Genomic DNA, 138708 nt, shown 5'->3' with positions numbered 1-138708 from the left:
CTATTGTGCTATTTCTATTCCTAAATCTTGCATTACATCGAAAGTCTTTTAAATCGTCTGCACAAGAGGACTCTATGCGGTTTCTAGGGCATTTTCTGTTTAACTTGCATTAAAGTGTACCAAAGAGTTACAAGTGCATTAGCGGTCCTGCTCCCAAATTGCTGTTATAACCTTTGCCCCCGACCAATCAATCTTGCTGACACCCATTAAAATGAGCTCATGGTGCCGTTTTTATGGCCGGATTAAGTGGTATATCTGTAGCTCAGGCGGTTCGGTAAGGGCGTCACACTGCTAATGATTTCTTTATTGATCTTTAATGATTTCCTACATTAGTACAAGCAACATTAGCCTCAACAACATGCTCCGGGACAGATTGACTAAATAATTCACTGCAGCAAACTGTGATCACATAACTGCACATTCCTCCTTTGTGTTAAGAAACAGGGGTGGAAAATGCATAATTATATTCTCCGATATAAGACAGAAAGCCATGGCCTCCCCCCAGATTTCTCACGGCCGTCCCCCCCAGCGCCGACCCACCGTGAGAAGAAAGTTTCCCAGCAGGGGCTGACGATCTGCCCCAAATAACTCACCGGGATAAGAAATGCATCAGCGTGGTCGAGGCTTTGCTCTGCTTCTGCCCGAGGAAAGGCAGCACTTGGGGGGCTGAGGGGGTCAGGAGGAGTCGGGCTCTGTCCGGTCTCGGCATCAGGGCGCTGCCCGGGGAGTGTTGGCTCAGGGAACGTCACTCCTGAAGGACGTAAGGAGCTGCCACCTCCCCAGCCATACCCCTCCCCACACACCTCCCCACAGGACACCCCACGGCTGGTGTTTAATGTGCGATGGGCGTTTAATCTCAAATATTGACATCCTGAACCCCAGGGCTTGGATTGCATCCCACACGGGTAGCCGGCGGCTTGGGGGATCGTCACGCCACAGCTGCCTGCGAGGGCAGGACCTGCCGGACCCCACGCAGGGAGACCTGTCCCACCTCGCTCCACCTCCAAGCATGCCCAGAACAGCAAACGAGATGAGAGGCTCAGAGGTCCTCAGCACACTGAAATGGAGTTTAAAATCTCTGGCACGAGACTGACATCCATTGCTACCCGGAGGATGGATGGATGGATGGATGGATGGATGGATGGAGGTCTCCTCATGCCACCGGCGCACACAGGGTGGATGGGATGGGTTAAAGGAAACCTCTCGTCGAGCCCAGCTGTAGAGGAATGCCCAGGGCCATGGCCAGCACGGGCGTCCCTGCAGGCAGAGCACTCTGCCACACAGGTGGTAGCACCAGCAGTGCCAGGGCTGCGGCAGAGCCCAGCACTGGGGAATGAGTGGAGCTGCCACGGGGCCGGGAGCTGCGCAGCACCAGCCACGCTCCTCTCCATCCACCTCCCAGTCACCAAACCCCGGGGAAGCCCTTCGAAAGCTGATTTTGCAGCATCACTTCACCATTTCCTTGGTTCACCCTACCCGGGAGCTCCTTCCTTTGACGGCACAACAAGGACCGAGGCCAGGATGGGAACGGCTGCTCCCTGCCAGCCACCGGCCACGAAACCATCCCACCTGGCCACACGGCTCGGGATGCATCAGGGGTCTTGGGCACCACAAGAAACCCGGCTGCGACCTACAGCCTTCCTGCAGGGAGGTAACAGGGAAGCGCCAGTCCCGCCGCCGCGCCGTTTAGTTGGGGAAAGCACTCAGTGGTGTGGGTCAAATTCTCCACAGGTGCTGGCGCGGAGCCAGATGAGGCTGGGCATGCCACAGTCTTCATTAGCGTAACTGGTTGCAAACCACAGCTCTTGACCTGCAAATAGAAATGATTTCTTCATTAATGGAGATGTCAACAGTGGGGAACCTGTGGTTTCTAATGACACAGCCATTTTCATCAAGTGTACAAACAAACAAGAAAACAGAAAACCGGAGTCTTCTCCCCTCTCCCCTGACTCAATGTGGGGATTTTTTTCCTTGAAATGCAGTGATGTTTCCGAGGTCCTGCAGCAAAGGAGCTCTCTCCTACAGAGACAATGAGTTGAGCATCACCATGACTTACTCAAGCTGGCTAGAAAACCCCTCCCTGATGTTACCACCAGGACGTCAGCGACAAGAAAGGCTTCAGGGAGGCACCTGCGGATGTCACGGCTTGGCAGTCCCATAGGACAAGGCCAGAAGGACAGAAGGACACGGGGTGGTGGATAGGGGCTGCTCTGGGGACCTTGGCTGTGGCTAACGAGGTGTCTTAATGATGCTCCTACCCCCACTGCCCCAGATCGGTGCCAGGGGGAACCACCTGTGTGTGCCGCAGAGACCCTGGGCTTTCACGTGGCTTTTCTAAGTGTCCCGAGCACTCAGAGCTGACACCAGGTCCTGGGGTACCGGTGCTGGAGGGGCCACCACAGCCGGTGCCCTCCCCGGCCAGCACTTGCCCAGCACCGAGCCCGCAGGAGCTGCTGGCTTCACTGGGTGATCTCCGTGCCTAGGAAAAATGTCCCAGAAAAAGGGTGTTTTCAAGCCCTGGTACAGATGGGCCATCTAAACAAATGAGGCTGCTCAGATGAGTCCAAATTAGAAGCCAAAAAAAGACAGACCGTGGCTCTAAACAAATAAACAAACTAAAGCAAGAGCTCGTTTGCATCCCTCAGCCCTCAAACAAACCACAGAGGATATTCTCGGCTGAAACGCAGCGACAGCGTCTAACACCTGGACCAAACCCTGCTGTCAGCCGCCCCTTCAAAACCCTCCCGAAAAACTTGCCGAGGGCCTTTTCCACCTCTCCCACCTGGATGCCGCGGCACAGAGGACGCGCTCGTCGCTCTAATTATTATTTGCAGGAGCGAAGCCCCACCAGCAGTGTTCGGTTTGCACGGTGCCAAGCAGAGCTGCTGCAACCCGGTGCTGCAGTCGGTAGAGTGGGATTTTGCCGTGGCCCCGTAGCAGAGCAGCACCTGAGCATCTTAACAGCGGTTCAGAAATGAGAGCCAGTTTCTAGCCTTGTGGTTGTGGGCAAAGAGTGGAAAAAGGAAGGGAAAAGCCTCAGCCGTGCTAAGGAGAACAGCCTCTGCTTATTTATTTTATTTTATTTTTCTGGGCGATTTTTTTTTTCTTTAAGGCCACCCTGGGTGGCTGAGCACACAGGGTGGCAACGCTGCGGCCTCAGGAAGAGAAAGTGGGTTTTCTACGGAGCAGAAATAGAGCAAAAGGCGAGAAAACAAACAAACAAACCCCACTGAAACAGAGTACTCAGGATGGGACAGGCTCAGACCAAATCTGGCAGTGCCAGCAGGAACACAGCCCTCCACTCCAAGGAGATTCCCATGGAGAGCTTGGAGCAGAGACGTGGGGCATAGAAATGGGGTGCAGCTCCAGCCCTCCCTCCGCAGACATCCCTTGTCCCTCCAGAAGCCTTTTCCCCGATGGTGAAAACCCTCCGGGGAGCCGGCTCTGCTCCTTCACAGCCCCAACACGTGCACAGCCGAGCCCCTGCCCCTGGTTTCTCACAGCGGACGTCCCCGCAGACACGACTCACACCTCGGAGATGCTGTAAAACGGGCTGCAGCCAAACACCGCCCCGGTGAACTCATCAGCAGAAAGATGTAAAGGATCTCATTAAAGGATCCAGCCATCAGCATCGGCATCGCCCCCCTTGAAATCAAAGAAAATCCAGTGTTACTCGCTGAAGCTCTGAATTTACACTTGTGTCTGGGGGGGGCAGGAGCGCTGCAGTGGGAAACACCACCTCCTCGAGTAACTCCTAGATGAGGGTTTGGGGTTTTTTTGGGGGGAAGCATAAAAAAAAATAATAATTGCATTTAATCACACAATCTACACGCAAGGAAACCAAGTGTCGGGTAGGTGGGCAGCCGTGCTGCGCCAGAGTGAGTTGTTGGGTGGAGATGGGTTACAGTGAAAAATCACATATTTTTGTTCTCACCCGCGCCTATTATATTTATTTGGAATAAAACATGCTCCGGAAAAAGAGCATCTCCTTGGCAGAGCAGTCATAAACCATCCCTCGGGGATAACTTTCTGCCAAGGGACTGCCTCGCTCGCGGGCTGAGCACAAACCCCATGCCATGGGTTTTCAGCCATTTAGACCCCAGGAAAACCTCGTTGGTGTGCGGGCAGGACAGGCAGGACAGGCAGGCAGGGATCCATGCCCTGGGCGGGGGGTAGAGGATGGTGCTGGCGGCTGCGGGAGCCCCGACCGCGCTTCCCATGTGGCTTCAGAGCCTCGAGCTGCTGCCGGCCGTGGCCAGCGGCTCCGACAGCGAAGCCACAAACAGCCCCGTCTCCCGGCCCCTAATGCCTATCGACCGGGGGCCCCGCGGGGTGCTGTCGCGGTTGGGGACATCGATCGCCGTTGCAGCGGAGCAGCAGCCAAGGCCACGCGGGGCGGCACGGGGAGCACAGCCCGGGCACCAGCACCACAGCCCGGGCACCAGCACCGCACGGGAAAGCCACGCGCCATCGCACGTCCTGCCAAGGACCGCGGCGGTGGGTGCCACACCACCCGCCGTCCCTGAGGTGTGAAGGGCCGGGCTCAGCTCACCCACGAATCCAGACTTGAGCCCTTGAGGAGCTCCCAGCCCCACGCAGGAGCATCCTCCTTGCATCTGGCCGGACCCTGCGCTGGGAAAAGCCTCAGCAGCACTCGCCAGGCATCCGAGACAGCAAGACTGGGGTCCCCATCCCACGGGGCACCCAGTCCCACCGTGCACCCAGGTCCCACCAGCAGAGCGTGGGGCTTTGTCTCCCTCTAGTGCACATCGCTCCAGAGCAGCTCGGAGATGGGATGCGCTGGCCAGGGCACCCCTGGACACGGCCGGAGCCCCAAGGCCGGGGGCTTGCCCGCCGGCTGACCACCGCACCCACGCTGCCTGCACCCCACGGCACCAGCCAGCAGCGCCACTTCCCCGGAGCAAAGCTTGCAGCATTGTAACGGCAGCACCCACGGCATGTCCGGCTGGTCCTGATGCAGGGGAACGTGTCTGAACGGAGGCTGCCATCCTCCTAGGACACAGTTTGGACATGGGACCCCAAGAAACTGCCCGCCTGAAGCAGCACCCGGAGTTTGTGTCCTACGGTGACGCGACTGGGAGAGTTTTATCATGTCCCCACACACCTTCTGTATTGACTTTCTCAGTTTGTCCTGTTAAACAAATATTCTGGCAAGGGTACAGGATGACTTATTATCCTTGCATTGCAATATCTAATCCACTGATATATCTATTATTCATTTATTTTTCTATTATTCATTTATTCACTGGGAATTTAGAGGCAATCAAAAAGGCACTCTTGGTCATTTTGCTATAAAAGCATTTTTGATCCTGCTCTCTGCCAACGCGAACTTGTCTCTCTCACTTAAAATACATTAATGACCCATTACAGGGATGGGATCTGATGCCCTGCTTGTATATAGGAGCGTCTTCGGAGATTTTGAAATTGATATAAACAATCAGGGGCTTGTTGTTAATGCGCTCATTAAGCAAGCGGTGGGTTGGGATGAGGAACACAATATTTTCCACTCCGAACTCCCCAAGGGCTTTGCCATTGTAGATGTTAATGCCTAAAAACAAGCGACAAGCCGGGCTCTCCTGCCCTGCTCCAGCAGCCAGGAGGACCCAAACGGCACCAGGGAGCACCACGATCCCTTCAGCCAGCCCAAATCACCAGGAATCGCTCACGAGGTGGTGGGGGCCGTATCCAGCGTGTTTGGAGGATGAGGTGATCGCCCTCGGGAGTAGGAAAGGTCCAGTCCTGCCTCTGCTGTCCTGTCCATCCACCCAGCTCCGCTTTCAGGTGCACAACTGCAATTTTAACACAGGCACACAGATAACCTTGCAAGAGATCCTGACCAGAGAGGTAAAACTTTACTTACCAAAAAAAGTCAAAATTCACAAGGTAAAACTAACAACCACTGATGATTTAGCCAGCGCGGCTCCGCATCACAGCGCCGAGCGACGCGTCATGCTGGAACCCTCCCTGGTTTTACAGGGGCCAGCACCTGACGCAGGGATCTCTGACGGGACAGACGTTACGGCTTCGCTGGGCGCAGACCGGCACCGGCTCCTCTGTCCTGCAGCCTCAAAGTGTTAGTGAGTGAGGTCAAAGTCCCACTCGCAACGGGGGAACCTGCCTTTGGCACCCGGGGAAGCAGGCTGCAGCCACGTGGGAAGGTAGAGGAGCAGCTAATGAAGTACCAGCTGTGACATTATTCTAGTAACAGGGTGATATCGTATAAAACATGATGGGGTATTTATGTCTATGTATATTATGGCTGGGAATTGCCTTTATTCACCAGCAAGGAGAGCTGGCAGAGCCCGTCCTGGTCTGCAAGGTGCGTGCAGCCTGGGCCACCACTTTCTTCCTCACCTTCAAAGCCCACGCGTCCCCCCAGGGTCCACATTGTACCCTTTTCCCGGGAGCCAGAGACCCTTTCTGTCAATCAGGGGTTGGATGCGAAGCGGCACCGCCTGCCACCGCGCCGATGCCCGTCTGCGGAGAGTGTGCATCGTCACCCCCGCTTGGCACCGGGTTTGGAGTTGCAGGGATTTGCAGGGGAAATGTCACCCAAGAAAAGACAGTGGCAATGGCAGACCAAAGAAAAGAATTAGACAAGAGCTATTTCTGCCTCTGTGCCACCTCTCCCGTGGCCTGTCCCCAACGGACAGGAACTTCCCTTCCCCAGGGCCAGGAGAACTCACCGGGATCATTGAGCCGGGCCAACGGCTGCCCTCAGCCCCGGCAAAGTCAGCGCCCACTCGGCACCAGCCCAGCCCCCCCCACCACACCGCTCCCGGGCCGGGCCGGCCGCAGCCGCAGCCACCGGGCTGTCCCCAACCCCTGCCCTGTTTGCCAGAGCGGGGAAAGCACCGGCACAGCGACTGGGCCTCGACCGCTCTCGCAGCTGTGTGACGGCCCTTTGCTTCTGTTTCCCTGTTCCCAGCAGCGCTCACCCCGTGGGGTGGCCTTTCCCCACTTCTCCCTTTGCTCCTGGCCCGAGATGATGCTGGTCCCCGGCCCCGCAGGTGCCACAACCCAACGGCTTCACCGCTGCCAGCAGCCCCCTTTGCACGGGGGGAAGGCTGCTGGCAGGGCACCCTCTGCGAAGGGCTTCGCTCTCCCTTGCCCGGGAGAACTGGCCTCAAGCATCACCCAAGGCTGCTCAGCAGGGCGAGGGCATAACGGGGCCACTGTGAACCCAAAACCCACCCTTGACCACCAACGCGACTTCCCTCGGCTCCGCCAGCCGAGCACACAGCATACAGGGACGCCGTTGCCCACCGCACAGCCGCCTCTCAGGGTTGTGCTTTGAGACAAAGCCAGACGAGGTGGTTTGCCGACATCCTACTTCTTCTTTAGCGTCTCGGCTCTTCTCCCACTTCCACAAGCAGCATCCTCTCTGCTGGTGGGGGGAACGGGCTCAGCAAGCACCTCAACCCACCGTCTGGTCCATCTTCCAGGAGAGCAGATCACCTCTGAGCATCCCTGGGGTCAGGGAGAAGCCCCCCACCCAGGAGGAAAAATGAAAGCAGGGAACAGGCTGGAAACGAGGGCTTGACCCAAGCCCTGACGTCAGCTGGAGATTTTCCATCTCTTCCAAAGGTCACCGGATCAGGTGTCCCCACGCGATTGCCATCGCCTGGTCACAAGGTTTGGTGGTACAGTGCCAGCGGCAGAGCTGAGAGCGGCTGAGAGCACCGTGCCGGCGGGTGGACCAGGTTGCACGCCTTCCTCCGGGCCCGCGGGTTTTTGAGATGGAAAGAAGCAATAAAATCCCAACGAGAGAAACAGCGGCCGGGTGAAAGCCAGGAAGCGAGCAGCTCCCTCTCATCGCAGCCGTTAAACAGTTGTGGAGCCCCTGCAAAGGGCAAGTCCTTCACGGCACAAAGGGCCCGATATGGATCGGGGACGAGTCTCAGGGCCGGTGAGACTCAACACCCAACGTCTTTTCTTCACTCTATCTTCCAAATACCCATTTATCATCCAAGGAGGAGGAGGGCACAAAGGCTACCACAGTGAACGGTGGGCACAAAGCCTCCAGGCCACAGTCAAGGCCAGGCAGATGTTAATTATTACATTAGTGAAGCACACTTAAAACAAAACCAATGAAAAAAAAACCCAAAAAAACTCAACCAAAAATGAAAACAACCCCAAACCCCCACCAAACGGCACCAGCATTATGGAAAAAATAAAGTTATTACTGGCTGCAAACATTCAGGCTCCTGAGGAAGGTCTTTCATAGGTAATTTCTGTTGTAATTAACATCTCTGGGGTTAATGGATCCGAGTTTCAGGGGATAAAGAGACGCATTGTTAACAGCCCGCGCTCCTGGCTGCGGCCATCCAGGCTGGGGCTGGACCGGCCGAGAAATCTCCGCTTTCATCTGCCATTAGCGTCAACCCAGCTGTTATACCCAGGAAATTAAAACTATTCACCACAGTAAAGTTTTAACGTCCGCGGTTTTATTTGACGTCCCGTGACTTATGGGCTGGACTGGATCCCCCTGCTCTGATCTCTTGGATTTATGAGTTTGAAAAAGGCACCAAGCGACAGCCCCCGGCACCCAGCCACCGGGCAGGGAGCGACGCACGGCCCCGAGGTGCCCGTTTCCCTCCGCTGGCTCCTGGCTCGACAAACATGGGGCTGGAGGCAGCTCGGTTTGCAGCTCAGCACCTCCGTGCTGCCTCTGTCCCCAGGAAACCTCCCCACTGCCAGCTGCGTGCTGGCCCGAGCGATGCTCAGGCTGGGATCATTTTTTACATCCATCAGCGCTGCCGCACAGGGTGGCCTGCGCAGAGCAGAGCGTCGCGGGGACACCCGGGAGAAGGGGTGGGGATGTCCAGGGAGAAGGGATGGGTCCTCCAGCTCCAGCCAGCACTGGAGGTGGGGACAGCATGCTGCAGGAGAGAGGAAAACCCCTTGTGTCGTTCATCCCCGTCTCAAACAGTCCCATGTGTTTTACAGCCTCTGGTACCTCCCAACCATGGGTACCTCCCTGCAAATTTTCGTGCTGGTGCGTCCATCAGCAATTGGTACGTTTGGGAATAGAGAGAGGAGACAGGACCCTGCACCGGCTGCCACCAACCTGAGTTTTCACTGCAGGCAAAGCCAGCAAATCGATACTGCATCCAAAACCTTAGGGAGAATTACGCTCCATACCCAACCTCCGCCCCCAGGGACACGTTGCTCCGAGCTCTCAGAGGGGAACGCACAGTTCGGGAGATACGAAGCGGCTGCTCAGTGTCCCCGGCCGTGCTGGGAGAGCGGCTGCAGTGGGAGGCTCTCACTGGAGCTACTGCAGTAGCATCCTGGATTTCAGCAAGCAAAGAAACGCTTAACGGATGGATTTTGCATCCATCCTTGTGGCTCCTAGAATATCTTCATAAGCCACAATGTGCCCTTAATCCCACAACAAAATCAAGTCAAAGAGCAATTAATATTCTGATACCTGTGGCTAGCTGAAGTGATATAGAGCTGAAGATTTCTTTTTCCATTTCACTCCAACTGTGGTTTTGTTTTTTTCCAGCCATTCTCTGGTCAGTGGTTTTAGGGGCACCAAGGTTCACTTTTGTGGGTAACCTCCACTGTTAGCTGTTGATTTAATTAACTCAGGCTCCTCTGCCTTCTTGACCATACCAACCCCAGCAGGGCTGGATTTCAAACACAAGCCCTGAGTATTTCTCAGGGTTTAAAAAAAAAACAAAACAAACCCCGAGAAATTAAACCCCCCCCCGACTCTGAACAACTGGGCTCTGTAATTCCAGGGTAGCAATATTGGTTGCTTAGTCCTAAGCCCAATTAGCAACAAGCGCTTGTGTCTTGTTTAGCCTAAACTTGAACTGGGTGTTAATGAATGTGTTCAATGGCTAGAAGTCACGGCATGACCACAGGGATGCTCGCGGCATCTCCCAGAGGTAGCACTGAACGGCAGCTCCTGCTGCTCTGCAGACACCTCCGATTGCACCCCCAAAAAAAAGGGGAGATAAGAGTTTCTGGGCAGGTCAGGCAGGGAGACAACCCCGGAGCGCAGGGAAGGGACCCGTATTGCCCCCGCACAGCCCCACAACTGCTGTCCCCGTGGGCAGCATCTGCAGGTCCAAGTCCAGGTGGGGTTTGGAGGAGCAGAAGCCTCTGAATCCTCTGGATTAGGAGCAATGGGAAACCAACTGTTACCTACAACAGCATTTAACAAAGTCACCGATCTGGACCCCACTGAGAAACACGGTCCTCCAAGAAACCCCCAGCAAGACCCGGGAACATCCTCCATCCCCTGCTGAACCTCCCTGACCTTCGCCGGCAGCCAAAGCCCCAGCCGAGCGATCAGCCTGGGCAGGTGCTGCCTTGTTTTTAGCAACCTCATTGAAATTTAAATTGATTTGTTATTTATCCAACTGACAACAAAGAGAGAAAAAAAAGTCCTAACTCTGTGCGCTGGGGAGATTGGATTCCTGTATCACTGTCAGCTGCATTAACTTACTTCCTGGACCTAAATTCAATTAGGGCAGCATTCCCTAGCATTAATAAATCAATACCAATGCCATTTTGATATATTTTGAATGTCTTTCATTATATATTTCAGGGCAGGGATTAGTGCTGAATTCGAAGTTAATGGGACGTGACAAGGCAAATCAGGTTGGGGAGGTAAAGCCTTCGAGCCGTTAGCTGTAATTGCTTTCTGTTGCAAAAGATTGCAGCGGCGAAACAAAGAGCTGCTGAACTTTTCTTGTCGGGGAGTAATCCCAGCCAGGGACTGTCTGTCTTTGCAAGGGGGAAGAAGAGTTAAACACCAGCAGAAAGTCTCCAGCATGGTTTGTGCCCGTATTGCGATAGGGGTATGGCATGGTGTCCCTCCTGCAGCAGCTTTTGGGATGGATTTGCACCTCGTGTCTCTCCCCGGGGCTGCCAAGAACTCCGGCTACGCCAGCTGCGGCATCCCCAGCTACTTGCACCCTCCGCTGGGTTTTAAATTAAAGGGTTGTGGGCAAATTGAATTGGTTTTGAGGTTCAGTTACAAAGGGCGAGACATCGGTGCTCTGCTAGGGAATTTGTCCCCCAGCCCTTCTGGAGCGTCCTTTGAAAAATCAACGTGAGAATCCAGCAGCCTGGGCACAAGCCCAAGCACCGGGTCTGTACGTGCAGCCCGGGCCGCTCGTCTCAGCCTGGGCATTTTTCACAGTAACAGGGCGGTCAAAATGCAAATAATTTCTACTGCAAAGACTCATTGCAAAGCAAAAGGGAGTTTGCAGAGGCGATGGAAAAGCCTTTACCCAGGGCAAGGAGAGGTTATGGGCATCAGGAAGAGCACGAGCAACAGGTAAGCAGAGTGGTGCTGCTGTAGACACAGTAGAGCATCCTTAAGGCTAGATATAGAAGGCAAACATCCAGATCCTGAGCTGGGATCAACCTCACCGACTCCCACAGACAACCCAGCCCTGGTTTTGGCCGCTCTGGGCAGTAATCCCTCGATAGATGCTGCAGCAAAGGTAAATCTCCGCATCTCCTGCTCGCTGCCTCTCAAATTGATTAGGACAGTCCTGATTGCAGATTAAGTGACCGGCTATCAGTGACTTGAATCCTGTCCATCAATCACTCAGTTTGGTCCCTTGCAAAACATTAGTGAAGTAATTTCTCAGAGCGACTCTTTCAGACAATAAACCAGGCACCTTGCGAAACGGACTGTGCGACTGTTAAAGGTCTTAAAAGCATTTGCCAATTATGAATGGCCTGAAGGGAGCCATTCTTGCTGCATCTGGGGATGAATAAAGATGGAAAATAATAGTATATCAATGGTATTGCAACTTTGCCGTATTAATCTTTTAAGAATTAAAGTTGCTCGGCCCTTCAAAACGGGAATGGTACAAGATACCTCCGGATTTTGGTGCATTAAAAGTGGGGAAAATGTACAGTCTGAGACTTGTTCTGACCCATCCCCACTGAGTTTGTTGTGGTTGTGTCCCTGAAAAGCTGATGTAGCCTGTACAGGGACAGAGGCACATGGGGAAGGCCCCTGACTCCTCCACCAAAAACCTTCCCCCTCCACCAAAAACCTTCCTCCTCCACCAAAAACCTTCCTAAACTCAAACTTCAAAGCCTCAGAAAAGCCCAGTGTTTCCTTTGCCAAGCAAGCAAGCCCCCAAGTCGCGTTATCCTGTCCATAAAATCAAAATATGCTATTAAGAGCAATTAAGAGTCAGGATTGCCCTTTGAAACCAGGTGTTTTCACTTTCAGGGGCACCAGAAGCTGCAAGAATAGGAGATTTATATAGATTTTCCATAGCTGACTTGGAAAAAATAAATAAATGGAAGGAGCCCACTAAAGCGTAGCCCCGAGAAGGCAGGTACAAGTCGCATCCTTTTGCAATTCATTAGATCCTTCCTCCTCCGGAGGCAGGTGCTGATCTCAGCCGCAGGTCGGGCAAGGGAAGGAGGTATAAAAAAAAAAAAAAATGCCGCATTGTTGATTAAAACCATTTAGCCCCGACAAAAATCAAGTAGCTCTTTTTCCAAACGGACTCCAAAGCCTCATAAAAAGGCACCAAAAGTGGAACGACCTTATAAACCTCATCCCCAAGCGCCTTTGGGGGCAGCTCAGCTTGGACCGCAGCATCCAACGAGGTACCCAAAACGGCTTTACCCCCAAAAGACAACGACTGCTGCCCTCCAGACGATGCAAAAAGCCAAATCGGACTTAATCCCAGCAGGGGATCCAGGTCCGGAGGCAGGATCCGGCCCTCCCAGCCACCACGGTTTCCCAAATGCCTCTGTCGGGGCCGGACTCCCCCAAGGTTCTTTCGGCCGGTGGGGGTCTGGCTCAGTGAAAAGCCGAACAGAGACGCTTTGGCCACATCCGCGGCATGCCGAATTAAACAGGGCAGCTTCTGCCCACTTCTGAGTGACTATAACATGGGTTTATAACTCCTGGAGGGTGTGGAAAGTCGGCTATCACCAGCTTTTATTTAACTGAAAAAAACAAAATAGATGTTCAATTAACACAAGCATCAGTGAGGATTTTTCCACCTCAGTCACAGGCAGCACGCCCTCCCGGACAGGCTCCTCTCATCGATTTGATGGTAGTAGCTAAATCTGGACAAAATATACCCAAAATAAGAGCCAGGCATTTCTTGCATTACATTCCGGGCTTCCCAGAAGGGAAAACAAGCAGGTGGGTGACGTGCCAGCCTCGGCCACCCCTGCCTGTCCTGCGAGGGCCACCTGACGGTGCCCGCGTGTCGATGGGTTTTCCTCGCCTGTCCGCCGTCTCCCTAAAGCACTTCCCTCGAAGTGCAGCCACTCACACATTTTTGGCCGTGCCCTCCTTGTGATGGGCAGCTGAACCCCGTCCTGCACGAGGCGACAGCCAAATCCCAGCCAGCAGCTCCGGGCAGTCACCCTTCAACGCACAAAAGGGATTTCATTTCCCCTCAGCCTTCAACTTTTATTTTTCAGGCTCGAAACCTTTCACATCCACAAAACGAGCAGCCCCCCATCGCTCGGCAGCCCGGCGCTGCCTCTCGCCGTGCAGCCCCGTCCCGGGGCTACCTGCCTCCCCCACGTTCGTGCCAGGTGAGACACCGAAAGCAACCACCATCTGGGCTGGTTTCCCCTGACTTCCTCGTCTCACCCGAGCGCTTAACCCACTCCAGGAAGAAGAAGAAGAAGAATCAAGAATGGCTTTGCCCAGATGCATTGCACAACCTTTAAAAAAGCAGAAGCCTTACTTGCGAAGAAACCTGCTTCGGGCAGCCCAGACGAGCCCCAAACCTCTCTGCCCACAATCTTGAGCAATAATTTATCCCAGCCATGATGGGGGATCTTCCCTCCCCACACTGCAGAGAGCCGAGCGCTGCCCAGCCCCCGGGAAGGCTCGAGGTTTGCTTGTGCATCCAGCTGCTCTGGTCTTCATCCTGCAAACAGGGCACGATGCTGCTGGCTCTCTCCTAACCCAGGGGGATGAAGGAGGAGATGCTGAATGGGGGTTGGAAAGCTGGAAGACCCCACATCTGCCTAAGGGATGTTTGATTTTTTTCCTATTTTTAATTAATTACAGATGTAAAGCAAACTGCAAAGAGAGCCAGCGGTTGCGGAGACCCAGAGCCGGTACAAATCCCACATACAAATGTGAAAATTAGACAAGGTGTTCGATGACCCAAGGGGGGAGGGAATTAAAAAAAAAAAAAAAAGAAAATATTTCAAACATTCCAGAAATAACACAGGCAGTTCCTGAATTACCACTGCGTTAATGGAGACTGCTCCGCTGGCAAGCCACCGAAATCTGCCGTAATCCCACAAAAATCAATGCAGCGATAGCGCTGCCAGCCTGCCATAACGTCGGCATCTTCTCGGACTCCTGAGCAGCATTCCTTCACGGATGCTCAGATACAGCAGCGACAGGGGCCACATTACAAGCTCACGCTCGCCTCGCAGCCCAGCCCTATCCATCACCCCCCGGATGATGCTCAAAATCAAGATAAGAGCCTTACTGCATCAAGAACCATCCAATCCAGGACGGAACACAGCAGGAAAAATCATACAACCTGCAATCCGACCACTAACTCTCCTTTTCTACCCCAAACAAAGCTCTTATTTCCCTCCCTGGAGAAATTTTTGAGCCTCCCTTTCAGCAGGGTTAGAGCCCGTCAGAACGACGGCAGGACTCATTTCACAGACAAGCCCATCTCCCCCTACTTCTTGCCTTTACTTCAGACGTGACCTTTTGATTTCTCGGGTAGAGTGTAAATTACATGTCGCCAGCATAAAATATTAAATCCAATTTATATTTAATTATTGATGTTATTATGTATTCCATAGTAATGGCAGAAGGAAAAAAAAATAATCCACCCCACCATTAAAGAGCTCGGTTGCATTAGCAGCTTCTTGAGGTTAGATATCTTCCTCCGTTCCTTCTTAACGGTAAGATTGATGGGTATGGGGAAGTTTGTAAATAGTCTTCCAGAAATATTTTATCTGATTATTGTACCTATAAAAGGGAGCGGGGAGGGGGGAGAAAGGGCCTTTTTAAACCGCTACTAATTATTTGTTCAGCTAAAGGGCAAACAGCTCGGTGAGCTGCGTGCGTCTGGTGCTCTCCAGCAACCCCACTGGAGGTCGGCAGCTCCAACAGCCCCCGTAGGCAGAGACGGGGCCGTGGAAACCAGCCTGGGTTTAAGAAAAAAAAAGACGGTGGAGAACCACAGTGGTTTTTTTCCAGCTGAGATTTAACCAGTATGTTAAACTTCAGTTTGACATTTTTACTAAAATATTAATCAATTCTATTTCGACTTGATTAAGCTAATTTTTCTCCCCATATATATTTAATGCCAAAGCCACCCAAGGTGTGCAGGGCTTCGTTGCATTCATTTTGCTCCTGTGGTCCTTACGTGGGATGAAAGGGACTTACGGACATCCAGCACGGACCAGGCTGCTACTGGGGAAAAGCTCATCCCACCACCCAAAAATGCTGCAAGGCTGAACCACCCAAACCATCTTCAGCCCTCGCCACGGCAGCTTCACATTCACCATAACGCAACAATAATTCAATTTATTTCTGGAGCACCCACGCCCCCCACCAGCATCCTCAGCTCCCCGCTCAGCACAATAAAAACAACATTATCCCCCTCACTTAAAATTCAAATCAATAGACCAAATGGAGAGAATCCAACTAAGAAAAGTAAAGAGCAATAATTCATCTGGGGGCTGACAGCAGGCCACTAAGTACTCGAGTGTCACGGCACTGGGTGACAACCTTTGGGACCGGCCAAGCTTCGGAAGCGAGGGGCAAAGTTTCTCCAGCCCAAGTACATCACAGAGCCGCTCCCGTAGAAGAGCCTTGTTCAAACAAATAGGCGGGTTCCTCGATATCCCCCCCATCTCCTTGCCCGGAGGTTTCATAGAATCATAGGAACATAGGATATCCTGAGTTGGAAGGGACCCATGAGGATCATGAGTCCAACTCCTGGCTCCACACAGGACCGGCCGAATCAGAGCATATGACTGAGAGCGTTGTCCAGACACTTCCTGAACTCAGTCAAGCTCGGTGCTGTGACCACTTCCCCGGGGAGCCTGTTCCAGTGCCCAACCACCCTCTCGGTGAAGAACCTTTTCCTGATATCCAACCTAAACCTCCCCCATCGCAGCTTCATGCCGTTCCCTCGGGTTCTGTCACTGGTCAGCAGAGGGAGGAGATCAGCGCCTGCCCCTTCGCCCCCCCTCGTGAGGGAGCTGTAGGCCGCGATGAGGCCTCCCCTCAGTCTCCTCTTCTCCAGTCTGAACAAACCAAGGGACTTCAGCCTCTCCTCATACGTCTTCCCCTCTAGACCCTTCCCCATCTTTGTTGCCTGCCTTTGGACACTCTCCAATAGTTTTATGTCCTTTTTGTACTGTGGCGCCCAAACCTGCACGCAGCACTCGAGGTGAGGCCGCACCAGCGCAGAGTGGGACAATCCCTTCCCCAGGCCGGCTGGCAATGCCGTGTTGATGCGCCCCAGGGTACGGTTGGCCTTCCTGGCAGCCTGGGCACGCTGCTGCCTCCTGTTCAACTCGCTGTCGACCAAGACCCCCAGGTCCCTTTCAGCATGGCTGGTCTCCAGCGTCTCATCGCCCAGTCTGTGTGTACAGCCAGGGTTCCCCTTCCCAGGTGCAGAATCCAGCGCTTGCCCTTGTTAAACCTCACGCTGTTGGTGACTGCCCAGTTCTCCAATCTGTCCAGATCTCTCTGCAAGGCCTCCCCAACCTCGACGGAGTGGAGCTCGGCAAAGCCCGGGGAGCAGCTCGGCGTAGCCCCACACGCCGGCTGCAGGTGGTGCTCCAGCGGGAGCTGCTGGGCCAAACCTGCACGTTTAGTGACATCCAAATGCTCTGCAAGTTTCCTGAGCTATCGTCTTAAAAGTCAAAACCATCGAGTGTGTTATGTCAGCGTTTCAAAACAAAGCGCTCCCACTTCTTGATGGGAAAGGCTCTTTTTTTTTTTTTTTTCTATTTTTGGGGGGTAGAAATGCTCCTTAGCACCCTGTAAAGCACTTCAGAAGCCTTTTCCAGCCAGTTCAAAAGAAAACACTGTGAATTTTTTTTTCTTTCGGTTCACTGAAAAGCTTTGCCAGTATTTCCAGGGAGCCAAGTACCCAGTCAGCTGCTGACCACCCCATCCCAGCACTGTGCAGAGACCCCCTAAAGCTGCTGGGCCAGAGACCACAGGGGACAACCCTGTTCCTCCTCTGGTCCCCAGCACCAGCCCCGGGCTGCCCAAATTTTACCCTTTAGCTGCCTGCCAGCCCTTGCTTTTCCCAGGACCCCAACACACAGGGCCCTTGAGCATATCGTGAGATATTTCAGCATCATGACAGCTCCGAGGAGCAGCAGCAGCTTTTCAAGACTCACGTTTGCCGAAGCAGCCCCCGGAGTTTGCAGCACGGGAGCAGCTGAAAGCCCCTCCGCCGGCTCTCCGGGGAGATGCTGGCATGCAGCACAGCCACGATCCCCAGCAGCCATCGCATCACCTCCCCTCCCTCCCACCGACTGTGGCTGATTAATCCCTAATTGCCTCCAGCCCTTCCCGCTGGAGCTGCCTTGCGGGGCAGCTCAAGTGCCAGGCGTTTGACCCTGCCTCTTGTCACCCCCCAAATTGTGCCAGCTCCAAACTGCGGGTCTGGGCTTCATTTCTGAATCCACTGGACCCCAAAGGGGTTTAACCAGGGGCCAGACTGCAGCACGGCACTGACTCTGCACCCTTCCTACCTTGCCATGATGTGTGAGAAAGGAAAATTTGTCCCAAAGGGACCAAGGGGCTGAAGCTGCCTTGTGCAAGCCCAGGGGATGTGCTGGCTCCCGGAGCGCAGGAGCATCCACCTGTGCCGGGCAGCTCCCCAAGGGCTGCAGGGTCCCAGCACCATGGTGGGGCTGGAACTGAGGGAGAAAACAAGAATATTGCATCTTTTCATTTATTTAAATGCTCAGGTCTCAGCTTTTCCCAGGTTTTCATCAGGACAGAGCAGCTGGGAATTTCAATGCCGCAGGATGCCTGTGTGTCGAAGCACCCAGATGCTCCTGGGGACAGCCCCTTCCCTTTCAGCAGCTCCTCGTTTCAAATATAAATTATCCTCCTCTCCCGGGGAGCTCGGCAAAGCTGCCCGTCTGGGGATGCAGCTCCGCCTGCCCCGGGCTGCGCTGCCAGCGCTGGCGATCGATAAACGCGTCCGGCCGTGGGAAGGCGAGTGATGGAGCGTCCTCCTCCCACCCCGCGCCGTCGGCAGGCTCTGCCCAGCTGCTTGCACAGCGCAGCCTGGATCCAACCCCTCTGCACTTCTCAAGTGTCCACCCATAGCTCTTTGATATTTTCTTTTTTTCCTTTTTCTCTTTTTTTTTTACCTATTTTTCCCCCTTGGGGCCCAGCACCAGGACAGGTGAACCCTCCGCTACCCCATCACCCAGCCCTGCTTTGGCACCTCCATGGCCGAAACCCTCCCGTCCCGCTCAGCCAAGCGGTTAGTTACGTTATTAATTAAAGCAAGCTGTCATGCCCAAGAGATTTATTTTCTTTGCCGTATCTTGAGCAGTAAACGCCACTCAGAGAGCTCAGAAGACCATGTCAGATCCAATCAGCTTCTGAACAGGCTTTTTTTGTTCCTTGTCCCCCTTGATTTTGTCCGATCGCTCTTTGCCATCCCCAGGAAGGAAGCAAGTGTTGTGCTACACCCGCACCGCTCCCACCGCCACCTCTGCACCCTCAGCACCGCGGTGCCACCCCTGCACTGGCCCGGGCCCCCATCTGTCTTAATTACCACCCCCCTGCTAACAAGCACGGGCTTTTTATCCCACTCAGTTACCCCCTGTGATGCCTAAATCAGCTCCAGTCGCATCCTCTGCCCGGACCTCCGATGAGGCAGCATCGATTCCCTAATCATGTTTGTCCACGTCCTAATCTCTACATTTACTTTAATGGACATTTATATATATGAATTATAGCCCAGGCCACGATGTTTTGCAGAAATACTCAGAGAGCGCCCAGCAAACGCCACACACGGGTGTCAGGGATCGGCACAACCCCACGTCGGGGACCCGGAGGGATTTCTACACCTAAAAATATACAGCCTGGATTAGCTTGTAATTTCTTTTTTTTTTTCTGAAGACCCAAATCCAAGCTGCAACGGTACATTTTACAGGCACGCGCAGACAAATCCCTGCTCGCCTGTTGTCCTGGGTCAGCGAGCCACCTGTGGGGATGCGCAGGGACCCCCACCGCCGACGGCACCGCGGAGCAGCGGGCACGGTGACAAGCGACGGCAGAGCCACCACGCCAAGCCGATACCTCCTGCCAAGGCGCTGCTTGTAAACAAGTGAAATAACTGCCCCGGGCGGATGGCGGGGGGCTCAGCGGCCCTTGTCCCCCTGGCACGGTCTCCCCTCAGCCCTGGGCAGACGGGGGTCCAGGAGAGGCGGCCGTGGGTGCACGGATCCTGCCGGGAGCTCCGCTTTGTGCCACTGTCAAGGAAGGGATCGAGCCGCCCAGTCTGGGGGAGCAGCCAGGGAAACGCCGCAGCTCAGAGGGAAGGAAAAAGCAAAAGACAAACCGGCCCGGGCTCGGGTTTTGGGGGGAGGAGGGCTGGCAAAGGGAGATGGATGGGGAGGCTCTAACGAGCAGAGCTAAATGCTCAGAGGGGACTCGTAGATCACGCTCGGGCTCGACTCAGCCCCGCTGCAAGGGGTGAGCGCAGTCCGCATCCCGCTCGCTCCGTACAAACCCATCTGGGCTCCGGAGGCTTCCCGGGATGAAGATGTTTCCCCCTCTCCCGCCTCCTCGGCTAATTTTACTCCGTCTGGCCGGAGCTCGCAGCCCCTGGTTCTCGTTACGCCCCCCGCCGCGCACCAGCGCAGGCACGCAGCATTTTTGTAAAGTTACAGGGTAGCAGAAATATCCTTGTTTTGTTTTTCCTTTGGCCACTCTGTCGTGCTTCCAAAGTTGGGAAAAAATTACGATGTAGCAAGAGGGGAGGGGGGGAAGAAAAAAAAAAAAAACCCAACCGGGCAAACCTAACCAACACAGATTAGGCAAATGCATAAATAACCTCTGTTCTTTGGGGGTTGATTGTGCTCCAGAGCGGAAGAAGGGGGAGGACAGAAGGAGGGAAGAAATTCAAAGTCTAAAAAATTGGAGTTTGTTTATTAGAAAAAAAAAAACCCAACCAAAAATCCGTACACGCGGTGACGCCAGCCCCAGCCAGCCCATCGTGCTCCATCCCCGCGGAGACGACCCGTTGGCTGCGGCTCCCCATCACCAGCCCCAGCCCGGGGTCCCTGCCCCACAGCGGTGACCTGCTTGGGGGACAAAATAATCCCCATTTCCTTCTCCTTGCCGTTCCTGGCAGATCCGCCCTGGCACCCGCTTGGACGGGGCACGAGAGCACGTCCCCACCTCGTGCCACCACGCTGAGCCCTGGACAGGGCAACGCGAGGGAGGGAGACGGGGACGAGCTGCGGGTGATTAAGGGAGAGATGTAAAACCTCAGCGAGAGGGAAAGCAGTGAGGTCAAAGAAAAGGGAAGGCACTGGCAGGGGAAGGAGAGGCTCTGGCCCCAAAAAGAGGGCAAATAGCACTGGCCAGAATGGCTAAATGCGTGCTTGGAGCTGTACGCGGTGCAGGGGGTGAGCTGGCGGCGGCAGTGAGCAGGACCAGGAGCTGTTACCGGCCCCCAGTAAGAGGGGGGGCTCTGGGAGCCACTGCGGCCCCGGCAGCCCAAATCTCTGCGCGTAGCACGTCCGAAAGCCACGGCCCCAAGGGCCAAGCGGGAACCTGCAACTGGGCTGGAGCCGAGGGAACCGCAGGCAGCGCTGGGGCCCTCGAGGATTTCATCACAGCCCTTCCCCAGAGGGAAAACCACAAGGAACAGAGGGTATAAAGCACAAAACACCGTGTTTTCCCCCAAAATGCAAGAGTTGAAGCCATCACGCCCCTGGCCGCTGAGTGGACGGGTGCAAGGTGGGCGCCGGGAGGAAATCGTCCCAGCGGCGGGTGAGGAAGCTGCGGGGCTGGGTCTGGATCCGGCACACAGTCCTGGTTAACACATGTCGCAAAACTGAAAGCCAAATGGAGAAGGAAACAGAAGGTGACAGTAGAGATACCGTGACTAAAGGGATCTTCCAGGGCCAGTTAGAGGAACTGGCTTTGCCTTGAGGTGGTCGGGGATGTGCTCGAGAGCGACGCACGGCCCCGCAGATACCATCGAAATGCCACCCAGGTGGTTACAAGAATGACAGATAAAGGCGGCCGAGCAGGAACAGATTTGCAGAAGTGACACCCTCCGGGGCTCAGCACCAGTTTTGGCCAGGCCCGGTGGTTTCTCTGTTTATTCTCCCAGTGAACAGCTACCCCCCAGCTCCCGTGCAGCCAGAGCAGCCTTCCCAAATCCAGCCCTGGACCAGCACCCTCTGAGGGTTTCCTAACCCCAGCCAAGGTTTCGGGGCCGGCAGAGCATTGGTGCAGGGGTGCATGGCATCAGCATGCCTCTAAGGTCTCCCATTGCCAAAAAAAAAAAAAAAAAAAAAAAGAAAGAAAATCACCTTTTGGTGTTGCAGTCAAATGCCTTTTTACTACACTTGAATGCCCAAATATTTTTGCATCAGTGCATTTTTTGCTTTGGTGCATTTATCACCTCACACAAAGGAGGAGACAACCACTCAGGCAGTTCCCAAAACAGGGAAAGCGTTTGCACCCCCCAGCAAAGACGAGCATCATGGAGCCCTCCCAGCACCCATGGGTGTCCCCAGGAGAAGGATGCTCTGGGTAGCTCTCACAGGAGCATCTCCCATGGGATGACCACAGAGGATTGAGACAGACCGTGGCTCGGGGGGGGGACTTACAGCACCGGAGGGGTGCAGACCTGAGCTTGCACTTCCCCACGGACCAAACAGCCCCGCACACAAACATCAGCTCCCGGGTTTGATCCTCCACGAGAGCCAAGCAAACTCAGCTTGCTCACAGGCCCTCTCTGCTCCTTTCACCAAAGTTTCACCATATTAAGCAGCTGAACTGCATCATCCAAGGAGTGTCAAATTGGTTTTAAATGGTTCTAATTATAACCAGGAAGTTTTAAAGTGTGTGGGTGGAAAGGAATGCAGCAGATTAATTTAACAGCAGTTACCACGGCACAATAGTCCTTCAATTAAGAGTTCTTTCTGGCTGGGTGTTGGGGTTTTTTTTTTTTTTCTTCTTTTCCCTGTTAATAATAAATGTCACAAATGAGAATAGACATATTACTTCATCAGATGCCTTGGCATATCTTGTCGCCGAAAGCCTTTTGTGCAGAAATAGTAGCTGAAAGGGTAATTTTATAGGGCTTAGCACTCACTTAACACTTTCGGGGCCAAAATCAGGCCTCAGAAGGAACCCAATAAGCTGCACCTGTTTACATCCCAGCAGAATCCAGCTCCACAACCACAAAAAAAAAAAAAATCCTTGTGTAGTAGCAGGGCTTTGCTCTGGTGTGTCAGACACGAGCCTGGCTGGGGAGCATCCTGCCGCCAGCGGCTGGAGAGAGCCCAGGGTGCAGCACGGGGAGCTCAGCTTTGCACTCCCAAAATGTTCCCACTCGGCTACTTCTGGTTTTCCAGCCCTGTGAACCCGAGTACCGCACTTTCCGTGGGGTGACTTTGTGGTGCATGGGATGGAGCAGGACCCTGCTCCAGCTCCCCATGGCCGGGGAAGGGGCCAGCTTCCTCCCCTCTCCGGCTTTGAACAGTGTGGGAGTTCCCAAAATCCAGGTGTCCAGATGGGAAACGACACATTTCCCAGCGCTGCTCTGCAAGGAGAGAGGCTGCGTGTGGGGCTCGGGGTGTCCCACGGGGAGCAGCCTGCACCCCAACTCCTTCCCGCTGCTCGCTACCAGCCACGACGTGCAGCGACGCCCGCGCAGCGACGTGCCCCAGCGCACCACGTCACCCTGCTCCGCGGCGAGCAACGAAATGCATCTCACATCTCCCTGGAAAAGAGACGCCGTGGCCCCATCTCTCTTCTTTGAACTCCTCTCATTAAAGCCATCAAACCCCAACTCTAATTGCTTTCACACCTGAAACGCCGGCTGGGTTTCCAGCATCCCTCTCCGGAGTCGCACAGCATGCCGGGATGAGCTCCCACATCCCTGGCCATCCTCCCCTGCCTTTGCAATCTGCTTCTTCCTCCCAGGTCTCCGCTGCGGCCAGGCAGGTTTCTCTTTGCAGCTGGAAGTTTTCCCCGGATCTGGCTCCAAGCGCTGCAGAGGGGAACCCGCCGGCCCTGGCCTTGCCTGAAATAGCCTTTACCGGTCTTTTTTTCTTCCTTGAAAGGTTTATTCTGGTGGGTAACGATGGGGGGAGACCGCTGGGATAGGGGAAAACCACGGAGCAACCCAACCCAGGCAGTTAATGATGAGGGAGGATGCAGCGGCCACGGTCAGGAGACAAAAATACTGGGAACAGCGACCAGAAGCATCTTTAAAAAGAAAAGCTGTGGCTGGTGGGAGGCACAGGGAGGCTGGGGGGGGGTGGGTCAGGAGACACCCCAATGCTTCCAGGCTCCCCAGAGCGCTGGGCAGAGGATGGTGAGGGGGGGCACAGCCCCTCCGCTAGTTTGGGTGCCCCATGGACCCCCAGCACCTCTGGGTTTGCACCCAGGAGTGGTGTGCTGGGAGCGCCGGGAGCCCTGGGGGGAGCTGGCCCCTGTCCCCCCACCCCGGCACTGCCAATGAACCGCAGCTTGGGGGTGAGGTGCCCGCTGCTTACCAGCACTGGCTGTCCGTTAATATTTAATGATGGCTAAAGCGTGCTTCCCACGCAGGGGGGCTCGCCGCGGCGTTACCAGAAAGCAATGATCGGACTGGGAGAGCTCGATCTCTGCAGTGGCAAAACTGCACAGGCAGGGGGGTGGCAGCAGGGACAAGAGGCGTCCAAAATGTTCGATGGGGCCCACGCGGGACAGGGACACGTCCCCCGGAGCTGCAGCAGCATCGCCCTCACCCAGCGCTTCCCCGGCCATCCTGCATTCGCCAGGAGGTCGGCGCTTGCTCACAATGCCCGGAGAGCTTCCCTGCACACCACCAAGTACTGGAAAACAGCAAAGACTGACTAATATTCCCCAAAATCCGGCTTCATTTTTGTGATTTGTGTTCACATTTGGCCAATGCAATATTGAACAGATGCCTGGAGGGACTTTGGTACTTAAAAACAATGCACAGGAGGTAAACAGGGAGATTTATTATTTTACTTTTGTGGTTTTGAGATAGTTTATGACACCAGGCTAATAACTCACAAACCAAAATCTTCATTGATCAGGGGAAACGTTACGTTATCCTCCCTCCGCACCCGGAGAGGCTGCTCCCCGGCAGCCACCCTCTGCCCCGCTGCGTGCTGGGGACAGGTCTGTCCTGGCACATCGCTGGGGTGCACCCGGCAGGACGGCCACGTCCCGAGCCCCGTGTCACGCAGCAGGGAGGGAAGCAAATCCCCAGTGTCCGGGACAGCCCCTCGGGACCCTCGCGGTGCCATGGACTCAGTATTACTCGTGCTGGGACCAACAGCAGGAGCGTCCCTGCCCCACGCTGCCCAGCTCGCAGCATCCCCCTCCGGTCTCCTTCTCCCTCCTAATTGCAACAGTGGGACCACAGGTCCCATCCTTCCCCGTTATTGACAGTTAATTAATTGCCACTTGTCACATTCCCCCTGGGGAAGCGTCTGCCCCCAGCGATTGATCCCTGCTGCTGCTGGGTTTTGGGAGCCTCGAAAGCATCCCCATCCCGCAGGGGCCGGTCAAGAACCAGCCAGGCACCTCCCGAAACGGCCGTGCACAGAGTGCGGCCCTGTGCCACGGTGGCCATGCCGGCGGGTGATGCTCGAGGGTGGCACATTGGCCGAGCTGTTTCCTGGCCAGAGCCCGGCAAGGGGAGAAACACAGAGGCGAGTACCCCGGGCCACTCTCCCGCTGTCTCGCACCAGCATATTTCTGTGATATATACTGTAAATCTGCTTCATTTGAAATTCACGGTTAATGACTGAGGTGCTCTCATCCAGGAAACTCCGCGAGGTTCCGGCTTTTAAGGGAAAAGATGTAACCGGGCAGGCGTTGACAAGCGCTGCGGAGAGCTGCCCCACTCTCCAGGCACTTAAGAAGTCTCCAAAAGAAACATCAACCCCCCCGGGAAGGCTGTGATTTATCCGTCCTTAGGGCTGCGAATCCCAAACCATCCCACCCCACTTCCCCCAGCCCATCGTCCCAATTCAAGCTACGATCCCGGACCGACGGGCTGTAATGTGGACGGGGAAGGCTTGGCCAAAGCTTGCCCGCAGCCCCTTGTTTGGCCGGCACCGGGGGCACCCGGCGGGACCCTCCATGCAGTCCTGGGGGAAAGAAAACGGGGTGGATTTTCCATTTTGCCCGCCCGCTGGCTGCTAGCATTAAAGGCAAACCGTTGCCATCATTTGAACTATATGATCAGGAGCCTAATTCAATACAATCAGGCTCATTGTTTGAGGGTTGAGCATTTAGCTGAAACCCTAAGCCAGCCCTGCAGTAATTTGGCTGGGGAGGAATTGATTTTGACCATCAGCACTTTCTCATTTTCAATAGAGTACGAACGTAACCAGGTTAATTTCTGTTAAGCACATTACCCAGGTACTTTTTGCTCTCCAGCCCAATGATTATGTGTCTGATCTGAAAGATTATAATTGCAACCCAACAGGACACAAACAGTAGCCTGTGATTGAAAGGAACCGGACTGAAAGAAAACCAGCTTCTAAAACCCAAACAATCTTCACGTTTCCCCTCTCTCCAAATTTCTTCATGGTTAATGACTACATGCAATAAAGCAGCATATGAGATCTGTTCCAATAAGTAAATACGTTCTTATTATTCTTAGCTTCCAATATACTAGTATGTCACCCATCTCGCCGGATTAACGCGTTTAATGAAAGTTTGATTTGGTCCTATTCAAGTTTTAGGGCTGGTTTTCCTCTTCTTCACCCAAACCAGCGCTTCTGCTTGCAAAGGGTTTCCCAGTGTGGTCGCTCCCAGCCCCCTCGTGGGTCCCAGCCCTGGGGGCTCCCCGCCACGTGGGCATCCCGGGTGCTGCCTCTTTTCCCGACCCCAATTTTCATTGACAAAAAGGATTTCGCCGCAGGTCTGAGGTTCCCAGATGTCGGCACACTGCCGGGATGGCACTGCCGCGAGCCGGCCCAGCGGGAGCACGGCGAGCCGACCCTGTATGTGCCACCCATGCTCACCCCTGTAGCTTTCCCCAAAATCAGAGGTGGGGAAGGGTCCTCGCGCCGCTGCCCGGTTGAGGACGTTCATCCAAGGGCTGGGACCGGGATGAGCGCTGGTTTGCCTTGTCTGCAGCCCTGCCTGTACATTATTTCTCCTGATCATCATAACATTCTTCCGCTTCTAAAGCACCTTTCATCACGAAACAGGATGGAGCGCAGCAGCTGTTGAACAGCATGGAGCTGCGCTGCACAGGCAGGGACGGGCAGGAAGTGGAAGCGGCTCCTGCAGCTGCTGGGACCGCGCAGGAGAGCTGTACTCACGCCACCGCATGCCGGGGCCTTATCACATCCCCCAGCACGCTCACGGCTCCCTTCTGACACGCAAGAACCCCATGTGGCAGGTTGCACGTGACGGCACCGATGTGACACGGGACGGGTGGGCAGGGTCAAGCTCCCCTGTGGGACCAGGGGGAGAAGAGCTGTCCTCAGCCGCAGCAGAGCATCACGCCTGCCTGGCCTCTCCAGCAGCTCCTACACCCAACACAAGGACCCACGGTGCTGCGGGTCTGACTTGCGGCAGTGCGGGTCCAAGTTATGGCATTGCACACCCAAGCCACAGCATTGCACATCCAGACCACGGTACTGCACATCCAAACCACAGCATTGCATGTGCAAGCCATGGCACTGCACACCCAAACCACAGCATTGCACGTCCAAACCACGGCATTACACGTCCAAGGCACGGCATCGCACACCCAAGGCACAGCGTTGCACACCCATGCTTTGGTATCGCAGGTCTGGCCACGGCACCACACGCCCAGCTCAAGCCGCTGCTGCGGCAGATCAGCTCCGGCGGGCGGGAGATGGAGGCTGCGCCATGGGGCAGAGGCAGCGAGGACGGACGTTGAGGGAAGAGACGCTGATGGATGCCCTGGCTCAGGGCGAGGGACCGGCCGTCCCAGCGCTGCTGTGTTTAAGTGCCACCCGGGCAGAGCAAGCCAGGCACACTGCAGCACCTCGCTTCAGCTCCAGCTCGGGGCTGTCCTCCCTATCCACCCTCTTTCATGGGTGGGGAATGTCCCCAGGGCTGGGGGTCGCTACCTGCAGGGGTTTGGCTCACGTCCTGGGGAGCGCTGTGGCCTCTGTCCTGCTGGAACCACAAGTATTTTTCTGAGAAATGACACAAAGCCCTCCCTTCCCCCTGCCCTGACTGTCTGAGCAGCCCAAGAAGCTTCACACCACGAAGACGCTCGGTGCCTTCACAGGGACGCTCAGCCATGCACCCTGCAGACCCCTGATAAAAGCATCATGTTTGCTGTGGTGGACGGGAGATAACCGATGCTGTTCCCCCACTACCCCTCGACCAGGATCTTCCCCTTTGAAAAGGACAAATATAACCAAGATGAGTCAGTTCCTCCGAGCTCCCATCCCCTGTACAATATGTAACTGGAATTTTTCATTTCGGCACTGCAGGGGAGGCATAACTGGAGAAGACAATGGAGTCAGCTACGACCCAAAAAAGCAGTGCCAATTCTGTGTGCATGAGAAATAAAAACATTTTTTAATCTAAAAATAAATTAACTGTAAGTGACAGCAAGAGCAGATCTGCATGTACTCACTGTCAGCCTGCGCGGGACCGGTCCCTGCTCCTTGGCACAAGGCAGGTTTGGGCGAATTCCCTGCTCTTTCAGGCCCGGTTGGGATTTGCAGCAGTTCCAGTGAGCCGGGGAGGCACTCAGCACCTGCACCAGAAACTGGGCTCCCTGAGTTGGCATCGGACCCCAAAGCAAGTCCACAGAAGCCAGGGAAACCTCTTGGGCTTATTTTCTTGCTGCATTACGGCAGTGAGAAGGGAAAAGAGGCTCCACCGCGCTCAGGGCTTGGCTGGGCCAAGGCACTGCACAAACCCATCAACCCCCCCAGTTTGCCGTGATTAAATAACGGGGTAGCGAGTATGCAAGCGGCTGATGGCCCCGCTCTGCAGCTGAGCTGCGGCCACCCCCACGCCACAGAGCAGAGCAGATATCTGGGGCAGCCTCTGGCCAGAGCCCACCCTCTTCCCCCGCCGCTCGCCCCTCTGCTCGCTCCTAACTTGTGTTTGGAGGAGACACGGAGTGACCGAGCGCTCAGGTGCCACAAGGGACTGCTTGGATGCTCCAGGAAATAAAAGGCCAGGTCAGGGACCACAGGCGGGAGCTGCAGGGGGGTGCAGCTGATGCCGTGTTTCATCTGTTCGAGAGCCAGACCAGCATCTCGCCCTGCTCCCAAAAGTTCTCTGACCCCAAGTGTGGCGACCAGTTCCCACACATGAAGACATGGAGACAGACCCCGAAGCACAGCACCATCTTCGGGCACGTGAGCAGAGCCAGATCCTGCTACTCTTCTTTACAAGCACCAAGACTTGCCAGGACAAGGCTGAGGTTGCTGCTGCAGCGGCAGCAAGGTGTTTCTCAGCTTTCCTTTGCTCCCGTCATGCACTGATCGCCTTCACTAAAAACCATTTCCATGGGGTCACCTAGACAGCTGGTGGGACACCCCTCGCTGCAAAGGGCTCGGAGCTGGCGAGGACAGGACCTAAGGGACACCCTCATGGCAGAGAGGACAGAGGTCCAGATGGAGCAGAGAGGTATTGGTAAAGCCATGCCCAAGAATTTTGACAGTGCACTGCCCAATTTACTGTGCAATGACATCAAGCACTTCGCTGGCTGCTTCTTTCAGAAATCTCCCCTCTTCCAGCACTGCTGGTCCCTGTCCCCAGTGTGCACGGAAATCTGACAACTCCCAGCCAAGCTGCAAGGACGTGGAGAAGGCAGGGGAGGGGGGATACCAAAAACCAAACCATGTTGGGACAATCCTCTCATTTTTCTTAAGATATTGTCAACAGGGCTATATAAAAGCCCTCTGCCTCCCATTCTTTGCCCCAGTCTGCTCTGTTTTATGGCACTGGCTTCGCTAGGTTGGGTTTCTTTTTTTTCCTCTGACTTGACTCCTTGCTGGGTAACACTGTATTTGATATTTTTAATCACTCAGCATGCATCAGAGTTTGGCAGCGGAAGAAAGTGAAGTTAAAAGAGAACAGAGATAGTTCGCGTTTGCCAGGGCTGCCTGCCATTGCCACAACCCTTCATCGCTTGTGCTGCGTTTCCCTCTGCTGGAAAGTCACAAGTTGAAGCTGACAAGGTCAATTTAAAAAACAATTTGTTGGCCAGCAGTTATTAACCTTACAGGGTTTGGATCACTTCTTGAAAGAAAAACAAAAGTCCTGAACCCTTCCACCTTTACTGTATAAAGACATTACACATGCATACACACAGATGCGCTTGTATGTGCATATCAATATTACTGATAAACCCTTATAATAAATCTACGTTTGGCTTTGTAAGGCTGGAAGAACCTGGCCACTGCAGCAATATTACAAAAATTTGGACTTTCTTTGCTCAGAAGTTGTGGCAAAACTTTTTGTTTTCTGTGAGAGCTCCACCTTTCTTCCTGAGCAAACCTGTTGTGGGTAACCTGAGCGATTCCCAGAGGGACCGAGCGGACGGACGGCACGGACACAGGGACGCTGTTCCCTGGTTTCTCATCCCACGCCAGGCCCTACCCTGGACCTCGCCGGTGCTTCCAGGTGAGCTGAGGCACAGCAGAGTTCATCTGGTTCCCGTGCTCCTTCCTTACTTCGACTATAAACTTTGCATCACCCCATTGATTCCTTAGAAGGAGGGGAAAAAAAGGTTGATTAACAGTGTTTACAAAACCCTGGAGTCACTTCAAGCCCGCAGTGGGTTGCCTGCCCGGACGTTAGTGTCTGGAATACGGGGTAATTTAAAGATTGCTTTCCAGACGGCTCCGAGATGCAGCGACAAAGCTTTAAATCTGCCTCCAGAGATAAAAAAGGAGAGTCGCTGCTTTCCATCGGCTTTTCCTCAGCACACAGAAGATCAGTCCCAGCAGCCCCGTCCCCCCGGGGTCGCGTTGAACCGGGCAGCGGAACGGGGAGGCGACCGGAGGCCGTGGCAGCAAACCCAGCTACCGGATGCTGGTGGGGAGCAGAGCTTGAACCTTCTCCAGCTCTAGGGGAGGGGGAAAAAGCCCCGCAGGTGCCGAGGCGAGGAGCACCGAGGGTTTAACGGCGGGAGGGCAGGCCCCGGCCCCGGCTGTGAGGAGACACCGGGCCCCGCTCCGGCCGCCTCACGAAGTGGGGGGAAGGCAGCGCCTCCCGCCCGCTGGGGGGCGCCCGAGCGCCGCGGCAGCTCTCCGACAGGAAGTGCGCAAAGCCGGAAGCGGAAGCGTTTACGGTGCGCGATGGCAGCGGCGGTGTCGGCGCTCGGCGGTTTGGGGGTTCCCGATCCCGATGGCGGGGTGAGGCGGCGGCGAGGGGGAAGAAGGGACGGGGGTGGGGGTGGGTGTGGGTGTGTGGTTCCCGTCTCCTCCCCAGTGCCGGTGGCTGAGTGTGGGTTGTTTCAGGGCTCCTCGGGCTCGGAGGACGAGGCGAGGCCTGGCACGGCGGCGGCGGCGGCAGCGCAGAAGCGGGAGGAGCGGCTGCGCAAGTTCCGCGAGCTCCACATGAAGCGGGTACGCGGCGGCGGCCGGAGCGGGGCCGGGGCCGGTTCCTGCCAGCGGGGCCGCTGAGATGCGGGGGAGCAAAGCAGAAGGGGCGGCGGGGGTTGCCCGGCCCAGCTCGGGCGCAGACCGGCCGCGCCCCGGTGGTCCCGGGGAGGTTGTGCCGCCGGTTCGCTGCTCCCACCGCATCAGCGATTCCCCGTCCTGTCTGACCCCGATCCGGCACATACAGGAGATGGTTTCTTTAGCCCTTCACTAAATGCAGCGGTTTATGTGGCAGGATCGGGAACCAGTGGCCCCAGCCCCCTCCCGGGACCGTCACCCATGGTTTGGGGGTTTGTTTTTCTTGTGTTACCACGTGTAACGATCTGTTGTGCTCCTAGAATGAGGCTCGCAAGCTGAATCACCAAGAAGTGGTGGAAGAAGATAAAAGACTTAAATTGCCACCAAACTGGGAAGCCAAAAAAGCTCGGCTGGAATGGGAGCTGAGAGTGGAGGAAAAGAAGAAGGTAAACGCACAATTACAGCTGCAGTGAGGCCGAGCCCCCTTTGTGGCAGCTAAACAGCTTTGGGAGCTTATATAGACATTGCCCCCAAAAAATCCATCTCCTAATTAGATTCCTGATTAGATGATTCAGATGATCATCCTGCACTAGAGGCCGAGTGGACTGATCTAGGTAGTTATAACCAGGATTGATGCTTGGGCACTATCTTATTGTTGAAACTGAAGTGTTCTTTGTGCTGTGTTAGGAATGTGCGGCGAGAGGAGAAGACTACGAGCGAGTCAAACTGCTGGAGATCAGTGCTGAGGATGCTGAGAGATGGGAAAGGAAAAAGAAGAGGAAGAATCCAGATCTGGGATTTTCAGGTAACGGCAGTACTATGTAGTTGTCTGTGTTGGTTATGAACACCTTTGTTAGTATTTCAGCTGCAAACTAAACTGTGAAATGAAACCCTTCACCTCAACACAGATTCATTTTCTCCCAGATTACGCAGCTGCTCAGCTGCGGCAGTACCAGCGGTTAACGCGGCAGATCAAACCTGACCTGGAGCAGTACGAGAAGCTGAAAGAGCAGTAGTAAGTTTGGTTTCAGTCGTCTCACACCCTCTGTGGTATTTCCACTTTATTAGCAAACACTGAAGACTTGAACTAATCCTTTCAGCCCCATGTTCTCATACACACTGCAATATTAACATGTCTTCTAACAAGATCTTAATTCTGCAATTGCTGCCTCAGTAGGGGCAGTGGTGTCATTGATGTTTGATTCTTCAAACTTGGCATTATAGAGTTTGAAGAAGTATTCGGTCAAGTAAATTTTATTTAAATGCAGGAGTAATCACTTGTTTCTCAGAGTAGGTTTTGGGTTTTTTTAAGCAGCCTGGTGTGGTTTAAGAACAGACCAACAGATGAGAACTTGCCCAGTTTACATTCAGATTTAGTTTCAGTGCTGGGCTCCTGTATCTTTTGTAGGCACATGCCTCTCAAAATAATTAAGAGCGCTTGGTTTTAGCATCAGCATGTTCTCACCTTGGACTCCCACAATTCAATGTGAGTTAAGTGCCTTGAAGTGCTAAACTAAGAATCAAACTGAAGCAATGAAGCCTCAAAGCAATCAATACAGCTGTGTGAACTGCTGCCTGTGTTACTCTTGTCTAGTGGTGAAGCGCTTTATCCCACATCTGACAGTCTCCTCCATGGAACACACGTGCCATCTAAGGAAGGGGTTGATAGAATGGTTGCAGATCTTGAAAAACAGTGAGTAAATACCAAAATAAAACCAAGAAGTGTGTGACACAGAGCAGCTTTGTGTCATTGGGTCTTTAAATGCTGCTGCTTGTCTTACAGGATTGAAAAGCGTGACAAATACAGCCGACGACGTCCTTACAACGATGATGCAGACATCGACTACATCAACGAGAGAAATGCCAAGTTCAACAAGAAGGCCGAGAGGTTCTATGGGAAGTACACAGCCGAGATTAAACAGAACCTGGAGAGAGGAACAGCTGTCTGAACCCTCAGCTCCAGCAGAGCACCTACAACAGCCCTACTGTCTGTTAGAATTTGGTACAGAGATTTTGCAGGCAATTTTAAGAAAAATGCTTTGTAGGCCTCAATATGTAATCTCAACAGTATATTTAATGTAATAGAAATAATTTGCCTCAGTTTCAGCTGTATATAGCTTTTACTTGCAGAAGTAACCAGCTTGTGCAATTTCACATTCTAAATAAACACAAACTCTTAGCACTCAGTTTAGGATAAAGCTGGTTTCATTCTACTAAGTCCCTGAAAAAGCACTTGTTGAGCAAGAAGGTACAAGAACAGGCAGCACCTGCACAGCACAGCTGCCCCCCCCCAAGCAGGTGATCAGATCACGTCCAGCACCAAGTTGCCACAAAATACATAATCATGAGCATGTTTGCGAGCCTGGTCTCAATTTTAGTAAAGTTTCTTAAAAAAAGCTTCCAGACTGCAGGAGTCAAATTCAGTTTATTTTACTAGCAGTTTATTTTTACAAAAAGAGGAGTTGAACTGATGGCTCTAATCCACACAGCAGCCTGTTGACTTGCTTGTAATACCCCTCTACTCAATGAAGAAAAATATCTGGGTAAGTTACTCCAGAGGCCCTGAACTAACCACAGCCTGGGCAGGGACCATTCCAGTGCAGAGTTCCACCTTCAGAACAATGCAGAAATTATCACCAAGTGCAACAGAAGGTAACAGCAGGGTAAGAGAAAGCTAAACCTGGAGATAACCACTTACAGGACACGTCAACTTACTACTCAACACATTGAGAGGCAGTGCAAAACTCAACTTTATTGAAATAAACAGTTACACAATGTAAATCAACTGTTTAAAGTAACAGCTACTGAACTATCATTTAGAAAAAGTTACCCACCTGTAAGTTCTAGTCCATTAAAGCAATACAAAATATTTACAAATATACACAAGATTCCCATCTGCGGCTTCTGGATCACTGTGCTCTACATCTGAAAGAGAAACCTAAGATTCCAAAATTAAGATCTCAGAATAAATACTCAGTATTAACAAGTCTTCAACCTCATCAGAAAGTTTCAGATCTCGCTACTGAAGTAAGCGTAATGCTGCAGTCAGAGATAGCAAGAAAAATATGCTAGCGTGCCCGGAACAGTACGCTTTTAGGTGAGAAGTTTAAAAATGTATTCTTCTCCTTCTTGACAGGAACCCATTGCCCGTACGGACTTCCCTTTCTGTCGTCTTCTCGTCCCAGAGAAATTACCGGTTCCTTAACAACATGGCTTGCTGGCTTCTGTAGTACTGGTTTTGCCATTGTATTCTGCAAAAATAAAATTTTCTTTAAAAATGCTAGAACAAGAAGGAATGTACTAAGACCTGCCAACTTCAGGGCTTTGTAAGATAAAACAAATGGTTTCTTTCCAGCTCACAAGAGACCTGATGCCTACTGAGCAGCAGTGCATATACTTAATTGACACAGGATTCAGGGAAGTTGCTTTTTCCTTAGTTCTGCATTATTAAAATATAACCAAACGTGCAACTTCAAATAAGTTCTGGTGTAAACCAGTTCTGTACTACAGACTCCAAAGTGTATGCCAGATGTTCAACATTATTAGGTGCTGAAAGGTAAACATCCATTTTGAACACACTGCTGTAGTGTTTACAGTGCTCTACTGCTGAAGTACTGATCTAACCCCTCCAGGAAAGTCACTACCAAACCATTAATTACCATGAGGATCTTTAATTTGGCAACCAGCACTGGGAATAACCTAATGCAGGGGGTGATTAATTACTGGAATTCCCCCTTGGGAAATGACACTTACATTAGGACTGAAAGAAATGCTTCTCTGTAGGGTCACTCGCTCCAGTCCACTCTTGGTTATGTCTTCTGCTGTTCTGCTGGGTTGCTAGAGAAGAGCACACACAGCTTTAGCAGGAGGATGCATTACTCCATGCTAGTTAACACAGTTACTACAATGTATGAACTTTCTGGTAGAGTTGTTTCAGATATTTACATCAAAAGTAGCTGTAAGCTACTAAATATGCAAACAGATCAATGCTGAGCTCAATTTGAAAAGCATTCAGTTTTTTTTACCAATGTCATTGGGCCAATTCACACGTGACCTGATGTCCATGCCCCGGTTACAGCTTTAAAGGATTCAAAGCACGGACTGTGATACAATGAGGTGTAGTGGTAGAACAAGTTGCTTTAAGTTCTGCATGTCCATCCTGCAGAGCTTTGGATAATGACAATAAACTTATCTGCAAGTGATGCAGGCCTCTTCTTCTGTACTCTCTCAACATCTGGAATATATTGCATATATTATGAAAGGGATGCCTGTACCATTTCTCTAATACCCTTAGTAAATTTACTTCCATTTGAAATCGCAGCATCTGATTGATCTAACAGTTATCGCAGTTTTGTATTTACAATGAATCAGGTTACACAGCATAACAGAGCCAAACTAAAATTCAAATTCAGTTTAAGCGGCTCAAGTTTCTCCCTCCCTTAAATGCACAGCAGCTATAGCCCACAAGTCCCTTAATTACCAACAGATTTTCTTCATCATGTCTGGAACCATAGTCATGATTTCTATAAGACAGAAATAAAGTATGTAAAATGCATTGTGTGCTTGGGTATGTAATTTCTGGGAAACAGTTTGTTGCACATGAAAAGCTTTTTAACAGTTAAAAAGGGTAGAAAGATTTAACCTTAAAAACCCCACACTATTCACTAGCTTTGGTAAGGAAACTCCTTGTTTTAGGTCAGAAACACATAAACTAGTCTAAGTAATGGGCAAAAACAACAATTCAAAAGAACAAACTCCATTCATCTCTCCTTCCCAACCTATCACGACTGGAAAGCCTGCACATACTCAGTGGATCCAACACCTCTTAAGAGTCTGTAGTACTTTCAGCTTAACACAAAGTCTACAGTGGTTTCTAGAGTAGTTTTTAGCCTTCTGGTAAATTTGAAGTTTTTGTTCAAGGGTTTGAACTCATAATCACAAAGTCCACAGTTGAAAACTGTAACGCATCCATGCAGACAACAAGTTTTAACAAGTGTTTACCTTTTCATTGAGAATACTCCAGTTCATACTTACCTCAGCTGACTCTCCAGCATCTTCATGCTCTTGTTTTTCCTTTTTAATCTCTTTGGAAGGAGTAACAATCTTCAAGCTTGCTGGCAAGACTATGTTATCTGTTCCCAGAGCTTTTGCAGCATTAGCTTTTGCAATTTCCAGGAGTTCCCTCTTGTCTACAAGAGGAAGAAAAAAAGTCATTCTTTTATGTTTAAATCAACATTACCTACTCATCCAAGCCTAAAAACTGCAGGCTTACTATCCCTCCACCTACATAAGCATCAACTGTGATGACTTTTTAACAGAAGAGACAGTTTTATCAGTTGAGAAATTTAGCTTCAGTTGAAGTGCAAAGAACATGCTCTGAACTACTTTCTTTTAATACATTTTTCATAACCACACAGAGTTTTTCCTCCACATTGCTATTATCAGTTATGCTCTATAAAGCAATTGAACAGATGAGAATTTGACTGGTTAAAATAAATACAAATTGTATGCTTTGAGGTTCTCACACAATGGAAGTCTCAAAAAAAGTACCTTTTTCACTCAAATGGAGAGGTGACCTACTCCGAGATCTTGTTCGTGACCTGCTTCTCCAGCTCCTGTAAGCCTCAGGATATACTGTTCGCCCAAATCCATAATATCTTCGGCCTCTTGAACGCGATCTGCTTCTCGAATAGGACCTTCTGTAGTATGATCTTCCACGAGACCATGACCTACTGCGTGACCTATACCTTGGAGGAAAGCGGTGGTACCTCCTGTAGTGGTATCTTCCCCGGTACCTCGTGTACCCACGTGATCTGGACCGGCTTCTGGAATATGAGCGAGAGTACCTTCTGTACCTTCGGGAACCATTTCTTCTAGCCCATGACCTTGACCTGGATCGGCTCCAACTCCTGCAGGAAGCTGAAGAGGAACTATTTGAACTGGACCGTGAACTGCAAGAGGATCTGCTAGATGACCTTGTTGACGACCTATCACAACTCCTCTTGGATCTCAAAGACAACTCTCTTTTCTTTGGTGAGCTGAGGGTTAAGTCATCCATGAAGTCTGTCATATCCTCGGTTTTCCTAACCACCATTTTCTCCATGCAGGTACTGTCAGAAGCTGGTTCTGTTCTTATTGTCGTTCTGTAATACCCAGTCTCTGTTCCTGTTATGGGTGGGGAGGGGGAAAGCTAGTCATTTACACACCACAAGTCATTTATACAGCAACAACAAACATTATGACACACAGGCAAAAAGTTCCAAGAATAATTAAACACACCAACAATTCTCATCCAGTTTATCAGCATGTTTTGCACATGACAATTTAAAGTTTCATCATTTCCTCTCCTGTAGTCAGTCTTCTATATGAAATAAAAAAAACCCTTCATTTTCAACCACAAGTAGTTCTGGGTAAAATTTTGAAGAGAGGTTTATTTGTGTGGGTTTTAAGCTTAATATCTTTTGTTTGGTGGGTAAGCAGACACCTTTTGTGAAAAGGATACAAGTTAATACCTCCTCCCAACAGAATTTTCAAGGCATTTTCTCTTCAATCTCTTCTAAAGGCAACCTATTGCATCTACAATGCAAAATAACTATTTACCTTCCAGATCAGTACAAATTCAATACTTCTGTACTTCTATGGAGGTTGTTTTCCTCCAACAGGGGAAGAAAAACATAACTTCAAGGCACAAAGCAGCCACTTCAAGATCTCCACCATATCACATTACAAAACTATCTGCACAAAGCTCCACACATCCCAGCAGCGTATGTAGCAAGCTGCTATTAAAAACATTCTACATAACTAGCGAAAGATACAGCTAATGAGTCACTGGGTATGACTTGTAAAGGCTGTAACATTTGTTAAGGTGATATATTAATAATTAAAACGACCATCCCGTTTTAGTGGCAGCTGTTTTATACCTACAAAAGTTACTGTATTCTAGGGTGTAACTATCACCGGTTCTTAAACCCTGAGTTATGTCACCACTTCACAGTTTAAGGAAGCTTGCTTTAAAATAAAACTTCTACTCAGTGCTCATCGCAAACCGAGGTTACCCAGTCTATCTTAAACCTTACTGAAATCGATCAAGGGCTTTACACAAGTTTGTAAACATTTCCCTTGCTACTACAAAGCTGAAGTTTCTGAACTTCAGCTCCAAACACGAGCCAAGGCCAGCAGTGCTGCACAGGGCACGGCTGAAGCGACGCAAGGGATTAATTCTGATCTCGAACACCGCCCCGCCTCCCATCATAAGCCACCTCCGGATCACCGCACGTACCGAGCACACCCGCCGTCCTCCCACACAACCCGCCTTCACCGGAGAGCCGCGCACGGGCCCCGACCGCACCCACACGGACGGGATTTCGCCTCAGAAGCCGTTCACGGGCACTTACCGCTGGGAGCCGCCGGACACCCCCGGTGCTGGTTCCCGTGAGACACCAGAGCGCTTCTGTAACGAAGAAAAACGTGAATAGCGTGTGTCCCCCCACCCCGCAACGGCGACCCCCCAGCACGTCCAACGGAAAACGAGCAACATCCCCTCAGTGCCCCCAAGAGCCTCCCTGCCCTCCCCGCCTCCGCAGAGCTGCCACCGCGGTGCCCCGCCAACTCACCGGCTCCACGCAGCCGGGCTTCCCCCGCACGGATCCTGCTCCAGTGGCGACGCCTGAGGAGACAGCCCCGCTTCATGAGTCACTCCCATAGCGACCGGCCCAGCTCCCTCCAGCCAGGAAACAAGCGGCGATCAGCCCCGGGAGGACACAGCCCTCACAGCAGCCACCGCCCGCTCCCGCCGCCCAGCAGCGACTGAGGGCGGCCGAGAACCTTCCAGAACTGCCCCTGCCCTTACGTAACGGGGAGCCAATGCGCATGCGCGGAGGGCGAGGCATAGCCAACCCGACCCCCACGCGTGCGCACTGACCACCATCGCCTCCCCGCTCCTAGTGCTACGGCCCATGCGCAGAAGGGTCTGTTTGCGCCCCTCTCCGCCTGCACCCAGTGCGCCTGCGCGCGGCCGCGCTGTCTCATGATTCTGCTGGAGCGCATCAGCTGAGCCCCGCGCATGCGCAGTGCGCGCGGCTCGGCGGCTGGCTGGTGGCGTTTGGGGCTGTTTGCGGCCAACGGTCGTTCCCCGCCCTCAGGTAAACGGAGTCGCGGCGTGAGGCGCCGCTTCGGGGCGGGAGCGCTCCCCAGGCAGGGCGGGACGGTGCCTTGTTTCCCTCCCGGATGTCCCCGGCCTCAGGCGCGGGAGGGCGGCGGGGCCCCCTCCGAGGGCTGGGTGCGCTGCCCGGCAGTGTGTTCGCCTCAGCTCTGAGGCCGGCGCCGCTCCAGCGGTGTCCCGGGTGGGTGTCGGTGGCCAGATTCTGTCCGCTGCTCTGCTCGCTCGTCCTTCGGGAAGAGGCCGTGGCTGTGGGATTTTCAGGTAGCATGTAGCAGTTTTAACCTCCCTCCCACCATGCGCATTGCTGCATGCCAGCCCTTGATGTGCGACGGCTCTCCTGTTTGATAGAAAACGTCCCTTTTTCTTGTCTAGTTCTTCACAGTGCTGAAAAATGTCAGGTTTTCTTGAGAGCTTGAGGTGCTCGGAGTGTGTGGACTGGGGAGAGAAACGAAACACGATCGCTTCTGTTGCTGCGGGAGTGCTGGTACGTTCAGCTTCTCTTACGCTGCTTTCGGGCTTTTTGGATATAGTCAGCTGTTGATGGGCTAAAAATTATTAGGTGTTTGGAAGTAAAAGGAAGAACAGGGAGGGATACGTTGTCCTTGTGTGTAGCCGCAGAGTTAAGGACAAAATCTGCTCTGGGTGCTACTATGTGTTACTTAAATTTCACAGTTTCTACCTATGTAATACCTATTGGGAGTAGCCAAATCTCTGGCTTTGCATTTAACCTTGTTCCTAAGTTGACAGCAAAACTAGTTATGCTATTAGTTGACTCCAGGTTGGAGACTGTAAAAATGATTTTATACATTAACGTTATTTTTTCTAGAGCAATCTTACATACGGTTAAAAGGCTTGTGTATGTATTTTAAGCTATTGAGCTCTTTCTTCTTTCTTTTTAATAGTTTTTTACAGGTTGGTGGATAATCATAGATGCAGCTGTAAAATACCCTAAAGTGGAAGACTTCAACCATTCATACCATGCTTGTGGGGTTATAGCCACAATTGCATTCCTAATGTAAGTGTAATTTCAGATCAGAGCTACGGACTCCTAGAACTTACTTATGCAATTCATAAAAGAACACATAGTTTTTAAATAGAGTGGTAACTAAGAATAACAGATCAAGTTTCCGAGTATCTCTAATATCTTTCTTATATTTGTTGATATTTACAGTAAGGAACCATTTTTTAAAAAAATGTGTTATACAGATCTAAGTCTTATTAGTCTCTGGAAAAATGCTTTTTTAAGTTTTATTCTTGTCCTCCTTTAAAAAAATACCAAAAAATGCAAGAAAGACATCATCCTTTTCATATAGATTTCTGAGAAGTTTCTCTGTTGCTTTGTAAACACTTCTTGCTTTACCTTTGCTTACCCAGTTTGGTCCTGTTTTGCTTGTACAGGATCAACGCGGTGTCTAATGGACAAGTGCGGGGTGACAGTTACAGTGAAGGCTGTCTAGGACAAACAGGTACGGTGGCATTGGAAGAGTCATGAGGACTGTACCGGTGTGCACGTTGTGTATCTGTGCATAGCCCTGTGTGTCACAGAAGGTGAAACAAATGCGGGCACAGGCGCAAAACATCCCTACGTCTTTTTCAAGGTGCTCGGATCTGGCTGTTCATCGGTTTTATGATGGCTTTTGGATCTCTGATTGCTTCCATGTGGATCCTTTTTGGAGGCTACGTTGTTAAAGGTAAGCTACAGCATGGAATGTGACCTGATCCGTTTTCGAAAGTTTAAAGTATTTTAAATACTGAATTTTAGAACTTAGTTTCTAGGCAGGCCCAGTTCCCTACCCCATTCCATACTATCTATTATTATTGGGATGGATTTTATCTATGTCTCGGTCACAAACTTCCAACTAGCCTCATTAGAAACACAGGTCGTGGTCAACTGGGAACTGTACTGATATAATTAAACTGCTGCAGTTATATGGGAATAATTCCCTGGGTGAACACTTATTCCCAGAATAAAAATTACTAATTTTGTGCAAATTGCTTCTAAAGCTTATATACTAAATTAGCAAAGGGAAAGAAAAAATTCACATTGCCTATTTAAATTCACACCTTAACATGTACCACGGTAACTTTTTGTGAAGACAAGTCTTGAGAGCCATGAAAACTGCGGTGTGTTGTTTTTCAAATGGAAGTAAGGTCACTTAAGTACCTGTAAAGACACTACTGCTTGTACCTGGAGCTGAAGCGAATTTCAGGTCAGGGCACGTTGGTGGGTTTGTTTAATTTACATTCCCGTCAGCTTTGGCCTTACTCAAGTCCCAGGGGATTTTCAGGGAAACTGAGGCGCATTAGTTGCTACTAATGTCTGCTCCCGTTTTGTATATTGTTGTTATATATAGGTTTATATACTTACACATGTATACATTCCAAACAGCGTGTGCAATCCCATGCGATAATTACAGCATTTGAGATGCACATTTTGGGTTAGAGAACAGGAGAGGCTTCTTTTATTTGGAAAGCTAAATGATTTGGAGGGGCACAAAAAACATTGAATTAACTTTCCAGTGAGGTGAGGCTTTTGCTTGTCTTGTGTGTCACGCAACTGAGCAGCAGAGATTGCTTCGCAGTGCACGGACTCCACGTGTTCGTATTTAAATGAAACTGTTTATCTTTGCTATCGTAGCGCAACTTAGTGTTTCTGAAATGTCAGAGGTGGGATATTCTTGAAAATGACTTCCAAAAAATTTATGGAGATTTTTTTCTTTTGTTAGAAAAACCAGTAGTATACCCAGGAATAGCTGTGTTTTTCCAGAATGCGTTCATCTTTTTTGGGTAAGACTATTTTCCTTTGTTAATTTCTTATTTAATTTGTTTATAATGATTAAAACTGAAACATGCTGTCATCTGTTTTTTCTTAAGCCCTGTCTTGTAACAAGACATGGGTGAATAAACTGCTGGGGAGGGCAGGAGATGTCTGGGATCTGTCTGCATAGGTTTCAATTTTGTAAATTGAATTTACAAATAACACAGCTTGCTCCCTGAAATCATGTAGTTAAAATACTAGGTATTTGATTTGCTCCATTATGTACTCATGTCCCTTTATTCTGTTTTAAACAGAGGACTGGTCTTCAAATTTGGTCGCACGGAAGATTTGTGGCAATGAACATGCCTGTGGAAGTGCATCGGCCAGGCTGGTTTTTTAACTGCACGCTCCCTGGATTTTGTAAAACCATTTTGTAAACGGTGATCTTCAATAGTGTCTAACGATAAAACAAGGAAAACTTAAATCATAGCACTAAAACTTCTGGTTCTATTCTGTTTAATTTTTTTACTCTTGTTATGTTGATTTAAATGTTGTCATGTTTTTGACAAATGTAAAATGGCTACAAGTAACAATGGAAGTGACTTTTATGATACAGTGTTTCGCTGTAAGTAAACAGTATAGTGGAAAATGGGTATATTTAACCAGCTGTTTCTATGATGTTATTTACAATCCAAGACTTACTAAAAATGCTTTAAAGCAACTTTTTAACATATATTTATTAAATATTTCCTATATCTGGACAATATAGCCATTTCTTCAATTTCAAAACTTACTGGTGTGTGGCTTTTCTTGCGCAATATAGAACTGTGCTGCTTTGGGACTTTTTTTCCCCCCTCCCTATTTATTTTATCTTATGGCGATAATAAGTAACAACTTACTGTTGCTGTGGATGACACTGTAGAGGCACAAGTACAAATTGCGCTTGCGCAATATAGAACTGTGCTGCTTTGGGACTTTTTTTCCCCCCTCCCTATTTATTTTATCTTATGGCGATAATAAGTAACAACTTACTGTTGCTGTGGATGACACTGTAGAGGCACAAGTACAAATTGCGTAGTGGCTCTAGATGGAAGTAGCTCATCCCCAAAGCTTGCTGTCAACTATTTTCTAACCACTGTAAAACAAAGGAAGGGTACTATTCTTCAGAGCAGAGTTCTCTGGCAAAGAGTTCTCCTCACAGCAGGGACAGTCACTACCAGGGAGAATTTTGATCCAGTGGCACGCTCACTTGAGGTGAGAGAGCTCTTCCTGTACCTGCCCCTTCCTATATGTTCACCCAGGAGCAAGAAATCAACAATAAAAGACACGTAGGGAAAAGGGAGCGAATAAAATACTATTCCTTAAAAGCACATCTGCTAGAAAACAGCAGAAGCCATTTGTGTTGCAGCAGTTATGTTTGGTTGGTTGCTGGAAAGTTAAACAACTGAAGTGCACAAGTTGAGCCGGGATTACACTACTACACAGGTAAGTAGTGTGTAAACTGTGAGACAGTGCGACTCTGTAAGCGTGCATCCAGGCTGAGTGTCACCATCAGCTGGCAGGAGCTGTGGGCAGCCGAAATGCTCAGCAGATCACTGGCTATTTTGTGACAAAATAAGAAAAACTGGCCCTTCCTCCGCAAGTAACTTTTCATTACTGGAAACCTGTCTGGCACTTCTGTAACTGTCGTGATCTACTTTGGTTAATGCCTAACGAATGAATCGAGGTCAGCAGGCATTACTGCAGCCAGCATCAAAGAACTCCTGCTTTGTCTTCAATGTTACACTTTCCTCATTATTTAATTTTTAAGCACATGCGCTGAACAAATAAAAAACAATCACGCTTTGATTTTTTTATTATGTAAGCATTTTTGAAAGAGTTTTTCTATGTCAACTAGTTTGAAACAAAGAAGAAACACTGAGGATTGCAATCCATTTAAAAACAGAGGTTTGTTGGCACAGAATCCTCTGCCTCATCAGGCCCTAGCTCCCATGCCAGCTTGTCTCCGAGCAAAGACACTCCAGAAATGCGGTACCAAGGACTGTTCCCTCGGCCTCTCCAGTCGTCTGCACCCTGACCCCGCAGTGGTGCGGGCTGTCCCTGCCCAGACAGGCTGTTCTGAGGTTTGCTGCCGAGTCTTAAATACCAGTAATATGATTGATGTCAGGGGCAGCGTCCACAAGCAGAACAATTTAACTTCTTGCCATTTGAACTTCCAAAGAGGTAGCCCGAGCCAAGGAATTACAGATTTTTCTTTAAGCAGTCAGATAACTCGGAGTTCAGTCTGGCAAGATGCAGAGTTCTGGCCCTGATCCAGCTCACTCATCAAGTCCTTGCTTAACAAGGCTTTCAACAGAATTAATTTAGCTTAAAAACAAGTACTTTAACACTTCACTAGATAAGAATGAGTACGTACTCCTTGAAAAATTATACTTTAAAATACATATTTTGGCTTTTAAACTTGGGAGCTTAATGTTTCCAAGCCTTTTGATTGATAAGCCATTATAGTAATGAATACAGCCAAGGTTTTTGTACATATCCTACAATAAAATACTTAAGGTAAGACTCACAAAGCGGAAAAGCAAAATACACTGTAAGATTGCATCTGTAAATTTACACCCTGTACCTTTCAAGAATAACTAGAACAGTTTATTACTAATTTTTGTGTGTGTCCATTGGGATGGCTTTTCGGAGCCTGAGAATTGATACCGAAGTGCTCTTTCAGCCCAGCATAGCTATTATTTGTTTTCTCTGGGGACAAATAAGAAAAGCTTATCTTGGTCAAATCTGTCATCTGGGTTCCTCCATTCAAAATCCAACAGCCAAATGGGGAAACTGTGAAGACAAACATTTTTGTATCAGAACATTTCATGCAGCAAATCATCATGTGAAAAAGGCAATGGAAAAACCTTACTAGAAGCTTATTCTCATCCATTTCTTCTTTCTGTAATTCAGATAGAGGATCACATTCAGCACCTAATGGTGCTTACCTCATGGCAGCAAAGCTCAGAACGCAATGAGTTCACCCATTTCAAACAGGGCATCCAAAACCTACTGTGAAAGGGAATTATCTCCCCCCCCTTTTTTTTTTAATTCAAATACCTGAAGTTCTTCATTAAGGTCAACAAGGTGCTATACATACTCCCACACAGGTAATTTTACATTGAAACTTACCTCCCAATAAAACTGGTCTTCGAAGTACTTTGATACGGGGATGGTCTTAAACAGTTTGAGGTTTAAGATTAAACCTGTTTGTAAAAACACATATATCCAATATAAATACATAGATCAGGGAAAGCGGAGGATTGTGTGTAACTGGAGGTTTCAGTAACACACATCCAAATGTAACACAGATCAAAACAACAAACTCAGAACTAAATGTTTCAGCAGAGTCCCTTGACTCAAGCTGACCTTAAATACAAAGAAAGAAGCTTGCCAGGATCAAGGCTTGTGTCATTAAAAATTAATTACTCTAGGTAAAACCCCGTTAAACAGCCTGCCAGATTCTAAAAATACATCAAAAATCACTAACTTCTTGCATGAAAAAGGCCTGTGGATTTAAAGCAATTGGGCTTATCAGCACTGTTGCTTGGGATTTCAGATGGAAACATCTAGATTTTTAAATAATCGGTTAAACACTGATTATTTTAGCTGAATATTTTTTGAAAAATCTGCTTGATTACCTCAACTTCTTAATTAAACTTAGGGTAATGCAAAGATTTTGGATCAGTTAAAAGCACCAAATAAAATAATTTTAGAGTATATTTCACAGTAATTTTCATCTGCCAGATGAAAGACAGAATTAACAGCTACAGAAAAAGAGCAGCTGCCATAAACCAGAATGTCACATGGGAAACACATGAGCCCTGATGATCCCAAACCACTGGTGATCAAAGGCCTAGTGCTCGGCTGATGCAACTGAGCTACTGACGTTAGCGAAACTTTGCAGATTTATACCGACTGGCCCAAAAAGTGACAAGCTTTAGATAGCATTTTTCTGTCACTAAGACAATACCCAAATGTAAAAATATTTTCACCGTCACACATCTCCCGTCTGAAATCTGAAGGCAGCTGTTAAGCATCTGTTAAAATCAACTTCATCAATGAAAGAATGGTGCTACTAAGTTATTTATGTTGAATGTATCTCTTCAAAAGACTGGCTTTGAAGAGTCCCTGGCATTATGTTTCCCATAGCTTCTTCTACAAATAATTTACCCACAGAAACACACTTTAGAGCCCCAGTTAAACTGGCCTCTTTCTGGAAAGGGTTGCACTGACATGATAGCAGGTGCAATAAGATGATGTACCCCTTGCCGCAAGGAAATGAGCAAGATATCACTGAAACGTGTTTTTCAATACTGACCTGTAATAAAACCTGCTACCAGGGCAACACTGATGGTCAGGCAGAAGGCACCAATACGAATCATGACCAAATAACCCAGTCTGAAAAGAAAAACAGGCATTTCACATTAAGATTGTGAATGAATTTGTATCTACACAGCATTGTACATAAAAACCTCTCACAGAAATTCTGTTATTCTCGAATCTCTCTGCAGCTGCAGATAGATGTTTTAGGGGATGCTATCAGAAGCCTAATACAGACTTTAGAGGATATATTTTGCCCTTAGAAACGATCATTGTGGTACTAAAACTTCCTTAAATTTATTTGTTTCAATAAGAATATGATGAGAAGTGTAAGGTCCTTACACTGCACTGTGATTCACCCCTGCGTAAACTAAGAAAAATCAAAGAACTTCTCGTATGACACATCAGCAGCTTGATTTTCAAAAATAAGATGCCAGTGCCAGACCAAAACAACCTATGGAGAATATCCTTAACTGAGCCCTTCAGCTTTTGCAGGGTGTCTCCCTGAGTATATTTTCCAGTTCAGAGTCCAAACTGGCTTGAGTCCAAACTAGCATTCTTGCCCCCGACTCAAAGCATCATTTGAAGAGAAATTATGATTTTTGCCCCCCCATATTAGCGTACAAAGCTCCCCAAAACACATATCAAAAGCCAAAATGAGTCTTGGAAGGATGCACACCCCCAGCCTTCATCTCCTATGGCTGCTGTATTTAATATCATAATAAAATGGGAGACAGAAAAAAGGACCAAAAGTTTTAATATTAAAGTTTTGATCCAAAGTCTGCTCAATTCTGAAAGTCTTTTTTATTGACTTTTTTGGACTTTAGAGATTATCTTAGGTTATCTGGTATAAAATGATTTATCTGTGATGACGTTCAGACTGTCTGTATGCATGAGAATTCTTCTCAGGGCACACTACAATAATGATTAGCTAAGCTTATTACATAATAGCAAGAATTTATGTACCTTGGTGAATTAGTCCAGTCTCTTATTACTAAGAGAACAACGTGGGCAAGGGCTCCAAGCACAGCAGGCAAGCCAAAAGTGAAATGAACTCCAGAGGTATCATGAATCTTGAGAGCAGGAGTCAAGCATCTCTGGGAAGAAGAAAAGGTTTAATTGATACACAGAAACACAAGTTGATAATAGGATATTGTCTATTGCAGACCTAGAAAATGAGCTTTGGTCTTGCAAGTCGCAATCCTGCACTCCACTCAAAGGACTTCAGGTTTCCTAGCTTTAATCTCTTTGAAAGAGAGGTTTCCCTTGAAGTATACTACATTTGAAAAGAAGTTTATACAGCTTATACAAAAACAATTTCAGGTTTTGAGTATTACCTCTAAACAGTAAGATCCTAATACGGCTATCACACTGGAGAGCAGACCCAAAATCATTGCAATCCAAGGATACTCGATACTGTGTGCTGTATAAGTAACAGTGATCCCACCAGCTAGCACTGCACTGTGGATATGAGTCTGTAAAATAAAACAACAAAAACACAGAGTGAGAATTCAGTCATCACTTAGACCACCCCGATATCATAGATGGCTATTCTCATGCAAGTGCAATCTCTGTAGGGCAAATTTGGGCCTCTGTATCCTCTGAATTACAATCTGAGAACATAATTTCTAAGTTAGAGCTTCAATGTTCTGCTTGGGAGTCTAAGAATGGCTGACAGGCTGAAAAACTGGACTTGTTTTTACTTAATAGCTATTATACTTTCAGTGGATTACTGAAAGTAACAGAAAAATATCTTCTCCACGCAGTGATTTTCTTTGATGTCTTACCATTCTGAATTTTCCGTCCTTTGTGGTCAGAACAGACAACATGAAGGCAGTTACAGCACTCACTGCAAGGGCGAAGTAGGTGTTGCAGATTGCTTTCGTCTTGTTGTCCACAACTAGTACAGAATTGAAGCTTGGCCAGAACACCCAGAGAAAGAGAGTGCCTTGGAGACAAAGACAAGCAGCTATCACTACCTGCTCCATAACACAGCGAATCCACCACAGGCTGTCTCTGGAGGGCTCTGGCCCACATTTTGCATTCTCTATAATTCCCATACTGTAAACAAAGGACAACACTTCACAATGCAGACAGCCCTGAGAGTTCCCTGCTATACCAACACCTTCCTAGAAACAACCACTGTAATGTCAGAAATACAGGCTGAGGCACAGGTCTACCAGGTCTTCACAAAGTTGAAGGTAGGATCAGCTTTGTCCTATCTATCGTCCCCTTAAACACAGGTTCAGATACAAGTGGGAACAATTCCACTGTTGATTTCCAATCAATCAGCATCCTGCCTGTTCTGTACAGGCACCAGGGGCTTGTTGCTTGGCCGAAATTTCTACTCCTTTTCATGGAACTGTGGAATAACTGTTCAAAACCAGCTGCAAGAGAGAATGAAAACAAGCCCAGGAGGAAGAGAAAACAGCTCATGTGCTACAAATCACTATAAAGAAACCCAAGGTGCACTTTGGAATGTCTTTTACCTTGGTTGCCAGTACGACTGGTACTGGTTGTCTTGCCTCCTGGCAGGGTTTGAAGAGAAAAAGCAGATGAGCTGAATCATAAGAACAGAATCCTCTCTACCTCTACTGGGATTACTCCAGAGGAGGGCTAACGACCAATAACATGAGCTGAGGTGACCATGCTTCACCAACTCAGCTATACACAGCTTAACTTTCTTGTTATTTGTGAAAGAGTTATCTACCAAATAGTTATTCCCTAGTAGGTCCAAAAGAACAATTCACTTTCCTCCTGCAAGATCACTGCAGCGTCACACTTTCATGACCACATAGGCTTCGCTAACAATAGGTACGAAAACAGGTTCTCCTGCTTCTATGACCTGGGCCCTAATTGTCAGCATTTAGGAATCTCAGCCCCTAAAAACAAGTTCACTGCTTGGCAGGATACATCTTTTCATAGGTGCGCATGGATACAGACGCATAGATCAAATTCCAACCAGCAGAGGGAAGTAGGTGGCCTCACACCAAGTCAACGTGACACATTGCTCTGAGTGCAGAGATGACAACGCAAACAAGCGACAGTTTATTTTGCCTCATCCAGTCATTATATTTTGCTGTCCAGTCAACTTCCATAGCTAATGTTCTGTTCTTCATGCTACAGAGGTACCAGAGCCTTGTGCAATTCACCTCACAGTAAAATTTTAAGTGTTCTTTTTCAAGTCAGTGAAGAAGTGACACAGGCATTGTCACTATAAAGCACAATGGTTAAATCCAGCTTCTAGCAACCCTGGCAGCTACTGCTTTTGTACAAGTTTATCTTGGCTCCTTGAAAATTGCTAATTTTCACCCATTCAGTGCACCAAGGCAGTGACGAGGCTTTGGGCAACGTGGTTTAGTGGAGGGTGTCCCTGCCCACAGCAGGGGGGTTGGAACTAGATGATCTTTAAGGTCCCTTCCAACCCAAACCATTCTACGATTCTATGATAACCATGCCTCTCAGACAGAAGAGGCAATTCAAAACCTATGGTAGCAGTGAGGTCTAGTGGAATGATCCGCACTATGACAATCTTATTCCCATTGACTAGGTAGTTAGTCAGTCATTTAAAAAAAAAAAAAGGTAAAAAAATCTACTAATGACATTGAAGCATTCTTATGAGTATCTGCTCATCTATGGAAATAAGTGTCTCAATATGAGTCCAAAGATGGGTGAAGACCTCAGCACCCTTCACACAGCCCTCAGAAGCAGGATGCAAAAAGGAGCTATGAGGAATTTGCCTGCCTTTCTACCCAGGTTACCTCAGGAATTTTTCAAGATATGGCAATATAATTACTCGAAATAGCAAGCACATGGTTGTAGCAAGCTGCACTAAAATTATAATGAAGGCTTAACAGTATCTTGATGAGTTAGATTAAAATCCTGATCTCCTCAAATTCTCCAGCAAACCAAGAACTCCAGGGACTCAAAAGAGCAGCATTTAAATTTCTCTTTCCCTAAACTGGGCGAAGACTGACCAAAAATTAGACTCTGTGGGCCTTTGCAGAAAGATCTTAGTTCAGCTGGTGGCAGTTACATAACAGAAGCCATAATAATAAAGAAACCAAATTGCTTTTTTAAGAAAAAGAATGGAACTCCTATAGATTCACTTTATCATCACTCCGATCCTTTCTCATGTGCCTGTATCATATTCCCCACCCTTCATCAGGCTTTTATCTTCTCATTTACATTAGTAGGCAGGGACTGCCTTTTTATATCTCTGTACAGCACCTTGCAAAACAAAACTGAACTTTGGCCCCAGCTGGGAACTGAAAGCACTACTGAAATACAAGTAATGAGCTCAACTTTGGCGCATAGGTCCCTTACCAATCTGCCTATGCAAGCCCAAAGGGGACAACTTAGCTGGGAGAGGGAACAGTTAACCTGGCAGAACCTTTATGCTGAGACTGACAAGAGCAAACTAAGCCACAGCCGTTGCAGGAGTGGCTTATGTGCCTGGCAGGAAACACACCGAGACTTCACCAACTCACTGTCAGAAACAACGACCACAGCAGCAGCACTTTTCGATGGTTCGCTGCATTCAGACCTGCACTTTGGATGCAAAAGCTTCAGTGTGCTGTGGTCAGGCCTCAAAAACCTTCCTTATGTTCTCACTGCAATCTCTTCTTCCAAATGAGATGTTAAAGCAAACGCCTTACCCAACATTGAGAATAAATCTGACTTTGAGGTACTCGCATTCTTCTTAGAGCTTGGTGATGGCTCAGAGAAGCGTGAGGAGACTGCCAGACTGAAGTAGGCTCCAAACAGGTGAACATGCATCAAGCTGATATTGTCTGGAACCTGTATCAATAGAATAATCAAATCTGTGGTTTATTTCATCCCACAGGAAGCCTTCGGTGCAGTTCCAGATGTATTTGCTCATGTAACCTTCCTATAAGCAATTTATTTTCACAGTCCCTCAGTTTATGCATGAGTTAGTTATGCAAGATTAAGTTATCTGAATTCAATGCAGCTCATAAACACACAATTCATATACTGAGAGTTTGGAGTTTTTACATTGTACATTAAACGCAGGTCTGACATTGCTGTCCATGCTGGGCTGGAATACCATTCACACTGGAAATCACATCGGAAAAAAACCAATTAGTGCCTTAGCATAGGTCAAGGCTTTCATTCGTGTGTTGGGGATGGTCAGGGCACGGGCAAGGCCAAATGCACTACATCCCAATCCATCAGATCAGCTTCCCCTTTAAGGCCAAGAATATAAGGCCAAGATATAGCCAATTATATAGATATAGAGTATGCAGGGTTTGGAGATCGATGTCCTTAAGTATATTCCCAAAGTCAGACTTCATCTCTTAATGAAAACATAGCCACAATCTAATTGAGATGAGATAAAAGACACTGCTGTTCCTGTCAGCAGAGCACTGACAAACCACCTAAAGGCAACATTCCGAAGCCCCAGTGAAATTTACCCCCATGTGCCCGGAAATCATACTACTGTACCTGCAGGAACATGTTGTTGATCCATCTGCTCATACGGAAAAACATTATCTCCACAACTGTCATCAGAATTAACTGCATAGGATTAGTCTTCCCAAGAACAGCTCCAGTGGAGATGGCCACAGCTGTCATACTCACAGTAGCCTTTGTTATTCTGCAATAAAAGAAAGGAAAGAAGAAAATAATTCTGTAACGGGACACCACCAGGGCCAATGAAGAAAGAATTAAGTAAAATGTACTTAAAAACCCAAAGCCTTCTAAAACGTCCGCAAATATCACTGCGCTAATTCACAAATAGGTCCATATAACAAGGCATTATCCTCCACAAAGAGCAATCAGAAGTTCTAGATTATTCCAATTCTAACATGAACTAATTACCTTTTCAGACCATCTTCGTTTTCGCTTTGAAGAAGGAAAGCTAATAAACCTTCTATCAGCACGGAGCATTGGACACCAAGTACAATGATGAGAAGGTTGAATCCAGTGCTGCTAAATCCGTATCTTTTCAGAAATGTCAGGAAAAAGCCAAATCCAAAAATCACCATGTGGTTGACATCTTGAAAAACTGCATGACAGAAAAGACCAAGACAGCAATGAAGTTATTCATGCAGACTGGATTTCTGGTTTAAATAAATAAATAAATAAATCACAATTAACTAAGAAGCCTTTAGATAAAAATTCAGGTGCCATTATTAGTACTTGTACACATTTAGTACTTGTAAAGATTTCCAATCTATAAGTAATCAGAAAAACAATACCCTTGACCCTGAATTTATTTTTACAAAAAGTGATCAGAATGGGTGCCATAGGATGGGGGTTGAGGGGGTCAAAAAGCATGACAGAAATGAAGTACGTTTAGCAATGAAATTTGGACATTCATTTTTCCTGAGGTGAACTGAAAGAACTTAACTTGGACTTTTCAGGTAGAGTTGCTGTGAATTTGTGCTGATTCATTCCTTGAGGGCATTAGGGAAGAAATGAGTTACAAAGAGAAACCTGTATGATGTCCTCTTCTGGGTAGAAGGAAAAGGAGTAGAAATAGCAGTAGAAGGATTTAATATGGAAACCAGCACCACTGCATAAAAGGAAGAGGCTGTCCAAGACATAAGCACTTGGATCTGTAGGTCTGGAAGCGTCCCTCGGGACATGCTAACCGTCATATTCTCGCATGGTTGTGTCGCCCTGTACCTACAGCAAAATATCAAACTGCTGGTAAGTAGATCTCATTTTTCAAGCTCTAAAACAGGGAGGGTAGCACAAGGATGTCATGAAGATTGATCAGCTCATATTTGCACAACACTGTAAATACGTTACACATTATGGCCATAGCATAATCTGCTAATACGTTCCTTTCATCAGTGCACAAAACACAACTCCAGAATATATTTAAACCCTTAATTCCACTGTATTTACTTCATTTATTTACATCAAGCATTCAAATGGAAAATACTGTCATCCTGAATTCCTACTCTGTAGCACGACAATGCCTTCGCATGCCAAGACCTCACAGCATTAGGCACTCAACCCAGAGCAGTGCCTGCCTGCAGAAGTTTGTTACGTTCATAGGAGTCCAGATTACCACCGAAAACAGACCAGCAATGCAATTTAGTATCACTTATGTCTTAGTTCACTGTCTTTACCTTGATCTAAATAAATACACCCCATATATGGCAAGGCAGGGTACTCAGAGGGCAGTAAAAACATTCTACTTCTCACTAACAAATACACAGACCTGCTGAATCCCATCTCTGTCGCACTGCAAAATAGAAGCAGGCATTAACCCTTCCTTTCACAGTAAGGGTGCCAGTCTTACCTGGGTAGGAGATGCTTGATGAGGATGCATCACCAGTTGAGAAGAAAAAGAGGACAATGAAAACAGCTTCCAGAAAAAGGATTAGCCACGGCACATTATTTCGGAAGTTGCGGTATTTAGAAGGCATTGTGAACTACGCACAAACACATTAGTATTTTTTTCTATAAAACTGTTCCAGTAACCTCAAACGAATAGAAAAGGAGGTGTGGGGGGGCAGGAATAAAAACTCAGAGAGATAAAAAGCCCAAGAGACGTCAGCAAGGAACAGTTCCTTATCTGTGGCATGTCAGGAGCCCAAACTTACCACAACTGACATGGACTGAACTCAAAAAGTACTCATGAACGCAAACATACCAAGCTGTCAATACTGTAATGCTCAAGGATACCTCCCAAACAGTACGTCGGCTGCTGTTGAGCTGTACCTGTCACCTAAATGGCAAGTAAAGAACACAGACTCATATAAGAGCAGGATGTTGAAGTTTATGCAAAACCATTATTTATTTACATCGCTCCTATCCATCCTAGACCCGAGCCCCTTCATGTAAAGGTTGGGGCAGGTCCTGTTGAGATTCTCAATGTTTCTCAGGTTGGTTAGGATGCAGCTCTACACCCATGTCCCATGACAAAGCTCCTCATATGTGAATCCAACCCAACACCAGAGAATCAAGAATCTCTGGACACGTAAAGGAGATGTAGCATTTCCTACGCTACTTGTGAGATCAGCCTATTGTTGATCGTATGGCTATGGAAACAGCTCCAGTGGACACTCTGGAAGACCCTGGTAATCCCCAGGCCAGGAAGCCATAGGCAGACAGCACCGTTCAGAGTGCCACAGGCTTGTAAGTGAGAACCAAACCACAGACCTACATCCTCCTGATTCTTTAATTCAGCCCTAGCCCTCATCCAGAAGCGTATCAACATCTATTACCACGTTGAAGCTACAAGCTACCTGTTGCCTTAGAGCTTCTGAGCCTTTTGGTAGGACACAGGACTTTGTTGTTGGTTTTTTGGTTTGGTTTTTTTAATCAGGAGCCATTAAAATGAGCATTTTGGGCACACGAGCAGGGCTATACGGTGGAAGCTAACTATGTTCAGTACATCCCTAAGCACAGACATTGTAATTTGTTAGGTAAGATTATCTGGCTGTTCAGGACAATTTATGAATCCATACTATGAACATTACTATCTTCTCAGTACTCATCGTGCTTTTGGTAGACTGAACCCTTCTTTGTTCAGGTAGTCCAGGAGATTAAAGTACTGTAATTATGCCTCAGACTTTCTACTTTGAGGCCATTTCAAACCGAGTGCTGCGCTTTCGTGCTGGTGTTTGAGATAGTAACAAGGCATACGAATGGGTAGAAAGCCACCTACTGGTGACAGAAATATGTACCAGACAAAAACAGATGCAGAAAAATTCCAGTTCACTTGTATTTTAGGACATTCCTCCTGCAAACCCAGGCTGTATGGGACAATAGTAGGTTTGCATTTGTGGTGATAACTTGCACCTTCCTCACATGCAATACCGAATTGCTTTATCAGCTTTTACTTAGGCGTAATAAAACCATAATTTAAGTATCCTTACCCCAATTTCACAAACTCCTAAACAGCATTCAAAGGACTTTCCTAGACATGCAGAGCACTGCCCTGACTTTAGAAAAATCAACATGCAGCTCCTTTTATGGGAATTCTGTGATCACATGGGCAATTCAGACAGAACCAGAACATCTGGTGAACTTTCTCTAGACAAGATTAAGAGCTGAAACAGCAATTTAGAAATTGGTTTAGCTAACTAGTGCATTGTCTTTGTATGGTTTATAAATTTAATGTATCTAATTAGCTTTCACCTGTTTCCTGCAAGACAAACCCTTAGGACTCATACCCTGGATGAGAATGACCCAGAACTCCTTCCACCATTTTGCCCCGGTCAAATGAACAGAGTCAGCTCTTTTGCCACTTGTTCCCAAATCCCCTGTCAGCATTAACACTCAAGGAAAATACACCAAAGGCTAGGAACAGACCCACGTTTTTCCCTCAGGATGACATGCCGCACTGTAAATGCTGCTGCTCGGATTTCCAGCTTAAACTCCCTCCCAAACACAAAGACCTATCCTCGGTGATCTCAGACAGGGTTAAGTACAAAATAGCTTTCAAACCAGAGCTCCGCTACCAGCAAAACATCCCCACCGACTCGGCCAAGGGGACCAGCAGCCTCACACGCATTCCTCTGGGCCAGTTTTAACGCCCTATTGGGACCCACCCTGCTCAGACTCAGCCCAGCATCACGTAACCCTTGCTCAGGGAGGCCCGTTATCCCCTTGGGAGGCCTGGCAGGCCCAGGGCACCCAGCCCAACTGCGGGCAAGGACGGAGAAGAAGAGGCAGCAAGGAGAGACGCGTTGTGTCCCAGTCAGCCGAAGGGCGGACCGGGGGCCGGGGCGGGCCAGGCCGTACTGGCGGCCTCCCTCAGGCTCGGGGGCCTCCACTGATTCCCTCACGGTTTCCACCGTCCAAATGGGGGGTTTAGGCCTTGGGACGGGACTCTGCCGAGCGGCCCCCGGGTGAGGAGGCTCAAAGGCCGGGCACCGGGCCCTCAGCTGGCGGCGCAGGGAGGAGAGGGGGCGGCGCCCGGCCGTGACTAGGCAGCCCCGGGCGGTGGCGGTAGGACCGCCCCTCGCCTCCCATTGGCTGATCACTCGCCCCTCCCAACAGGCCTCCCTTAGGGACTAGCCTTCCATTGGCTGAAGACTGACTTCCCTCCTGACCTCTGATTGGCTCATCTCCAGCCACCGTCCGTCTTTGGGCCGATCGGGAAAAGAGAGGCCAAGTCGCCCCGCCCTCCTCGCTTCCTGCCCCGCGATTGGGCACATCGCTTGTCACTTTGTTTTAAGCGTCCTTTATTGGCCAGAGGAGTCCGTCAGTCACGTCGAGGGTTTTTTTTTTTTTTAAATCTTCTGGTGAGCTGTCAGCACAGGGCGCGACTAGCTGCCTCCGCTTACCTTTGCACCTGAGACTTTGCTTTTCCTTTCATAACACTCTATTTGTCAGCCAGGTTGTCAATCAAGTGTGACGGGCTGTACTTCAGTGCGACGGTGACAGAGGAAATTGAGCCCTCCTTTTTCCGTTTCCGAATGGATAGCTGAGCTGTCCTTTTATTTTTATTTTCCTGTTCCATTGGGCGGTCTTGCTGTCGATCACAAAACGGGGCGGGAAGCAGCCCAGAAGGACAGTAGGCGGGAGGAGAACAAAACCTACTCAGGGATTGGCCCACAAGCCATCAATTCACAAATCCTTCTTCTTGACGGGCTCTCGTGGCCGTCAATCAAGGTTGTGGGCGGGCCACTCGAGAGAGCGTGGGGTGGGACCAACTTTCTGATGTCGCGATAGGCCTTCTTGGCCGTCCGTCTACCTTTCTCCGTTGCCGATTGGTCGAACACGCCGTCATTCCGGCGGGGTCAACCGCTTGATTGGGCAGCGCCGGGGAGGTGGGGCGCTGCGCCGCGGCTGCGCGGGGGGACGCGGCGGGGAGGGACGGACCAGGAATTATTTTTATTTCTTTGTTTCCCGGGGAAAAAAAAATAAAATAAAAAAAAGCCCCTCGCGAGGGAACCCCCCGCGGGGGCGGATGGTGCTGCCGTGACCGGGCCGGGCCAGGGCAGCGCGGGGCCGGGGCGCACGGCGGGGCCGGGCCGGGCTGGGCCGGGCCGGAGGCGGCCGGGAGGATGAAGCGGCGGAGCGCGGACTGCAGCAAGCTGCGGCGGCCGCTCAAGCGGAACCGCATCACCGAGGGCATCTACGGCAGGTACCGAACGGCAGCCGGGGTGGTGGGGAGAGGGAGGGGGGACTACGCACCCCCGTCCCGGTCCCTGCGCACCCCCGTCCCCTCAGCGGCTCCCCGCTGCCCCGCCCCCCCCCCCCGCCCCTGTCAGCGGGGGGCCGCGCGCGACATGGCGCCCCGTGCCCCCTCAGGCGCTGCCCCGCCCCGCGGCCTGGTCGTGCCGCCGCTAGGCCGCACCGGCCCCTCCGTCACCCCCTCGCTCGCTCCCGGCTGCGGCCAGACGTCGGGGCCGGGGGAGAGCGCGGGGTGTGGGGGGAGCTGCTGGCCAAGGTCCTGTCGGCGCTGCCTGGAGGAAGAAGCGAGGAGCCGGTGGGAGCTTCCCCCCGGGCTCCGCACCGTGCGGTGGGGCCCTTCGCCGCCCTGTCTCCCGGGAGAGGTTTCCTGACCGGGTTCTCGTGGCTGGGCTTTTCCCCAGAGGTGTTAAACCTGGGAACCGCATGCTGCGGCACTTTGACAACGGCAGCGCGGTAGAGCAGGCTAGCATCTGGGCCGCTGGCTGTCGGCAGCCTCTCGCGTAAGGCTAACAAACTTGGTTTTCACGTGGTGGCAAAGGTACCTGTGCTGTGGCCTCTGCGGTGGAAGCACGTGAGAGCGATAGGTGTAGCAGCGAGGGATGCGAGCGAGAGCTTGTGTGGGTGATGCCTGGAGCAGGGATGGATGGCTTTGTGGTGAAAACACGGTGGGTATCCGACTCACCTCTGACCTATGAAATGAGAAAGGAAGCTGTAGTGAAATGAGATTCACGCTCTTAGGCATGGGATGTACCTCATCAGGGCCTTGGAATAAGGGTGTGCTTTCCAGGCGTTTACATGCAGAATGCACCAAAACACAGATTCCTTAGCATCTGCTCGTTGTGCATGTATTTTAATGACTACTTTAGAGCTGTGCCCTCCTAAGTATCTCTATACCAAATTTTATATAAAATACAATAATTATGTGTTTCTGAATAAAGAGGAGTTTGTTTTAGTAGAGGCTGGAAAGTTAGCTTTTGAAAGTTACAGTAAGCATAATCTCCCATTCCTCTTTCTAGTTCAGTTGAGGTTTATATATGCAGTGGCTGGAAACTTGAGCAAACTCATACAATGCAGATTTTAGCTTTGCATAAGGAAAACAGTTGATAGTGAGCTCTGACTGTAATAAATTTGTCTCAATATACTGCTTATCTCAGTTGTAGTGAATCTCTACGTGACACTAGATAGCAGCTTGTTGCTTTGACTCCCAGCTTTTGAGAAAACGCTGCTTGGAATGTTAAAGAAAACACATCTATTGCTTAGAAGTTAATATTTAAGATGAGTAGTCTTAGGAAAATAATTCAAATGTAAGCCATTCCTTATATCATTACTTAGTTTTCAAAAGTAATTCAAAATCACATACTCTCCATTACCTTTGGGGTGACTGGCTGGAAAGAAGGGGTGAGAGAAGGAGGGAAAACCAGAAAAAGATGAGAAGAACACCAGCTGATAAGTTTGTTCAGCATTTAGAGCTGTTAAAGTTGCATGAACAGCTAAAAGAGACATCTGGCTGCTTCTACTAACTTCTCCTGGAATGCTTTAGTTCAGAAATAGGATTTTTAGCCTTTGTTTCACGTGGCATTTTGATAAACAGAAGAAGTCAGTGACTTCACAGTATTGTCCCACAGAAAGAAAAGAGAAACTAGTGTGAAGGCTTGCCTCTTTGGAAATCTAACCAGAGAGAGGTACTTTTACATGGATTGTGGCTCTTTCTCTTGTTTCTTTTGCTCTCCTTTCTTCTCCTTTCTTTTTTTCTCTCTTTCTTTCCCCCCATAATTCAGAGAGATTACATACAGGTAGCTTCTCATATAACTATAGATTTCTAAATTCTTGTAATTACTAGAGTTATTTACTCAACTTACCTTAATTGTCACTGTCAGCTTACACAAACCCAGTAAATACTGTTATCAGTAGGTAGCATCACAGCGTTGTAAGCAAAGCAGCTAGGCTGAACAAACAGCATGATGGAGATACTTAACTCTTGTAGGATTTTTGTTTGCTTTTTAAATTAAGACCAATCTTCCCACCCTTATTCCCTCTCCAATCTTTCAGTGCAGAGCTAGGCACAGCTCTCGGTGATAGACCCATGTAGGTGTAGTTGAGAGCTGCAAAGGTAGAGTTTTGGAGCAGGTGAAGCAGTGAAAGAATTGTCCTGCAGTAAAACTCTGGTGGCAGGGCTCACTACATGTGTAAATCTGAAGCAGATTGTAAGAAGTGATAGGAAAATAACTTCTAGTCACAGAACAGAGTTGGAAATGTAAAATCCTGGGTTGCATTGGAAAATGTGAATATCCTGTCTCCCTGAATGTTAATTTTTTTGGCCAACTTCTGCAGTATCCTTTTTAACAAGTTTATCTAAAAGTTCATGACACTTCTTATTTGAAAATTTACAGCTGTAGCTCTTTAAAGTACTTTCCCCAACATTCACTACCTAAATTAAATGGACTGTTTGGCCTCAGCCCTTTATAAACACTTCCAAAGCTATTCTTGACCAATCTTCCCCACTGCCCCTTCCCCACCAAATTTTCAACAGCCACCCTCCCTATTCTTTAGACTACTTTTTCCTTTCTGCTGTTTTTCATTCCTTCTGCTTTCTGCCTTTTTTACCCCTTTTTTTTCCCTTTCAGTTTAGTTTTACTCCCCATTTACACTCTAAGGTACTCGAGGCTGCATCCACCAAGTGCTGTGTAACATGGCATGCCAGCACTGCCATTAGCAGCTTTGCTTTGTGTGCTGCAACTGAAGCCTTGGATGCCAGTGGTGCAGTGTCACAGCTTCAAGGGAATATTGCTACCCGTACTCTGAAAAACCTGATGAATCCCGATCTAATATTATGTGCAAGCACGATAAAGACTTGTGATATCTAGAAGTATTGAAAGAACACTATTATAATTAAAACATAACTCTGCTTTCAATAGTTCTCCAACAAACTAATGGTAGAAATCGTGAGAGCTCTTGTTATTGTGTATGTTCAAAACTTTGCCTTTTCACTTTTTAACCTATCCGTTGCCATTGTTTTACTATGTGTGAGTGATTAACATCTTATACCTTTGACACTGTGCATGCATTGAAACCTTAATTGTTAATTAAAGTATTCATTGTAGCTTGTCATCAGTTAAGCAATTAAAGTTTACTTGTTACTGCTTGTTTCTAAGTCTTCCCAGTCCTCATCCTCGATCTATTTAAAATCCTTCAGCTTTATTGCTGATACTGCTTGTTTTGGCTCTACTGAGTCATATTGGCACTTGCTACCAATTTTGTAGCCGGTTAAGTTTTGAGATGAATTCCACATGTTATTGGCTTAACCTCCACATCAGCTGTCTTATGCTAAGTATCATGGCTTTTCTGACAATAGTCCTTAAACACTGCACGTTCCTTTAGTATTAGGATTTTTTTTTTAGCCCTATATATATATTGCCCTTTATCACAGGCGGTACCTGGGCTGGCAGCCAAGTGAATGCCTGGGAGGATGTGGATGTGTCTGTAATCGCCAAGTGGTTACGGAGATGCCTGCTGATGGCATACAGGCAGTCTGTGCCCCGGGCATCGTACTGGGCAGCGTTTCTTGATATCATGATCCCTTTGCTGAGATACTCCTGTGGTTCTGTATGCTGCCTAACTTCTGTTATGTCTTATTTCCAGGGACTTGATTTTTGTCTCTGCTGACAGCCAAATAAACTGTTCATTACTAACTCCAGGAATATGGCCCTTTTTTAGGCTTTTTCTTTTCTTTTTTTTTTTTTTTTTTTACTTTCTTCAAGATCCATAATGATTCTTCCTACTGATTTATTCTGGCACTTTTTTTATAAGCTTCCTATACAGAGGAAAACATTTTTTTCTCAACCTGCCCTGGAGGTCTGTAACAAACCAGCAGTGCTACCTTTTATGACTTAAATTCAGGTCTCAAATCTAATTTAGCTTACATTTAAATGTGTTCTACTGTGTCAACCCCAATGCTACAAGTAATATTGCTTCCCTCTGCCAGTGACTTTCATTCCCTGCACACTGCAGTTCCTCTAGCTTTATTTTATGTGTTCTGTACTGGGCTGTTTTCAGCAGAGTTAGCACAGTGGTCTAACAGTTTCTCTTGTTTTGGTACTACAAAACTGATTGCTGATTATAGATTGCTGAACCACAAGCATAGTACACTTGCTTCCAGAATTACTGTAAGAATTTTTCTATTTTGTCTTCCTTTACTTGCATTTCCATAGTTCAGTGACTGATATATTCTATGCCGTATCAAGACACCGAAGAGTAGTCAGGGAGGTTTCCTGGCATTCTTTGTTTCTTTTCCTTTTCAAAAATTTAGTTGGCAAGTATTTCACATAACAGTTTCCAATGTGCATACCACATCCCAGTGGTCATGTTTTCTGTCTTGCATACTTGCTGTGCTTGTTCTGTACTACTTTTTTTGCCCACTAGTGATACTCTTACATATATGTGTATTTTCTGTGTGTGTTTACATATATGAAGTTTTTAATTTTAAAATCACTGGTGATATTCAGTCAGCATCCCCAATGTTCTGTCTGGCATTGGATGGGTAACCTTGAGGTGGTGGTTGTTGACTCTTTGGTAATTTCACATGCATGCTAAACTTCACCTTTCTAAAGCCTTCCTCTGCATTTAGTGCCCTGCCAGCCTCAGGATGTGTTCCACTCCATTGTCTTGTGTGAGTCAGGCTGCAGAATGAAACATGCCATCAATTCTGCTAAGACTCACTTTCCAGCCTTTGGAACTTGCTGATAGTAGTGGAACAGAATAGAGGCTTAATTTGCTACCGGGTTGGATTTGGGGTGTGTAATTGGTTTTGGTTTTTTTCTAGAGATTTTCTTGAACGTTTTTACCTTACAGCAAGTACAATATCTGTTTCCATGGGGTAGTAAAAAGAGAACAAAGAACAAAAGGAGGAAAGAAAAAAAAAAAGGAAATGGCATCTGGCACTTGGAGGGGGGGAGGAAGAATAGGGAGGAAAATTATTTGTTTGAAAATTCAAAAGGGGAGCACAGCCACTGTTGGGTCATGAATAAATCTTTATGTCCAGTATACATTAGCAATCAAATGACCTTTCACAGAATTTGCAGCACTGTAATCACTGCTCCTTCCAGTTCGGTACCCTGCTCTTCTCGTGAATGTGTCCATCCTTCCCCCTCATCTTGTATTACCTTACAAGACTAGACACCATATGCTAGTTTTATAGGGAAAGCCCTGTCCTTCTTAAACCTTTAGCAGATCACTGAAGTCAGATTTTTTTGACATGTGTCAGAAAATTGGATAACCCAGATTTTAGGTATTTATCTGCAACAATCTTCCCCCGTATTGAGAACAAACTCACAATTATAATTGGCATCATGGAATACATTTGAGCCTTTCTAATATAAGGGCTAGGGAGGTTAAAAGCACTTCTGCCTAGTGAATATTACCTCAAAGTGAGGATTCTGATGCAGCAGCTATCAAAACTGGAGAAATGTGTGGATGTGCCCAGAAAGATCAATGACTATCAGAGGTTCACGGGCATCAAATGGCTGTGCCGGATTCCGAAGGAGTGCTGGCTGGCTGGGTGGTAGGATGAGCATGTTGGAGGGGAGGCGCAGTGGGGACAGAGACTAGATAACAATAGAAACGCACTGAAGGGAAGAACAGTGTCTGGAAGGAATCAAGGGATTGAAGAGCAAAGACGAAGTAAAAGCGGCTAGTACAAAGCAGCGAAAGGGAGGAGGGCTATTGCTAAATTTTGTTAGTTGTTTCATTCATGTGATCTTATTTGAACGGTCTTTAGAATGAAACAAAACAGCAGAAGAGCGATTAGCCTGTCCAAACGAGAGGTCCGTTAGCCTGTTTTTCTTTGGGGTTTAATTCTTGCTGGACATTTTTTTAGCTATCGCGAATTTAAGTGTTCACTGACGAGTCTGTTCGCTAAGCACTTGTAAATTAACTGATGAACTGTGTGCTTGCCAGGAACAGCAGATCTCGGTGTGCAGCATACCTTTATGGAAGAAGGAAGGCCAAGATTTGTGTTCCTTTCTTCCTCCTACAGAGACTCATTGCCATCTGCAGAATACAGCATGTGGCACAGACGCCCGAGCTGGTTGTAACCCAGCTGTGTATGTAACTGTGGCAGCGTGGAAGCTCAGCACAGTTTGTAAAACTGGCCCGTTTCGAGGAGGGAGCTGATGTCTTTAGGCTGCTGCCAATATCGATCTTTTTAAAGCTGGGGTGGAGCGTTTAGTTATTGACTGCAGTGTCTGACTCTGCAGTCCTGCATGCTTTAATGGAGGGAGGGAGAAGGGGGTCCTGATGTAAAAACAAACAAACAAAAAAAAAACCTCCCCCACAATTGATGGAGTATAATACCTTTAAAATGTTTTCTCTGTGTGTGTATGGATGTGGACTCATGCAGTTGAATACCTATGTAGAATATATTACACAACAGTGAACTTTATTGCTGAGGCCAACATAAGTGAATGAAGTTTTTTATAAAAGGAACTAACTTTCTTGTGTCTTAGTCTTGTACTCATTAAATTCTTAATTGCTTTTGAATCCTTCAGATGAGTAGTAGGCTCTTTAATATTGTTGGGAAAACCTTATTACAAAAGTTGTATTGTTACAATTCCACTTTAAAAGGTGGTAAATGTCACAGTGGCCTTCAGATTGATATGAATTTCATATTAGAAATCACTTTAATGGCTGTATTACAGAACTCTTATTCAGCAAATGCTTTAACTTAGAGTGGCACTTAACAGTGGAAAAGCATTAGTTCTGATAACCCTATTTTGCTAGGAAAAATGTAGTCTCTTTATGGATTTCAGTGGCAGAAAAATAAACAATAACCATAACTTTAACACAGGGAAAAGTGCTTGCACAACACAATTGCTTTGCCAGCTAAACAGACAGAATAATGATTGCCTGGGTGTGATGCCTTTATATATTTTTTCAAATCTTAAGAGCTGCACGCATATGAGTCAACAGCATGGTCAAAACGAACACAGTGGTGACTGTGTACCCAAATGTCTGTCACCTTTTATGTCTACCTATTCTCTGAATGCAGCTGCTTTTCACATATTTCTGTTGAAGATTTAAACTTTGAAAGAGAACAGCAGCATATGCAACCATAATCTGCTGGGAGAAATCTGTCCATTTCAGGTTTTTTGGTGGGTTTTGTTGTGGATTTTTTTTAATACTTATGCTGTAGTTTCTTTCTTCTCCAAGAGCAGTTTTTGACTGAGTGGCTATGGATGGATCTGTAAAAACTGAAAAAAGCAGTACCTTAACTTTTCCAAGTATGTGTCATTAATTTTGTTGCCATTAAATTAAAGTGCTTCCTGTAGCCTCTTTATTTGCAATTTTTTTTAGTCCCATTATGTTAAACTCCAGATACAGAATATTCAAAAAGGTGGGGGCGGGGGGGGAGGGGTGGATTAAATGTAGAAATAGTTGCTTATTTGTGTCACACTTCAAAAATGTATTTTCTGTGAAGTCTTTCTTTAGTTTGTGCTGATTTAAGGCATATACTCATGTGAGTACATTTGAGAGCTTTTACCTAAGGAGTTCCACTGAAGCAATTCCTTTCAGGGGGTCTAGTCACAATGAAAACCTTGGCATTGGACTTCTAGGGGAGAGCCTGATAACATCGAGTGGATGAGAACAGCTAAGCAAAAACTCTTCCATTGGGGGAAGCCTTAGGACCAGGACAGTTGATAAGGGTGACTTTCAGATACATGCAATTAATCTTTGATTCACAAGAAATCAAAATGTTTTCCCAATCGTGTGGTTTGGAAGCTGACCTCGTGTGACAAGTAATGTAAGTGAGAATTGGATGAGTAGTTCAGTTGCTTCTAAACCTATGCTGGTACAGAAGGTTTTTCATAGAAGTTTTTTATTTTGTATCTTGTCTGAAGCTCCAAACAACTTCCTGAAAAAGCCACATGTCCACCAGCAGCACAGAAACTTGACCCTACCCTGGCCCTGTGCATGCACACTCTTGGCAACTTATCAGTAAACATTCCAGGGCAAAATTCTCCTGGAGGAGAAAAAATAAGTTACTACAAGGAAAACCTGCCCTTGATTTAAAAAAATAAAAATATGTATTTAAAACCCCACCTTTGTCGTAAGCCAATACAGTGCAACAAGGCAGTCGCATTTTGGGGAACTGGAGTAACATAGTAGACCTCTGGGTGCTGGGTTTTGGGGGAAAAGGGTTTTTGCTCCCTCCTTTTTAGCAGAATGGATTGGGCTGATCCCTCAAGTGCTCCTGTCTTAGGTATGATCTCAAAATATTTTGAGCTCTATAGCCAAGAAGGGTCATCAATGGTTCAAAATGCAGGACTAAGAATAAGAGAATGAGGCTTTGAAATAATTGAAAAAATAGAAGTGAGACTGTCTGGTCTCAAGTCTCATGTGCCTCCATTTTTCTGGTTTGTTTTGTTTTTTAAATGGCTGCATTTACTTTAATGTGGATGTTTTCAAATACAACTCTGACAACTCAGTATCAAAACAGTCTTCCTAATTGCTATAGTTATAGGCTTAAAATATATCTCAATTTATTGGTGTTGCAGTTTGTGTTAAATGTGGAAAATGAGTGAACATCTGCAGTCTGTTGAGGAAAGGGAACACAGAAATTTCTGAGCTTCAAGTACAAGAGTGCAAACTAGAAGAGAAGCATTTCAGCTGTGACAGCGTACCTGTTGGCAAGACTTCACTTTGTAAAAATACGCTGCAAAGCTAAAGGGAGATTGTCGCTGAATGTCTTGTAAGAGCAGCGAGCCTTCTGTTTCTATGCTACTTTAAAAACAAATGCAGTTGAATATAATTAACTTCATTAGACCTGGCCTGATTTTAATGTAATAATAAAACTACCTATTTTGTAAAATGATTTGGGATGAAGTTTTCTTACCTGTATTATAGTTGTTTATAGTTTCTATTCCTGAACTTTTAATTTAAAAAAAAAAGTCAGTCTCTCTTTTGGAAATACTGACCTGAAATTATCTTTTTTCTTTTTTTCTTCTTTTTTTTCTTTTTTTCTTTTTCAGTACTTTTCTGTATCTGAAGTTCCTGGTAGTGTGGGCCCTAGTACTGTTGGCAGATTTTGTCCTGGAGTTCAGATTTGAGTATCTGTGGCCGTTCTGGCTCTTCATCAGGAGTGTTTATGACTCCTTCAGATACCAGGGTTTGGTAAGTATAACACAGAATTACTGTCCTTTTGTAGGGAAATTCTGCAGTGTTTCAGGGTATCCATGTTATCCAGCTAACTTAGTGGCACCGATGATCATTTTCACAAGAGGAGGAATTTTCAAGTGACTGGGTGACCTGGCCTCAAGTCTCTTCTCTCTGCCTATTTAATCTGTGGCAAGTGGAAGAGAAATATATAGCTATCAAATTTTCACCATAGGAAAATATTGTTTGAATTCCTGAGGGTAGTGAATTGGTTTAGATCCCTGTATAACAGGGTTTTCTTTAAAATAAAACAGAAGCCCTTGCCTGTTTAGGTATTTACTACTATTTCAGAGAGTAAATGACACTGCTGGGTTGTTTTGTTGTTTTGGTTTGGTTTCTTTCCAGAAGGAGAGTATAGTAATGATAATACTATATCAACAGTGTAAATGAAAGTCTTCAGACAAAATAATAAGTAATAAATGTAGCTGTGTGGAGACTTGGAAGAGTGGATGGGCACAAATTGTCAAGTTACACCCATTCTCTCTCAATTGGCTAAGTTTCTACTTTCACTGGCTAGACTGCTCCATTTCTGTGCCCTGATTATAAACAACCCTAGTGTTTCTATGTTGAAATCATTAATAAACAAACTGGTAGTATTTGCTGGAATAAACAAAAACACTCTTCTTTCCCCCCCCTCCTTTCTTTTAGGCCTTTTCAGTATTTTTTGTTTGTGTAGCATTCACATCAAATATAATCTGTCTGCTCTTCATACCAATACAATGGCTGTTTTTTGCTGCCAGCACGTATGTTTGGGTACAGTATGTCTGGCACACAGGTAGGTCACTATTCTTTATTTATAACTTACTGATTTGAATATATATCTTACACCTTTTAGTAACATGCAGAAACCCTCTTCTGTTTGTTACTGCATCTGTTTTACTGCACTTTTGTTCTATTTAAAAAAATGTTCTTCTGCTGTCGTTAGTACGCTGATTTGCACTTGATAAATGTCTGGGTGCATCTTGTAGTAATCATTAATGTTTGACCAATGGAACTGAAGGTTTATAAAAAGGAATTCCAGAACAGTAAAATCATAATTTAAATTTGTGTTAGTCAAATCTTTGTGTCAACTGGATTCAGTTTCTGAGCAAAAAGGCTGGTAATACCAGTGGCTACCCCAACAGTTTGACACGTATATGGAGAAATCTCCCCACCAGCCCCATTTTTATTTTTTTAATCCTTAGTTGTTTGGGTTTGTGGTGAGTTTGGGGGTTGTTGGTTTTTTGGTTTTTTTTAATAAATCCTTGGGTTCTGGGGTTTTGGGGCACCAGTTGGATTGAGGGAAAGTGACTTAATTTGCTTGAGCACGAATACTTGACATGGGTTACATATATGTCTTTCCCTCAAAAAAAAATTAGGAATAAAATTTGATTTTTATTTTTTGAGGTAAATTTTCTCTACCTAAGTCCTTTGGATTTGGGGCTTTTGTAATACTTCATGTTAGACTTGCCGTCAGATCACAAGAAATTGCATGGATCATTTCTCTGCTTACTGGTGAAAGCAGTCATCTTTCTGACAAGTTAGTCATTTATAATAATGACAATGTGGGAGCTAATGGAAGATACTGTGAACCAGTTGCTGCCCAATTTAAAATAAGTAAAAAATCTGGAGTTATTTTTAGGATTGTATTAAGATGTTAAAGTGTTATCTGAAGTTGTTCTCAGAGTTGATGTTTAGAAACTCAAAAGGAAAAACCTGATGAGCCAGTTTTAACTGGCTATCAAGCTTGTTTAATATTTTAATTCACTGCAGCCTTAGGGATTCTTCTTTTTAAATGTTCATCTAAGTTGATGGGAACTTGCTTTTTTAATTTTTTAGGAAGTTATGATCTTTTTAGGTGGTATGTCTACCTAGCTGAAATGTTGAGTCCCTTTAAGCTGACAGTTTCTGCTATAGGTTTCTCATTTATGCAAAGTGCAGCTATTCAAGAGAGACCAAAGCAGAGACCACAGTAGATAACATCAGGGCCTCAGACTAATGCTCTTTCTAGTTTCAAATTTGAGACTTGTTTCCAAACCAGCACACAATATGTTGATGTCAGTATGTAACCAAGAACGTTGTTTGTTTTTATGAAGCTTGTGGCATGTAACTGCAAATTGATTTGTGGAAATTTACAGTGGCTATATTGCAAGCAACAGTGGTGTTTGCCATTGGCCAAGAGGTTTAAGACCTTAGTTTTGCTTGGCTACTATTTTACGTTCTTGCCAGTAGTGCTGGAGAGAGAAACCAATACCGCGTCCTCAATGTTCCCCTGGTGTGGAGTTTTCAGTCGCAGAGTGTTGTCTGCATTACTGTATATGGAGTAACCAGTACTGTGCTTACTCACTCCTGTTTTCTCAGCTGATTTGCTCACTGCTGCTACTAAGATATACCTAACTTGGAGTGAAAAAGTAGTCCAAGCTTACCACTTCTGACTCAAAGATCATAAGCTGTAACATTACCTCATCTTCTGCAGTTTCTTCCATTTGTGTTCCTTTTCTATATAGGGTTTTGTGCCAAGCTATTTCATTAGCTGTGCATCTGTTATTTTTCACTGATGCCTTATACAAGTAATAAAGCAAGATAAGGAGACAAAAGTTTAGAGTTGGTTTAAAATAAAGATATCCTAGATACTTTATTCTGAAAAAAACCTCTTACAATTCCCTGTATGTCTGTCTGAAAATTTCCCTTGACTTTTGGAATGTTTTAAAAATAACTTTAAAATATTTGCTGCTTGTACTATATTACTAAAGTGTTTCTCTTTTTCTCTTCTCTCAATAGAGAGGGGTGTGTGCTTACCAACAGTATCACTGTGGATACTTTTTGTTTATATTGAAGCAGCCATTAGATTTAAAGATTTAAAAAACTTCCATGTAGACCTTTGTCGTCCATTTGCAGCACACTGGTAAGTGGGGTTTTTTCTCCTTTTCTTATTAACCTTTATTTCACCAGGGAAATTAATATTCAGGGCTTTTTGTTTTGGTTCATGGCTTGGCTGTTTGGTTTTCCCCTCGCACATCAGTCATTAAATATTCCACACGAAATACATGCTAAACATTAACCAAGTGCAACCTTTCTGAAGATGCAGTGCTTGTGAGCAGTAGGGAATTCTTAGCATGGATATTCCTAGCATTTCTTGAAAGTTCTTGTCATCAGTTTACAAATTTTGTATTTACATAATGAATAGATGGTAAAAGTAGCAAAAAAACCCCAGTTTCACTACTAATTTATGTATCCCGTTATGAAAACTTTTCTTTTTTTCTCTCTCTGTAACAAAGCACTCCTCTTTTTCCCCTCAAACAAGAAGGGTTGTCATGAGCGTCTGATTTCGTGATTCACCAGAGGAAGTAAATAAGCTTCAGGTTGAAAACCATGACAGAAAATAAAAACCAAACACTACTTGTTACACCACTACTTTGGAAGTGATAAGAGTGACTTCAGGCAAAAGACATAACTGCAGAGTATCCATATCTGGAAGAAATGCGCTTTTATTCAGCAAGTTTTTAGCGTAGTATGCATTGATCAGGCTACATTTAAAATGTGTCCTGTTTTTCCTGGAGTCATTTGGTCCAGTTCCCTGTGATACAGTCTCCAATGAATTAGACATCTGTCATTTTAATTTATATTGTCTACATTGTGCAATAAATCCCTTAAACACTAATTAAATGCTATAATAGGTTACAAAAGCACTTTAGAAGCTGTGAAGAAAGGTCTTTCTGCTGCTGAATTGGATGCAAACATTTTAGCTTGTCATCAGAGTTTTAGAAGGGTAGCTACAGCTGGCTTTGCACAGTATTACAAAAGCAGCATTGGCAGACATAATGTCAGATGCATATGCAAATGATTCTTGAGTTCTGGCAGCTTACTTAGGAATGCAATTTACAGAGTGCTATTACTGAGCAAAGAATGAGAAGATTTTAATGGTTAATAGTCACCTGCATCTGAGTTTTCCCCTGATCTGGGACACCTTCAGTGTTTAAAATGCAACTTCACTGTGCTTTATTAAAATACTTGTCAAAGATACATTTATTTTTATACAGGGATGTCTGCTCATTGATTGAGTATTCTTGTTAATAAATACACTAGCGTGATTTGATAGCATTCTGTATTGGTGCAGTTGTCACGGGCTAATAAGAATACCTAAATTCTGCATGGTGCTGATATGCAAAAAATAATTCCAAAGTTCTGTTATGCTTCTGTCATCCTCGTCAACAAACAGAACAGCGGAGTCTGGCTGGAAGTGAAATTCTTCATATCTTATCTGTCAGTAAGCTAAGTGGAAGAACTAAGTTTAGAGATTAGATATTTTTTGCTTACAGCTTCAAGGTCAGTCTCCTAAACAGGGCGTTTCCAAAGGCTGTTTGTTGCCCACAAAATATGTCTGAATTATGGCTGTCCTCAACAGAGGCAGGTGGTTACTGAGGCTTCACCTCCAGGGTCGCTTCTAGCTGTACCAAGTGTGGGTGATGGCACTTTGGCTCACAGCCTCGGTCCCCCCGGAATGCAGTAGCCCCAAAGTTGTGTGTTCCAGTGGCTTCTCCAGCTCTTGTTTCTCAGCCTGTGCTGCGGTGAGAAGGTATCACAGGGCCCGTTGCAGAGGCGGTATTTTGCAGAACCGTTGTTTTGTCTCAGCTTTAGAGTGGTGGAAAAGGGATCTGCTCTCAGTTTCTGAGTGGGAAAGGATGGGGCTAAGGATCAGTTTCTCCTTTCACTGATCTGGATGAATGTTGTTAACACATCTCCCAGTTCAAAGTCTTACATGGCCTTCAGGAGCAAAACTTGGGAACTTCTGCTGTATTTGGCTGTTACCCCTTAAAAGATGCATAATTCCTAGGCTGGTGCTTGTCTAAAAGCTGTCTTTGCTATGTGTAGTGCAATTGCATTGTTGTAATCCTTTAATCTATGCTACAGTTAATTGCTGTCTGTAATGAACTGTAATTTTATCTTGATAAAGAGGTGCCTACATTTTTGAATTGTAGCTTTATTGTAAAAAAGTTTCATATATAATTTTCTATGAAAAGTTGTAATCCAGATGTATTCACAGCTATATAATTTATTACAATTTATTAATTTGCTATTATGGTTACATTTTTAATAATAACTTTGCTTTTTTTTTTTTCTTAGTATTGGCTACCCTGTTGTGACTTTGGGCTTTGGCTTTAAAAGTTACGTCAGCTACAAAATGCGTTTAAGAAAACAAAAAGAAGTGCAGAAAGAGAATGAGTTCTACATGCAGCTTCTCCAGCAAGCTCTGCCTCCAGAACAGCAGATGCTACAAAGGCAAGAGAGGGAGGCAGAGGAAGGCAAGTTATACTTATTACTTGTTGTGTTTGCTGTTATTTGCTATTAGGAAGAAAAAAAGCCTACTAAGGAGGAGCTTTAGTCCATGTTGTTTTGATGAAATTACAGTGAACTTGGAAACAGAGGAGCCAGAAATAAAATTATTTTGGCAGTTGGTTAGTATGACAGTAGAAATGAATTATGTCCTCTCTGTTTACTTCTTTATTAGCAACTGCATCAACCTGGTCAGTCAGTGCTCTATGAAGCACTGGTATTTATTATTAAATCCCTTGGTTACTGTTTCCTGCCTGTAATGAAGAAAAAAAAGTCTTAAAATATCATGTGACTTCTGATTTTTCTTTTCTAAATAGACTCTAATAATGATTGTTTTCTGCAGAAATGATTGATGTGTATTTAATGATTTTTCTTTGTATGTCAGAGTATTGATTGATTTAATGAACTAAGTATTTTTTTTATTTTGGTATTGCAGCAGCCAAAGGATTATCTGATATGGATTCCTCAATACTTTTGCAGCACAATGGAGGCATTCCAGCCAATAAAAAACTATCTGCAACGTTACCAGAGCTAGAATATAGAGAAAAAGGGAAAGAAAAGGACAAGGATGCTAAGAAACACAACCTTGGAATAAATAACAATATTTTGCAACCTGTAGACTCTAAAATACAAGAAATTGAATATATGGAAAACCATATCAATAGTAAAAGATTAAATAATGATCTTGTAGGAAGTACAGAAAACCTCTTAAAAGAGGACTCATGCACTGCCTCATCCAAAAATTACAAAAATGTCAGCGGAGTTGTGAACTCCTCGCCTCGCAGTCACAGTGCAACTAATGGGAGCATCCCTTCCTCATCTACTAAAAATGAGAAAAAACAGAAGTGTGCTAGCAAGAGCCCAAGCACACATAAGGACTTAATGGAAAATTGTATTCCTAATAACCAGCTAAGCAAACCAGATGCACTGGTAAGGTAAGTTTGATCTGAGCATTGTGTAACAGCCTGTCTTATCCTCCCTTCGTTCCAGTACATCAGTTCTGGTTTATTTTTTTTCTTAGGAAAATGTAACTTACGATCCCATAAAGAAGACAGAATTGTCTAGTTACAGAATAAGATAACTCGGAACTGTGCCTTTTGGGTTTGGTCTTGGTTTTGTCTCTGGTCTGCTATGCAGCCTTGAGCAAATTGCTTCCTTTCTACCTCACTATATGATACTTACCTACCTCACAGGGGTGTTGTGAGGCATAATAAATAGCTTTGACAATCATTGGATAGAAGGCATGAGCGAAATGTGGAGAATCGTTATTACAGACCTCAGTGGATGTGTTCTTGACTAATTTTCCATGGGGTGAATTGTGCATCTCCAGGGAATTCAGTGGGATTTGGTGCCTGAACAGGGGGTTTGTCTTGATTTTTTGTTTGTTTGTTTTGGTTTTTCCCCTTGAAATGTTTGGCTTTTGTTTTAATCTTCAATTTACAAGTATAGATGCAAAGTATCAGGTGCTATGTAATTCCTTCAAGTGCTAAGTTCAGATTCCTGCTTGCATACCTGCTGCCTTATTGGTTTAAGCACAGGTCACAGGGATTGAATTTAGCTGCCTTGTAAACTATAAAGATTGAAAAAGTCGCATCTTTACATATGCTTATCTGAAGTTTAAATAAAGATGTATTTATGAAATGCAGCTAAGTACTTACAGTATATAAGTCTTGAGACAAACAGTGTTGTCATATGTTACCAAAACAAGTACTTGTAAGAAAGAGGTAGTGTGTAACTGTTCCAAATGGGGATGGAGATACATCTAGAACAAAACTGTTGCACAATTATGCATTTTCCTACCATTCCTGGCTTATGTGTCTCTCCTTTTCTCATGTGCTGAACACTCTTTGACCAATAAATCCTGGTTGGCTAACTTAATTGGCAGATCGGGGTTTGCTTTCCCTGCAGGTACCTTTTGGTAATTGGACTTTTGACTCTGGTCTGTCTCTGAGGATTTGTGCTATGTGAATACAATTACTTCAATGAAAATACTATTTTCTTCTCTGATAATCACTCTGCCACTGATTGGCATGCCTCTGCCAATTAAATATCCAGACTAATTGATACCTAATGTCTGTAGAGAACTTGTATGAAGCAAATAAGAAAACCAGCTAATCAATCTAATCTGTGAATCAAATTCAGCCAAGATTAACAGGATGCAGATGGCTCTGTCTTCAGCAAAGCTGCATCTAAATAAACATGTATATGACTGCTGTATTTGTATGTTGCCAGTTTCAGATGGGCATCTCTATATGATTTATTTGCTCACTGAAGAAGAGAACAGGTCAGTTCAGCTTTGTTGCATTTCAAAATGTGGTTCCTAAGCCCTGAGAAAAGAGAAGGGAAGCACTTTGTAGAATGACCTGCCAGACTAATCTTTGTCCCATGTAGCTATGACGAGGAATGAGATTTAAACCTCTTGTGTTTTAGATTTTAAATTACACATTGAAACTTTTATATGCTGTTCCTCAGATGTGATCTTAGACCAGGTGGTCATTGTAGTTGTCCAAAGGGGGTTTTCTAATGCAGAAGTGAGTATACAATAAACCAGACTGTGCCCTGACAGAATGCCAGCTCCTCTAATTCACTGAGAAGGGATGGTGTACACAGTTAGTGTACTCTGAAAGTGCCTTTGTGCAACGTAGCCTTACTCTGCCCTGAAAGTGAATCAAGCTACTTCACTCTTTTGTTTGTCAAGTGTTTCTGTGGGATGCGTGGGTGTGATGTGGCTGTTGTGCTACAAATTCAAGTAGCTGCTTATTGTGTACTGATTTCCCCATGCAGGCAAGCCAGGAGCACTTAAAACACCAACGTACTGTGTGTCGCTGCTCACAGTTTCTTACAAATGTAGATGACTGAAATCATTCATGAAATCTTGTTTCAGTTCAGATTGAGTATATAACTCCTACACCAACAGAAGCGTAAACTTACCTGACAAATTGGATGGGATGGAATGCACTTAAATTCAAAAATTCATGTTTATTTCTTTTAACATGTCAGTTATCCTGTCCCTGGAGTGTAAGGCATTTGTTCATCATCTTTTCCACTTGCAGTAGTATTACTCATTCTTGTTATTACACATTTAGTCTGCATCAGTGCTGTACCCTGAAAAGGGCTGTGTGAAGTCCTGCATTTGTGTCCGACTTTCAGATCAGATCTGCTCAGCTTCCAAATAAAGATGCTTTTTATAACTTCTTGTCCAGCAGACTCACAGCAGGATGTCAAAGCCAAGCTGCTTTCCTTTTGTGTTCACAAATGATTTCCCTGAGCTGACTAACCAGCATTAAATGTAAAGTATGCCTTATGACTGCTAGAGATTCAGGATTAGCAGGGGTTATTTGAGACAGTAAAGATTGAGGGGTTTTGAGAACAAGACAGTCTTGCATGCCTGTTAACTTTTTCTCTTAAACGCTTGATGTGTCGTATCTGAAAGGGTACTGTTAATTAATTTAAGTTTATATTTTATATCTACAATCTCACTCTTACTTGAAACAGTAGGTTTTTATTTTTGTTCTGTCTGGTAAACAGTTAGTGCGTGTATGTTTGGTTTTTCTGGAAAGGAAGTTGCTGATCCCCGTCTGTAGGTATTTCAGTGAATGTTGTTGTTGACATGAGAGCTAGAGCAGACAGATTCAAAAGGCTCTGGCCCTGCTGATCAGCCTTGAAAAGTAATCTCTTAGTGGGTTTTTTGTTCCTACAATTGAAACGAATATCTACGTCTGATGGATGCTTAAATCTGCTGTTTGTTTGTCGGGCATTTAATAATTGAATGTCTGATTTGAGCTGCTTATTTCCCTGAACTATGGCAATCGGGCCAATGGAGGGATGTGTTTGGTATCCAGCGGACAGTAACACTTGGGATCCCTTTACACTTAATATTGTTTGTTGGTGGGTACAGCGCAAATTCACTTCTTGTTACTGTTTCACTGTCATTTCTGAGATGCAGCAGGTTTTGTTCACGTTTTAGGGCCTTGATGTATGGAACGAGTCCAAGCTGTAATTGTTGCAGAATTATTTTTTTTGTTGTCTTGCGTAGTAATAATCATGTCCTGCCTCTAGTTATTTGCACCCTTAAAAAAAAAGAAAACCAACCAAAAAACACACACAAAAAGCTGGCAGTGCAGCTTGGCAAAACTGTTTGTATCCGTAGAGGTCTTGCCTTTGGCACATGAGGTGCTGAAACAAGCTGTCTTATGTACTAATTATTCTCAGAGATAACGATGACATCTTCTGGCAATTGGACTAAGAAAAATATTTGTGAAGCAAGAGCTGGTCTATCACATCTTATTTTGCTTTCCTAAAATTTGATGTTACCTGCAGAGGCAGACTTGAAGGTTTTAATGTAAATTTGTGTCCATTTGATGCTAATTATTGTACATCTTCTGTGGCACCGTTGATGTCCTAAGAGTGATTGCTGCTGCTTCCTGATCCCTCCTGCCTGAAACAGCATTAGTATACCAGAAGGCTTTCTGCTCTCAGCTGCAGTGCGGGAGGTGGTCAGTGTTTCATGAAATATGATGGGAGTGAAGGAAAGCTTAGAATAGAAGAGCAAAAGAATTGGGAAAGTAGATTAGAAATCTGGGAGATGCTCCTTCTAGCAGACGGTTTTCAAGCCACTGTCAACATAGTGCTTGGAGCGTTCAGAAACAGAATAACCTTTTGAAATGCCAGCTACTTAGATCAATTCTGTGTAGGAGAAAAATCAGTAACTCTGCTTTCTCTCTGTGGATTACTGACTTTTTGGTAATGAAAAATGCTCTGAGGAACTGCTAGTAACAGCACATTAGTTACAGCAGGAGAACCTTGATGCTGCGAGATCGTGTTGGCTACTTCAAAGAAGTAGGTTCACCGCGGGGGGATGCTCATGCCAACAGACTGGGCCGGAACAGAACAAAGGAAAAAATGGGTTTCTTAGAAGGCACTCAGGTGCTTTTCTGAGTCTTTTAAAACTTAATTTTTTAATATAAATTGTGTTTAATTTATGTGCGACTTCCAGGTGATTATGGCATTGCGTTAACTGAGCAAACTAAGCAACAAGCATGTGTTATCCACCAGTTATCAATACTTAGGAGGATTAAGCTGAATTGAGTTGTCTTTAAGTTGATCCATCAATCTTCCCTTGAAGCATTTGGAAAAATACTCAGTCTTGGAGGTGATTACTGATTAATTCTCTTCATCAGTGAGATCAGGAATGATATGAGGTAGTGCTGAGAAAAGAAAATGGGTAAGTCTGCATTTATAGTAATGCCAAGCTGAAAGAAATTTACCATAGTTGTATAAACAGCGCAATGTAATAATCTGCAACTAAACCCTCATTTTAAAAATAGTTGTGTGCCAAAATGACTTGTAATTTGTGCAGCGATAGAGAAAAGTATCTTCTAGAACTCAAGTTTTCTTCACACACACACCACCCCCCCTTGTAAATAATTTTTCCAATAAGCCTGGAAATAAGAGACTTAAGCAGAAAATGAAATGGTAGAAAGAATAATAATATAAAAAAAAGTGCTGTCTTATTAGGTCATTTATCATTGTAACAGTAGTGCAGACTGTTACGGAGGGGAGGAGGGAGAACTCCACGCACTAGGCTGTGCTCCTAGCAGCGAAGCTTTCTTTTATGACATTGTATTGGTTTACCTTGATGTTGTGCTTTCATTTTAGAAAGGGGCAGCAAAAAGGGTGTTTTTAATCTCCTTGTATTTCTGTGAAAATGATGGATAACCCCTCTGTCTATATACAGAGAAGAGCTTTGATTTGCTGTTCCACAGGAGGAAATTTTTAGGCTGCAAATATTTGACTGGACTTCATAAGATGGATAAGAACATGGTTACACACCAGAGAATGCAAGGAGTGCATGTGGTTTTGAGGGGAAACTAACCTCCTATCTCTCGCTCTGTCTTTTTTTTTTTTTTTTTTTTTTTTTTTTTTTTAAATGAAGTTGTATCTCTAGCTAATTGTGGCAGGTCTGGGAGAGAAGCCATACAGGAAACATTTGGTCCTTGCATTATAATGGATTATTAGCTGCTTAATTTTAGAGAGTAAGGAGCATTTATTTGATCTATAAATTGCAGAAAATGTCCACTCTGGTATTTAAAGCTATAGCAAAAACTACAGCATAATTAAAAGGAGTAATTTAAATCTGGTAAAATCTTACTTTAAAACTTATTTCTAAACAGGTCCATTGACAGATAAATTTCCAGTGGTTTTGTCTGCCATTGACTTGAAAGAGATTAGTTTTCTCTGCAGTAATTATCTTCTGCCCCTTTGGAATTGCACTACAATATTTGATCACTCACCGTGTGTAGATTGATCGTGTTTTACATATGTTATTCTGTCTTTTGACTGTTTAAGTTAGGTCATCTGTACTGATAGGAGTGATTGTTTCACAACAGAATAAAAACTCTTAACTGCGTGGTGGCCTGAAAAATTCAGATGTACAGAAGTACTGGAATCCTTTCATTAGAGTAAGTTGAACTGGTGAAGTTGTCACTCTTTCACGCCTGAGCCTACTGTGAGCTCGTTTGAGGTGGCTAGTAAATTGGAGAGTCTTTGTATTTTAGTGGATGCACAAGATATATAGCTCCCACTTTATACCTGCTAGCAGTTTCTAAGAAAAAGAAAGTCCTCTCTGCAAAATTTAGTGAATGAAGGGTCGCAGGCAAACAGTGCCAACTGCTCATAGGCAGTAATATTCTATCGGTACGTGGTCTGCCTGCATGTGTTTTAGCAGTGCAGCTACTGGGGTTTTTTTTTATAAACAATGGAAGCACCCAGAGTTTGATCAATTCTTGTTGAGTTTAATCCTGGCTTCTTTGTGATTTACAGTGAAAGTCATCATGAACAGCAGGTTGGTCTCATTTTCCTTTAAAAATTATCCGAAGTCCCCTGTGGTCCTTCAGAGTAAAAGGATGAATATTTGATGCTTGGAGCATGCTTGAAAAGTTAAGGTGGAAAGGACATTGATGAGGCTTTGGCTCTGTGTTCAGGCAGGATTTGAGTGATGTACCATGAGTGTGCAACACTTCCTGATCTGATTCTCACCAATTTAATGTATGCAGTTGTGGTTGGACACTTTTACCTATGCCGAGTGAAAAGCAAGGCTGTGAGTTGGAGGCTCACGTATTTCCTCCTGGTTTGGAAAGCAGGCATCCTTTCTGGTCACGTTTGTGTGCACTCTACAGATCATGCTAGCTTCGGCTCTCTTTTCAGCGCGGTCTGGACCAGCTCCATGAGTGCTGCAGGTACGGAGCCCTCATCAAAACCAACAGGAACGCCATGAGCCAGATGGCTTAAGAAGTGTGAACTAATGTCAATACTCTGATGCCAAAAATACAAATTCAGCTTGTCCTGTGCCAGCACCTCTGATTTATTCAGGCTTTACCTGATCAGTGCTTCTTTTCCTGGAATACTAAATACCCAAAAATAAATCCTGATATATCTCATTTGAGCAAGTTTGACATAGTCTAAGTTATAGGGAAAAGGCTATTTACAGCTGTCTGATTTTTACAGTTATCACTTTATTGTAGAGATGTATGTTGAAATTATTTATGGATACTTGGCAATGTAAAGCATGTGTGATTTATATGTGTTCCTTTACATTGTCCTACCAACCATTTTTTTTACCTATTTATGAAAACCTGTATTAAAACCAATCAGCTGTTGGCAGACAACAGTCTGTTAATGTTTCCTACAGCATCTTACTCTCTTCAATTAATAAGTTTGCTCTAAAACACTTAGTTACTGCTTATTGGAAGATTAAATTGAACTGTTATAGCCCAAGGACTGTCCAGCTCTTAACATACTGAACACGGTGAAAAGACATACCTAATAACGTCTGCTGATGGGTTTTCCATTTTTGGTTTATGTGCTATGGTTACATGGTTGAATGAATATTTGGTTAGGTTTGCAAATTCTTTTCCTCCTACAACAGAGTATAAGGTGTTGAAATGATAGAAGACCACAAATAGGAAATGTGTATTTGCTTTGTGCTATTACTATTTGCCTACTAAGTATAAGTATTTTTTTTTTACTTTTTAAAGGTACATTTGACCACGATGTATACTATATTAAAAGGAATTCATCTTGCCAGGAGGAGGACAATTGAAGTATAACTAGAAAGACAGCTTAGTACAGCTGTAGGAAGTAGGATCTGCGCATTTGAGTTATATGAGTGTATTATAGACCATGCTTCTTTATAGGCTGTTTCTCGCTGTTAATTTACCTGTTAGACCTCTTTGGTGCAGTTTTAGCCTATTACAGACGTACTTTTCTGAATTTCCATAAGTTTGATGATTTCACATTTAACCTCTTGATTCATTCACACAGGATGCTCTTATGCCTTGTATTGTTACATCTCTCACTAGCATTTTAGATGGAAATTTTCCTCCACTGAAGCCCAAAAGAGCAAAGTGTTTTCATTATGAGGAGAAAAAGCTCTAACTGTTCATCTGTGCTAGTGCATGTCAGTGAGGGCAGTTCATTTTGGCTTCTGTGACTATTTTCCCAAAGTTCAACTACCACTAATTCTGTATGGAACTTTAGAAAATAAAAACATCTTTGTATTTTTATCAGCATTTAAAAACTTTTAAATCAATAACTGATGGAGCGAATGAGGATTATATGTGAATGAGGCATATTTGCTTTAAATAAGTATGTAGCAGCGCTCAAAAATGGTTATTATTTACCTGTCATGTTTTTATTCTAAGAATCAATAATCTTAATTTGAAGATGTGGGGGAAAAAATAAGGGTGAGCTGAGGGCCTCTCTTAGAAATTTGTGGTTTATTTAACCAGTTTTGGTTGAGAATATTTTAATTGAGGAGCTTGCATGAGTCTTCAAGAACTTTCTAAAGCTGCAATTAAGTATATAGCAGATGGTCTCTGTTCAGGAGCAATTAAAACTAAATTTACTGACTCCTGAACTGTGGATGACTTAGCACATACTCTTTATTCAACATGCACATCGTGTACTTCAAGAAAAAAAAAAAAAAAACCCACATTTAGGTGAGAATTCAGCAGTATGTTCCATAGCTCAGCTAAAACTAACAAATGAAACTCGTAATTTCTTGAGAAAAGTAAAATTTGTTTGTATGTGCACCTCTCCTTGTTTACAACTTCTCAGATGTATCTATTTCACTTCTGCTTGAAGAGGAAAAATATAATTCCATAGAATTTGTTTTACAACTCTGCAGTGCATGGAGGAAAACAAAATTCCTGTGGGAGGTTGTGATGTGTGTGTGTGTACTATATATAGAGCTATACATAGAGCTATAGATGTATAGGTACATAAAACATTATTGTTATTTAGCAAGGATAGACATAATTTCTGAGAGTTTATTATTTTAACAATCAAGGGTTGGGGGGGTTGGCAGCTGGTATGATGTTTACTTATTTTTATAAAATGTGCTTGAATCTTTGGGTAACTGGGAAATAAAAATGAAATTGTATTTTTAAATTCTCTTTCTTAGGTTGGAACAAGATATTAAAAAGTTAAAGGCTGACCTGCAAGCAAGCAGGCAGATCGAACAGGAGCTACGTAGTCAGATCAGTTCTCTGACTAACACAGAGCGGGGAATTCGATCTGAAATGGGACAGCTCCGGCAAGAAAATGAACTGCTTCAGAACAAGTACGTGTTTCTACACGGCCATGTAAATTACTTGCTGTAAAGGGGAAGTAGTATGTTAAGATTCTACAAAATTTGAGGCACTTGTCTGCAAATCCAGCAAGACTTATTTGGGACCATTGACAGCAATTTATTTTTAGTAAATAAAATCCACCCTTAAATCCCATACCTGTTATCTTCCAGATTACACAATGCTGTACAAATGAAACAAAAAGACAAACAGATGATCAGCCAGTTGGAGAAGAAACTAAAGGCAGAGCAGGAGGCACGAGCCTTTGTAGAAAAACAATTAATGGAAGAAAAGAAAAGAAAGAAGTTGGAAGAAGCAACTGCTGCACGTGCTGTCGCATTTGCTGCTGCCACAAGGTACTTTGTTCTACCCTAGAGACATGCTCAGCTCCAGAAAAGTACTGAAATGTAGCTGTTGCTCCTGAAAAGTCCTTTGGGGGGGATTTGGGGAAGCATTTTTCCCTCTTCTGTACATAAAGGAGTAGTCTGTATTTTATTTAAAAAAAAAAAGCTTTATTTGTGTTAAGAGGTTCGTTTGTGTTAAGGCAGTGGGAGGACTGAGAGGTCTCCTTCCATGAGTCTCGGTACTCACATACGTTACATTTACAGGCCATAAAGGATGAATATGCTCTTAATTATCTGTTGTACCTCATTGTGCTAACAGAGAGGTGTTGTACCCTGTGTGGCTCAGTCTGCTTTTAAAAAAGGAACGTGCCCTTTCATGTGGGGACTGAGACTCAAGGATTTGTGCAATGACATTGGGCAAAATACTGTCTTGATCTCACATCTTGAAAGTATTCTGCTCTAGCTGATGACTAGCAGTGCTCAGCACAGTGGTGTTTCAGTAGCAACATAGGTATATAGACGGGAAGTTTTTCAAGATGAAAGCATGGCACAAATGTGGATGACTTTAATCCACAGTCTCCAAATGTCTAAAAAGAATTATTTCTGCTTTTCTGTTCTCCATATTTCATAAATATTCCAAATTTCCTAATACTTGAGGCATAACATTGAGTAATTTTTTGCATTGTTGCCATAAAGGAAACTCTCTTGCTGGAAAGAACAAAGTTAGCTTCCTCTTTTTATCCTTCATATTTATATTAATTTCCATGTTATAAACAGTTCAGGAATGACAGCCTCATCCTTATTTCATTTTCTTCTCTTTTAATGTTTTTTCTGCAGAGGAGAATGTACTGAAACTTTACGAAATCGTATCCGAGAGCTGGAGACAGAGTGCAAGAAGCTAACAATTGACATAAAGCTGAAAGAAGATCAGATACGAGAACTAGAAATAAAAGTTCAGGTAATAAGAAAGCACCAGGGGCTTAGATCAGCATCACAATGGGTGCTTTCAGCTCTCTGAAATTGGTGGATCTACATAAGAGGCAATCAACACCTTCAAGAATTATGCTCTTCAGATGTCTGTCTTGCATGTCTTGCATCAGGCTTTGCAAGAACATGGGCATGAGAAAGGTTAATAGTCTCAGCTCCACACCACTGAATTGTTTAAATTATTAGAATTTTTTTCCTCGAACTAATGGTCTGGGTAGACTGAGAATATAATCCCCTCAACAACAGTTTTTGGCTAATGCGAGGAGCTTGTTGCCAGCCTGTATCGTTATAAATTTCACTGCTAGCAAATAAGATTGCTTACTCAATGCAGTCTTTATCACTGGCGAGACTTTTTTTTTTTTTTTTTTTTTTTAAGTGAAAGTGCTTGAATATTTAAAGTACATTGTGGTAGCAGACACGTTGTCTGGCATGTTAGAGCTTGAGCTCAAATGTGTGAGTTAAAGTTGACCTTATTCATTTAAAATGTCTGTTTCTAAAGATGTACTCGGACTGTCAACGGACAATTTGCATGAAAAGTATTTTTAATGTCTTGTGGTTTTTAGACATTCTTCAAAATCCACCTGGTGTTATTGTGAACTTGTTTCCAAATAACATATGTAGCCTTGTTGTTCCTGGTTTTACCAAACCCTTGAAAACAAGTGTGGTTTATTCATGAAGAACATGAGCATGGCTTTCAAATAATTCAAACCAGCTATAATCAAACTTTTTAATTTTATTACCATCTTCAAACTGTAGAGAAGCTTTTTGTTACATTCATTAATATTTCCCCCATTGTATTATTATTTCTTCATTTAAAAGTATAGAACTTTACATAAAAAAAGTATTTCCTTTTTTCTTAGTCAAAATGTTAATGCATACTTCCCAGCCACAAGATGCCTGTCTCTTAAGTGCAGAATACTTGCTCCCTCCTTTCCTCTTTTCTAAATTTCTGGGTTTGCAGCACAGTTAGGTTCAGTGTGGGAAGTATTCTGAGATAAAGAAATCCCTCTCATCGGTCAGCTTAAAATAGCTTAAAATCCTTTTTTTAGTATCACTTTAAACTGTCTAGCAAGAGATCAGTCCCCATTCTAGCTGGTTTGCTTGTGGGAAGCGTTTTCATATTCCGCAGCTTGGCTAAGAGGACCGTGCGGCTGCTTAGCTGGCATTTGGAAGCGATGAGTAGGATTTCTGGGTGGAGGGTCTCGATACGGATGATAGAGGGCTGAGAAGCATAGTAAATGGTACTTGCTCACCGCACCATCATTATGCGTTGTACAATATGACTTTAATCACTTGTATGATGGTCGTGTGTAATTACTGGAGGTAATATTACAGTGTCCTTAATTAACCATCATTTTAATTTTACAGTATTAATACCAAGCCCAGTGGTGTGCTGTGGAGAAGAGAAAGACTTCTCAGTGTATCTCATGTGTAAAGTCAATGAGAATAACATTTGTCCTAATTACTCCTACAGGAACTGCGGAAGTACAAGGAAAATGAGAAGGATACGGAGGTGTTAATGTCAGCACTTTCAGCCATGCAGGATAAAACACAGCACTTAGAGAACAGCCTGAGCGCAGAGACAAGAATCAAGCTGGATCTGTTCTCTGCATTAGGAGATGCAAAACGGCAGCTTGAGATTGCCCAAGGTAACGTGGGATAGTTTAATTCAACACATAGTACTGACTGAAATAGTGAAAATATGACAGAAAGAATATCCTACCTTTTTGTTTAGGGGTGGGCTACAGTCCCCACACAGTATTTCAGCTTTTAGTGGGTTTTTGTCTCTTACAGCTTTGTGAATGTGAGCCTAAGCAGTCCAGCTGATCAGCTGACCTAATTTTCCCCAAGCTATTAAACTGAAGACAATAAACATCAAGATGGGTGTTTAAGTTAATTTATAATGATTTTCTGCATTTTTAGAAACCATTGCCTTAAAGCTGGAGAACTCCTTTTAAAGCGCTAGAAGATAAAATAATAGTTGCCATCTATTAAGCCCCTGTCCTTGAATCCTAGTAATATTTTGATACTGCTGAAGTAAATACAACCTAAATGTGGGGGGAAAAGAATAATCCAACCTGTTTTAAACTTCACACCGGTGAGGTAAGCGTAGACACTGGTGTCCGTGTTGGGCTGGAGTTGCAGCCACCAGAGGGAGCTTGAGGCCGGTATAAACCCCTGCCCAGGCTGTGCAAACCGTGAAGCAAAATTAAATAACCTTTTGATTTAGTCCCTGTCTAATTTTCTTGCAGAAGTTTGCTTGGTTGCAAGAAAACTTGGTTAGAGTGAGATTGTTTTGGTTTGTTTCATTGGTGCTTATGTAGTTGTGAGTATGCAAAAAGGGGATTTAGAAAAATGGTGAGAATGGGACGGTTTTGAAAATAAAGTAAATAACACATTTAATAAGCAAACACTTGTGCTTCTGTTAGGTGCTTGTAAAATGCAAACGGAAGAGTGCAGGAAAAAGCTGAGCCATAGAAATAATCTTGCTGCTGTGAATCCAAACAATGCCAAATCTAATGGAATGCTCTGTCTAGTTGTGTTACGTGGTAACGAGAGGGAATTAAACATCATTCCTCAACACAGAGCAGGAGTTATGTGAGCTGTGCTTCTAGCGATGTAATGTTAGAGCGCTGAATGTCTTCTGGGCGTTTTGCTTCAACGGCTCTTATCTTTGGACAGTTAGTGGAGGGTGAAAACATGCTGCTGGTTCTAAGTGATGTTATTTGCTGTTTTCAGGGCAAATCATTCAAAAAGATCAGGAAATCAAGGACCTAAAACAGAAGATTGCAGAAGTTATGGCAGTAATGCCCAGCATAACGTACACTGCAGCCACCAGCACTCTGAGTCCTGTTTCCCCACATTATTCTTCCAAATTTGTGGAGACCAGCCCTTCTGGACTTGATCCCAATGCCTCTGTTTATCAGCCCTTGAAGAAATGAATGCCAATTTTCTTTTTGCCCAGTAATTTTGTCATGCTGAAGGCATCACACAGGAGTGTCTCTTGCAGTCAAGATGAAATTGTATTGTGTGAGACTGTATTCGTTGTCATTTAAAACAGGATAAAAGAACATCTGGATTGACTAGAACTGCCCACCAGTTTTTCTTGTAAATTTTTAGAAAACCTCACAGAACTTTGCAATTTATTTTCCTTGGCCAATGCATTACAAACAATTCTTGGTTTTCAAGTAGCCAATTTTGCCTTTTTATGTACTCTTGCATGGTTTCCTCTTGAAAAATACAGGGCTTTGCTTGATTTTGAACCCTTTCTTCTTTTTTTTTTTTAATAATCAAGTTGAATTTTCAGATTCATTCAGAAATAGTGAGGAAAAACCTTTAGTTTTTACAGTGAAAGGGTTAAATAATCTGACAAAGCTTTGATTTATAGATGTGTTCAATACAAATATGTGATGTTGCAGAAGATAATTTGATTACCCCTCAAAGGACCAAACAAATTTCAGGGGCGTTGTTTAAGGGAAAGAATAAGAGAATAGATGATGTGACGGTGGTTGTTGTGTGAAATATTTATATTCCCATTGGTGTTTTTAGTCATTGAGAATTGCTAACAGTCTTGTTCACAGTGCCTTGGGAAAAGACATTTCAAGAGGAAACTTGGTAGTTTAAACTATTTTTTCCCCCTTCACTGTCATCTAGCTTATATATCAAGCTCATTACAGAGTCTACTGCAAATTGTACATGGTAATTTGGATGTTCATTATAAACCAAGGTTACATCTTCTGTTTATTTTGATATAAACTCAGCAGTGTTCTGTAACTTGCCTTGATTATACTGCATCGTGGAAGGCACAATATTAATACAGGAAGCGTTATTGTGAAGGCGGAACTGTGCAATGTACTGTATACAAGAGACTGTAAAGCTGGCTAATAAAAGCTGCAGTTCTGGGTTTTTTTATTTTATTCAACTGTGATTTACACTTTATATCACCTTGTGTTTGACAATTTAAACGGAGCTGAATATTTTTCAGCTGTTGTGCCAAGGAGTTTTTAAGGAGTTTTAAAGGAAACTCATAAATTGCACAAAGGTTTAAGTTAAAAATGTATATTATACATTGAAAGTGTTTGCACTGGCGACTTCTGAAGTGTTTCAGATTTTCTGAGAGTGGGGATTGGAGGGGTGGGAAGCAAAATTGTATTGGAAGCTAGCAGAATTACAAACCCGACATTAAGATTTTGCAAACATGCAGTGGACTCTGGAAGGACAAAGTTCTTCTTAAAAGAAAAGAATTTTTTTTAAAAAAGGTTTCATGTTAATTGGCATGTATGCCTCTCTAAAAAAAGCAATTAAGTAGGACACGCAAGTCAATAGAAATATTAAAGTTTCATCATTTTAATCACAGATATTCTTTTGGGATAAAACTTCTAGCTTTAGCCAGGTGTGCATGTTGCTGTCATTTGCATTTTTGAATCATCTTGTGTAATTGTCACCATAAAAGTGTTACTCAGAAATGTCATAGGTTTTTCATCTTTGTGCAAAACATGAAATATTGTCACTGACTTTTTGTGTTGAGGTTCCCCCATTTTGCTGCCAACTTTGGCACGATTTTCGTTCAATACTTGGTCTTGGCTGCATTCTTTTTTTTCTGTGGGGTTTACAAAGAATAAACATTTTCTTGCAGATAAAAAAAAAAATTTTTTTTGCCTTTTTAACTGACCTGATTTAGCCTGCTATAAAGAATACATTTTGTTTAGAGAGTGCTCTGTTATTCCAGGTAAGTCTTCTCTCTTGCAACAGAGCTTCACCTCTGTGAAACAGAAGGAAGAACAGATGTTTTTGCATTCGATGTATAAACTTAGCAAGTTACCCTGTCTGTGGGCTCTAAAGAGAAAAAAAAGGGGGGGGGGGTAAATTTCTTAAGAATTGCAAAAGTTTGTCTGTAAGTTTAGCCTTTGTTCCTTTCCAGCCATTCTCCTTAATGCAAAAGCAAAGCCAGGATGGATGGTTTGGAGATTTAAGCATTGTCTTGTCTAGACAAAAAGAAAGAACAACTTGTCCCTGGTTTTTACTATATCTGCTTAATTCTTTTAGCAGCCACAGTTCCTGTTGTAAATTTTTTTATTTGGACTCCTGCAGTCATATTCAGGGTAAATGAGCTTTTACCTCTTTGCTTTGGCTTCTGCCGTGGGTGTTCTTTTCCGACTGCATTAGGCCTCCAGGTAAAATTTTTCAGGTACCGAGAAATTCCAACCTCAACTGTTCTGTGATTCTGCTGCAAGCACTGCCAGAGCCTCCCAGTTAGTTCCCTGAGGACACATTCCTTTTTTCTTCTTCTCAAACCACCACTAATCTGACATACACATAGATCATTTCCTAATCAAAATAAGACATTATAGATAAGTTTGCAGTTTTAAAAGATCACGTTGCAGTGCGGCAGAAGTTGCATTTTCTAGTAGCGTCCTCAGTTCAAATGGAAACATTCCTTTAGGAAAGGTGGAAGGATTTGCAGGCACCGGTCTGCTACGGAGGATGAGTGCAGTGAGTGGAAGGAGATAATTTAAGCACTCAAATCCTATACCAGCCAGCCTCTGGATCTTTAAATATTTAAATGTCTGAAATGGAAAATATCTTAATGACTCATCATAAATCATGCTTGCAAGATTAATATATGGAGAAATTTAAGAATGTATGACTGCGGAAGGGTCACCTAGGATATCTTGGTTTTTCTACAGTCAATCTTGAAATATTACTGTGGAATAAATACTCTGGAGAGATCTGCCAAAGAAAAACTGAAGTATCCAGAACTTTTTCCAGCCGGCGTAAGTCTAGGAAGAAAAGGTAATGGACAGACAGGACTTTGTGTAATGGTTTTGAGAACCTCCGGGTTTATCCTCACTAAAATTTTAAGTAGAGTGGAAAGCAGTATGTAATTTTATTTTTAATATTTAACAAAAATATTTTGTCCTTTATTCATAGAATCTGTTAACTGTGCTAAGATGAACTAGCTCCCCTTGCTCAGCATATTTCATGGTGATGGGGAAGGGAGGGCTTAAATGCCTGTCTTGAACTTGGTCTTCCTTCATCAAATAACTTCCAGAAAGTTAAAGAAATTGCTGCTTGGACTGCAAAGTCCTCTGTGGCCAGCTAGAACCGAAGCTGGAGATACCAGCTTCAGTGCAGGAGAGCAGGTGAACTTCCATCTGCCTTGAAGTAGCTGTTTCCTCTGACGTGTTTAAGCAGAACCACCTTGTGGTTAGGTTTTTCCTTTTTCTTTCTTAATTGTTAAATCAGATTTGGAAGTTGTTTGCTTACCCCAGCTTTGCCTTAAGCACCCGGGAATTGCACACCAGAGTAACTGGCTCCAAGATGAGTTTCTTAGACCAAAGGAAAACATCCCTCTCAGCATTTCCTGATCCTGCCGTTATTGTGTCCAGGAGCCGGCTGCTCCGAATATGTTGTTACTGATGATATTTGTGTGCAACAGATGGATTTTTATTTTATTTTCTTTTAGTCCTGAGCTCAGTGGTTATTAAATACACAGGAGTTAGTGTGCAGAGGGGGATGTGTTTCTTTGCTACCGGACACTTCCCTTTCCTGTATCGCAATTTGGAAGTCAAGGTCAGAAATAGACCTTCAGCGAGTTAATAGATAATAGATTATAAAAATGAAATCTGAGATGCCACAGTATCTTAATTGAATCAGCTTCTATGATGCACTAAAATAATAGACAACCATTTGACTAAAGCATTTCTAATGAAGGAGAAGAGGCAGAAAAAAGGGGCAAGAATCCATTTCAATCAAGTTCAAATGTAAGCAGCTCATTTACCTATAATCTCTGAGTAGTAATTATGCTGTTCTAGAGCATGTTGTCAGGCTCAGAAAATACAGGGTTTTACTCCTTACAATGAAAATCTTTAAACTCTATGCCTTACATAATTAACAAGAAATTATTTCCCATCAAAATTTAGCTGGTATGACCAATAATGGTTTGACTGTAATAAAATAATAGTGGCAGTTAGTGAAAGCGTAGCCTGCTCTCTTTACGTTTCTGGAAATGCTCCAGCAGTAGCACATTTTTATTGTGGGGAAATGGAGCTTTTTCTTGTTCTACCCCAAAGCATTAGCTTACCAATTTCCTTTTCCTACCAAACACAGCTGTAATGCAGATCATAAACCAAGTGTCAGCTTCAGGTGAATTTTCTTACCCTTTGCTTTCAAGCCATTCCATTCGAAGTCTGATTGAAACTTTCCTTATGCAAAATGCATGACAAGCATTTTAAAGACAATTTAAGACGGTGCTAAAACCAAGGGATTCTTACAAGATTGAAATAACCAGCATTTTACAATCTTTATCTCCGTAATTGCTCACTTAATCTGATCTGTTTCATCTCTTTCCTCGTGTGTTTGCCACTATATCCTAACTTTCATTAACCTTGACTAAACAATTTGGTCTCTTGATGATCTTTTTAGGCAGTCTCTCTATTTTTTTTTTCGTAACGTCCTCAGGTGTATTGTCACTTAAAACCATCTGTTTATCTGTAATTTCTTTTTTTTTAAATAGGTTTACAGTTAGTTTGGGTTTTTTTTTTACTTAGACCTCTTTGTGAATTAGTGCCATATAGAATAATTGCAAGCAAATTTTATTGTGAGAAGATTTACGCTTTATCTGCTTTTAATCCCATGTATCAAAAACCAAACAAGCGATTATATGGGGTGCGTCCGTTACCCCTGGGACAGCATTTCTGTCTGCAAAGCCCCGGGGGCTCTTTGGAGGGCAGCAGGGCCCCACATTGGTAAAGAAACTGAACCACATGCCATCCTTAGAGCCTTACGGTTTAAAAATATTGAGCTGTTTCGATGGGGGGGGGGGAAAAGATTAGAAGTGAAGTAGTCTTTGATTGTTGATTAGCTTGAAGAAAAAAAAAAAATCCAAATACCCCTAAATCCAAGTAAATTTGGATCCGAAACTAAATGTTGTGGTTCGTAGCAGTTTTCAGTGAAAATGTTGGAGCTCTGGAGGGCTTGAAGAGAACAAGTCTTGGAGGTTTTTTCTGAAGGTGAGAATTTATTGAAAGGAAAAGTACTTTGTGTCCTCTCCAAAACAGCCACGAGAGGGCCCAGGCTGCCTGGGGTGAGCTCGGAGAGCAAACCCTGAACATCACTGTCACCAACAGACTGGAAAAAAATACCATTTCTTTTTAAACAGCCATCTGAATGTGATTTCGTAGTCTTTCCATTGCGTGAAAGAATAGGAGATTCATCACGGGAAGCCCAGAGAGCTCAGAAATACATGGATTTGTGTGATGATAGAAGTATAATCAACGTGCAAACGTTTTCTCCGTGTGAGACTGTACGGGGATGCAAAGAAAGGGAAGGAAGAAGGCTTTGCTTTATTCTCCATATCCAGAAGCCTTTCTGTCGCAGAAACCGAAGCAACCAAGGATCTATATTCGCTGCAAATACAAGACGCTTTCCACAGTGTATATATCCATAGTATTTCACCCGGTTTTTGCCTGTGGTGATGGTATTTCATGCTGAACCGCCTTGACCGGGTGTCTGTCTGCTTCAGCCTGCTGGTAACTTTTCCCTCGGGAACACCAACGTTACAACTTAAATACCTTTCAAAAATCCATGGCTATTCATGATATCCTACAAGCCATTATGTCTTTGCTATCCAAAAGTGTAGAATTGTCACCTCTCATAAAAGACAGGGATTATCTAGAAATGCAGGTGAAAAACATTTAGTCCTGGACTAAAGTCTAGTTTATGATCCAGTCTCTGACCTCTTAGGGCTAAAAACGAGTTGCTGAAACTCTCCTCTATTTGCAAAGGGGTACAGCGTGTGTCTTGATTTGTGCAGAGGAGCTGGTTTAGATTTCTGCAGAGAATAATTCTTCTCATTAAAGTTCAATTTATAGTAAAAAATGCCCAGCATCAAAAGTCACTACGCTAAAAATACTCCATATTCACACTCTTTTTTAACCTTAATTTGTCAATTAACACTTTATACCAAATTTTACCACGGGGCAGGGAGAAACCACACCAGTGCTATAAGATGTCCCCGTTGTTGTGGAGTTGCCCTTCATTACCTTGTTCCTTTGGCTTCCTAATTTAAACGCGATTCCCCATGCTGGCTCCTTTAAACCCTGCGCTGCGTCTCATCGCCTGGTGCGTACGGCGTGCGTTGCCGCGCAGCTGTACGGCAGGACCGAGCGGGCCACTGGCTGGGAGGTTTTTCTTTTAAGACGAGGAGGATTATGGAATGAATTTGCTTTCCCTTTATTTTTTTCTCCCCTTTGCATTTGGTTATTTTTAACTTCTTTTTTCTTAATTACATTAGTAATCTATAAGTAGCGCTTACAAGTCCGGAACAAACTCGGAGCATTTCTGCCTTGTGTCATATGTGTACAGCCAATGATGGGGCTTTTTTGCCCCGCAGTGCTCCTAGGCTGAGCGGACTTGCAGAAGAAGAAGGAGAAATCAATCAAACCAGCAGCACAGCAGCGTTTCCGTTTTACAACTTGGCTAAGCGAGACGTAAGTATGCTGGTTTGCTTCCCCTCCTCCACCGCCTCAAAGACCGCTCTGCCGGGGCCAGGTTTGCAGAAGAGCTCAGCGCGTGTTCTGGTGCCCAGATGGAAGCCAAGCTTTTTTTTTGCAAAACTCATCTTGCTGTGTGAATTTCAGCAGGTTCAAACCCTTGGCAGAGCTTGAGTAAGACCGAGCAAGTCGGGCTTAAACTGCTGCTACGGCTGAAGATTCACGTCCGCTGCTCCAAGGAGTCAATGTATCAACGTGAGTGCAGAGTATAAAAATGGACCTGCCCTTTCGTAACGGCATTTTTACATATCGTTAGCACAACTTCCCAAACCCACTTGCGGCAAAGTGAGACCTTAAGGCTCTTTCTGTCAGCGGACAGCTGGCTTACCGGGTACAAATGATCCCTCCAATGTTTCACAAGCACACGTTTTTTTTCCAGATGCCTGTTTGAATTTGCTGAATTTGGTTGAGTATCGTTCACCTGGGGTTTTGTCTCTACATTCAAAAAAAAAAATTCTGTATTTTATAGGCACTCTTTTTAACCTATATTTCTGAGTGCCAGGAACTGTGCCTTGCAGGTGCAGATTGATAAAGCCTGATACTCTCAATTTTCTGGCTCTAATTCAGAAATTTGAAAGTATATTTCCTACTCTCTTTTACCTGGTCTTCATAAGGAAATAGGAGTATTTCTATATGGCTGAGCGTCTGTCCGTCTGCTTCAGCTCGGTTTTAACATCGGTTTGCTAATTTCAGTGAAAATGGGTAGCAAATCATTAACGCTAAGGACGTACGAGCTTCTGCAACCTTGGAGAAAACAGGCGGTCAAGTAGAGGAAGGGGACACCATCAGCTGCTGCGGGAAGAGCTCTGCGTAGAGGTCGAGCCTTCGTAGGCTTCGTAGTTAATCAGGAGACCCGTATCCACGGGACTGCAGGTACTGCAAGTCAGCGTGTGCGTGCAACTACTTTGCGTCAAAGCCTATTTAAAACCGAGTTGTACTCGTGAAAACAAAAAGGCTTGGCTGACGACAAATCAGCATTAGTCCTTCTCAGTCGGCCGTCTTGCCGGTCGTGCTTTGAAGCATCTGATCTGCTCTGGTTTGCCACAAAAGTTTTAGTTTGTGTATTGGGCTTTAGAGGGTCACGGCCCATTTTGAATGATGCCAAGAAACGGGGATCATTGTAACGTTAATACCATCATCCTCACGACTAGCGTATATCCCGGAGGAAATCATTTAACTTCTCTCTACTTGCTTACCCATCTGTAAAATGGGATTTTTTTGTTTCTTGGCTTCTCAGGGAAATATTTAAAAGCTTGCTCTGTATTTATTGGTGCTTTAAATGTTTAGGGCATTATTAAAATGTTCAGTATTTCTGAGGGGGACTTCACTGGGCTCAGACACACAGGAACGCAGAGGCTGCGGGTAATAGTTTACAGGTAGGAATTTCTCTGGCAGATATTTTGTAAAATATTTGGCTTCCTCCTATGTCTTATCTTGCTCCCAGCTGCAAAACTTTAGTAACAACAAAAGGAAAACTTAAATATATGCATATTTGTAACAAAAGAGTCTGGTATCTCTCTTTTTAATTTGTTTCTGATGTACCATAGCTAAAGAAAAAAGGAGGGAAATGTAGTAACGCGATGGAGAACAGCAGGACCCCCACTTAGGCATTTACAGGGGAGAAGCTGGGGGAATTGAAACCCTGAGTTTTACTACATATTATGGCACAAAGTAACGCATTAACAGTCTGATTCTCGTGCCGCGTTCCTAAATGGCAGCAACACTTAGAAAGTCAAAACGCTCCTCGAGTGTTCAGACACAAAGGCAAGAGTTATTTGCTGCGGAGGGAGCCCGTTCAATTATCCCACACGTACCAGACCACTCCAAAGGGAGCGTCGCCGCGTGGTTCGAGCAAAGCCCTGAGCCAGAGCGGGTTCTGCTCCCAGCCCCGTCGCTGTGACTTGCTGCAAAAACGGGGGGGGTTAACTGAAAAATGGTGAAGCGGCTTCTTGCCCCATAGACACTGATCTGGAGAGAGAGACAGGAGGGAGAAGGATTAAACTGGAGAATTTTCTCGGCGCTTCCTCCTTATTTTTTTCAGCATTGCATGTTTAATAGCAGCTACGTTAACCAACACCTATCGATCCCCCTCTGCCCTTAGCTGAGTTTGCTTTGCAATTTCTTTGCATTTCAGTTGCGCCGGCCGTGCGCCTGCCCTGCTCTTAAATAGATGGTGAGCCAAGGAACCACAAAACAGGTACAGGTAAGGAACACCAGCTTGTGTATCTGATCTGGTTGACTCTCTCGTGAGCTTGTGAAACAGCAACTTTATTTGTTCTGTGATAGCGCTTCGAAGAGCTATCGGACCGGGATTCAAAATCATCACTGGCAACTGAGCAAGGGCGTAATTTGGGGTCCCTGTTGCTTTTTTTCTTTTTTGCCCCCTTTTTTTTTTTTTTTTTTTTTTTTTTGACCTTTAAAATTCCCGGGGCTCTCAGCACAACTGCAAAGTCCCACAAGCCAAAGCAGTCACAGAGCTGAAATATCTCGCTTGACAGGTAGAAGTTACTCCCTCCCAGCTGGGCTTTCTACGCAGTACGGCTCTGAAGATGTACATCTCCCTCCCGTCGTTGCTTGGCTCGTTAGAGAAGCAGGTCCCTTATTCTAAAGGAGGTAATTTTCTTAGCTGGACCTCTTTCTTCATCTCCCTTGCTTTTTGCAGCCAATAAGCAGCTGATGGAGTTTCAGCCTGTTGAAAGTTTGTGGTCTTTCTTGATTGGATTTTGGATCGCATGGCTGCCAGTAATATTGTTTCTCAAAGCCGAGGCTTTGAAAATTACTTAGCCTTATGTTTGGCAGTTCAGTTAATAAGTTGTATAATTACAGTTCTAGGAGCAGCTCCAGCACCTTTAGAAAGTGCAGTGGAATCTAAATACCTTCTTCCTTCTCTGCCTTGAGATGGTATTCATTTCTTTCTCCTCTAAATGGCAACAGAATTAATTTCAGAGAGACCTGTTGCTTGAAGTGGAGTCAATGGATTAATAAAAGCGTTAATTATTAAAGCCTGCAAATGCTCCCTAATGATTGTTTGCTGCAAAGTTAATGTTTGATTGGACAAGGTCATCCGCAAGCCTGAGTAGAAACCTGTCTCAGTAATAGCAGGTGAAAGCACAATTACCTTCCCTTCACAATACACGCTGGTGCTCCCTACTACGCTCCGCCTGATCATCCTAAACAACGACCTTGGAGGAAGAGCCGTTTTGCCACAGGACAGCTGCAACCCAAAAGGTCACCCTTTTTAACGAAGCGGGAGCAATTACATCTGGTACCGTGCTTCCTCGAATGAGGCACGGGCACCTCATTCTGTATCCCTACCTGAAAACGAACCTCAGGCTGAGGGTGGATTGCGGGGTTTTGCCGCCCAAAGGGCTGCGCTGCACGCGGTTTCCTGAGAGCTCGATTAACACGCGGCAGATAAGCAAAGGAAACGAGCGGCGGCTATGTTTTGTACGCCCGTAAGCTGTGCTGGAACGCTGTGCAATCAGCAGCGTCTAGCAATAATCTGCGCTGCAAAAACTCAGCCTGCTCTGCGGCTGGGGTGGAGGGCGTCATCCCAAAACCTCCGCGTGCGGTTGCCCGTATTACGATCTTCACGAATGGAACTGAGTGGCACCGGCAGGTATCTTCCCCAAAAGAGGTGGGCGTCCCATTGCTCTGGCTGAAGAACGATCTCCTCTGTTAATTTTAGGTTTTAGGCATGCTGCAGAGCCTTTCTGAGCCGCCCTCGTGGGGGCAAGCTCACTGCAGGCTGGCCACCGTCGGTGACAGCGTTTCAATACTGAATCCTGCACTTTTTGACTATTTTCCTCTATTGTGAGTTAATTGGAAAGGGCATCAAGAGTCTGGCTTAACATTTTGATTTTCCTGAAATGATGGTGGGAAGAGCCAGACCTCCGTTTTTCCCAACCCTGACACTCACTTTCTCTGTGGTTTCGGGCAAAGCATTTAACCCGTCTGTGCTTTGAACTTTTTTTTTCCCCCTGTTCAAAATAAGGCTGATGGTAACATACAACCTTGAGAAAAACCATCGAGAGCCTTGTAGGAAGGGCGTTGTCACGGTGCTGCCAAGTTCTGTTGTCGTTAGGAGAATGGATGTTTAACTTTAGAATTTAAAACAAAACCCTCTTGGAGTGAAGCGTTGCATGTAGCCGCGGGGTTTTAGGCATTAATAACGTTGCAAGTCCCTGTAGACACTCCCTAGCTCCTTGCTTTATCAGAGGGATGAAAACCAGTGTGCTTGGCAAAAGGAAACGCAGTCAGAGCGGGAATACCAAGAGCGGAGTCCCTGCCAGAGGTGGAACAGTCAGGAGCAGAAAGGAGGGGAGCAGCCAGCTGCTCTTTGGTGCAGCTACACCCCCAGCGAACCAGGGACACGACGGAAGAACCTTCTTTAGAGTAAACAAGGCGGTCAGCGTGTAAAAGCGGAGTCGGAAAGGGTGGCTGCTGACGTGAAGAGCTAAAAGCTGCTGCTTTATCTTTCAGACCTGACGAGGAAAGTGCCTGCTGTAAAAGCGCCGTTCCCCAGGAGGAAGAGGATGAGGACTTCTGAGATGTCTCCTGTGACGCGTAGCGCCAGGAGAAGCCCTGCCAGGCTGATAAAGGGTCGTGAGAGATCGTCAGGTGGGAGAGAACCGAAATGATTCTGACCTTTTGATATGGGAAAGCTCTCGCCCTTCATGGATTGTCCACGCAATTGTTGCAACTTTGGCGATCTCTTCATTAAGCTCTTCGATGTTAATAAGCAGGCTCAAAGGAACAGCTTCTGTCTCCTGGGATTTTGGCCCCTTGCTTTGCAGCTCCAAATTGAGCTGATAAAAGGGGATTGAGCAGAACCCAAGCCGCACGTGCTCTCGACCGTAGTGAAACACAGCGAGAAATCTCCTGACAGATCCTGACAACAGGAGCCGCAGCAGCGAGAAAACAAACACACTCTGTCTGGGACTTCAGGGGTTTTGTACGTTCAGCCGCTGGAGATTTATCAGCCCTCTTTTCACCGTAATTCACAGGGACACGGGAATGTTTCGGTTACACCAGCACTACGACGCCGGGGCAGTTCCTGCTCGTAGCTGGGACTACACAAGCGCGGGGTGAAGGAGCTCGTCTGTGCTCTGCCAGAGCCTGCCATTAAGCCTCTCAAGCCTGTTTAAACGATGCCGAGGCACAGCTCCGGTGAGAGGTCTCTCCCTTTCGCTACCCTAATTCACGTTTGCTGCTGATCGCTTCACGTCCCCCGTTTGAGCGTTTCGCTCGGCAGAAGAAAGGTCAACGAGGGAGAGCGGAGTCCTTGGCTCGCGCATGCCGGGCTCTTTAGGAGGTGTCCGACGCTTGTGGATCTCCGCGGCGTCTGCTGAAGGACGTTTCAGCCTCGGAGCGGGTCGGTGTTTGTGAGCTGCCTGTGGCAGAGCCTCTTGTTTGTGGCAGGATGTGGACAGCGAGTGACAGAGGGGGACCCGGACGGACACGTGGGTGTCTCTGCATTTCTGAGCCTAGGGAGGTGACTGATTTCTCCCCAGACTGATGCCGGTGGGGTACAGGCCAGGCTGCACATGAAGGGTTGGTGCTTGGTTTGGGGGTTTCTTTATTTTTTTAAGAGTTTGGTCAGGGGCCAGAAATACATCTCAGCGGAGAAAAGCCTCCAAATCCCATATCCGATCGAAGCAGCAGAAAGAACGATGGTTGGCAGAACCTAATGATCCACACTGAGCTTCCAGGAACCCTGGCGCTCGCCCTCCTCCCCCTGTGAAGGTGCTGGTGGGCATCTGGTAGGTTTTGTGTACCCCCCCCGAACGGCTGGAGTTGCTGGAGCAGGAAACCCCCTTGGCTGCCTGCTGGAGCTGAGACTGTGTGGCAGCACCCGCCGAATCCGTCCTAGCCACGGCTTGCAGCACCTGAATTTTCTTTGGCAATCCCTACCCGGGTTGTGCCGGCTGAGAGCCTGGGGCATCGGGCAGGATGCAGCCCGGAGGCAGCACATCTGCAGGCGCCGCTCCCAGCATTGTCTGTATTGCTGCTACGGCAGGCGACCGCATCTTTGATCCGCTTCTCCCCCCTCCCCGCCCCGCGCCCTCCCACGTTCAGCTGAACGCTCCCCCGGAGCCGCAACAGGGAGGGAATGCAAAATATGCAATTAATTCTCTCCGCCTAAGGATTTTGCTGGTGCGGTTCCCCGAATCGCCTCGCTTTTTGGCCTCATCTAGACGCGTCAGCGCAGCGCGGCAAGGTAGGGCAGCTTGCGCTTGCCAGCGCGTGAAGCGGAGAACCCTGGATTCATTGCTGTGACTGTAACAAGCCCTGCCTTGTTCCGTCCTGGTGTGATCAACGCGACCGGGGCTTCTCCGCCTGCCGTGTCACCGCGTGGGAGGGATGTCATCACGGGCTCTGCCCGGCTACCGTCAGCAAACGCGCTCCCGCTAGCTAGGCTAGCAAAGGGGCGATGGGATGTCCCAGTGGCCAGAGCACACCGGAAAAGTTCTTTCTTCTGATTCTTTGGTATAAATATTTCATGCGACCCAGGAAAGTCCCAGTGGGGGCTGTGCCGTGCACTCTGAACATGACCACGTGGATGGAAGTGGTGTATTAATTATTATGAAACAGCTCTGAGAAACAAATGCAGGTTGCCATGGAAGCACCAGCAGCGACAATGTCACCTCGTTTTTAAGATGCTTTCAATGTTCCAAACACAATTTCCCTTCCCTTTCAAAACAGACAATGGCAAAATATCCCAGCGGAGGGGTGACGGGGCCGGGTCCGCAGGTTGTGCAAAATTTGATTCCCCTTTCTTACGGCTGAGACATCAACGCCCTGCCTGAGCCGTGGGGAAAGGGCAGCGGGGGCTGCGGGTGCAGAAGCTGATCCGGGAGGCGAAGAAAAGCGCGGGCTGGGGATTGGGGAAATAGGCTGTTCCTTCCCCACCCCGAGATGTAAGGGCTGGGGATCCACAGGGCAGCCTGTCTTGTGCCCCCCCCGCTCCTTGGGAGGTTTGGGGTGTACCGGGAGAAGAGTTAAATATTAAAGAGGGGTAGGAGAGGGACGCGGGAAGCCGTCTCAGAGGATTCGAATGGAATAAATTGAGGTTCTTGTGTGAGAGAGGAGATGAGGCGAGTGGTAATGCTGAAAATTGATAATGCCGATTTAATGAATGCAAAAATTCAAATTATGAAAAATACAATAGTAAATGCCTGGAAGCTGGGTTCTCCCTGCCCCTTTCAGTCATCCCCGCGAAGCAGAACGGTGACCTTTTAACCCCCATTATTCTAATGAACCTTGCGTTGCCTGACTTGCCCCAGGAACTCGCAGTTTTAGCGCATGTAGCCAGCACCGGTAAATCCGAAGGAATAAACCGGTCGCAGCCGAGTCTCGGCTTGTCTGCTCTCAGCTCCCGCAGGCTACAGGCGCACGCATCTGGAGGCCGTAGCGTTTAACTCCTCGTGCGATGCCACCCGGAACGACGTCACCTCCGAGGCAGCATCCTGCGCGCTGACGGGCGTCAATGGCAGAGACGCGACGTTTGTCTCGCTCTGCCCGCGCTTGTCCCGTAACGCGAACCGTTTCTGCCTTCGGCGCGGTGCTCGTTTCCATCCTGCGGTTAGTCTCTCGCTTCGCGTTTGGTTTCTTGCAATTGCCCGATTTCTCGATGCCATGGCCTCGGGTTTTTTGGGGGTTTCTTTGCTTAAAACCCTGCGCCGTTAGCCACCTAGACGAGGGCCTTACGGACATTTCCGCAGCGCTCAGAGCGTAAGTAGAAATGGATTTACTGGACCCATGCTGTTCAAAACCGGTGGGGGAAAAAAAAGTTAAAATTTCATAGATTCCCAAGACCCAACGTGTCTGCTCTCTGAAACTTTTCAGAGCAAGGATTTCTGCTGCCTTAGAGGATTTTATGGAGACCCCCAATTGCTAATGCTGAGGGCAGAAAGTTTCACGTGGGAAGGTGAGGATCGTGGTCGGGGAGCCGGGGCTCTGGCGCTCGGACAGCTCGTGCTGGCGTGGAGGGGATTGTGTCCCTGTGTTTTTCACCCCAACCTGGAGAAGGGTTACTCCACCATTCATGATTGGCCTTAAAATCTCTCTCGGAGTAAAAAGGAAACCCGCAACCCACTGCGTGTTTGAAAAATTCACGCGTACTCAAATAGAGTTACTAAAAAAATGCATTTTAACCAAGTAGCTAACGACATAACTTAGCTCAGCCTGAGCTTTGTGTTACTTACTTCTCAGACGAGGAGGTTTTACTCTAGGCCAAAACAAAAATCAAAACATAAAACCTTGCGATGTTTTTCAGTGACCTTGGATGACCATGTGCAGAAGGAAGCCAGCAATATTCCAGCTGTTAAATCAAGCGATTGCGGATTTCGATTCTTTACGGAAAGGCAGCGATATCTCCCCGCAGTAACAGCGTGAGCCAGAGCCAAGCCAGCGGGCAGCAGGCGGGCACAGATGAAAAGTAAGTACTCTCCTCAGATTCGTTTTAATTGCCACCGTATCTTATGATAACTGCTAAATCATCAGCCCCAAGAATAGCATTCGCGGTTATTAAAAGCATCCGTCAGTCCACTTAGCCGCTGTAGCCGGTGCTAACCCCAATCTGTCTGCTCGGCGCTCCCGCTGGGTTGACTTTGCACCTCTGCAACGAGAACCGGGGTGCGGATTTAAAGAGGAGGACGGCAGGCGGCGTCCGCCACGCCGGAAAGCAGAAGAAGACACGCAGAGACTTAGAAATTCTCTTCGTAAAGGAAAAAAAAGAATAGAAAACAGGTTTAGCCCTGCCAAGCCTCAGCCCCCACCCAAAAGAGAGCTGCGACGCTGCTCGCTGCGAATGCGTTTCATTTGTGGCGGCGGCTGGCCGGTTGGCAGGATGGTTTCGAGGAGTCCCTGGCTGGAGGACGCGGTGAGGGGGCTGCACAGCCAAGCCTCTCGCCGGTCTTGGTTGTCTGGTCTCAGCCTGGCACGTCCTGTCAACCGCAGTGAGACTTAAAAGCTCCCGACGTTCCTTCAGGAGCAATTTTAATGCTTTGGCAGCTGGGCTTGGATACTCTGGGGTGAAACCCCTTCTCCCAGAGTGATGAAGATGGCGATCTCCTGATCCTAGAGAGCAAATGTCAGCCTGAAGTTCAGGAAAGGGAGAAAAAAAAAAAAACAAAACAAACAACTCCCAAAGCATCAAAGGGGACACAGATGGTCAAAAATTGATGGAGAGCACAGTTCCCTGGCAGGGAGCCTGTGGGCATTAATATGAAAGCAATTGTTCTGCAGATGCACAGCTCTCCTGATAAAGCAAGTTCTAGCAGCTAATGGCAAGACGAGAGCCATTTAACTAAAGGACAGACAATACAGATTTTCCAGTACGTTTCTGATGGATTTTTATAAATAATGAGGTTTGTGGGGTTTGTGTTTTGATGTTTGGGGGGGGTGGGGGTGGTTTGTCTTTTTAAAAAAGCCTTCTCTCATCTGAGTTTAAAACAGGTTCCCGTGCATTCCATTCCAAAGGTTCTGTTCCCTTCCATCTCCAACCTTAACGTTGCTGAGAAGTCCGACTCAACGTCTGGATGCCATACAAGTCTGCAGAGCCAGCGGGAAGCAGTTTTTAACAGCCTGAGCAGTCGATGCCTTTTCTGTCTGGTCCTCGCTTGCTGGCGGTGCCTGCGATGCTGTAATCAAGCCCGCTCACAGAGCCAGGCTGGGGTCGGCGCACGGACGGACAGACGGACGGACGGACGATGGGAAGCCAGGTCCAGCACCGAGCTCCTGGCAGCGGGAGGTTTTGGGCTTGCTCCTGACCCAGCCCTCCGGCGCGCGGCGAGGAAGAGTGCTGCGGCCTGAGAGAAAATGTCATGAAAGTCTGTACCTTGAACTCTTTCTGTCATTAATTAACCACGTAATCTCGCTCTTACGCAGCGCTCTTCATCAGTTTGTTTGTCTTGTTCTCTTCGTTTGGCAGATGGAGAAGCTAAAGCGCGGAGGACCAACGTTTTGGCCAATTGTCTTCCCTCGAACCCATCTGCAGAAGCCAAAACAAACCAAAGTTCCCCAAATGCCAGACCGGCGCGCTAACCACGAGGTAACACTGCTTCCATCCTGTCCTCCCTATAAAATCTGACAAAATTAGTTCTTATTTCTCCCTTTGATTCCCCTTGAAGTGCTAGACGGCTACAGTCGACTGATCCCCAAATGATTCCCCAACCTACCGCAAAAATTTGTGCCCCTCGCTCCGTGAAAGGGCACATCATTTGATGGCCGGTAAGTAGCACGGCGCGAGCAGAGCCGCAGCGACTGGGGCGCAGGGTCGGGGGATTTGACGCTCCTGTGCCAAGAACGGGTAACTGGGGCTGTAGCGGTCAGTCTCCGTGTCGGGCTCGCTGATGCCCAGAGCATCCTCGGGGAGGAAGGTCTGTCCTCGCCCCACCGCGACGCTCTAAATTTCTGCTTGCTCGTACCAGCCACAGACCAAACACGCATTCCTCACTGGGCTGACGGTGGGCTGGAGGAAAAGCAAAATTTCCCTTCCCATGCCCTGCACAGAAGCCAAGGATGTTTCCTCCAGCCCGGCACCCTCCACCCCCTCCTGGAAAGCGCACGCAGAGCGCTGTTCCGAAACGCGACGTGATGCAATAGGAGCCCAGGCTTCTCGGGCACAATCCCTCTTCGAGCTGACTGGAGAAAACGAACAATGACAAAAGGTGCCCTTAAGGGTGTTCGCTTCCCAGAGGAACGCACTTAAGGGCTCCGCGAAGCGCGCTGACGTTATTAAAAGGATGTGCGGCGGGGGGAGCGCTTGTCAGCCCTAAGTGAAATTGATAAAAAGATGTTTTATGCAACAGGCCGTATTTAAATCCAAGGGACGATTTAAGCTGCTTTGTGGGTAATAACATCTCTCTGATTGAGAAGCCGTGTTTTAAATATGGAATTAGTGAAAGTGAGCGTGGTGGTGACCCTGTTTTCAGGGAAGGCGCTGTTAATGCGTGTTGCAGCGAGGGACTTGAGGCACAGTGGAGCGACTTTAACCCTTCAATGGCTTCCGTCCGATTAAGGACGAGCCCCGCGGCTCTTTCCTGGCACGTCAGCAGTCTGGGTTTGGTCCCTGGCTGTTCTGGGGTGACTGCTCTCGGTTGGGAGCACCGAATTGGAGAGGAGAAGCGCAAACGCCCAGCTGCAGGCTTTTCGAGGGCTGACGGCAGAGGCGCATCTCTGCCAGCCCGGCTCTGAAACCTTCTCCTGGTTAATTGCCTTCTGCCTGGGCAAGATCAGCCTCTGCTTCAGACGACTATCACATTCATTATCGTTCCCTTTCCGAGCCGTCATCCAGCGTTACTGTTCCCTGCCGCGCTCCACCCCAGGTCTGGCTCCTTTTCAGTGCTCCCTTGATGCAGTTTGGCATCTCTCTAGGCGAGAAGCGCGATTGCTGCCACCTTCCCCTAGCGATATCCCTTTCTCGTAGTGCCCTTCTGCCTTGGCGCTCGATGCCGTCAACTCGGTAATTAGCAGCTCATGGTAATTGAATTGTCAAAAGGAGCTTGCATCAGAGCTGAGCAAGTCGGCGGGGTTATTGCTGTCTCCTTTGGTCTTTTGTCATCTTTTTCACTTTTTTCTTTTTTCATCACTTTATCATTTATTAGTCATGATTGCATCGAAGGATTAGCTCGGGAGTCTTTTGGGGCAGGTTCCGTGTCTCCATACTCCTTCTGCAGCACACAGGCAGCTGGAAACCTGCCCGGGGGGCTGCAGTTTGCTGCCTGCGCTGGCTCCCAGCCTCTCTCCTCCTTCAAGCTGTGTGCTAAATCCCCGAAGCGACTGACGGGGGGTGTTTCCAGAGGAGCTTCAAGCAGCAGCAGACGTGCAGGGGGTCGTCCTGCCCAGCCAGGTAGAACCAGCTGCTAAAGCCGCAGCTGGGAAGTGCTGGGACGCGGCGGAAGTGGCTGCTGAAAAGGGGCTGAACAAGCTTTTGCCCCTCTCCGGAGCTGCCCTCATCCTCCTCTGCCCAGTGCCGCTCATCCTGGACTGCGCTGCGTGTCCTGGTCCTGCTTTCAGCGCGTGCCAGGGGAGGGCTGGGTGCTGGGCACCTCCGCACCTCTGCCGGGACAACTCTCCCAGCTCCTCCAGGCACAAAACTACGTACGAGCCCCTGATAGAGCGGGGGGAGGAAAAAAGACGGGAGCCTGGCACCGCTGCTTGCTGCAGTCAGCTACAAACCGACTTCTCTGCCGCTGCAAGTCATCCTCTCGGCCGTGAATTTTGGGTTTCCCTGTTGGCGGCAGCATGGGAGAATTTGCAGGTGAAAAGCTGCGCCGCGGTGGAGCGGGGCTGGAGCAGGAAGAAACGCAACGCTGCGGATTCACCAGGCCCCCGCTGAACGCATGCTCTCCTCTCGTCCCACTGCCACTTCCTACAAGATTTAATGCAGAGAGCTCGTAGAAAACGCCTTGGCAGAAATAAACACATTTTCCATCCATCTGGGAATCCCAGCAATCTCTGTTGATGCTCCTGCTCGTAGCCAAGCCACGAGCTTTCAAAGCACCGTTGGGACCCATTTCACAGCAGCGTTTCCAAATAAAGCAGGCAGTTCTTACACAGCGGTTTGCAGGGCTGAGGCAGGGAGCAAAGCCACGCGTTGTCTTGTTCGCAGGTGCTTTGACCTGTTTTTCCTGAGACTGTTTTGCAGCAATACTTCCGTTCTCCGCTCCCTTCATCTCCCCATTCTGGAATGCTCCAAAATTCCCCGCGGAGATGGTGTTGCTGTTCAGCAGTGGCAGGGCTGCAGGCTGTGGAGGAGAAGAGCGTCAGGACCCACAAACCGGTGAGACTCGGGCACGGCTGTTTTGCACACCGGCAAAGTTTTCCGGCAAAGCTGGGCCTTTTCCGAAAGGATTTAGGCTGACTTCCTAGCGAATTGACGTGCTGACTGTGGGCGAATCTGTGGAAAGCAGCTGGGAAGGTAGAAACGCCCAAGGGCTGGAGCAGGAGACGCGATCCAGGAGATGCTCTCTGCGCTGGTGGCTGGCAGGCCAGGACACGTCCCCTCAGCGCTCCTGCCTACGCAGGCGGATGTCGAATGCCCCCGGGGGGAAACCTGTGAGGAGGGGGATACCTCACTGTCGAGATGGCAAGAGAGGTTGGAGAAGCATCGCTCCAAGGAACCGCTCGTGCGCTGGACGTCAGCGGTGACCCCGGTGCTCTCCTCCGGGGCTGGCTCAGGCAGGACACAGCTGTACCAGCCCTTCCCTCGCTGGTGGCTGCTGAGAGCTTGAAGAAAGGCCCCATGTCCTCTTGCAGCTGGGGCTACAACGGGCCGTCAGAGCCTGCGGCACCCACGGCCCGGCTCTGCACAGCTCTTGCTTCGCACGCAGAGCAGCGATCCGGCAATCGGTGCAAGCGGCCCGGGGTTAATGCGTCGGGGTGGTGGCACTTCATCCAGCCCTGCGTTCAAGCAGCTGCTCTGTGGATACTGCATCCCCCTGCACGCACATCAACTGTCCAGTGCCCCTACAAGCTTCTCAGCTGCTGTATTTCCTCCCTCATTAAAATTAAAACGCCCAGACCTATGTGTTTCGAAGCCCTTCGTGTTCTTCCATTCACCCAGGGAGGATTTGCTCAGGAGCAGGGGCCTCCACTTTGCTGTTCGTTGCAGGAAGAGTGATCTGCTAAACGTCTGGAGGACGGGAGTGTGCTGGGAATAATCAATATTTTATGACACCTTCCCAGGCAGGCAGGCCAGGGGGGTTTACAGCCCGGAGGGAGACGCGCAGCCTGACCCGCAGCTCCCGGCAAGCGGAGATGCCACGGTCAGAAATGACCAAACGTTGCGGGACTTCGGCAAAAGGGACTCAAACATTCCCGTCGCCTGCTGCGCAGCCCCGGCTTCCTCTGGGATCGCTGAACGAACGGGAAAGACATTTCTCCCCGCAGCGGTGGGACCTGCTTTGATTTCGTGCGGCACCAAAGGAGCTCCCTCCTCCTGGCTGGAAAGCCTGCCGGGCTCCCGCCAGCCGGACCCGACATCCCCTCCGCAGGGTCAGCGGGGAAATCTCCCAGCCTGGCTGCACGAGCTTTGGGGGGGTTCCCCTCTGTTTGGGGGCACCAGGGTATGGCTCAGGCTCGGCACTTTTGCTGCTGCGGGGTAAATGCCCGTGTCCTGCTCCAGGTTCCCCAGGATGCCGACTCTAGCATCCGAGGAGAAGCGGATTCACCCGCCTTCAGCGGGTGCGCGAAACTTGTAGGAGCTGGGTGTCTGCGGGACCTCATTGCTCTGCCCGGCAGGGGTGAAACCAGCTGCCGGATCCAGGAGCTGCTGGGGCGGACACGCCGGCACAGACGGCGGCCGCGTACTTCTTCCTCGGAACCACCACCTCATCCCTGAGGATGTGACCCACAGGTATTGTTTTGTATTCCTGAGCTTAGGCGCCGTCTTGCCTCTTTCACCGCAAGGACAGACGGTCCGATCAGCTCCGCTCTTGAGCTAGGATCAGCACCTGATGCGGCCGCGTATGTCAGGGCTGGAGGGCGGCCGGCGACCGACCCCCTGCAAGCCAGGGCTGATGGCCAGCAAGAGGAGAGCCGGGACGCAGCTCCCACATCGCTTCTCTCCAGCTGGAGCCTCTTAGCTGAGCACGCAGCTGAGGACTCGCCACCAGCGCCCTGCCGAATGCACCTCCCGCGTTACGCTGCATCCCAATTTACGTGTGATTAATTGAAAGCTGTCGATCCCCTTGTTGCTGTGGGACTGACGTCTCCCCGCCTCACCTTGGTTTTCACCTTTTTCTTTTGTTTGGTTTCCAACTCTTTGTTCTTTTATTTTTCTGCTCAGCTGTGGTGGGAAAGCTGGGACCGGGGAAGGGGGTGGGAAGGGGGAGCCGGAGCTTGTAATAGGAAATAACGGGCTTTTGTAAATACATCGACAGCTTTTCCGTGTGGCACAGCAGAAATAATCTGCTTTTGGTGGATCGGGAACCACGCTGCTGGAGGGGCTTCACAGAAGAGAAGCAGCAGAAGGGACCTGGAATGTGCCGGCAGCGGGGGGAGCAGAGGGTGCACGTTAGTCTCTCCCCGTTCTCGCGTGCTCTGCTGCATCCCCAGCCAGCAGAGTCAGGCGGCCCAAGCACGCCACGATGTGAAGAGCCAGCATTTGGCACTAGCCAGTCTCGAATTAAAGCCACAAATCAAACCCCACGTTTGCTGTCGGGGTGCTCACGCACTCATCGCATGATACTATTATTATCTGTCCTGGAAACAGCACCGTAAATAGCAGCAGGGCCTAACCCGTGCGTTCGCTGCCCCAAGCTGCTCCCTGCGTGGCAGATCCTCCCTTTCCCGCAGGAGAGCGTGGGAAGGGACCCCCCGGCGAGAGGCAATCCCTGGGGGCTGGGGGCTCCAGGACCCTTCCCGGGGCGGCAGGGAGCCGGGGTTAGCCCCGTGACGGGACGCACGCAGGGTGGCTGCAGAGCTGAAAGCAGCAGCGAGGGGCCGGGCCGGCTCCCTTCGGCGTTAGGAAAGGTCCCGCTGCTCTCGGTGCTGGGGGAGAAGGACCCAGAGTCCAGCTGAATCCTTTGCGACGGCAGAGGCAGAACGGGGACCGTTCCTCCGTGCCAGCGATGCTCAGGAGAAACCGGATCATCCCTGCCCCGGGGAGATCGTTTTTCTGATGTCTTTCATCTTTGCTCAAGGACAGTTATCTTTCTTTTTTTTTTTTTTTTTTAAGTTATTAACATGGAATTATCAATATCCATATTCTGGTTTGTTATACCTCTTAGCAGAGTTCAAAGCGGATCGATTTCCAAAGAAAAGTAATCAATTCCGTACAACCGAGAGCAGAATGACATTCAGCATCGCGTCAGAGCGTACGAATCGGCGCTATCGGAGGATGTAACGACGACGCGGGTACCAGCAGCCTTTGGAGGAGCGAGCGGTTCAGGGGCACGGGTGGATGCGTAGCTCTGCCGTACGGTCGGGAGACAGGCAGCCGCAGGAAAAGGCAGCTGGATGCAGAACAAACATTTATCAGACGCACCTGGCATGGAACAGCCCGGAACCCAGCGTGCAGCCGGTCCAGCGAATGAAAGGTCAGAGGGGAAGGCTGGGATCGCCACGCTGAATTCCTGAAGAGTAGAAGCCACGGGGTTTAATTCTCCCTCTCGGCAAAGCACCTGGGCTTAGCTTAAGTTTTTTCTACTGCTAAAGGATCCAACCCAATTCTTGATAAATTCCTCCAATGGGCAATTATCCTCATTCTTAAAAAATAAAACAAAAAAATCCCAACCACCCCCTCCAATCTATTCTGAGTCTAATTTATCCAGCTTCACCCTTCAGTAATTGGAGATGATCTTGTCGTCTCCCAGGTTCAAGAGCCTCTTTCAGTCAAGCTGCTGCTCCCCGTCCCGCTGCGCTCCGGATACAGAGCGGGTGGATTCGCTGTCGGCCGAGTCCGTGGCGCTGCGTCCCGGCGTGGGCTCTGCTCGAAGGCAAGAGAAGAGAGAATCGGGGTCCCCATCACCGCTGAGCGCCGCACCTCTCGCACGGGGATCTCGAACCACTTTTTAACACGAGAAAACGATTTTTGCTTTGCAATCAGCGGTGAAAAATGAGAAGCCAGCAAAGGCCAAGACCGTTTTCCGGAAAAGGATTCGGTGACTTTTGAGAGCGGTCGGCGCCTGCCCTTCCCTCAGCTGAGACCGAGCGCTCAGCCCTGGGAGGGCCAAGCTCATCCGCCACGTGACCAGATTCCAGTATTACTATTAAAAGCTCAAAAACCCAGAGTCAGCTCCTCCCCTGAGTCTAAAGATTTAAAAAAAAAAAAAAAAAAAGTAAAAAAAAGTAGTCAGATTTCTCTGCTTGCTGTCTGGATTTTTTAACTTCTATTCTTCATATTTTCAACCACAAAAATCTCGAAACCTCATGTTTTAGTGGAAGGGAAGGCTTGTAACCTGGTAACATAACCCTAAGGGCTGGGTGTAAAACAACAAGGCTTGTAAAAACTGGCGGCTCCAAAAGCCGCAAACCCCATCCAGAGCAAAACCGGGAATAAAATGTGACCCTTGTTCTCTGGATGTACTCATCATGCAACGTTTATTGCTTTTTTTAAACTTGCTGGTAACTTTTGAACTGCCCCAGCCCCGCCTGCCCCTTCTTCGTGAGAAGGATGAAGGACGTTTTGTCGGGAAAGAAATCCCTGATGAAGTTTTGGCCCGGATGGTCGGGTACCTCTCCCCAAAGGCAATGTGCAACGCACACAGGTCTGGCAGGGGTGGCCCGGCTAGCAGGAACGATCTCGGCACGCAACGAAAACAGCCTGGACTGGAGAGTAAGGAGATTATAAGGATTAAACAAGATGGAGAGAGACGTTTACAATTATTATTAGCTTCAAAATCTGCCCAAGCAGAGCAGCGAGGCACTGCCCATCTGTTGGTTTACGTCTACGCGGCCTCGATGCACCTTAAATTTGATATTCTGGTACAACCTGAACGGAAAGCGATACCGGCAATAGCAAAACCTGGCAGCGGTGGTGCAGTGCTGGAGGTGTTGAAGCTGGCTGGGGGGGGGAGCAGCTGGGGAAGAAGGGCCCTGGGGGGAAAAAAAAAACCAAAAAAACCAAAAAAAACCCCAAAAAACCCAAAACCAAAGCTTGGAGAGAGAGAAATAGCATCTTAAATGCGGTACGGTAACAGGAGAGAGGACAGAGCCAGCACTGCTGGGCAGAGACAAAAGGCAACACAGAGTTTTCTTAAGGAGAAACTGAAAAACGGTTATAATTAAGGACACGTTAAATTGAGCTGAGCGGTAACATTACATGAGGCGGTCGTGGCTTTTCACACAGGTCACGGTAACTCCCTCGGCACTGGTGTTATAAATTCCCTTAGCGATGTCTGCTCTAACCTGACGGAGGAATGGTGCTGAGAGCTGCCGCACCAGCAATGGTGCGATGTCTGCCGGGAGCCTGCTCCAGGGGATGGGGAGAGGGGGAAACCTTTCTCAGAGGAAACACCTAAAAATCAAGGGGATGGATTTTGCAGGCTCTTACCTAAGAAATCCTCATCTTAGCAATGAGGCTATTTTCTAGGGGAAGATTTGCCTCTGAAAGGGAACGGTGCTGGACCCAGAGCAACCTTGGGGGGGTTGTACGTATTGGGGGGGGATGGCATACGTGCAGAGCAAACGTATGGAACCGGTCCCGAGACATGCCTTCATCGCCGTGCTACAGCTCATGCCACTCAACTCTTGCAAACCCCATAAACGCGGGGGCGCAGGGTGTGTTCACGTGGCCCCGTCACCAGGGTGTCAGGCCCTAATGGTTAATTAACCATTAATTAACCTAACGGCTAATCCCAAGAGGTATGACACGAACAGCAACAGCCTGTTACCGGGGAGGGGGATGGAGCATGGGCAACCCGAAATCCGGAAGGTACCTGCGAACATCCTTCATCCTTTGGGCCAAATGGGGGAAAGGGTTCGGCTGGGAAGGACGGGCAACTCTCAGTGCCTGGCTGGGTTTTCTGGATGCTTTCTTCTTTTTTTTTTTTTTTTAAAAAAGCAGGGCAATTCAGAGAGTTGTCTCAAAATGGTATTTTTTGGTTTGTTCCTGGTGAATAATTTAAAAGGTTTCAAGAGCTTAAATAGCCCTAAGAAAAGACCGTTAGGAAATGACGGTTGTCTTTTTCTCTCTCCCAAAAGACACTGAAAACCCGAGCGAACCTGGATTGCATTTGGGAACTGGTTTGATGTTTTGGCTCACGCTGACCTGGAAACCTGCTCCTGGCGCGTTCGTAACCGGAGCAAACCGAACAGTTGGAGCGACCGGCGCAAGATCACCTCGCAGGTAAGGGGCTGAGCTGGAAATATATCCCCTGTCTCCTAGCCCCCTTCTCTGCCGAGCTCTTTCTGGCTTTAATCAAACCATCGCAAAGGTTGTTTCCGTAGCAAGGCGATAATCGGCCCCGCTGCTGATTGCGGTGAGTTTTCACCACCTGGTAGTACCAGAGAAGAGAGATGTTTTCAGCCGCTGTAAATCAGCACGGCGTTGCTTTCCCTTCCGCAGACCCGCGCTGATTTATGTCGGCCTCGCAGAGGTCCCCGGCAGACGTGTACTGCTGGATTAAAAATCGGGCTGTCGTATGCCCCGGGTCCTGCCGATGGATGCGACCGCCCAGAGGCAGGGACGTTTCATTTACGGCGACTCAGGACCCGTTGCACAAGGAGATGCCGGGGGTTTGCCGGGACAGCAGCGCCTGGCAGAGGAGCAAGGCTGGCTGCGGTGGCAGCTCCGGGCGCCCGATTTTAACGTGCCGGTGAGAACCCGAGTCACGTTGTGCAGCCTTAAATCTCACAAAACTCTCGCGGGCTGAAGAGCAAGCACCCCGAGATGCTCTCCCCAGCGCAGGCGGGTTCGGTGGGAGCGCTGGGCTTTTTTCTTTGGCACAGGAATGAGAAATAAATGCCCTGCCAGGATACGCAGCAGGCAGCGTGGTTTAGATTTGATGGTGGGCACGAACGAGTCGCGACTGGTGGGGACCGTTTTCCAGGAAAGCCCCGCCGTGTCCGACACACCATCCCTTCTCCCCTCTTCCGCCGCAGACCCCTGATCCGCTCGTCTTCGAAGAGGTCGGGGTGTTGGATGGGAGCCTCCAAAACAGCAGTTTAAGGGATCAAACTGTCAGCACGTGGATGCAGGAGCCTGGAAAGAGGATCTCGGTTTTAAACTCTGGAGGCTTCATGGGAGCATGTAACCTTCCCTGCTCGGGGTACGGAGAAGCGCAGCGAGTTACGCAGGGGTCTTTGAGGAGGGTTTAGGAGCATCTGCTGAGGCTGTAAGGGGCATCCTGATATTGCAAATTAGGTTTATTTTCTCAAATCAAGTTGAAAATTCACAGCAACTTCCCCCAAGTTATGGAAATAAATACTCGGAACGGTTACGCTCAGAAGCACGCAACTAGCCAAACTGAAAAGAAACATTTAGCTGAGGCCGACCGCAACTATTTACACGGGATGTACACATGGCGTAGTAAACCTCATCCTGAAATAAAATCTCCAGCCCCTCTCCCACATGTTGACTGCACGAGATCCCATTTCGATGCTGGATTGCTTTCAAATCCTTCTGTCAAAAACTTTCTTGACATCAATGTGCTCCAGCAAAATGTTTCCGTCTTGGCGAAACGGCATTTCCCGTCGGAAACCTCTTTAGTTTGAATATTTCCTCGTCTCTGCTGATGCTCCCTGGGTTCATGCCCTGCTTCCAGCATTGTTCTCTTCTGTGACCAGCACGTGACAAAGCTTCAATAAGTACCGATTTCTGAAGTGCTTTGATAGCCTCCGATAAAAGGCGCCCCAGAACACTGTGCGTTTCCGCACCGTGGTTTCTCTCCCCGTTTCTTCAGAAGGCATTAAATGTGTGGGCTCTCTAGTTATTTGCTCTAGCAGTTGATATTTTACCCTGACGTATTTTTATCTTTGCTGTGTTATGTAACCAAGCTACGCTGGTGTCAATCGGCAAGCTCCGGCACCGTCAGTAAAACTAATCCACTTCAACACAAGCCTAAGCTGAGGGCTGAATTCCTTGTGATAAAAAGCGGAATTAACCCAAATAAGTGACTAACCTCCTCAAAGAGCTCCTGGTCCCACTGTCCTTACACTGGGAAAATTAATTAAAATCCACGCGAGCTAACTTTCGCTCTCAGCGACATCCTTGGCCTACGCCAGGAGAATTCGGACCCCGCGGTTTAACTTCCTAAAAGCTTTGAACCTGGAGAAGTCGCGCGAGGAATAACTCTTCCTCTCCACCCGCGTTAAAGCTGAGCGATCCTTTCGGCGGGTAATAAATTCACCGCGAAACGAGGCGTTTCCTGCGGGGCTGAACTGTTTGTGAATTAGATGCGCATTTAGCAGATGGCTTTGGCCAAACAAACCGGGAAGAACAGAGAAAGGGGCCGGGGGGGGGGGGGAGCTGGGGTGCACCTTGTCGCTTTGGTCGATAAGCAAACCGTGCCGTAAGCTTAGCGCCTGGGTGCGAAGCCAACAGAAGATGGAGACCCCCTCCGAGGAGCGTTCGGCTCCTCCGAGGTTTGGTTCACCCTCTGGAGAAGACGCTTTCTCCTTAACTACAGAGGGAGAGCAGATAATCGGCTCCAACCAGACAGCTAACTCCCAGGCAGCAAAAATCAGCTGAACCCGTCTGCGGTAGCTACACACGCTGCTGCCGCTCGGTATTTTTGGGTTGGGGTTTTTATTTTGAGCCAAAGTCTCTGAGCGCTTTATGCTCCAACCAACATCCGCAGGGGTCGGACGGGCTGCGGCCAGCGCTGGGAGCTGGGTGGCCCCTCCTGCCCCGCGTGCTGGTGACCCCTGTGTGCGATGGGGAGGGGGGGGGGCTCATCCCGAACGCCGTGACGCCAAAGCGATCCCGCTGTGCCGCGGCTGGGGACCAGCGCCTGCAGCATTCTCCTTGCCCAGCTCCCAGTTGTCCTCCCTGGAGATGTAGGAAGGAAGGGACCGCTCCTGAGACCACGCTCAGCCACCGATGAGACGGAGCTGGAAAGTGTCCCCAGGATATCTGCTCCCCCGGCCGCTGCCTGCCGGGTCAGGATTGCTTCCCAGGGTCCGAGGGCACGCTCAGCTCCCGCACCTCAGGCCGGCAGTAAGGGCTGCGCCGTGCCACCCGAAGGGAGCAGGGCACGATGCGCCGGGCGTGCGACGTGCGCAGAGGGAAGAAAAGTGAGTCTGCAGGGGAACAAACCACAAATGCACGCTGGGAACGAGCGCGGCTTCCAATTTCCCTGGACGACAGCGATGCTGATGTGGATTTTCCATTCCTCATCCCTCCCACCGCCCTCAGCTCCCCGGCTCGGCTTCCTCCCCGGTCACGGGAGCCTTTCTTCCCTCCAGAGAAAGGGGATGTGTCTCAGTGCCGGGGCGTACAAGGCACCTACTGCCTCCGCCAGCAGCAGAGCGGGGAGGGAGGTTGCTTTTCTCGGGAGCTCCTGCCTCAGTTACAGTTTGCTGTCAGGGCAAAGCACGAGAGCTCCTGCCGTGTCAGAGTTTTGAAGACCAGTGCCGGCCGTAGAGAGCAGCTAGGCTGTGGGATTTTTCCTGTGCAGGACGTTGTTCAGACCAAAAAAGCGTAGAGCGTTCTGAAAAAGTGAGCTTTGCTTCTTGGTACCCCCAGAGTCTGCAGAGCTGGGCTAATTAACATCTGAAATTTGGTAAGAGACATTAAGTCTTACGCCTTCAGGTTTAAGCCAGCCTCTAATTACTTGGGATTAGGAGATTTCCTGAACCATCCTCTGTAGCATCTGGCACTGAGCATCCCTGGAAGCACGACGCTGCGCCGGCCGTCGCGTCTCCGCAGCCTTCTCAACCCCTGCTGCGTGCTCAGCTCCCGGCCCTGGCCCATCCGCTGCAGCTGATCGGGCACGCTGACGAGGCTGACAGGCCTTGATTGCAATTAAATTGCTGTTACTCATCGCCCTGGGCCTGTTTTCCACCAGCACGGGCAGTTCGGTCTGCGCGGCCGTCAGCCTGAGTTTATCGGTGATGCAGGCGAAAGCAGGCGGGATACGGAGATGTGAGAACAGCTCGAGGGCGTGATGCAAAAGAGGTCGTTAAAAACCAGAAAATTCAGGTTATGGTGTTTGGGGGGGGAGGCACGTGAGGACGGTGCTAGCAGCAGGCGTGGTAATTAGCGTGTTAATTTAGCACCACTGAGGGTGAGCCCACCTACTGCCCCTCGGCGTTGGGGGGGGCTGGAAGAGAGGGGGGGGCAGCTGGGGCTTTGCTCCCCGGGTCTGTGCACGGTTGGACGGAGCAGGGCGAGGAGCAGCACCAGCCAGAGCGGGGATCGGGGAGGGGGAGATCAAATATCCCTCGCTCCGGGAGAGGGGGCTCTCCGTTCCGGCCTGGATGCAGCCCTGGGGTTCTTACGGATGCTTAAAACCCTTCCTTTTGGGTGGGAAAAACTTCAGGACAGAGACGCAGCCCCGTGCTGTGTTTAAAACGGGTGTTTCACCTCGGACTTTATTTCCCATCTCCAGCCTGGTGCTGCTTTCCCACCGGCACGGATCCTGCGCGGCGATGCTGGAGCTGGACCCATCTGCCGCCTCCGCAGAGCCCTTTGCACGGGTGACGCCCCGACTGCTGCGACCGATCCCCCGTGACCCAGCGGAGTACGTGCGCTCGCCGCAACCAACAGCGGCTCCTGGCCGGATACCGATACGGTCAGCGCCTTATTTCTGCAATATTTGATACTGTGCATATTTGTAATGCCTTTTCTCCATAGATCCCAAAGCATGTTAACTGACTCATTAACAAAGCGTTAATGACTGTGGTAATTTGTCCTAGGCATACCTATAAATTAGAAATTTTACTGATGGACTAAAGTGACGATCTGAGGTCTGGGTTGAGTTACGGCTCAAGTTCCTGGCAGTGGGGTGAGTTAAGGTGATTTTATTTATTTTTTTTTTCAAGCTGGGGAGCGGCTCAGCCTTTTCCGCAAAGCCCCGAGATGCTGCACGGCCGTGGGAGGACGAAGGGGGGGTTTTGTCATCCTGGACACAGGGTACGTCCCCCTCGCCAGCTACTCGCTTCATCAGGGCAACTCGCAACGTTACGGCCAACGAGCGTCAACGAGAGCGCATTTGTAGTTGCTGGTGTTATCTCCTCGTTAATGAAACGTCGAAGGAAGCGAAAACAGCAGCAAATGTCAGCAATCGGTCTTTTTATCACATAGACACGGGCCTTCCCAGCAAAGATGCCAATTTATTAGGAGGCAAACCTCGGCTGGATTTGACAGAGTGGAAGGAGCTGAGATTTCCATTAGTGATCACCTTTTAACCAGCCCCAGATACGCTAATTCGCTATAAACACACTTTCCCAGAAATATGAAGGCTGTAGAGGGAGCGAGTACGGCCTCGGGAGCGTGCGCCGTCCCCGGCCGGGGGACGGCACGGCTTTGCTGACTTGATTAATGAAAGCAGAGAGCAAACAAACATCCGCCCTCGCAATAAAGCGTAACGACCGTCACGGAACTTCTGTCTGGGGCTGCACGCGCGTTGCAAAGATTGCTCCAAAGAAATCGGGGACGGCTCGTTCGGCTGCGGCCCCACCGGCTGGGAAAACGCATCGGCGCCATAAAAAAAAAAAAAATGCAGAAGTTTTGCCGAAAAGCTGCGTTTATTTCACTGTGATTCGTGGATGCGAACACCGTGGCGAGGAGGAACGGCGGCGAGGATTTCTTTATGTTTCCTGGACAGAAGAGACGACGCTGGATGTTAGGAACAGGGGAGAGGAGCAGCCCTGCTGCTGCAGTACTGGAAACACAAACCCGTGCGTTTTGGTGACGTTGCCGAGCTGAAAAACAACCTTGAGGGAGCACACGGTAGCTCATCAGGAGAGACGACAATTAACGGGGAGACGGATGGGTGGTGATCGGCCGGGCTGGGGAGCTCAGCCGCGCAGTGCTCGCAGCTAGCGAGGAGGCGAGAAGGTTTCCAAAAAATTGCCGCTGTGCCGCGCTCAGCAGTCGGACATAAATAAATAGATCTGAATTTGCTCTGGCCCGCGGGACCCGCCTGCCCGTGGGCTCCTCCGGCGGGGAGGAAAGCCCGGGCTTCCCAGCAGGTAGATGGGTGCGGAGCGCAGCACACGACACCGGGTGCCTGACGCTCTGGGGGGGACATGACACCAGTAGGTTTTTACCGTTACAGGGATATTTTAAACTCAAATTGTGACTTTCAGGGCGGCTGGCTTGGATGGCACAGCCACTTGGGAGACCTTGGTTTGATGATTCCTCTCTCCCAGGCTGCCGTCGTGGTCCTTCGCTCTCCGACTTGGGTGGTGACAAAATACGTTCTGCTGCTCCCACGATGCAACGCCCACCCAAGAGAGCGCAGTCAGCAAAGCGAGGGGCAACCATCGACACCGGCGCTGAGGATTCGGCAGGAAAACTCCGCTGGGTCTCGCAGGAACCAGAGGAACGGGAATACACCCCGCGCGCCTTGAAAGGAGCTAGAAAGGGCAGCGCGGGAGCGGCTGTACCAGGGGAGGATCGCAGCAGCAGGAACGCCGCGGATCTTTTCCCATCAGGATCATGGCCAGTAACTGCCCCGTGAAATTGCCGCGGAGGAAACGACGGGAAGGAAGCAGGAGAGCAGCACGCAAGCGCAGAAGCCACTGCCCGAGCGAACCGGAGCATGGTGTGATATATTTTGCCGGTGGCGGTGCAAAACACAGAAGTAGGAAAATAAATCACGGATGTGTCCGATACCTGCCGAGTGGCTTTCTCGGGCTGCTTTATCAATGAATTAATTGCAAAGGTGTCTGCCTTAACTCATCAGATATCGGGAAGCGGGAAGCCCTCCGGTGAAATGCAGGCTGCTGGGTGGGAGCTGAGCTTCACCAACCATTTAGTGAAACGTTTGAGCGCGCGCCTAAAACCCTGGGTGCCAGTTAGGCCTGAGCACGTGCTTAAAGTAAGCGCAGACTCTTGAGTGAGTTTCCGCACAGAGATGGACCTATGTATACGCTTAAATTTGTTCCCGCCACAGCAATTTTTCAGGTTTTTTTGGTATTTGCCTGCTGCCGCCCTTAGAGAGCCGCTCCAACGTGGTTAGCCCTCGGGGGGAAGTTTCTTCTTTCAAGTTTCGGTCACCGTCCCCGGCTCTCCCCCCTGCGTGCTCCGATTCAAACCAGGCGCTAAATGGAGCCGTACCAGTGGCACCGTCCTATTTTAGGGCTTTTTGGAACAGCCATTCTGCCTAACCCTTCCACCGCCCACTCGTGTCCTGCGGAGGGGAACTGGCCGTCGCCGTCTCCTGCCCGGCGGTTCGGCTTGGTGACTCCTGCGCGTTTGGTTCCCAGCTCCAAACATGAGAGGGGAAGGTTAAAATTTAACTAAAAAGGGATTTTTTTTCAATTACACAAATGTTTCTGTGAATAATAGGCTTTGCAAGGCATTATCCTACAAATGGCAAATATGGGGTTTAACCTCCTTGTTATTATCCCTTGAATTTCGGAAAGCCTTTGAGGGCTTTAATCTTCCATACAATTATGTTCGGGCCGAGTTAAAAGCACGCCGGTGGCCACGGTGGCACGGAGGGGTGGCGCGTGCTCACGCGAACCCTTATCAAACACGATATTTTAATATCTTATCACGCTTTCTTGTCCCAGGGTGGGGACACCCAAACACCTCTGGGGACAAACACCACTTTTTTTGGTGTCGCCCGAGTATGCGGAAGCGGGGCCGTTGGGGTCCTGCTCTCACGGAGCCCCGGGAAAGGTTTCCTGCCCCGAATCTGTGGGGGACCCCCATGGGAAAGGTGGGACACCCCCCCCCGCTGTTTGTAGGGTGACTCTGGGGGTCCCCAGTGGGGGAAACTCCGTGGGGAGCGGCCGATCCCCCGTGTCTCGAGGGACCAGCAGCTTTCCGGGCCCCCCCCCCCAAGGTCTCTGCTCTGGTGGCTCCAGCGGATCCGGCCGCTCTCGGGGTCCCCGCACCCCGACGGGCGGCCCCGGGGACCCCCCCCCCCCCCTTTGCAGCTCGGGCCGAGGGCGTGGCTAAGGGGGCGTGGCCGCGTGACGTCCCGCGCTGGGCGGGGCACTCGGGCCCCGCCCCCGGACGCGGTCAGCGCTGGCGCCGCAGGAAAAGTTTGCGGCGCGGCCGGGAGCGGGCGGGGGGCGGCGGGATGGACGCGCTCAAGTCGGCGGGTCGCGCCCTGCTGCGGAGCCCCAGCGTCCACAAACCCTCCTGGGCCGGCGGCCGACACAAGAGTGAGACCCGCCGCCCCGCTTCCCCCCTCCTTCCCCCCCCGGCAGCGCCTCTCCCCGCCCGCCGTGCACCCCCCTGCACCCCCCTTACCGCTCTGCACCCCCCGTACCCCCCCTTACCGCTCTGCACCCCCCGTACCCCCCCTTACCGCCCTGCACCCCCCTTACCCCCCTGCACCCCGCTGCACCCCCCTTACCCCCCTGCACCACCCTGCACCCCCCTTACCGCCCTGCACCCCCCTTATGCCCCTGCACCCCCCTTGTCCTGCACCCCCACTTCTTCCCTCCCACTTCATCCCGCTTCTCCCCTCTCTGGCACCCACTTTTCTCCCTCCTAGAGCTTCCCCTTCCTCCTCACCCCCTTCTCACCCTGCTCTACCCCCTCTACTCCCCCCCCCTTTTTTCCGTGCCCCCCTGCACCCCCTTTCTGCTTTACCCCTGTCCCTTGCCCCCTTTTCTCATCCCTCCTTTTTGTCCCCTTTTTGCCCCTCGCTTTTCTCCCCCCCCATTGCACCCACCTTTCCCCTGCACCCCTTCCCCCGTGCAGCAGTGGGGTGGGGGGGGTCATCCCCGTCCCCCAGCCTGGGGCGAGGGCTGGAGCCCAGCGGGTGGTTTCTGGCCTCGTCCCACCAACGGCTCCGTCAGGCAATCGATGGCCCCTGGGCTAGTGGCCACTCGGCCCCTGCCAGGCATCTTCCTGCTGCGGCCAGGGAAGGGGGGGACCAGCCTGGCTGACCCCTGCCACGGAGCCCCAAGCGGGGCAGCAGGAGGGTGCCCTGCCTGCCCTGCCCTGCCTGCCCTGCCTGCACCCCTTGCCGCCGCAGGGGAGATCAAACTTCTTGATTTTACTAATCTGACGGGATTGACCCGGCATCGTTACGGTTTTTTGTGAGGATTAAGGGCCAATAGCTGTGGGACGCGAAGGGGGCAGCTGGCTGGATTTTGGGCTTGGGGGGGGCTGTGCGGCAGACGCGGGGTGCCGCCCCAACGCGTCCTCGCGGGACGTGCCTGGCAGAGGGGTCCCTGGAGACGCAGCAGCCCTCGGACTTGCCGTTGACCTTGCAAACCGTCCCCGTGCCCTTGGCTGCGTGGGGGGCATCGCCATCGCCCCACGGCCAAACGCACCCTGGGCCCGAGCGCGATCGTTTGCATGAGCGGGGCGGTGGGTGCGGTGGTGGTGAGTGGTGCAGAACAGGATGTGTGGAGGAGCACCCGTCTGCCTGTGCCTCCGGTGCTCCTTCCTTTCTGAAAACAGTTCAGTGGCTGCGCCTAAACCACCGCTGTTTCCATCCCAGGCCAGCACGAGCTGCAGGTCCCGGGCAACGTGGGGTGCTCGGAGGGTCCCCGTCCTCGGTGAGGCCCCGAGGTGCCCTGCGGAGGGTACGGGACCAGCGCCTGGCTGGCGAGGCAGGGAGCATGGGGCAGGCAGCTGCCCGTCCGTCGCACGCAAACCACCCTCCTCCACCCGCGACGTGCTGACCCGGCTTCAGCCGCCGAGGGTGGGAGGGCAGCAGCAGCACCCTCGGCTTTTGAGAAATCCAGGTTTTTCACTGGCACCCTCTGTTTCTAGCTGGGCCGCGAGGTAAATGCAGCATCCTGCCCGTCCTTGGTTTTTCCCTTTCCCTCTCCAGGTTTGGGACCTGTGTGTCAGGCGCAGAGCTCCCGCAAACCCTTGTCTCCCTGCGGGAACGCTCCCACCCGCTTTCCGTCACTTTGACCTTAGCCGACGTCGGGCTGCCGGGGTGGCTCGCCGCTCGGCACCCACACCCGCCGCTGGGAGCGGTGCCAGGGTTTATGGCTTATCTCCCGTCTCGCCTTCACTGGGTGCCTGAGTCACCGGCGGGTACCCCAGGGGTGCGTCCGTTCCCCCCCCCCCCCCAGCCCTGCCCTCCCGGCACTGCAGGTTTGCAGGAAGTTGCAGAGTTCGGTCCCGCTGCTTGGAGGCGGCCGGAGGAGGCTGAATACAAAGCAGCAAAGCCTTCAGGGACGTGTTTTGTCTGCAGCAGGAGCCCCGTCGCTCCCCGGGGCCGTGGGGGACCTCGGGAGGGCTGTGGTTTGTTGTCTCCTGCTCAAAGCAAGACCCTCCTTAAAGAGGAGAGCGGCAGATCCTGGGTTACCGGCTCCATGCCTGCAGGTTAGATCCTGTGGTGTAATTTCAGGCTTAGAAATACCCACCCGGCTTCCAGTTTGGTCCCGAACTTAGCTCTGTATTTAGGACCCTCCTTCCCACCGCCCCCCCAGCACGTAAGGGCAGAGGCTGGTGGCCTCCTTGGCGGTCTCGGGGGAGAGCGGAGACCTCTCCCCGGTGAAGCTTCACCCGCGCGATGGGCTCCTCAGGGCTGTCGGTGACCGATTTTAGCGAGTCACAGCACGTCACCTTGGATCCCCGCAGCTGTGCGTGGGCTTAGCTAGCGGCAAATCCCATCTTAGCCTCTGCGGGTCGGTGATGGTTAGCGCAGGGCAAGGTTATTGCTGTGCGTGGGGCGGCACCGAGCCTTCCCCGGTGCCCGACTGATGCTCAGGACCCCCTTGGTTACGGCGTGGGCTTGGGCACTCATGAACTGAGGAGCTGATCTGTCTTAAAGGGTCGCTACAGTTTGTTGTGGCTCGTGGAAAAAAATTTGGGGGCTTTTTCTTGCTGCCTTGGGGGCAGCTACAGAGGCTGATGGTGATGCCCCCCACGTGAACGCCTTGCGGTTCCTGTGCGGCCGAAGCCTCCTGTCACCTCCTCTGCCAGCCGGGTCTCTGTCCCGTCGCCGTCCCCCCCCTCACAGGAGCCGCGGCAGCACCGCGAGCTCCCAGTCGCTGGGGCACGGGGGTCCAGGCAGTAGCTAAAGCATCACCCTGCTCGTACCTAAACCCTCCCTTCGGGGCTTGACGGGTATCCGTCTGCATTTGGGAATCTAAGAGCTTTTTTTCTTGCCTCTGTAGAGCTCCCGGAGAACTGGACGGATACCAGAGAGACACTGCTGGAGGGGATGCTCTTCAGCCTCAAGTACATGGGCATGACGCTGGTGGAGCAGCCCAAGGGAGAGGAGCTCTCTGCGGCCGCCGTCAAAAGGATCGTCGCTACCGTGAGTGTCCGAGCTGGAGCAGAGCCCTGTCTCCTGCTGCTCCAACAAATCTCTCACCGGGCACTTTCAAAAGCCGTGGGGCCGGAGGCAGCGCTGTCCGTCTGCAGGCTGGGGTGGGGGGGGGGGGGGTGTCGGGGTTGCAGGTCCAGCCCTTCCAGGGGCGAGCGGGGGGCTGGTGGTGTGGGCAGAAGTGCAGACAGCAGCACGGGGAAGGCCGTGGGGCCAGCCCTGACCCACGGATGGGGCGGGCAGCGGAGGGCTGGTGTTAACGTGTCTGAGCTCTGACTCCTCCTGATAAGCCTTGGGTGACCCTGGGTGTGGAAGAAGCCTCTGCCCTGGTGCAATCAGCCTTCCCAGGGCTGTGTCTCCTCTTGCAAGGCAGGGACGGCGTTTTTGAGCGTGGCCAGCGCGTGACCGAGAGCTGGCGTGCAGTTCTGGGGTTTCCTGCCCGGGATTTGGAGGGTTAAGAGGAGATGGGAGCGGGACAGCTTGCTCCGATTCCCAGCCAATACAGCCGCCGTCCCGCTGTAACCTCTGATGCAAGAGGGACCGATGTTCAGCCATCCTCCAGCTCCCCGGATCCCCCGCTCACCGGGCTCCGAGTAAAATTAACGCTTCTTTAAGCCCTTATAAAACTGAACGAGGCAAAGACCCAATTGTACAGTTAACCGTCGTAAAACTCAATGGGGTGGCGAGCCGCGCTGCGTAATGACGGATCCTTTCCTGGCATGTGCCGAGCTGGACGGGAGGGGAGCGCTCGCATGAAACGGGAGCTGCTGGCAGAGCCCTCCACGTCCGCGCTGATCGACTGAGAACTGAGAACGGAGCCTTTAAATAAAAGCCCCGGGGCCGAGGCCAGCCTCGGAGGGGCAGGACCGACTGCCAGCTGGTCTGGATGAGGCTCAAGTGAGGTCCCCAGGGAGCAGGGCTGAGGATCCAGGTCCGCAGTCTGCAAGTAGCTTGCTGTGTATTTTTATTTCTTTTTTTCTTTTTTTCTTTTTTTTTTTTTTTTTGGAGAGAAGCTGGGCAGCGAGTTGAATGCAACCTGAAGGCTGAAATCACGAGACTAGTAAATAAGAGAAAGTGGCCCTTAAATGTCTAGTTACTTTTTAAGCCGGTGTCCTGACCTTGGTGTGGGGGATGCTTTGCCACTCGAGTGGGGATTGACAGCCCAGCTCGAAGCCGGCTGCTTGGGAGCCCACGTCCTGCAGGACCGTCCTTCTCCCTTGTTCGTGCTGGTGTCCCTCCCCCTCTGCTCCGGAGCTGGCCCCAAAGACGAAATTCCCCGGGGTTTCACCGAGCGCTCGCACGGCTCGGCCGGAGCAGCCGCTGCTTTGTGTTGATGGCCGAGGGAAATCCTCGCGGAGGGGCCGGGCTGGAAGTGCCTCCCAGTGGGGTGGGGTGGGCTGGAGGGTGCCTGTCCTTGTCTCATTAATGCCAGCAAAAACCACTGCTTGGGGGAAGGCAAAGTTTTAACAAGTGCCTTTTCACACCTGGTAGTAAACTCAGTCTCTAGTACTAACGAGTGCCGTTAATATGCCTAGTAAGTAGCGCGTAGCTGGAGTCTCTGCTCAAGTCCCTTTGGATGTATCGCTGTTAAAAGCCTGGAACTTCCTTCTCCCCCTTTTCCTTCCAAAGGCGAAAGCAAGCGGGAAGAAACTGCAGAAAGTGACTCTGAAAGTCTCGCCCAGAGGCATCGTGTTAAACGACAGCGGGACGAACGAGCTGATCGAGAACGTCTCCATATACAGGTGGGTTGCAGGGCGCACGTCAGCGCGTGCGTGCTCTGAGGCTCCGCGTCCACTCCGGTCTCCGCCTGGGTTGAGCTGACGTCTCGCTGGCCGTCACGTCTTGATGGAAAGCAATGGTGGGGGAAGGAGGGTGGTTGCTGAGTTTAAGGTAAATTTATGGCCGGTGCAATAAGTGTCTGGAAAGTACGTAAGTAAGCAAGTAAGGAAAGACGTAAATTAAGTAAATAAGTAAGGAAAGACGTGGCGAGCCTGGAGGTGTTGTGTGTGTGGACTACGGATCCACATCCAAGCACTCTGCAGCCACGCGTGGCTTTGCTGCCTGTTCTCGGCGCTAGAAACGCCGGGGTGACGGCAAGAGCCGAACGGGGAGGATGGGCAGAGCATCTCCGAGCGGGCGAGAACGCGAGTGCCGGCGCCGGGGCTGCCCTCCCCTCGCTGGCTGCTCTGCACCTCTGATGGGTTGCAGTAGCTCCGACGAAGAGCAGGGCCGGGACGGCCGTTGAGACCCAACGCCAGCGTGGGGTGGATTATCCCGTATCCGCTCCTCTGGCTTTGGCAAATATTTCTTCCGAAGAGGCTGGAGGCAGGCGCGGGGCTGGCAGAGCTCAGCTCGGATCTGGCCCTTTCCATCTCCTCCATCATCCCCCACGCTCTGCTTCTGCCCTTCGCTGCTCTGTCTGCCTTTGCTAAACGTGGGATGGGGAGCACGGGGTTGGGGCGCTCTCTCTAACCAGACTCCTAACCCGCTTGCTTTGCTCCAGTTCAAACTAAGCGGTCGTGTACAGCCACCGGTGCTGAGCCCCAGCCCTCCCCAGGAGATAAACCCTCTGCTAAAGAGCAGAGCTGGGCAGAGCGGCTGCACCAAAATCAGGATGACCGCGCCGGTGTAAAAGCAGGCAGAGCTGTGGGGCCGGGGTTTTTAGATGCTGCCTTAAATTCTCCTGACGGCTGTCGATAAAGCCGTTCCTCCCGGTCACCGCTCACGTACGAGCATCCCCTCGGTTCAGTTGACTGACGTCAGCGCGTCCTAAGCAGGCTGTTGGCGTGGGGACGGATGCCGCTCCCCGGAGATGCTGGCGCTGGGGGAGCTGGGGGGTCTGTGTGCATTGGGGGGGTCGTCTCCACGAGCGTGCCGCACCGGTGGCGGTCCCCGGGCTTTCCTCTAACACCTCTGCTGTCTTCTCTTCGGCTTTTCTATTCACCGGGATGACGTTGGCTCTGAGCTCTTGCCCCGGATGATGCGCTGGGGCAGGACGGGGTGGCCGCGGCTAAAACACGGCCACCGTCACCGGACGCGCCGTTGCCAGGGGCCTCGGTCGTAAAACCGGCTCGCTTCAGAGGCGGGCGTGAGTTATCCTCTCCCTGGAAAGCGGTGGCCATCAAATACTGAGCTGGGCACTGGGGGTTGCTGGAAGGGCCACGCGCCTGCGCAAACGACCTTCCGTGGCTTTTGGTTATTAAAAGTGGCCGCGCTATTTTGGGAAAAAAGGGAGAAAGGAGTAAACTTCTAAGTGCCTCTTTAATCCAGAGCACGGCTCAGCTCTGGAAAACAAAATGTAAGCCATTGAGCAGAGGCATCCTCACACGCATCAAGAAACTAATGCAGGGTAAATAAATTTTGAATGTGTCTTTTTTTTAAGTCCCGGTATCTGCTGGGAACTGGGACCTTCCCGTCCCCTCCCTGCAAACTCTCAGGGGCAGCGAGAGCTGAAGGGACAACGTGGGGCCCGTGGGAAAACTTTCACCAAAGCGTCCCACTTTGTCCTCGGGTTTTCTCTTTCCTTAACGCCTGTTTGATCTGTCGCGTGCCCAGGGAAGAGGCTTTGCTCGCTGCTAGCGCCTGTCGCCTTGCGCTAAACGCTGGCTTCAGACGAGACGCTCGGTCCTGCAGCTCCTGGCGCGGACGGACCTGTGGGAGATGGCAGTGGCTTGATGCTGAGGGACCCGCTGCCCTGCAGAAGGGAGCTGAGCCCACGGTCACAGCCTGGTTTCCCCAAACAGGTCAGCCTGTTGCTTTTCCAGAGCCTTGTTCAGCATTTTGGAGTCAGCCCTGCCCTGCCCGGGGGCTGGGAGAGACGCGGCCGTCCTGGGGATGCTCCCCTGGGAAGGCTGAGCCTCCTTCCCCGTGCGCTCAGGGCTCTCAGAGCATCCCGTGCATCTGCTACTGCGGATCTCGGAGCCTGAATTTCAGCCTTTCCAGCAGCTTTTCCTGGGCACCCCTGCATCAATTTCTTTCCCTGGTTTTGAGCCTCAAGATTGACTCTTAGGCTGAGAACAAGTCCTTCTCTCTCCTTGCGAGCTTCTCCTCCAAAGCAAATCTTCCGAGTCTCTCTTCTGAAGGCAGAGCGCTCGTCAGGCGCAGTCCCAGGCCGGCACGCTGCCGAGTCTTTACCTTCTCTAACCTGTCCTTTCCCACAAGGAGAACCGTTTTCTCTTCTCTCCTGCCTCTGCGGGCGATGCACGTGGTCCACGCCGTGGCTGCGGGAGTTGTTCCGGGTTTCTCTTACGCTCAAGCCGGTGGCATCGACTCCTCTGCTTTGGGAAGGAGTTGCGTTGGAGCCCGGTAACGCTCCTGTGCTCCCTCTGCCTTCCCTGCTCGGCCCCAGAGCTGGAAGCCCCGGGGTAGGCGATGCCAGCAGGTCACAGGAGGGGTTGGTTTGATGTCCCTTGCGCGCAGTGCCCCGGACAAGACGTTTCGTTCTGTCTTTCAGGATATCCTACTGCACGGCAGACAAGATCCACGATAAAGTGTTTGCCTACATTGCCCAGAACCAGCTCAATGAGAACCTGGAGTGCCATGCCTTCCTCTGTACCAAACGGAAAATGGTCAGTCCAGAGGAAGAAATGGGGATGTGGCTGTAGGAGGAGGAAGCAGAGAGGGGCTGCGCCGGGGAGATAACAGCTCGGCCCCTAGTTAGAGCGAGGGGGGGGCCCTGCCCCAGCAAACGGCCGTGGGAGAGCACCCACCCTCCTGCCGCCATCGCCGCCTGCCCGCAGGTCGGTAATCCTGGCCGTCGCTGCCGAGCGGGCGTACCTGCGGGCTGGATTCAGCCCGTCGTCTTGGTAGGTAAAAGCCTTTCTGCCCCAAGGTCTGGGGCGGGGGTGAGAACCTGACCCTGCTCCGGCACCTGAAACCCGTTGCCGTGCTGTGGTCCCCGCTGCTGGGACTCTTCCCTGCTCAGCATCCGCTTCCCCGGGCTGCCGGAGCCGGCGTGAGCCTGGCGTGCGGAGAGGCTTTGGCAGGCGGGGAGGTCTCCGGGGAGGCTGGCAGCGAGGTGCCCGGCAGCAGCCTGGTTGATGGGAGGCGTTTAGCCAGCGGTTCTGGGCTCGCCGCCCTGGCTTCCTTCCATTTCTTGCCGTAGAAGCTCCTTGTCCAATTTTTAGCGGCATCTTTGTAGACGGGGCCGTGTCCTCCCCGCGGGAGCGGTGCAGGAGATCCCGCTGCGTGCTGAGGATGGGGCTGGGAGCAGAGACCTGTGCATAGAAAACGATCTCTGGCTCTTGCTTTGAACCCACTCGTGGGATTTTTTTTTTTTTTTTCCTGCTGATTCAGCACATCAGGATGGGCAGGGACCGCGGGCAGGGTGAGGGAGAGAAGTGGGTCACTGGGCACCGGCTGCAAGTGGGGCAAGGAGAGCCCTGGGCTCTCTCCAGCGGAGCCAGAGCTGGGGCTGAGCCCCCTCCCCACGGCAGGATGGGGCTTTAGGGGAGAGGAAAGGCAGGGCAGATCCCTCTGCCTCCAAAAATCCTTCCCCTGCGCCTGTTGCAGGGCCAGAGCGGAGAACAGGATCTCCCAAATCCTCAGGGAAACAAACCTGAGAGCCGTTCCCACCCGGCGCATCCCGGCGTGGTGATTCCTGGGTCCTTACGAGCATCCCTGTGCCCGGAACGCGGCCACCGCAGCTCTGTTAATATTCTGCATTTCTCCCAACTCGTATTATTTTTTTTCCGGGGAGAGAATAATGGAAGCTACAAGTTGTCTCTCGTGCGCTCCCATCCTTGCACGGCGAAGATAAGCCTCGCTCTGCAAATTAAAATTTAAATCTCTCCAGTGCTAAAAGAATTATCTCAGTGGTACATCAGCTCAGCGCGTCTCCCTCCAAATAAAGTTCTCCAAGGCCTTTTTGTGGCAAAAACTAGAAATATTTTTTTTTTTTTTTCCCCCTTGTCTATAAAACACACGAACGTCACGGTGGTACGGTGACGTCCTGCTCCCAGACCAGGGACCGTCCCTGCCCCAGGGCAGGGTCCCTGAATGTACGCACAGCAACCAGTCACGGGCATATAATTAGTCCGTATTTTTAGTTCATGGGTAATTCTCGACGGTGGCTGGGTCTATTAAACTTGATTCAGATGTGACAGCTTAAATTGTAAACAGCTGTGAGGAGTTTCATACTTAATTACCATATTTAAGTTTTCGCCATAAAGCGTTTGCACTTCCATCAAAGATGTAAATAGCTCCGACATTCAAACGAGCTCTCCTGCTTTCTGAGCCTTAATTGGCACCGAGAGGTTTGCCGAGTCCTCCCGCCCAGGAGCGCCTGGCTTTTGGGGGACGCCTCCGCTCCGTTCGCGCTCCCCTCCCCGTAGCTCCATCCTCTTGGCTACCAGGGGCTGCGGGTTACGGACCCGGATCCGGGTTTGTTTAGTTTGCAACTTCGTAAAAAAAAAAAACAAAAAACAAAAAAAAAAAACCAAAAAAAAACCAAAACCTTGAGGCTCCTGCAGCGTGCCAGCCTTGCAGAGTGTTACTCCTTATCTCCTTGCACTTAAACTGCTCGTGAGCTCTGCCGTCTCCTAATGAAACTGGCATTTATGTCTCTACTCACACATCTCCAGCAGCTCGGGCTGTTGATGGTGGTGGGGTTTGGTTTGTTTTTTTTTTTTAATGCTTGCTCAAGCTCTCGGCTTGGGGAGAAGCGGAGGGACTGAAGGGGAAGGGGTCCCTGCTCCAGCCCTGGCTGTTGGTCCAAGCCAGCCAGACCCCGGCTTAGCTCGGGGGAGCCAGGGGAAGACCCTGGGGTCTCATCCTGCCTCTAAGATTGCTCCCCCCTTGGAGTGAGCTGCGGATTCGTGGCGGTTTACATTTACACTGCTGTTCTCAGAGCATCCCTGTGCGCGCGGTTGTGCGCGGTGCCGGGGAGGGATGGACGGACCGCGGCTCTGCGCGTCCCTCCCCAGCGCTGGCGTGGTCCAGGGCTCGGCCGGGGCGCTGAGTCCCTTGGAGATGTTGGTCCTTCGGATGGGGAGCTGCAAGGACGAGCCCGGGGCCGTGCAGCACGGGCGTTTGTTCAGCTCACGCTTAGGGCGTGGGGTGCAGGAAGAGCTGCGCGTGCATCAGCGCAACGGCTGCGACAGCCACGTCCCTGCCTCCTCCGTCTTCCCGTCACGCCTAAAGACGTGTCCACGACGAGCTGCGCGTCCTACGCGGAGCAAGTCTCTGCTTCCAGCAATATTTGATTACCCCGGCCAGGCGGGGAGCGTGCGGAGGACTGGTTGGATCCAGGTTAACGTGAATCCGCAAAGCAAAACCCCTAAATGATTTAAATCTACGCCAGGACCTGTCGATTAACGTCCTGCCTCACCGTTGTCTCTCCAGGCGCAAGCGGTCACCCTCACCGTAGCCCAGGCCTTCAAAATCGCGTTCGAGTTCTGGCAAGCTGCGAAGGAAGGTGAGGTTTCTTTTTCCCTTTTCCCGCTCTTCACGTGAAAGTTCAAGGCATGACTTCGGGCTTTTTTCCAGCTTTCAAGTGCTTTTTTTTCCTTTGCCCACCAAAATTTCCAGGCTGCCGCTAAGGCTGGCCCAACCTCTGGCGTGATTTAAGGCATCGTCCAGGTTTCTCTCGACAGCTTTGTGAATCCAGCCAAATTTTGGCTGCGCTCCTTTCTTGCGGGCTGCGTGTGAAGGACCCGGCGCTCGTCTGTGGTACCTCGGAGCCCTGCCGCTCTCGGGAGTTTTGCTTTCACCTTCCACAAGATTATAAAACGCACCCAGAGCCTGGGCTTTGCGGGCAGAGGAGACCTGGTGGCCCATCCTAGCCGTCCCCCTTGTCCCTCCTCCCTAAAAGCTTGCGGGGAAGCGCTCTGCAGGCGGTGACGGAGTCTCCTTTTGCAGAGAAGGAGAAGCGGGAAAGGTCCATCTTGGAAGGAGAAGGGACGAGCAGCCCCGGCTCGGAAGCCCCCGCCCACCCCGACGCACGTAAGTCACCGAGAGCAGAGCTTCGCTTCGGGGATGGGGATCGGCTCGAGGTCCGCGGGGTTTTCCCTGAACAGGGCAGGTTCCTGGGAGGGCTTTGAAGACCAGCGAGGAGACGTTGCCCTCGGCAGAGCGCTTGGGACGCGGCAGTCACCTGCTGAGTCCCTCCCTCTCCCCCCCCTTAAATATCTCGTGCAGCCCCTCGTACGCAGCTGCTGCCGCCCCAAATCTGTTTACTTCTGACCCAGGCAAATTGGCCGTAATGTCCTTATGAGCTTAGAATGGACCCCCAGGTCCCAAGTTTGATTTCGGGTTTGTCTCGGACCCGAAACACTTGCCATTCCGTCGGCTGACAGAGATGGACATCCAGGCACCGCTCTGCCTCCGGCTCCCCTAGGGAAGGAGAGGGGCCCAAAAATAAAACAATGAAATAGTAAACCCCCTCGTAATTCAGTGCCTGGCCGTGGGTCCTGTGCTGCCTCTGAAACGCAAGACGCGTAGCCAGGGAGAAGCGGGACAAAAGGCTAATCTCTCTTCCCTGCTGGCCACGGAGATAAGAGGATTTGGCACGGAGGAAAATAGCATCAAACTGGGTTTCCTTCCAGCCTGGCACATCTCGTTTCTTCACATGGAGGTCCAGGACCGGAGGAATCCGTCACAAACTGTGGCACATCGGGGCCCGGGGCTGCCACGGGTGTAGGAACGGGCTCCGGCATCTGCCTGGGGGATGCTCCGCAGTTGGGGTGCTCCTGCATGGCCCTTACTGCAGGGTGAGCCCCCCAAGCTGCAAACGGCTCTTCACCCAGCGCAGGATTTGCCCTCTGTCCTATAAAATAATGATGCGTCTCTGTAAGATGCTGAATCGATGCCGTGGGCTGAGCTGAGGACATCGCCCCGGGGTCTGTTCCCACCATGGGGTTGGGATGTCGTCCTGGGGTTGGGAATGTTGTCCTGGGGTTGGGACGATGTCCTGGGGTTGGGATGTCGTCCTGGGGTTGGGACGATGTCCTGGGGTTGGGATGTCGTCCTGGGGTTGGGATGTCGTCCTGGGGTTGGGACGATGTCCTGGGGTTGGGATGTCGTCCTGGGGTTGGGACAATGTCCTGGGGTTGGGACGATGTCCTGGGGTTGGGACGATGTCCTGGGGTTGGGATGTCGTCCTGGGGTTGGGAATGTTGTCCTGGGGTTGGGATGCCTCAGCTTTTGCCTGGGGCTGATCCTGACTCATCCTGAGCACAAGCGGGTACCCGGGAGCATCCGCTGATGGCGGCTGGAGGGACAAGCAGGCAGATCCTCCCCTGCGTCCCTGGCGAGGGGATCTCAGGTGCCTGATCTGAGCATCACGAATTACTCAGGCCGAAACCACATCCCCAGCTGGGGTGAATGCGGCTCCCTCCTCCGTGCTAAAATTTGGGGCCAATCCTGAAGGAATTCGGTGCACCCCTTGGATCCCCCTCCTGAGGGGAAGCAATTACTGCAAAAAGGCTTGGTTTCGCGCCGTCTCTGTTTCCCCCTCCCCTGCCTCATTCCTTCTCCGCTCTGTTCACAGCAGCAGCCACAGGGAACTTGCTGGATTTAGAAGATCCTGCCAAATCGCCCCAGACCAGCAGCGCAGACTCCCCGCACTTGGATAACAGCGTGTTCGGACCCAGCTCCTCCGTAAATAACAACGTGGTGTGGGTAAGCGTGTGCCCGGGGCACGGCCGCGTCCGCCGAGCCGGGGCAGGGAGCGATGTCACCTCTGTTTCATGTGCTCCGGGTCCCATCGCGGGGCTTTTTCTTGGCTAAACCCCCCCGTCCCCGGGAGCTCTGGGGCGGCCGAGCCGTTCGCGCGGGGTTTCAGAGATGCCCAAGCGAGCCGGGTTGCGGTGTCCTGCTCAAAATGATCGATTAGCGTTCGAGTGCCTACTGCCCTTTTTTTTTTGGCTCTGTAAATGAACGAAAGAGATTGCGAGCCGCTCTGAGAAACGCCGCTGTCAGATAATTGAATATTACTTATTCTCGAGCAGCATTTCTCAGTGGTTTGTCACTTAATTGAGAGACCACGTAACCGCTCTGTTCAGGGGAAAAAAATCATTATGTTGATGGCTTTTGTTTACTGTTCACTAAACCCAGGTTATATTTATGTTCATTATTACTCTTCTTTTTCCTTCCTCCTTCTTTGCGGCTGTATCGGGCTTGTGTGGGCACGGATGGCTTCTCTAAAACGTCCTCAGTCATCTGGCGTAATTGTTTCGTGGACGCTCATAGAAAAATAACGACCCAGCCGCTGTGTCGGGGTGTGCAGCCATCAGGGAGCCTCCCCCACGCCCCGCTGCTCCATCGCCGAGCGGGCTGGGGCTGATCTTTGAAGCCCCTCGTGACCTGGGACCTCGTCCCCGCCACGTGCCCTCTCTGGAAACACGCCGTCCGCGGAATTTTGGAGAATTGAATGATAAAGGCTTTTGCCTGGAGCCTGTTTCTTGAGTCTGCCAGGTCTGAGCCTGATGCTTTTCAGGTTAAACCTGAAGATCAACTCGAAGTCATGTCAAAGCCTGGAGGCTTATCAGCGGTCTCCAATCCCTCCCTTCTTTACCTATGACATATAATACATGTAATACTTTACATATTACATTAAGTCTGTAAGCGCATCACCAGATTTTTGGGACCAGTCAAGTCCGTCCATAGCAAAGCCCTCGCACAGAGCCCGTCTTCCCGCACGGGAAACCTTTTTCCCCCCAAGCAACTTGAACGCTTTCTCTGGGAAACCTTAAGAGCACGTCAGAGAGAAAGGATCCCAGAGATGCTTCCCAGCGGCGCAGGTTCCCCCTGTGTGCTGATGCAGAGTTGTTTTCCGGGTTCCTGATCCAGAAGAGCCCCAAGAGTTGCCCAGAGCATCTTGCCGAGCTCTGTCCGGGTCCCTCCTCTTAGCAGGAACCCGCAGCGTGTGCCGGTCTCGTGGCAGGAGCTGGAAGAGCCGAGGGCTGCGGTTACGCTCGGAGGAGGATGTGGCCCAGCTCCTGGGCCAAATCCAGCCCACACAGGCAGTAGGGCAGAATTATTCTGGTTTGGAGATGGTGGGAAAGGGCCAAGCTCCAGCCCTGTCCCTGGGCTGCGAGGGGAGCACGGCATCCCCGACCCCAGCCCCGGGATCGCTCCGAGGGAGCCTGGACCACCCGGAGTTACGCCTTTTACCCCTGGGCTTGTGCAGAGAGTGAGCTAATACCTGCCCAAGGAGGCAGATTTCCTAGAGGGGCGTTGCTTTAGGCACTCAGAAGTCGATATATATATATATATATATATATATATATATATATATGTATATTTTCTTTGTCTGCCGTGCTCAAGTGCAGAGCCGGATCTCTAAATACACTTTTGTGCATTCTCTTAGCAACTACTTCTCTCTCTTTTTCTCTCTTTAACAAAGGAAATGGATGACGGTCTCGACGAGGCATTTTCAAGGTAATTCTAATAACTCCCTTTACAAGTTCACGCCACCGCGGACCAGCCCCGGAGACTTGACTAGTGACTGGCTTTTAATAATGCTTCTAATCTAATCAGCCACCGTGATCTGACCTAGGCGGCTGCCCCATCGGTGCCTCAGCTGTTAATTGAAAGATAGGCTTTGAGGCTGGCTGATAAGCCAAATATTTTGACAACCTTTTAAGGATGGAGAGAGGCTGTATGTGATAGGGAATTTAATTCCCCAAGCACTTGGCGTGTTCGCTCCTGCTTGCCGGGGTGGTTTGAGGCTGCCTGTTTCCAGTCCCCGTGCTAGCTGCAGTGATGCTGGTCCCAGTTTCTGGTACGGGGGACTTTACCCTTCCTTGCCCCTCCACAAGGTTTAGACCAACCCTGGGACCTCATTCCCATCTGTCCCCGAACCAACCGCGACGGCCGAGGGCAGCGTCCCCGCGCCACCGGTCGCTGTTGCAGCGCGGTTGCATCGGGGCGACTCTGATGCGCCAATTTTGAATTCGTGCACCCGAGCACGTTCAGGCGTCGCGGCCATGGCTTCATTTGGCTTAGTCCGCTTTCCAGTCCAAATTAACAGCTTCCCTGCACATGCACGCCGAGCAATCCAGCAATGTTAAACAAATCCATCTTCTTTGAGGTGGGTTTTCCTGCCTGTCCTCACGCAGCAGACCCCTGCGGGGCGATGAGGACGCTTTAGTGTACGCGGGTCCCGTCCTCCAGATCAATGCACGAAGCCAGCAGGGAAGCGTGAGCTGCGGAGGCCCCGATTTGGGCAAAGAGCTGCCCTGGGTGCAGGTGCCACAGGCAGCAGAGAGCTGCCGGGCCGTCTCCTCCAGCTGGGAGGTGTCGAAAGAGGGAGCGGGGCGGGAGCGGGGCTGAGTCCAGCGCCGTCACCTCCCCGAGAGCCGCTCGCCTCCCCCGGAGCTTGCAGCGGTGCAAAAAGCTGCGTGCTCAGCCCTAAGGAAACAGCCCTTCACGTCTTGCTTGAATGATTTGATCTTTGAGGTCCCTTCCAACCCCAACCGTTCTACGATTCTATGATTTACGGCTTCCACTTCCGTGGCAGCCCTGTCCCAAGTCGTGTTCGATAAAGGGGCTGCTCGAATTGATGTCTTCGTGTCATCTATTTTCCTCACCTCTGTTCCTCACCCTGCTTAATTAAGCAGATGTTGTTGGTTGTGGTCTTTTGTTTTGCATTGCTGGATGCCGAGCTGTCGCATCACCCTTGGCCTTCTGGTGACTCAGTATTCGGACTGCTCATCCACCGAGGCGGACGCTTCGGAAAGCGTTCCTGACGCAACATCACCGCTGGCCGTTTTTCTTCTTTATTAAAAAAACCACGCGTGCGGCTAGTTTAATCGGAGGCTTATTCGGTGCCGTGCCGCTGCTGGATGAAAGGCCAAATATTTGAGTTAACCTTTGGCCCTGGGCAAACTGACGCTGCGGTGTTACATTTTCACAGAGGTCTTTGCTTACACCACAACGAACTGGGGCTTGTTAGGTTTTGCGAAACATCTGGGATGTGCCGAGATGAAGAGCTCTTAAAACTGATCCTGTGGGCTATTAAACGTCATCTGAGTCTTCTCGTGCCTTAACCCAAAGAGTTAAACGCTTGGGCCGGGGAGCGCGGCGGGCAGGGAGCTCCGTACCGCACGCGTTGCGTGTCCAGACACACCGCCGTGAAAACTGAGTCATTGCAATGAGGCTGCTCCTTCAGTCGGCGGAGCCTTTACGCTGAGATAAGATCCCCGCTAACGAGCAACAGCTCGGGGGAGGAAAACGGCAAGGTTCTGCCAGACCATTAATATACAGGATGTCCAGCCTGCAAATTCCCTGGATGCCTGGAGGGGAGACGTTAGGATAAACCAGCAGCAACGCTGCAACGAACTGGAGAGCGGCGCAAACATTAACGTGCCAGCTCTCCCCTTACTGAATTATTTCATTCCGTCGGAGGGTTTTGAAATGTGGAACTGCAGCTACGGTTACATCAAACAGCCAGGCTATAAACTGCCCGGATTTGTGTTCTTACTTTCTGTTTTTCTCCCTTCTTAGACTGGCTCAGTCAAGAACAAACCCGCACGTCCTCGACACGGGACTGACGGCTCAAGACATCCAGAGTACGGAAACGCTCTCACCTGTAGACTGGAACAAAATAGATTCCAACACAGGCGAGAAAGATGATCTGTTCATGTTTTGAGGTCAAATGCATCTAACAGCTGACAAGAGAATAACCACTAAAAGTCTATGGACTGAATCATGCTGTTCCGGGTGCTGTACGCAAGGGACTCTTCTGAGGGCTCTTCACCGAGTCAGATGATATTACAGCACAGCTTAGACCAAAGCTTTAGAGATCTAATGCAGATTTTTGTACCTTGCTTTTATCTAAACCACGAGACGCTCTTGAACATATTTATTCATAGCCGTTACAGTTTACATATATTATTGGAAGGCGTGTAGAGCATCTAGAGCGTTAGGTGGCAATATACCGTGGAAGAACCTTCAGCAGTGCCTGTTCCTCTCTGAAAAAAGACTATGCAACACCAAAGTCTCTCTGTAAATACTTTTCTAGACAAAGGTCTGCAGATGCAAATGCAATTGCAAGCACAACTGTTACTAATCCACTGTTTCTCGAACAACACGTCACCTGCCTAGGCGGAGGGGAGGAGATTTGCAGCAGCTGCTAACAGTGTTAAAATCCAAAAGGTAGCAGAGATCTTGCTTTTGTTGTGAATGTCCGTGATATTCTCACAGTTGTCAATCACCCCTACGTGTTCTGGCTGCTGCTTCACCAGCTTCGTATGGGAATTGACGCTTCTTTTTCTTTTTTTTTTTTTTTTAACCCAAAGACTCTATGAAGTTTTGCACTTTAAAAACTTGAACTGAAAGCAATGGTCCGAATTCTCAAGGTAAGCAGTGCCTGTAACTTCTCTTCAGAAGCTATTTACCCAAAAAAAAAAAAAAAAAACCCAAACCAAAAAAAAACCCCAACCCCAACCTGGCAATGCTGCAGGTCTCTTTCGAACCTGACTACCCACGTGCACCGTTTCTGATGGTGACTCGAAATACCGAGGCTCCGTTGCACCGTTGGCTTTAACAGCAAAACCATGGGGGGAGTAACGCTTTGGTTTGCAAAAGCGTGTTGAACGTTGCAGGTTGGGTGAACCCGGTAGCGCGATAGATCTGTTGTTCTTAGCTCTGCTAAGTGGATTTGGCCGTGCGTGGCTTTTTACTGGCTCAAAACCGTTTGGTTGTTGCTCACTCAATAGACTCAAACGGAATTGGATTAAGCAAGACCAATACCTGGATGTTCAATTAGCGAGAGGTGCCCCTTCCAGCAGCACTCCCATCCTCTTCCCGCCCCCCGTCCCCGACAGCCGCGTCTCCCGTGAGGCTTGGGAACCTGCCTTCGTCTGCTCCTGGAATTGGAAATAAGTAATGGAGGTATAAAGCTTCTGCTAATTAAAAGATTAAGTTTAATGATCCTAAATAGTCGCACTGACAGTTTGCAGTGTTTGTGGCCTTATGCGAAGTATACTAATCTGTTTTATAGATTTGTAACTTGGTTTTGAAACACTAATTCGTTCCCCAGATAGCTCTTTATAACTCTCTTAAAACTGCTTGCAGGAGGGAAAAAAAAAAAAAGAAAAACCTCTTTGTCAGCCATAAGAATTTATTAGGAAACAGCTGAGTGACTCTAACTTAGATTTGATTTTTTTTTTTCCTCTAAGTGTTATTGTGATAAGGTATCGAGAACTTGTGAAGCTGACTCATCATGTCTCTTAATAAAATATATGCTCGGTTCATCCTGCAAAATTGTGTTTAAAGCAATTTTACATCTTGAAACTACTGTGCCCATGACTGACTTGATCTTATGTGTAGCATCAGTCTCTCGCGATTGAAGGAATTATTCAAAGTTTGTCCGTGCTACGGAGGCACACGGTAGAGACGTGAACCTATGGCGTAAGCAACGCTAAAACCGTGCAGAAGTGGTTGTGGCAAGCGCCTTGTCCCGACCCCGGGGAGTCGTGATCTTCCTAGGAAAATTTCTCTGTACATCCATCTTTCTCCTTTTCTAGAGACTCTAGGAGTGTATACTGAAATGCACAATACTATATATGTATATAGTTTTTTAAGAAAACCTTATGCTGTAAAGAATATCTGTACTGAGGAAAATAAAAGTTCTACCATTTTTTTGGAGCCTCTGTGCTGGGTGACTTTATTTTTACCGCGGTCTTTTTAATGTATAGAAGCCTTTGTATTTCTAACCGGTTGAATTCTCCGTCTCGATGCATAGCAGCAAGCGATCGGAAACATCCACGGGAGGTTTCTGTCCGTTCAGGGCCATCCAGGTGGAAAAAGGGCTGCGGTTGGACACTAATCCGCGGTGCTGCCTCCAGGAAATGCTTACGGGGCAGGATGCGGCCACGTGGGATGCACAGAGGGATGCGGAACGGCCGCTTTCCCTCCTCTGCTGGGCTGGGAGGTGACGGGCTCAGCAAACCGGTCCCTGCCCGATCCCCTGCATCGCTGAATCAGCCTCCAGGTCAGGGCGTGACAGCGGGTGACAAGAGGGACGTCGGTGCTTCGGGCTCTTCTGCGCGTAAACGTGGCGCTGGTAACATCAAACCCCAAAATCTCTTAATCGATAGAGTTTCTGAATCACTGTGCAAAGCGCATCTCCCTTGGGGGGAGTTAAATTTGTAGAGCTGCTTTTTAAATAAAACCAGCCCAGAGAGCCCGGCAGCGCCCCGTGTGCTCGGCCTCCCCCCGCAATTCCTGCCTTTGCTGGCCGCGAGGTCGGAGCGACTAATCGCGCCGCTAACGCTGATCTGGGAAGCAGGCAGAGAAATTCATTTGGGGATGCTGACAAACAGATTTAACCTGCGAGTAGCACCGCGCTCCCTTTGGGGTATCGGAGCTCGGCTGCGCGCAGAGCAAAGGGACTTTGCAGAGATGCATCTCTTCCTGCAGTGATAGACTAACAAAAAAAAAAATTTTTTTTCAATAGAAGTTTATTTTTCTGTTTAAACTACCTGTTCCAGGGTGAGGAGATGTCCCAGATTAGGAGCACTGAGTACCGGCAGTCCGCGTCTTCGTGCGTAAGTGATGGCGATGCTGAGTGTGTTGGGTTTGCGTGGCAAGGTTTTGGTGGGGGGGGGCTACAGGGGTGGCTTCTGTGAGAAGCTGCTAGAAGCTCCCCCTGTGTCTGA

General features: G+C 48.7%; 6 protein-coding genes across 20 annotated transcripts; 4 read left to right on the top strand and 2 right to left on the bottom strand.

Moving 5' to 3' along the window:
- The first annotated feature begins 30475 nt into the window (after positions 1-30475).
- Positions 30476-35402, top strand: SYF2 (SYF2 pre-mRNA splicing factor). The gene is made up of 7 exons (XM_054802095.1): positions 30476-30585; positions 30691-30798; positions 31170-31295; positions 31537-31654; positions 31774-31864; positions 32444-32542; positions 32633-35402. Exons 1-7 carry the CDS (start codon positions 30529-30531, stop codon positions 32796-32798), a joined length of 765 nt encoding a protein of 254 aa, XP_054658070.1. The 5' UTR covers positions 30476-30528; the 3' UTR covers positions 32799-35402.
- On the bottom strand, positions 33582-38691 carry RSRP1 (arginine and serine rich protein 1). Of its 5 annotated transcripts, XM_054802092.1 has the most exons (6): positions 38463-38689; positions 38244-38299; positions 36400-37014; positions 35884-36038; positions 34603-34686; positions 33582-34100 (listed from the first exon to the last, which is right to left on the bottom strand). In XM_054802092.1, exons 1-6 carry the CDS (start codon positions 38549-38551, stop codon positions 33918-33920), a joined length of 1182 nt encoding a protein of 393 aa, XP_054658067.1. In that variant the 5' UTR covers positions 38552-38689; the 3' UTR covers positions 33582-33917. The 5 variants fall into 5 exon arrangements, 3 of the variants coding, with proteins under 3 accessions (XP_054658067.1, XP_054658069.1, XP_054658068.1); XM_054802094.1 differs by lacking the exons at positions 38244-38299; positions 38463-38689 and adding an exon at positions 37334-37376; XR_008573954.1 differs by lacking the exon at positions 33582-34100 and having other exon boundaries at positions 35330-36038.
- Positions 38692-38837: 146 nt separating this feature from the next.
- TMEM50A (transmembrane protein 50A) lies at positions 38838-42557 on the top strand. Of its 2 annotated transcripts, none has more exons than XM_054802097.1 (7): positions 38838-38990; positions 39383-39494; positions 39913-40025; positions 40409-40476; positions 40609-40701; positions 41737-41797; positions 42083-42557. In XM_054802097.1, the coding sequence occupies exons 2-7, from the start codon at positions 39402-39404 to the stop codon at positions 42126-42128; spliced, it is 474 nt and encodes a 157-aa protein (XP_054658072.1). In that variant the 5' UTR covers positions 38838-38990; positions 39383-39401; the 3' UTR covers positions 42129-42557. The 2 variants fall into 2 exon arrangements, with proteins under 2 accessions (XP_054658072.1, XP_054658073.1); XM_054802098.1 differs by lacking the exon at positions 38838-38990 and adding an exon at positions 39029-39271.
- Positions 42558-43605: 1048 nt separating this feature from the next.
- On the bottom strand, positions 43606-56537 carry RHCE (Rh blood group CcEe antigens). Of its 2 annotated transcripts, none has more exons than XM_054802091.1 (10): positions 56405-56537; positions 51975-52161; positions 51600-51750; positions 50792-50933; positions 47921-48081; positions 47471-47608; positions 47100-47230; positions 46132-46211; positions 44943-45016; positions 43606-44603 (listed from the first exon to the last, which is right to left on the bottom strand). In XM_054802091.1, the coding sequence occupies exons 2-10, from the start codon at positions 52139-52141 to the stop codon at positions 44577-44579; spliced, it is 1071 nt and encodes a 356-aa protein (XP_054658066.1). In that variant the 5' UTR covers positions 52142-52161; positions 56405-56537; the 3' UTR covers positions 43606-44576. The 2 variants fall into 2 exon arrangements, with proteins under 2 accessions (XP_054658066.1, XP_054658065.1); XM_054802090.1 differs by lacking the exon at positions 56405-56537 and adding an exon at positions 53410-55982.
- Positions 56538-56910: 373 nt separating this feature from the next.
- MACO1 (macoilin 1) lies at positions 56911-87373 on the top strand. Its single transcript, XM_054802396.1, has 11 exons — positions 56911-57207; positions 66281-66422; positions 67113-67239; positions 69225-69348; positions 71568-71746; positions 72214-72712; positions 81241-81399; positions 81580-81762; positions 82588-82708; positions 84212-84386; positions 85477-87373. Exons 1-11 carry the CDS (start codon positions 57128-57130, stop codon positions 85677-85679), a joined length of 1992 nt encoding a protein of 663 aa, XP_054658371.1. The 5' UTR covers positions 56911-57127; the 3' UTR covers positions 85680-87373.
- Positions 87374-94429: 7056 nt separating this feature from the next.
- LDLRAP1 (low density lipoprotein receptor adaptor protein 1) lies at positions 94430-137311 on the top strand. 9 transcript variants are annotated; one of them, XM_054802187.1, is made up of 14 exons: positions 94430-94494; positions 96774-100731; positions 101775-102124; positions 102226-102345; positions 102425-102524; positions 110943-111087; positions 115292-115474; positions 121953-122095; positions 123734-123846; positions 129446-129518; positions 129962-130045; positions 131592-131722; positions 133449-133483; positions 135551-137311. In XM_054802187.1, the coding sequence occupies exons 5-14, from the start codon at positions 102518-102520 to the stop codon at positions 135693-135695; spliced, it is 1059 nt and encodes a 352-aa protein (XP_054658162.1). In that variant the 5' UTR covers positions 94430-94494; positions 96774-100731; positions 101775-102124; positions 102226-102345; positions 102425-102517; the 3' UTR covers positions 135696-137311. The 9 variants fall into 9 exon arrangements, 8 of the variants coding, with proteins under 8 accessions (XP_054658162.1, XP_054658163.1, XP_054658164.1 ...); XM_054802188.1 differs by lacking the exon at positions 94430-94494 and adding an exon at positions 95427-95519; XM_054802189.1 differs by lacking the exon at positions 94430-94494 and adding an exon at positions 95437-95556.
- The last annotated feature ends 1397 nt before the right edge of the window (positions 137312-138708 follow it).

Source organism: Grus americana, chromosome 23 (genome assembly GCF_028858705.1).
Source record: "Grus americana isolate bGruAme1 chromosome 23, bGruAme1.mat, whole genome shotgun sequence".
Taxonomy (NCBI): Eukaryota; Metazoa; Chordata; class Aves; order Gruiformes; family Gruidae; genus Grus; species Grus americana.
This window is presented reverse-complemented; position numbering and strand designations above follow the sequence as displayed.

What these genes read in the sequence shown, in the direction of transcription:
- MACO1 (XM_054802396.1), top strand. Translation starts at nt 57,128, where the DNA reads ATGAAGCGGCGGAGCGCGGACTGCAGCAAGCTGCGGCGGCCGCTCAAG. An exon ending in AATGAACTGCTTCAGAACAA is followed by an intron (nt 81,400 to 81,579) that starts GTACGTGTTTCT and finishes GTTATCTTCCAG; the next exon opens with ATTACACAATGCTGTACAAA. An exon ending in AACTAGAAATAAAAGTTCAG is followed by an intron (nt 82,709 to 84,211) that starts GTAATAAGAAAG and finishes TTACTCCTACAG; the next exon opens with GAACTGCGGAAGTACAAGGA.
- RSRP1 (XM_054802092.1), bottom strand. Translation starts at nt 38,551, where the DNA reads ATGGGAGTGACTCATGAAGCGGGGCTGTCTCCTCAGGCGTCGCCACTG. An exon ending in AGCCCGGCTGCGTGGAGCCG is followed by an intron (nt 38,300 to 38,462) that starts GTGAGTTGGCGG and finishes TCTTCGTTACAG; the next exon opens with AAGCGCTCTGGTGTCTCACG. An exon ending in TCTCCATTTGAGTGAAAAAG is followed by an intron (nt 36,039 to 36,399) that starts GTACTTTTTTTG and finishes TTCCTCTTGTAG; the next exon opens with ACAAGAGGGAACTCCTGGAA.
- RHCE (XM_054802090.1), bottom strand. Translation starts at nt 53,536, where the DNA reads ATGCCTTCTAAATACCGCAACTTCCGAAATAATGTGCCGTGGCTAATC. An exon ending in TCAACAACATGTTCCTGCAG is followed by an intron (nt 50,934 to 51,599) that starts GTACAGTAGTAT and finishes CTATTGATACAG; the next exon opens with GTTCCAGACAATATCAGCTT. An exon ending in GACTGGACTAATTCACCAAG is followed by an intron (nt 46,212 to 47,099) that starts GTACATAAATTC and finishes TTTTCTTTTCAG; the next exon opens with ACTGGGTTATTTGGTCATGA.
- LDLRAP1 (XM_054802185.1), top strand. Translation starts at nt 109,464, where the DNA reads ATGGTCGGGTACCTCTCCCCAAAGGCAATGTGCAACGCACACAGGTCT. An exon ending in GGCGCAAGATCACCTCGCAG is followed by an intron (nt 111,088 to 115,291) that starts GTAAGGGGCTGA and finishes TCCCATCTCCAG; the next exon opens with CCTGGTGCTGCTTTCCCACC. An exon ending in CCCCGCCCACCCCGACGCAC is followed by an intron (nt 130,046 to 131,591) that starts GTAAGTCACCGA and finishes CTCTGTTCACAG; the next exon opens with CAGCAGCCACAGGGAACTTG.
- SYF2 (XM_054802095.1), top strand. Translation starts at nt 30,529, where the DNA reads ATGGCAGCGGCGGTGTCGGCGCTCGGCGGTTTGGGGGTTCCCGATCCC. An exon ending in TCCAGATCTGGGATTTTCAG is followed by an intron (nt 31,655 to 31,773) that starts GTAACGGCAGTA and finishes ATTTTCTCCCAG; the next exon opens with ATTACGCAGCTGCTCAGCTG. An exon ending in GTTGCAGATCTTGAAAAACA is followed by an intron (nt 32,543 to 32,632) that starts GTGAGTAAATAC and finishes CTTGTCTTACAG; the next exon opens with GATTGAAAAGCGTGACAAAT.
- TMEM50A (XM_054802097.1), top strand. Translation starts at nt 39,402, where the DNA reads ATGTCAGGTTTTCTTGAGAGCTTGAGGTGCTCGGAGTGTGTGGACTGG. An exon ending in GCCACAATTGCATTCCTAAT is followed by an intron (nt 40,026 to 40,408) that starts GTAAGTGTAATT and finishes TTGCTTGTACAG; the next exon opens with GATCAACGCGGTGTCTAATG. An exon ending in TGGAGGCTACGTTGTTAAAG is followed by an intron (nt 40,702 to 41,736) that starts GTAAGCTACAGC and finishes TTCTTTTGTTAG; the next exon opens with AAAAACCAGTAGTATACCCA.